At 41.7% G+C, this 144,179-nt stretch overlaps 5 protein-coding genes across 18 annotated transcripts in view; 4 read left to right on the top strand and 1 right to left on the bottom strand.

The window, feature by feature from the left end:
- The window catches only part of si:ch73-22o12.1 (nectin-2), an 81,505-nt gene extending 76,462 nt beyond the window's left edge, over positions 1-5,043 (top strand). The window contains exons 7-10 of one of the 2 annotated variants that reach the window (XM_046044770.1): positions 615-750; positions 890-947; positions 1,104-1,187; positions 3,404-5,043. In XM_046044770.1, coding sequence (XP_045900726.1) covers positions 615-750; positions 890-947; positions 1,104-1,187; positions 3,404-3,610 — 485 coding nt within the window. In that variant the 3' untranslated portion in view covers positions 3,611-5,043. Of the gene's footprint in view, positions 1-614; positions 751-889; positions 948-1,100; positions 1,188-3,403 lie in introns of both variants that reach the window. The other variant, XM_046044769.1, reaches the window with a different exon arrangement.
- Positions 5,044-25,724: 20,681 nt separating this feature from the next.
- On the top strand, positions 25,725-46,727 carry atp1a3b (ATPase Na+/K+ transporting subunit alpha 3b). 2 transcript variants are annotated; one of them, XM_046046179.1, is made up of 23 exons: positions 25,725-25,885; positions 26,015-26,107; positions 36,207-36,323; positions 36,896-36,955; positions 37,196-37,399; positions 37,624-37,737; positions 37,955-38,089; positions 38,169-38,286; positions 38,471-38,739; positions 39,123-39,321; positions 39,440-39,684; positions 39,783-39,975; positions 40,693-40,868; positions 40,991-41,127; positions 41,759-41,909; positions 42,728-42,896; positions 43,149-43,303; positions 43,445-43,568; positions 43,803-43,948; positions 44,047-44,177; positions 44,358-44,459; positions 44,584-44,675; positions 45,198-46,727. In XM_046046179.1, exons 2-23 carry the CDS (start codon positions 26,102-26,104, stop codon positions 45,224-45,226), a joined length of 3,072 nt encoding a protein of 1,023 aa, XP_045902135.1. In that variant the 5' UTR covers positions 25,725-25,885; positions 26,015-26,101; the 3' UTR covers positions 45,227-46,727. The 2 variants fall into 2 exon arrangements, with proteins under 2 accessions (XP_045902135.1, XP_045902136.1); XM_046046180.1 differs by having other exon boundaries at positions 25,726-25,885; positions 36,246-36,323.
- Positions 46,728-48,394: 1,667 nt separating this feature from the next.
- Positions 48,395-53,356, bottom strand: rabac1 (Rab acceptor 1 (prenylated)). 2 transcript variants are annotated; one of them, XM_046045910.1, is made up of 6 exons: positions 53,208-53,356; positions 51,397-51,529; positions 50,921-51,133; positions 50,612-50,709; positions 49,678-49,779; positions 48,395-49,392 (listed from the first exon to the last, which is right to left on the bottom strand). In XM_046045910.1, exons 2-6 carry the CDS (start codon positions 51,516-51,518, stop codon positions 49,304-49,306), a joined length of 624 nt encoding a protein of 207 aa, XP_045901866.1. In that variant the 5' UTR covers positions 51,519-51,529; positions 53,208-53,356; the 3' UTR covers positions 48,395-49,303. The 2 variants fall into 2 exon arrangements, with proteins under 2 accessions (XP_045901866.1, XP_045901867.1); XM_046045911.1 differs by having other exon boundaries at positions 51,397-51,525; positions 53,208-53,305.
- A 306-nt stretch (positions 53,357-53,662) lies between these two features.
- Positions 53,663-73,577, top strand: dedd1 (death effector domain-containing 1). 4 transcript variants are annotated; one of them, XM_046045908.1, is made up of 7 exons: positions 53,665-53,787; positions 54,094-54,279; positions 57,894-58,401; positions 58,557-58,685; positions 59,810-59,953; positions 70,285-70,659; positions 70,952-71,424. In XM_046045908.1, the coding sequence occupies exons 3-7, from the start codon at positions 57,927-57,929 to the stop codon at positions 70,963-70,965; spliced, it is 1,137 nt and encodes a 378-aa protein (XP_045901864.1). In that variant the 5' UTR covers positions 53,665-53,787; positions 54,094-54,279; positions 57,894-57,926; the 3' UTR covers positions 70,966-71,424. The 4 variants fall into 4 exon arrangements, with proteins under 4 accessions (XP_045901865.1, XP_045901864.1, XP_045901862.1 ...); XM_046045909.1 differs by lacking the exons at positions 70,285-70,659; positions 70,952-71,424 and adding an exon at positions 66,723-68,399 and having other exon boundaries at positions 53,663-53,787; XM_046045906.1 differs by having other exon boundaries at positions 70,285-73,577.
- Positions 73,578-74,149: 572 nt separating this feature from the next.
- Positions 74,150-137,599, top strand: pou2f2a (POU class 2 homeobox 2a). Of its 8 annotated transcripts, XM_046045901.1 has the most exons (18): positions 74,150-74,223; positions 77,333-77,464; positions 77,547-77,706; positions 126,831-126,896; positions 127,062-127,096; positions 127,563-127,619; positions 128,566-128,685; positions 128,870-129,232; positions 129,550-129,655; positions 129,758-129,849; positions 129,965-130,120; positions 130,233-130,374; positions 130,498-130,646; positions 131,120-131,317; positions 131,478-131,680; positions 133,236-133,304; positions 133,701-133,774; positions 135,672-137,599. In XM_046045901.1, the coding sequence occupies exons 3-18, from the start codon at positions 77,670-77,672 to the stop codon at positions 135,998-136,000; spliced, it is 2,196 nt and encodes a 731-aa protein (XP_045901857.1). In that variant the 5' UTR covers positions 74,150-74,223; positions 77,333-77,464; positions 77,547-77,669; the 3' UTR covers positions 136,001-137,599. The 8 variants fall into 8 exon arrangements, with proteins under 8 accessions (XP_045901857.1, XP_045901854.1, XP_045901853.1 ...); XM_046045898.1 differs by having other exon boundaries at positions 77,333-77,706; positions 133,701-133,747; XM_046045897.1 differs by having other exon boundaries at positions 77,333-77,706.
- Positions 137,600-144,179: the final 6,580 nt, after the last annotated feature.

The following is a 144,179-nucleotide window of genomic DNA, read 5'->3' as shown; positions in this document are numbered from 1 at the left end:
TTTGAGTGTTCATAAGGAAAAAATGTTGTGAACCATTGCATTAAATAATATTTTAAAAGTAAGGCTGTGTTATAGAATGAACTTTAGCAGTGCCCTCCAGTTAAAGAGATAGTAAGCGATTGTAATCCAGTGCACTATTTGTTAAATTCATGGTTCGCTAGCTCTCAGTTTTGCGTGTGTCTACACAGCCCTGGCTGTGTAAATAGAAAACAAAGAAAGTGGTGTGGACCTTGCCACACAACATTGTTCCAGCCAATCAGCAACAGGTGGCGTTAGTGCTCATGCACAGGAGTGATGGGGTGAGGGGGGCAGTGGGCGAACAAGTTCTGTACACTGGCAAGAGAAACAGCCAAAAAAGGAAAAGGTCTGATGAGTATCAACGGAGAAGAAAGTTACATGACCAGGCAAGGGTGAAGGCATTTCAACGCTGGAGATTTGAAATTTGGGGGGCGGAGCCTCTAAGGGAGCACTGAAGGGAGGGGTGTATTGGTTTGGCAGTTGAGTTCAAATATTACCAATCCTTCTGCAGAATCGCTTACTCTCCCTTTAAAGAGGGAATTCACATCCACTTCTGGTCTAATAGCATTTTCTTTCTTGTCTTCTTAATTTTCCAGAATTTCGTCTTCCAGAGAGGGGCCATACTACAGGCAGTATCATAGGAGGTATTATTGCAGTCATTATAATCTTGGCCATCATTGGAACTGTCATAGCGATGTACCGCAAACGCATTAACAGCAAACTCAACGGAGAGTGAGTATCACATCGGTTCACTACTGTTTGTTTTTTTATTTCTGAGCGTTTGTTTTTTGTGTGATATTTGCAGTATGTTCATTACATGAAATGTCACACCGCATGTGACTCACTTGACATCTGTGTGTTTGTCGTTAAGGGGTCCACCCAAATATAAACCCCCTCCCCCTAAGAAGACCAACAGCTCCACCAACTGGGTGAGTCACCAGCAACAAATGAACAGTATCATCTTTCAGACTATGTTGTCAGGTTATTCTACACATAGTAAAGTTAACACATTTGATTATATCTCCTGAAATATGCTGACCTTGTGTGTGTCCGTGTCCGTGTCTGTGTCCGTGTCCCCGAAGCAGCCAAACATAAGTCATGCCCCAGTAACTGAGGACAGACCACTGCAGAACGAGTACTACACTACCCAGAGTGCTGAACCAGTCACGGTAAGGGAACATTCAATTAAATGTTATTTATATAGTGACAGATCCTAACAAAGGTTACGTTTCATAGAGAACCGGTCTAGACTGCACTTTTCATAATATTATTTACCAAGACAGAACAATTACCACCATGAGCAGGCACTTGGTGACAGTGGCAAGGAAAAACTCCTTTTAACGGACAAGAGAACCTCAAACAGAACAAGGCTCTGGGTTGGCGTCCATCTGCCACAACCGGTTGGATTGAGAAAGAGAGAGATAGGGGCTCAGTGCCTCATTTAACTTTGGTCTGGCAGTAAATGCACTGCAACAAAAAGCATAGAACACAGCATAGCATAGAATGCAACATAGCATAGTAGAGCATTTTATGCTATTAAAAGACCATTTTACAAAATAGACATGCCAATTTGAATTTGGACTAAATTATCTGACAGTGTCATCCAACCAACAGCCCTTTTATGTTAGTGAAGTTTGGGGTCCAATTAGTCATCAGGACTACACTAGATGGGACAAGCATCCCATAGAGGCCCTGCATGCATAATTCTGTAGATCCATATTAAACATCTAAAGAAAAACACAAAGTAAAGCATGCAGGGCACAATTAGGCCATTACCCACAAGACTTAAGTTTTGGTTACATCTCAAATTGAGCCCCCAGGACAGAGATTTCAGGCACTACAAACCCAAGAACTGAACCCCCAAACGAGTCCCTTTTATCAGCTGGTCCTGAGACATACAGATCAAATAATACCCAATACTGTTCAACCTCAAACCATCACTGCTTTCCAACCACTAATCAGAGTAAAGCAAATCATTAAATCAACAGATGCTCACCTGGAGCATTGGATGATTCAACAAACAAAACAAAAACTTTTTGGCCCTATACTATGAGTTTAAACTGACATAGTATTTATTGACCGTCAAAGATACGAAGCAGAGACAGATCCTTCTGACCAAGTACAGACTCAGTGACCACTGTCTAGCTATAGAGAAAGGACAACACAATCCCAGCTACCACCAGAAGAAATAGTCTGTGGTCACTGCACAGCAGGGAAGGTAGAGACAGAGATGCATTTCTTCTTAAAATGTGAAAAACTTATACAGTGGAATACATTAAGAAATTTGATCTGTTAATCCCAAACTTCACAGAGCTAGATGGCAGTGAAAAGCAATAGATTCTACCAGGAGAGGGACATGCAGCATACTTAGCTGCACAATATAGGACTGCATGTCACAAACTGAGGGACACATAATTAACCCATCATCACTGAATATGACAGATAATTATCTTGACACAGCCTATCTCTCACACACACACACACACACACACACACACACACACACACACACACACACTATGGATGATACATTGACATGTAATTTGGTGCCCAAAGAAAACACTGTACTATACCCCTTCATGCTCTCATAAATGTCGGCCCTTCATCAGTGCATAAGCACACAGAAGGAAAGAGAACATTGCGCAATGCAAATTCCATTTAGAGGGTTAAAGTAATGGTAGTGGTAATATAAATTTAAAAACAGGTGGTAGTAGTAGTAGTAGTACTAATAAGACTAATAATAATAATTGTTCAGTGCATCATGGGAAGTCTCCCGTCTGTCTAGGCCTATAGCAGCATAACTAAGGGATGGTTCAAGGCTCACCTGAGCCAGCCTTTTCTAACTGCAGACATTATGTTCAACAGGGAGAGAGAACACCATTATAATATGACAACCTCAAATAAATAAAAGAGGTGTTTAATGAACAATGTTCTTCCTACAAAATGTGAAAAAAATTGTGATTCTATTTTAATGTTTTTTAAGGGAACCTTGCAGTTAAGGGTTTAAAGGGTAATGTGTAATGTTCAAATTATCAGATCTTTTATTTATTTCAAATGTAGTCAGTTTGTAAATTCATGGATACATAAGGATTTGTGTCTTTTATGTATTTTACCATATCAATATCCCATCCAATAGAATGAATGTAAGAGGACTGTGGATCATTAATTCACAGAAGAATACCTCAGATTCGCCTAATGTTCAGACTGAATGGCAATTTAGTCAGAATGTGGGGATGTGAGGCAGTAAAATACTTTTTTACCCCCACTCCCACACTTCTCCTTTGGAAACAGAATCTAGTGGAATGAGGATTTGTGTAGACACATATTATGTGTTAGGTAAATTCCATCATACATCCAGGATAATATGTTGTTTTGTTGCTGGCAGGACCTGGATGCCTACCATGATGATGACAATTGTGTTGAAGATTTTGGCAAGCATTATTTCTCTGCTGCCCCCTCTGGCTGGGATGATCCCGGAAACAATGAGGTCCCACCTCCCTACATGCACACTGACAGCGACACCCAGGAATATTATGAAGGCCCCAATGTCAATCGTGGTGATAGCTTTGTGTCGCCCGCCATGTATGTGTGAGAAGACACAGGGAAGAAATGTGTGTTTGCGTGTAAATACGTGTGCATGTGTGAGTGGATGATAGGATGACTGAGGATTTCTGCAGGCTTAAATGAGACTTGAGTTCTGTGAATGAAAACATGAGTATGTTTGCCTTTTTCCTTAAGAATATTTATCTATGATCAGGTTACCAGTCGTCTGTACTGTGAAATCATCGGGTTCAGTTTTGTGTTGCTCTTTTGGGAACTTGATCATTATTAAACCTAGATAAGTTTTAGCCTGCAAGATACAAAATGTTGCTGATGTACAACTGTAATACAGGAACAGAACTAAATTATTAAACTATCCTTAAACTGTAGATAAATGTTGTTTTAAATACCATATTCTGTTGATTGTTGCATCATAGTCAAGATATAAACACATTTGAAGTACACAGCATTGCAAGATGTTGAAACACTGAACTGCCTTGCATTATTGAATGTGGAGCTGTCACACACATTATGGTTACTAACAGAGCTTGGTTAACAGAAGCACAGTATGTGGGTATTACATGTTACCTCTGTATAGTTGTATCTGTCTGCTGCTGGCATGAAGTTGCTGTAAAACAGGCACCCTGTGGAGAAGCTATTAGCTGCAGTTAATCGGGCAGTGCTGAGACTAGACCCACAGACTATGATGACAGGGTATAAAGAGCACAAAATACAGTATAAACAGCTTAACCGCTGGAGCAATACTATATTTGTGTTAATGTATATGTTTTATGGAATAGTGTTTTTATTTTCATTTTTACATCTTCTGCATTTGGCCTTTGCCTTCCACTTAGCTTACCTCATGTAAAAGGGAACAAAGTTGGCCTGTAATGTATAGCTGTCACATTTGATTTTTTTAAAACTTGCATACATCCATCCATCCTTAAAGCGATAGTAAAACAGTTCTTTGTTGCCCAAACAATGAGTATCTATAGTGCTGTATTTTAGGGGGTTATCTGTTACTTTAAAAAAAAATGGAAACTTTTGTGCCTTTTTTTTTATTATTATTCACTTTGTCTAGCTGCATGCTCAGATGGATTAGGATACATCTGGATTATGCTCATGAAATCTGGTGCAATTCATCTCTCTAGTGGAGGATTAAATAGTTCTTTGAGTTCAAAGAGGGGTTGACACAGAGCCTGCTGGTACACTGACATGTGTCTGTCCATTATCAAGGGTTGAACAGTTAAGTAATACTTTTACTTTTATTTTACTCCATCGTAAACCCAATGATGTCTCAATGTATGTTGGTGCCGAATACTCCATTTTTTTCATCAAAAATCCTTTCAAGAAATGCAATCTATTTTCTCTTTTACTGAATGAAGTTGATTTTAATCTGTTCTCTTCATGAAATGTATTTTTAAAGTCATCTTGATAGTTGTGGTTTCAATAAACATTTAAAGTGATCCTGGATAAATCGGTTAATTGGAGTTATTCATTTCTTTGTTCTTTGCAGCTACAGATATTTCTCACCTCCAGTGTAATTCCACAAATTCACCATGTAGTGGCAGTATAGGCTGAAAGTATAGGAAGGTTTAGCCCAATAAAGATTTGCAGCAGTGGCTAGCATATGCTATCATCTAATACAGAAAACACATAAGTTTGCTTTAGTTATGAGTGAGTATTATCACTTCATCACATTGATCAGTAAATAATGGAGAAGAGTAAAATGGCAGTTAGACTGAGCCTGCACTATCTACAAATATCCATGAGAGGGCTCTAGATTTTAAAGGCTGAAACTGCAAGAGGCTTTAGCACACCTGATACAGAAGCAAACGCTTGTTCTCTGCTTCCTCTCATCTTGTGTGACTCATCTCTTTCTATCTTAAGATGCATTACCTCCAATCCTGTACTCACAGTCAAGTCAGTAAAGTGTACTGGCACAAGAAGAGGACCATTTTTAGATCACTGTGATTCATTTCCAGCACTGAGACTGCAACAGAGGAGCCAAAATGTGTAGTCTTAAAGATGCAGAATATAAGGATTACATACATCACCTCCCTGCACCACTGACTCACATGTTTAAACCACTTGTGTCTTGCAGCTTATCCATATTAATTGGTATGGAGTGCAACAGTGTCCTGAATGAGCCGGTGCAAATTAGGCTCTGGTACTGCAGATGAAGGGGAGGCCTGACTAGCAGCCCACCATGACTCTGCAGTCTGTTCTCTGCCTGTATTCTGATCACATAGGAACATGGGGATTCTAAGAAGTGGTGAATGCGTATGAGGTTTACTGCTGACATGATGTATTTTGCAGTGGAAGGCCATTCAGACCAAGGTCAGTTCACTGCAGAAAACTCATGTGGCTCAACTCTTGACTTTCATTCTGTTTCACCTACAGTTAAAGATGGTTTCTGTGAACAGGATTATCTATGAATGTATTTTTCCTAATTTTAGTTGAGGAATGTACATTAAGGCACCTTTGATTAATATATGATCTGAATCCAGCAGCAGTTGTAACTCTCTATGGGTGTGTATTGATTGGAGGGGTGTTACACTGGTATAGTGAGAATGCATACACTGTCAATATGGTTCTCCTGTAAAGATAGCCAAAGAGGACACATTAAGATTATATATGTTATATAAGTATTTTTGAAGATCAAATGGAGTTGAATAGAACAGAATCTTGAAGGGAAACTGTTCTTGTGCTTCACTGTGTACCTTTTCTGTAAACTAGCAGTGATCTGTGCAGTTCCAGCTTTATGGGATTAGCACACTATGTGAATAGCCAGGTAATGAGTGAGGGAGAACGCAGAGAATAAACCTCTCATGCCTTCAATGCTGCTAAGCTGGTTAAAAATAGAGACAGAAGAGAAGGATTGAGAGAATTGGGATGGACAGAAAAGATGGGGGATGGAGGAAATGACTGATTTGACTCCCAGCAAAGTGAGGAAGGATTTACCAGGTGACCTTAACTGTCAGTAGAACAAATGTGTGGCAACACATGTTAAAGGCACCCAAAGAAACATGCATCATGCAGCCACTTTGGTACTGAAAGCTCTCAGCAACCTGACCTGATGGACAGACTCTTCCCAAGTTCATCATGTGTATGACAATGATGAGCATGTTTGGCTGCATTCTGTTGGCTTGGTTGGTGAGTACACAGAGACACACACATTTCTAAATACAGGCCTGTTTTAGCCTGACAAGGCTGAGGACACCTTGGATGACCTTGCACATAGATCTATTTTAAGAGCTGGAAAGAAAAAGAGATTAAAGCAAACTGTTAAGTAGCAAGTTGACAAAGTTTGATCATATTATCTTCAAATCGAGCAAAAAGACAATTGATTCAGTGCTGATATAAAAAAAAGTCATAAATTGTTTAAATATATTATAATTTAGGTATCCATAATTGTAGCCTTGTTTTCCATTGGCTTTTCGGAAAGCAACCCAAAAGCTCCTCACATTTCCTCAGCTTATTTTCTTTCCATTCCTCTCTTTTTTATTATTTTTTTCATTCCTTCTGCCATCATCTCTGAACGGGGCAAATTCTGTAAACACCAGGCCAGAAGGACACACTGTGTGAGAGGAGAGCAAGAAGATGAGGGAGACACGAACACTGGCACCATGGTGAGTGACATTGTCGAGACGCCCTCGCAATAGGAAAGGCATGTGAGGCAGGAGAGGAATGGAAAGAGGGAGAAACTGATAGAGTGGGTGGAGTTGATAAGGGGCACAGGCTGGGAAGGGGGAAGAGAGAGAGAGGCTTTGAGGATTAAAGAGAAGATGAAGGTGGAGGGCAGACAAGGCCAGCGGACAGCTGCGAGAGGCCTGGCTGAGCTCAGATTGGTTCAAATTTGTATGTGTTTGTAAGATGATTGCTGTCCTGAAAGAATAATGCTCATAGTAGGATAGATAATAATAACAGTAAAAGCAACAGCTATTATCATCTATGTCTCTGAAATATTGGTCAAAAAAGATCAGGCAAATTATTTAAAAATGATCAGTTAAAGCGAAGCAATTTAACTATCTTAACAGTGCCACTGTGGCCACTGCTAAAATATTATGTAACACTAGCACAAAGACCAATTTTTAAAGCTTGCTAACATTAGCTAGCAATAGCCAACATAACCTTATGGTCATACCAGCACAAGTTAGGCTGTAGCAATAAAACTCCCGAGTGTACAGAACTGAGTGTGTTTTATTGTTTATCAACTCACCTTTAACCTGTAAGAGGAAGAATATGTCATTTTGTCATTCAAAAGCAACATAGTCACACTTTCAAATATTTCAATATTTTTCAATTACAAAAAATATAATTCTGTACCAGCAGAGAATATAAAGTAAAACACTAATTAGGCACAGTATTGCCTCTTGTAGGCGTGCATGCGTGCGTGTATGACATTTGCAGCTTGTTTCCCTGGGGCAGTCCTGATGCCAGTTGGTTTAAAATGATGGTTAATATTTAATGCTATCAGCTCAGGTTGCATCATTCTTCTCTACCTGCTGAGTGACTCCCCTTATTGGTCTCCGCATTTTCTCATTTAAAAAGATGGGTTGTCTAACATGCCCTTTAAATGTCTACCTTGGTGAGTTCAAATTCCTTTGAGCTCACAGCTAACCCACAAATTATGTTGTCCACAATCGTAACTACTTACTCAGTTATTATCAGCAGAGGGCTGTTGGCTTGTGCAGGAAAACATCCTTCCTGTGTTGAAATCTAAGTGTGTGAGAGGATAGTGTGACAGAGAGCGAGAGACAGAGAGGTGGCTGTTACATTACACATTCTTCGACTCACTCCTCTGCTGATCTTTAATGTCCTGTGCCTGCAGTACTTTCTCGTAACACCTCTGTCTTTTTATTTTCTCTTTGTCCTTATTTTTATGCTTGTGTTAACATAAACAATGGTCACAAACCCAAAAACAAGAGAGTCCTCTTAATCTAGTCGTGTGGTGCTGAGTCTCAGCTCTTGTCCATTTAAACAGGGGTGTGCCCACCCAGCCCACAAATCATGGCCGTTAGGCCTGCACTGCAGGTGCATGGAGTAGGATGGTGCACACAGATGTGGATATTCTTGTTACAATGTAAAGCAGTTGCTTCACCTGGACAGGATGAGGTAGAGAGACAAAGAAGAGATGTGTTTTTTTAGTGTTTTTTTTAATACATTTTTTTACCTTTATTAGTCACGAAGTATAGTCAGTTATAGACAACATATGTTATAGCAGAGAGGAAATATGCTTCAATCAGCAATTACAGCAGGAGATTTGGCCATTCAAATGTCCCTTTAGGTTTTCATATACTTGGTGGTAATTCATCCTTGTATGATAAAAACAAACACACACACACTAGTGATAATGCCATAAACACAGCACTGACCAAGCATTAATCAGATGATTCCACACGGTATGGATGCAAACATTTTCCAGATTAACTGGTGAGGTAAGATGAAACAATGGGTACCACTTTGTAGTGAGAAACCCTTTATAAAGGCTGTAACTACTTACAGAGGCTTTATAAATAATAACAATAAGTAAGTCATTTACTTATGTTTGAGCCGGAAGGCTCATTTTTGACCTTGGGAACACATATCTGTGATAAAATATTTTAAACTCCCTCACTCACTTATAGCTTTTCCCCCAGAGCTTTCAGCCATATTTCACAGCCTTCTTTAATGTTGGGCTAAAACATGGAGGTTCATTGTCTTTTGGGTTGCCAGGTTGTTTAAAATCCTGGCCTAATAAGCTGTGATGTCTGCGCTTCCAAATGTTAAGTCATTAATTAATAGCTTCCAATTGTAAATGCTGGAGAAGTTGTTAATAAATGGACTTTTGGTCCTGATGGTCTGCAGCTGTTTTCCAGAAGGTAAGTGGACAAACTGTTCAATGCAGAATTTTCTGAAATATTTTTTATTACTATATAACAATATATAAGCATTAGTAACATAAACAAACAAGCAATAATAGATAATAATAGAATACCTGTAATATACTCCAAAGGGACCAGCTCAAATATAACTTTACACTAGTCCTTAACAGTAGGGCCCTCATCACTAGACCACTGTAGTAATATATTTTTTCTAGCAGCAAAAGTAAGAAATGGACTAATTTAAAAAGACAAAGCATGCTGGAGGATAACGTAAACCCCACCACCACCTGGCAACGCAAACATTGTTCTTATTAATGCTTATAATTGATGCTAGATAATTGATAGAGATTGTTTGCAATGACAATTTTTAGTCTAAAGTTGAATTTGATTAGTAATGCGTCCTGCATGTTCAGGTATTTTTGCTTTCTGAACATTGGACATCAGCTGCATCAACCTTTATTGAGCTTATGGTCCTTGTGCTTGTTAGTCATTTTGTTTTGAAAACAGTTGTGGGTTATTAAGGTACTGGACAGGGTGGTAAATTAAAGATGTTAGGCTACCGTGTGCTGCGAACTTCAGTGCAATGGTCCAAAATCTCCCACCTATGGGAGATCAACTGGGTTAATATCTGATGACTGTGAAAGCCATAGCAGACAGTATGATTTACAATTTTGCAATTATCCTTCAGTTTGTCTGTAGCTACAGTACAGAAGATAAACAAATAATCAAAACAAAAACAACCTAAATCAATTTCAACACCACGTGTGATATTGGATAAATAAGGGCTGTGCATTCAAATAAAATTACATAAAACAGAACCTTTGTTTAATCAGCACTACTTACAATAAAGCTACCCCTGCGCTAAAAGAGGTAGCCTGGGTTGCTTGATTATGTGTGTTTGTGACGGAGTGAGTAAATGAGTAGAACCAGCCAGTCAAGGCCAGCACACCACCACGGTGCCAGATGTTTCATTCCCCAGTGATGACACAACATTTGAACGACTGAGTGCCTCTTGGGTACTCATCCCATCTCCCTCCCCTTCATCATCCCTCATTTCATTCAATCCAAAATCACATTTCTGGGCACATGTGCAACCTTGCCGTCTCATACGCAGACACACACTCAGACACAGAAACATTTGAATAACTATGTGTTTTCACAGAGAGATGAATGGCCCAATGATCATTCATTAAACAAACCTTGATTTAGTAGCACTGCATGTTAGCATGTACTTGCTATCATGGCATTCTCTAATGAACCATGTTTTATTTGTGGGTTAGAGCTACTCAAGTTGATGAGACGTGTGTGTGTGTGTGTGTGTGTGTGTGTGTGTGATCCCCCTCGTATTAGCCTGCCAGGGTGTGTCCAGATGTTCATTTCAATTTGATCAAGCCTGCAGTGGCACCCACTGTTCTCCGTAATTCTCACTAAAACTGCATGCCAAGGATTGCATTTATCGATGAAATCTACAAGCAAAGTCAGCAGATGTCACAAGGACACAAAAACTTCCTAATTACATTCATGTCTGTTCCTCATTTCTATTGTCACGCAGATTGAGTTTAACTCCTTAACATTAAGCTTCCACTGTAGGTCAACAGTATGTAATAGGGCAGAGCTTAATCCTAATCGACCTCTGCCACTGCCAGCGTCCTCAGGCTGAATGATGTGGCTAATGCATCAGCATTAGCAACAGCTGGGCCCAGCTAACAAGTAGTGTTGCATTGTGGGTTGTTTGGCTGAACTAAGTATTGCCAGGCAATTTAATGTATGTATAGATCCATTCTTGAAAACATAATCTGTTTTTTTCTAATGTTTAATAAAATAAATAAATACAAATCCTAACTCAAGGTTCATCTACTAGATTTTTCCCCCAGACATTTAAATTTTGTCTTGTGGTCTTCATCAGTGGATGGAGTTTCCTCACTTATAAAGGAAATGTCCCTTGTTGTTCTCAGCTGTCACACGATAACAACAGAGCACCATCCATGACAACTGAGCAAACTTTGTCCTCTGATGACCATAATGAAATTGCTGTTGAAGGTTCCAAAAAAAAAAAAATACTGAGTGGACCTTAAGTTAAGTTTTTTATTTTAATTATTTGTCAAACGGCTATTTCCACACTCAAAAATGAATAATGCCTTCCAATTTGTTTAACGTGTTTGAAATTAGAAGACTTTCTGTATAGGCATACACATGTTACAATGTTAATGCACTGCTGCAAATACCAATTATTTGCAAATTCTGTAGACTGAATCTGAATTGGTAGACTTGTTTTCATTTTGTTTAGCCTATAAGATTTCAAAATTAAAGTACAGAGTTTTGTGCAACTAAGAGTCCAAAACCCAAAGATGTTCAAAATGTATTTCAATTACAGTGATGTAAAACACAAAAAGAGAAAAATTTTGAGAAGCTTCAACCAGCATATATATTTTTCTTGATAAATGACTATTCTTAATAACGACTATCATTATTAATTGATTATTTTAATTGTTGATTTATTGTGTGTCAATAAATGTTTCAGCACTATTTTTGTTCACACATGGCTCTGCTTTTAGATTTGAGCAGTAGTTTTGTGAGGTACATGTTCCCCCAAATGTTGGCATAACCTTGGGAGGTATCCTTCCTCTAAGCATCATGGGATGGCTCAGAGGACAGGGAATAAGCCGTTGTTAGGGACACCCCAGTCTTATGACCCCCGTACACACACACAGACCTTTCATCTCACTCTTAATCACATTACTCATCTGTTCAGACATGCTGCACACACATCCTCTCAAGACAGTTTATGTGAAAATGCATATGTAAGACGGAAATATGTAGGCCAAAAAAGGTCAAGCTTAACTGACTTGCTACAGCTAAAATTAGTCTCACCACTGAGTCGGCTCACAAGGGAGAAAGAGGGAAAGGAGGAGAGGAAGAAAAGAGGGAGTCAAATGTGGGAGAGGGGTGAGGATGGAGGGAACAAAAAGAAGTGTGTAGAGAACAAAGGATAGGGTGACATACACAAGAGTAAAGTGCAAGTTTCAAGTTAAAGTGCAAGTTTTTTTTGTCGCAACTATTTTTGAGAAATTGCCTCAGTGAGGCACCCTTTATAAATGTTGTAACTAATGGCTTTGTAAATAAATAACTGACTCATATTTGAGCTTGAAGGTTCATTCTTGACCTTGGGAACATATATCTTTGGATTATAAAATTATATTTTAAATGCACTGTTCATTTATAGCTTTTTCCAAAGAGCTCACAGCCTTATCAAGTAAATGCTGGGCTAAAACATAGAGGTTAATTGTCTTTTGGGGTGCAAGGTTGTTAAAAATCCTGGCTGATGTAACAATAATGAAATTATAAATGTTGGTAATCCAGGGCTGCCACCGTAAGCTAATGGTTAAGGTGAATACCACAACTGCAACATTTACTGTTGGTTTCTGGCTGGGGGGCCTTTTTGCATATCATACCCCTCCCTCTCTACATGTTTCCTGTCTCCTTTAACTGTCAACTGTCAGATAAATCCAAAAATTGAGAAAGCTCATCTAAAATAAATGCTTAAATATTGATAATCCATTATTAAATGATAAATAAAATTATCACTTTCTAATATGGATAGATGGATGGATGGATAACGATATTTATAGATGTGGGAACATTCACTTCAGAGGTTGGATGCAGTAAAGCTTAATGTCTGATTTCCCCTGGTACACAGCTCAATCAAGGGGGTGCAAAGTGTCAAAAGGACATCTGATATAGGGTTTGGAAAATCAGTCCTCTCTCCTAGAAATTACACATTTGGCAGTACAAATCAGTAGTAGGCTATATAAACATAAGTTCTGGGAGACGGGTAGGCAGGCGTAGGTCTATGTTTGTAGATACAGTACAGAGATTGGTTAGGAGAAAAATAATAAACTGTCTTCTGAAGGAGACAGGTATTTAACCAGTAAAGTGTAACCATTCTCTCATTAGTATCCGAATCGCAGGCTGGAGGCTCCTGGCAGGAATCCAAATGTATAGTACATTACAGTTGTCCAGCCTTGAGGAGATGAACGGACCAGCTTCTCTGCTTCAGGCAATAATGGGATGTTTATTTATAGTGTTTTTAATTTTGACTCTGAAACTAAGGTGAAAATTTAGTACATTACAGACTTGTATCCTAAAAATTCTCATGAACATCTTGTGTGGATATATGTGTGCTGCATGTGTGACAGATGACTAATGTGATGAGGAGTGAAATGAAAGGGGGATGGGAGGGAGGATGGCTGGTAGTTGCCAGGGCGACCTCCTCCAGTCTCCATGGTCAGTTGTTGGGGGTGACAGCCAGCAATCCCTGTTATTATTCAATACTAAACCTCCTGTAGCCGTTGAATGATGAGTGCTTCAGTCACGTTTGATGTCATATTTACAGTGTGTGCCATACAGACGACATGGCTTTCACAGACCATCAGCTTACATTTGGACTACAGCCTGTAACTGTGAGTGCACCCAGAGGGGACAAAGCGGCTAGTGGAGAGCCAATTACCCAGTCACTTACACACACTCCACACTCCCGCACCATTGCGGGAACAATGTCTGCAAGAGTCTTACAGTAACAAGCACACAGCAGCCTCTTTCTGTCAGAGCAGAGCTCAGGATAAGGGCACAAATACACATCCGGCGGACAAGCCGAGGGGACAGAAGACACAGAAACATACACACACACACACACACACACACACTCACACACTCGCACACAAAGCTACTTATGCACACGCAGCTGACACTTAGAAGACAAATGTGATGCCAAAATTAGCAAGCAGAGTAGAGGCATATTTCTTTTTCTGCAACCTTTACATTTTAGTATGAGTGTGTTCATGTGTGGGTGTATGTATGTGCTTGTCACTTCAAAGGTCCAGTAGAGAGGGACTGTGGGGCAAGGTGGGGTTGCATGTCTGAGGTGACTGGGTGCAGCGATAATGAAAACATTGCTTAGGTTGCCTACATAGCATAGTGTCTGGCTAGCACTCCATCACACTGACTCATTGGGCACAACAGCATCAGCCCCCCAGTCTCACTCACACACACACACACACACACACACACACACTATTAGTTCAGTGACCAGAGAGTACATACAGATGGTATGGTGAATGCACTATTATGCTGACACACAGGCACCAACATATTAAGAAGAATATCCTTGATTTCTTTAGTACTATCTCTCACTTATATACACAAAGGCAGACACACACAAACATTCTTTCACTATTATTATTATTATCTGGAACAGAATGGGGCCAAACACACAGCAACACATATGATGGGGCCACAGCACTGCTGTGCCTGCTGCTGACACCACAGGGAGAAGGCCAAGAAACCTTTCTTAGCAGTCTGCAAGTGAATGCATCGCTGTTGACAAAAATAACTAGTTGCTGTTAAATACTGAACAAAAGAATGTGTTTAGAATCACAGTCCCTCTTGTATCTCACTTTAGCTTAAAAAAGTTCTGTCTAAGTTGTGTTTTTGAGGAATTGTAAGACATTTTGGAAATAGACTTACCTGTTGTCATGCTGAAAGTTACAGGAGAAAATCAATCAACACACTCTTGTCTGTAAGGTCGATGGGCTCTTCCTGAAGACGAATACTCCTAGCTAAGACATTTTCTGGTACATAAACAGTTACAGTTTATGGTTTTGTATGGATTGAAAAATAGATATCATGTGTTAATAGTTGAGTTTTAGTTGTATTCTGGGAGGTGGATTTATTTTACCTTTGAATCTCTTTCGTCTTTATGCTAAGCTAACATCTATTCACTGTACAGACACAAGAGTGGTATTGACCTTCTCATCTCAACTCTCAGAAAGACAATCAGTGATTAATATTTAAATTTGAATATTTTATAAGAACTCTCCCATTTTCCGGGCAAAAGAGTTTCAAGAAACTTGAGACTCCTTTATCTTCTTCCCCCAACTTCAACCACAATTTTTGTGTCCACATTATTACCACCTCTAAATCTGAGCCCTATTCTTATTCCTCTCTTTCATCCCTTTCAGAGAAATTCTTATGCAATGTAAGAATGTGGCATGCAGTCAATTTAATCTGAATGGGATGACGTCTGCATGTCTGCCACAGAAGGAGAGAGAGAGGGAGAGGTGGAGTGAGCCACAACTACGCAGCTGAACTTTTAATCCTCTTAGTGTCCTCAACTATATATCTCTCATTTAGTGTCTCATTTGTCTGCTTCTAACTATCTATCTATTTATTGTATCCATCTGTCATGCAGTATTAAATTTACCCCTGTGGTAGAGATGAAAACATTTTAAATTTTTTTTGCTGTGAATTTTTTCTCAATCTCTGCCTCATCCATCCTCCCTGCACTCTCTAACCCCTCTTTTAGTCTCCTTTATCTGCTCCTTCTGTGTGCTCTTCCCTCTCTACCCTTCTCATTCCTCAGCCCCCCTGCAAGGTCGTTCCCAAGGACAGCCTGCTCCCAGCATCCGCTGCCTGATTGGCTGATTGGGTATTAAAGGGCCAGTACCTCAGCTGAACACATGGCTCAGCTCCAGCTCTGCTACAACACTGTCAAAATTCCCACCACTCTAGAAGCTCCTCACTGTACTTGCTGCCCACACATATACAAATATAGCAGCTCACATGTACTACATGCAGCAGTGATTCCAAAGACACTAAGCTGACAAAATAAGGACCATCTTGTCTGTTAAATCAGGTTGGGGCTGCTTGATGCACTCTACATGACAGGTCTCTTATCAGAGTGACAAAGGATGCTTGCCTGCAAATACGCCAACACACAGGCAATGAAAAAAAACACTTCAACCATGCTAACAGACAGCCAGCAATGTCTGAAACAAGCAAACCTTTTCCTTTAAGATAAGTGAGCGTGACACACTAAAAGCTCAGCAGACCTGAAAAACACAACACAAACAGCTTCAAAGCAGCTAGAGCAGAGAAGTCAGCAAATTGACCACCACAGTGAACACATTAACATGTGCTGCCTGGAATGAAAAGAGGATTTAAGAGTGATTGATTAAACAAGTACAATTCTGAAAAAAATCCAAAAGATTTTGTGCACCACTTAATAGGTTTTACCGAGTCCATCAGTCCCCATCTTAGATGAAAAGCTCATCTGCTACTCTGCTGAATAATCATAGTACTCAAAAGCCATTTCTCCTCATCCTAGTGATCTCATTTATAAAGCAATTTGGGCCTTAGATACAAATGGCTGTGTTTTGTCAATTACTTCAAAATTTTTTTCTAATTTTTAACAATATTTTCATATAAGACCTTGGCAATTTAAGTCAACCTCTAATCTGTACAGTCAAATGCCTCCTGAAGATGTACCACTGATGATAAATTCAACCTTAAGTTTGAGCCTGTTCAGACTCTTTCATTGTTAAAGGAAGAGTTATTAATGTACAGCCAGACACAAGTTAGCTTAGCTTAGTGCAACAACTGGAAACAGAACATTGGGAAGACCTAGCCTCTGTCTGTAGGTACAAAAAAAGTCTAGTCTGGTAAGACTACCATCAAAACCTCTAAAGCACATTATTTAACACATTATATCTTGTTGTTTAAAGGGACAGTAAGGGATAGGAAGTGACTGTAAGCAGTTTGCTTCGTTTTGTGTATGCTCTGAAAAAAGTCTAGTTTTCCTGCATAGCCCTGGCTCTGAAAATGGGAAACAAAGAAAGTGGTGTGGACCTTGCCACACAACATTGTTCCAGTTTATAAGCCACAGGTGGCGTTGGTGATCAAGGACAGTCTCTCTAACAATGTTAGAGAGAGTTCTATACACCAGCACAAATGAACATGCTGAACTCCAGGCACTGTGAAGGAAAGATGTCCGAGAAACAGACAAAGAGGAAAAGATGTGAAAAGTATAAACAAAGAAGAAAGTTTTATGACCAGGCAAGGGTGAAGACGTTTCAACGCTGCAGAAACATCAGAGATTAAAAATTTGAAGGGTAAGGGGAGGGGTGTATTTGTTTAGTGGTTGAGTTCAACTATCAACTGTCCTTCTGCAGAATCACTTACTCACCCTGTAATCTGTAAAAAAAGCCAACGTGTAAAAATGACATAGGCCTGTTGTGCTTTTGTGCTGGGAGACTTCCAGCCACTCAGTGGAGACTCCAGAAACACCCATAAGACCACATATTATCATGTTTACACTTCGCTTTTTGTATGAACTAAACAAATGAGACATAACATTTTAATGAGTAAGCTTGAAAGGGCCAGGGACAGGCCATCTGTTTCGAGGATTTATGCAAAGCTAAGCTGCTGTCTATAGCTTCACATTTACCATACAGACTTGAGAGTGGTATCACTCTTCATCTAACAACAAGAAAGTAAATAAGCGTATTTCCAAAAATCTTCTTTAAAGGCCCTACACACCTTGGTGCACCCATACAGGTGTTTTCACTTACGTGGCTTAATTAGACTTCTTTTCAGGAGTGTGTGGACGTTTACAAACTGATACTTACTTGATTTACATCTTCCTCACTCTCCTGTTAGCTATGCTTTGCACTCTTTAGGGCATGGCAATTACACCGTTAGTATTTGTATTAGTGCGCAGTACAGTTTGGTGACATCACCTAATACCCTGCCCAGCACCCAACCCCAACCTTATCAGCCATGGCAACTGAAAACACGTGGGTGTGCAGGACCTTTATTAACATAACCAAAAGATTGAACTTTGAGAAATAAGGTGTTAAAAAGGCAGAGGTGGCACAGTTTGTTATGTGTAAACCTGTGGCAGAGCATTATATTTCAGCTAATTAAAAATAAAATAATACAACTAATATTTTACTAAATAACCTTGAGGAGTCTCAAATGTTCACTCCTTGGCTGAGAGTCTTCAGTTGAAACAGAGGCAATGTAGTTTCTTTATTTCTGAAATCACAAACATTAAGGCATTTTAACCATTGTAAGAACTTATGACATCACCACGTTGGTGGAGACACTGTAAGTTAATGTAACTGGTTAGCTATCTAGCTGCTTTAATACATTTAACTTTCCTACCTTCAGAGTTTTGTAATTAGCATTTCTTTTACTTTAAATGAGCCACCTGATGTTAGCTAGCTGATAGCCCTTCATGTCATTCATTACTACTAAATCCATATTTTATCTAATTGTCAGCTAACGCTGGTGCTTAGGCATGAGCAGTGAAATAGTGGATTATTTATTCTAGAAATACATTTTGACATTCATTTTATTATTTAATTTAAATATTTTGTCTTTTTAGAATAAGCAGTCATATGTTTTTCCTGCCCAGATAAATGTTAAAATCTAGGTTTGTTATTTCAGATGTATAAAGTTTCAGTTTTATTCATGTAGCGCCAATTCATAACAAAAGTTATCTCATTGCACTTTTTACATAGAGCAGGGAAGAGATCAAACAATTCCCAATTCCCCAACAATGTATGATGTTGTATTACACTGTATTCACATTAAACATGAGCAAGAGAAAAGGAGTAATGCAGCCTGTATTTTATGGTTGTGTCTTTGGTTCTGGTTCAGCATTGTGTGGGTCTGTGTTTGAGCTGTATGTGTGTGTGTGTGCTGTATTTTGCTCTAGAATACGTGGTGACCTCTGACTACAAACGTTGTTATGTGGGATGAGGCACCCATCAACTGGCAGAATGAATTTGATTTATCACCTACAGACTGATGACGTTAGTTAAATAAGCGAAGATACTGTAAGCAACTCAACACGTAGTTCACTGTCGCACGTACCTGCACTGTACTGGGTTTCCTGGTTGTCATTGTATAATTCGCACCCTGCTTGCAAGGTACAAATAATGGCAGAATAGCATAGCATATTAGCATATTTGCTTACATAAATACCTACTAAAAGGCATTTACATAAAATGGAAAACTAGTGTATGAATGCATGCCTTTTAATGGCCTTGCAGACTGAGAGAATTCATTAAATGCTCTTTAGTTTCACTCATAAGTCTGTCAGTCATTACTCTGTGTTTATAAAAAATAGATTCTAGCCTATATCAAAACCACTGACTGATCTTTCAGGGTAATGTATCAATAAAACCATAGAAAACCAATGAATATTTCAATCATCAAATCCACTCAAATTGAAAGCATTTTTAGCAAAATTAGAAGAATGATGTTCCCAATTCTTTGTTGTTTGTTGCGATTACTCAGACTGGCTTGCATAAGATGGAACTGGAGAAAAAAATAAATAAAAGAAAACATGGTGTTAAAAGTAGTGGAGTGGGCTTTTGCTGCAGTGGTGGTAGTGCTGAAAGGACAGCTACCAAATGAAAAGGGGGGGGGGTTTCTCAGTTTGAATCTTTTACATAATCTTTTTCGAATTAAAATGGGCCTTTTTCATGGCCAACATGTCACGTCATAGCAGGGAAAAGCACCGGTGTAATTCATAGCATGATTAAAGACGGCACTAGGTGTCCCAGGCACAGGGCCCTTGTGCTGTGCATGCTGGCTTGCTGGCATGGATTACTGGGACACTCAAATGGCTTTGAGCTATCGTTAAAGTTATTAGTAACACCTGCTGCAAATTTTCCTACTATGACATAATAAAATGTCTAATGTGAAAAAGGTCTAAGCGAATTTTAAAATACTGATGTCATGAGTTACTGCCACAAAGACACCAAAAAGATAAACGTTTTTTTAGATTTATTATATATTAGGTATTTATTCAACTGTTCAGTTAGATTTTCATTAAGGTCCAAATGCTGTTTCCAAGACATCTCTATGCTGCCAGGAATAAAATTCAGGTAGATAAATACTGAATCTTTAAAGGCCCTGCATGTCCATCACAGAGGTGATTTTCAATTATTTTGGTTGATTAGATGTCAGCACTGTGTGGGTGTTACAAATGGTCCTTGACTGACATCCCCCTCACTCTCTTGTTAGCTTTGCTGGACCTTGTAGGGTGAGAAAGGCACACCATTATTTTTCTTATTAGTACTAATAGTTTGGATGACCTTTAATTATTTCCACCATAGCTTCACTCAACTTCAGGTGGAATTAGTGAAAACATCAGTTCGAGTGTACAGGGCCTTTAATTGTGTTTACTTGTTTTTGTTGATAAGTCCTATTTCAACATGGTAATGAGTCTGCACTATTTGAATTGTAAAAGCATGTATAATATAATACTCAGCATGTGTATATTTTTAATTGTAGAATGTTAGCTAACTCCAGGTTTATAAAACCCCAAATTCAGAGGACATGACCTTTTTTGCTTTTTTGCTTGCTTTATTGGCATGATCATGATTAAGTACAGTATTGCCAAAGGAAGGTTTATAATGTAAGTATAATATTCATCTATTTTAGGGGGAAATGTTAGGCATATTGCAATATAGTGTATTATAAAAAGAATATACTGTTGCAGAGATGGGCAGTATTTCTGTTACTTGTATTTGAAACACGTATTTCAATTACTTTCAAGTATTTTGTAATTGGTGTATGACAATCAAATGTAGTTTGTAACAAGATAGTTTTTGTATTTTCAAAAGACTTTCTCCTTGACTTATAAAACATAAAAAACAAGACCAGGTCACAATGTGGTATGGCTGGACCTTGTATGAAACCCGTAGGGTTACAGTAAACTGATCAAGCCGCCCCTCTTCAGCTCTGTTTGAGAGAATGTTCTCATTGGTAGGAATAATATACTATCTGCACAGGAGGCAGTGAACACCAGAAATATTTGAAATGTTTGTTGTTCTAAAAGGCAACTATATAGGCTACTAATTGTAGTGCTTGGGTCTCAACAGCCATGTCTTTGACATGGACAGAGAGGAAGTTTCTACATACTTTTATTAAGCCTTTATTTAACCAGGCAGGACACTTAAGAAGAACTTCTTATTTACAAGGTTGGTAACTGTGTATTTTCAGTGTTTTTGTCATTGTTTCTACAGTTTTGTTTAGAAAGTAGCATTCAACTTTGTGTTCTTCCTTCCAGCAACTCAAACTCTCAATAGCCTTGTATACATTAGAAAAATCAGAATGTTCTGCCATTTTGTACAAATTCAGAATGTCACAAATGTATATTACAGTATTTTGTACTTCATTTTGATACATTTATTTGAGGGGGTATTTTGTAATGAGATACATTTTTCTGTATTTTTACCATCTCTGTTAACATGAAATATAGTTTAACAACTGAATGTTATGTTAATGGTAAAAAACAGGAGGCAGAGGTAGAGCTCTGTGCAGTTCCACATGTGTTTTCCCCTAAGCTGCATTCTGACATATTTTGTTGCTTTCATTGAATCGCCATATAAATGTTTTTTTCAATTTCTTTCTAGTTACCAGTCATCTGCCTGTATTTTCAATCCTTCAGCATACATAAATGGATTCATCAGACAAACCTGCATTGCTTTATATTGACAGATTCTTATTTTCTGTTCTGCTTTTTTTGCATTCCTTCAAATTGCTGATTACAGACTCTGCCCTAGCCTCCATTGCTCCTCTGTTGCATTTTACCACGCATCTGCCACTTCATGATAACTGAACCTTTATTGACAACCCTGTGTCACACCAATACCCAGAGGAATTTTCCACCACCCACCTGCCTCTTTCCTCCTTCATCTCTGTTTTCTATCTTGTCCTCTCCATCCCCTTTCTTCCCTCCCTCTCTCCCTTTTCATGGCTCATTTCAGTCATCCTCCTTAACCCCATCTGGCTTTCCATCATGCGATTTCAGCCCCCTCCTCTTCTTGTTCCTGTGGCCCTTCCTCTCTCTCCTCAGCTCTTCTCTCTGTCTCTGCCTCTTTTCCTCCCTTCTCCCTGTTCTGGACACTGTGAGTGGAACACAGATTATGTCAGACATTTATAAAACCGGATTAGCTAGGATCACCTTCACACACGCGTGTACACGCACAGACACAGTCACACACACACACACACACACACACACACACACACACACACACACACAAACCCTAATTTTTTGTCCATATTTAATATGGAAAAATGTATGTGGACACCCATGTTTATATACGTTTATGTATGTTTGGTCTGGGGCTGTTTTTCAGGGTTTCGGTTTTCCCTAAGTCCCTAAATTACATTAAAGAGGAATCTTAAAGCTATAGCATAAAGTGATCCCAACAGTGTAAAGCAACAGTTTGGGTGAGGTCCTCTCCTTTTTCAACAAAGCAATGACCCTATGCACAAAGCAAGGTCCATAAAACAAATGGTTTCTTTGGAATTAGGTGTGGAAAAACGTAGGTTTCCTGCACAGAGCCCTGACTTTAACCCCACCCGACACTTCTGGGATGAACTGGAATGTCAACTGCAAGCCAGGCCTTATCACCCAACATCAGTGTCCAAAATCTCTATGTGTTTTTGTGGGTGGATGGGATCCAATCCCTGCTGCCAGGCTCCAAATCTTGTGGAAAGCTGTCCCAGAAAAGCAGCATAATCATAATGCCCATGGTCTTGGAATTAGTTGTTCAACCACCACACATGGATGTACTGTATCATTGCTCACATACCTTTGGCCATGTAATGTATATATATATAGATACACTAACACATGCTGCACACACATACTCTATTTTTAGTTTTGCTCACACATATTTTCCAAAACCATACACACACAGCCCATTTCAGTGAAACCTAATGACATCCGATATTCATCTGCAGCTCTGATTCATACACTGCACCTTAACATCACACTTTCTAAAATCACTGACTACGCATACTATCACACATGCACAGGGCCCTCTGTCTCTCTTGAATGAGTCCTGTATGGATGGATACTCTTGAAGACACACAAATCAGCATCATATAAATTAGTATGCATCCCCAGAGCCAGAAGCAGCTAGAATAACAATAAGTACCACCTTTCTCTCTGTGTCAATTCTCTCTCCATCTTTTTCTTTCTCCCTCCTATTCTTTCCTCCCTGCATCCCCTCACCCATCCCTCCACTTCTGACTCAGCAGAACACGTTGGATACAAGGTCATCTGACTGCTGTTGCTGTGGAGACTGAGAATTGAGGGATTTTTCCCTCCCCTCCATTCTCGTACTGCAAGGCGGGGATATGTGGGGGTGGTAGGGGGCCCGGAAGGAGTGAGAAACATGAAGGTACGACAGAGGTTAAGAAAGGATGCTAGTGGCAGCCATTTTGGTTGAGATGAAATTGAAAAGAACTTTATTTAGCAGCACCATGGTGACAAAGTCACCCTCATGGGCAGCACTGTGGGCTGTGGCAAATTCTATCTAGTAATTCTTACTGTGTATACATGTCTTAACACTTCTGTGATGCAAGGATTTTGTAAAGCTATATAAATAAATATGCATTAAAGAAATGAGTTGACAGTCACAGGAAAACAGCTGTACTGTAGACAATAAGGTGGGCAAAATATTAGAGGCTGTTGGACCTCTTATAGTCCCCCAAAAAGCAGACATTATGAGCTTCACCAATAGGTTTTACTGCAAGGCTATTCAATTTCATTGATGTTTGTGTTATTTTGTACATCCCTTGTATAGCTTAATTTAACCCAAACACCCACCACAAATTTAGGAAACCACCAGATTTGTAATGTTTCAGCTGTATACTCTGTTTTTACAACAAAAGCATTCTTTTTGAAAGGACTAAAAATACAAGAGTCTAATCTGCATACAGTATATAATGTGTGTTACTTTTCATAGTATTAGCAGTGAACTTTCTACATAGTGCTAGCCCCCTGCAGGCTGAACAGAGGGTGGTAAAAGGTTAAGAACTAACATTAATCTGAATTTGCATGCAATAGTGTGACATTCATATAAGCTGTGGAAATTGTTCTTTGTTCTTTAGGACCTTAATCAATGTAAAAGCCAAATGTAGCCAATGTAAAAGTGTCAACATTTGCTTTCACATCCTGTAAAATGGGTGGGATCTGCCACACTGGGAACAGAATGTATACTTGAAATGTTACTCCAACCATTTGGTAGTTCATGAAGATTACACAACATAAACAAAAAACCCAAATATCTGCAAAAATCATCTGCAGTATTTCAGATAGCTTACATAATAAAACCAACGGCACTATAGCAGCATGTTTGAAGACAGTTGTAGCTGACTGTCCTCTAACCCTGAGCTAACCCCGTTCTGATGCTCTGGGGTGTCTTGGTGCTGCGTGGTCATCGTCTGAGCCTGTAGCAAGGAAGGCAGTGAGGCATGGCAACAATCTGCTGCAGGGACAGCAGGCATGACTCTCAGCTTTCCCTTGCAAATCAGGCATGGTTTTATATGCATGCAATGTGTGTGTGTGTTAGTGTGCGTATGCAACTCGATGACTCTGTGTGTGTGCTCTCACTGCTGCTTCGTTCCTTCAGTGAAAAGCACTGAGGAAAAACGTGACCAATGGCCTGCAATGGCAACTCACTGCTGCATATGGGCCAGCTTCGTCCCGCTCTCGCATGTCCTCTGTATGTTTCTCTTTCACGCGCTCTCTCTTTTCTGTCATTTCTGTCTCTTTCTCTTCCTGCAAGTCCATTCTTCTCTCAGTGTGCGAATACTTGCTGCAGCTGTCATCCCACATGTCAGTACAGAACAGTAGATACCATTTTGTGGAAGTGTTCTCATAAATGTCAAGCAGAGATACAGCTCCAAAGGCCTCAAATTCTGCTGAAACAAACCATGTTTGATTATTTGCTTTATTTCCACTAAGTTACACCCATGTAAGTATTTTACATTTGCCACTGTGTTCAAGTCTCTCCATATCAGCTAAAGCTGCTGACTCTGCATTGTCAAAAATGTTCACCAGCTGATGCACTGGCAGTCAGGTTGCAGATTGCATGCCCCTGAAGAGTGATACATTGATGACTGAACTGGGAGGTTAAAGGATCAAATATGATTCTGCTGAAGTGACATATGACAACATTCCCATGACAGGTCAAACACAACTGATGAGACATCCAAGGGTACTTATCACATGCAATAATGCACACAAATCCATTGTTTTACATAAATACATTACATGATGAACAAACACAACCACGACAACTAAAATCTAACCTTGTGCGTCCATTTATACAAAATTTCAGCCTAGAGATTCGCGATGCTGCTGGCTGCAAGCCTCGGAATTCTGCAGTAAAGCAGGAGGGGCAGAATTGGCCTTCTATTGGTCAACTTGGAGGTTCAGATGAAACCAATTGGTCAGTGATCGCTTCACCGATGAGACAGTCCGAATTATGATTGGCCAGCTGCGTGAGTGGTGGGCGGGTGTAATTTGCCTGTCGGTTCACTCATTTGCTTGAAGCGGGGCTTCTTTCATTGGCGGAGGGTTGCGGCTAGAGAAGCGGAGTACTGCGGCAGCTGGCATTGTCGCGGAGGGAGATCAATGCTGAAAAGGTAGCAGTGCGGCTCGTTAGAATCGCCGGTCTTTCACCGCAAGTATCAGAGAGCAAAGGAAGGAAACGCATCCCCGCGTGATGCTCCGCTTGAGACCGCAATATTGCATTTGAACGTGACGTCTCACGGAGAAGAAAGATTGTAGCCTAATCTTTTTGAAGGTTTGACAAACCGTTCATTAAAGCTTAAGAAATAGTATTTTGTGAGACCTATGTATTACGTCCCTGACGTCGTTATTTTTCCTTTAAGCAACCCTGACAAACTGAGCATATTCTCTCTTATTTTTCAAGGCGAGGCATTTTGGTATAATTCAACGTGAGGGGCTGACACCTCTCAAGCCGTGCATCACCTAAGAGGAAAAGAGTGACTGCGTCAACATGGGGGTAAGACTGATGTTCCCAACTTTCTAACTGCGTTGTAGCCCACCTGAAGTGGCCTGTGAAGTGAACGGTACCCTGATGTAGGCTATTATTCCTGACGAGGAAGGGCTGCAAACTGAGCCGTGATGTCATTTTTTAAAAAAAATGGAAATTCCGTTTGTCTGAGTGACATTGTCTGTAATGCGGAACCGCTTTTTACCCTGGTCTGTTAGACTGCGACAGATTGAATAGCCAGTAGCTCCTGTAGGCTACAGCTATAGAACGCAGCGGCATTTGACTGCTCCCTTTGATTTGACATTACCCAGGTTTTGACTTTAACAGAATAGGTTATTATTGGCTCGTGTCCTTTGCCCTGATTCACTCGGTCAATTTAAATGGGCCCCGAGACCGAATATGAATGAAAAATGATGCCGGACTCATACGAAGATAATGTGTGTGTGGTTTATAGGTTGTCAATGTGCCATATCCTATTTCCAGATAGGCCTTATAACCTTGCCAGCCATTGTAGGCCTAATCGGTTTATTCTTACCGAGAGCTCTCGTGTGGGAGAGAGGGAGGGCGAGGAGGAAGGAAGGGGTGCACGTGTTAGAAACCTGTTCAGTTCACCCATTCTTAACCTGTGCTTTAAAGAGTTTTGTTACATTTGGAGGCACACACGCACATAGTTTTGCTCTATGACGTGATGAATGAACGCGGTGTACTGTGACCTCCTTCTTGCCCTCGCTGTCCCCCGCCCTCCCCCCTCTCCCCATGTCCTCTCCCGCTTTAAACCCCACTGGCACTGCCCTCTCTCCGGTCTGGCCCCACACAAGAAGCATCTGGCGAGGAACCGGGCAGATGCTGAGGCCATCGCGTCCTTACAGTGGACGCTAGCAGCGGAGGAGTGTCGTCCTCGGCACCCTCAATGACCCATGCGTCATAATGCGGTTACCGGGAATAAGCGCATCGCCAGTTTATTTCCCCTTTAATTTGTGACATAACAGGGACTCGATTATCGCCAACAGTGAGCACATTTTCGCTCACTACATAGCCTATTAAAGAAACGACGCGGTCAGTAGCCTACACCAGGATCACGACTATATGCTTGATAGAATTTGTCAGTTATGGTTTCAGAGATTTGTCATCTGCTGTGCGCACCGTTAAAGCATTATAAGCATCTGCTCTGTTTCCTGTTATCAAGGAGAACGTATTAGCCATGCAAATGAATCAGATGAGGCTGGTGGAAAAACACAGCGACTGCCAATGTAGGCTATTGCGCAATATCTATTCCATCATCATCCTGTGCAAGGAGTTGTAATTTTTAATCTCCGACCGCGGTCTGTATGCTGAATGATGCAGTGGTGTGACACTGCGGACAGGGGACCACGCGGTAAAGAGCGATATCTGCCGCTGGAGAGGCAGTGTAAGCCGGTGTCATCGCGGGGAAGAGAGCTTTCGGTCCGTGTCGGGCTATTCATTTAGATGTGAAAGCCAACCCGGCAGCATCAGCGGGCACTGCGTCAAAAGGGATGAGAGTGCAAAAAGTGCTTACGCATGTACTGCTGCTGTTTGGAAGTTTGGTAACGCAGTGTGAAGGAGAGATGCTGAGTGTATTTGGTGTGTCATCTCGGAAGATGCCACAGTTCCCCACAGATTGCCATTATTGAAGGCAACGTGAGCGCCCCTGGCGATCTGTGAAGGTTGTTTCCTTGCCTTTCACTTGCTGCGAGCTAAGGTCACCCTGAATGGGAAATGGGATGGATAGATGGATGAAGGGATGGAGGGATTGATGGATCGGCCTTAGTGGACCGAGGAGGCCCTATCTTGTTATCACGCGTATCACTCGACTACACTTCTTCTCTTTCTTTCTGTCTTTCTGAATTTCTTACTAGCGCACTCTGCGCCAGCTGTCCTTTCCCAAGGCCGCAGGGGGCATCGCTTGCAACGTGCCTTCTGCGTCAAACCTGGGGCGGGGCCTCTGGTGTGGAAATTCCCTGTAAAGAGCTGTGATAGGCTGGCACAAGGAATCACGCAGAAAGGACCGGGTTAACAGGCAGCAGTGATGCTATAGAGCAAAGCTTTTGCACAGATGTAGAGATACAGAGATACATACTCTAAATTTGGCAGAGCATCTCCAAAGAAATGTCTTAGAGGTCTTTTCACTCACACACCTTCTCACCTTGCTCATTGTTCTGCCCATCCTCATTAATGCAGCTACACATAACTGTCTGTGATGCTGACGAAACTATAGGAGGATCATGAAGCCAGATGAGGGCTGCACACATGGATCGACTGTTGGTTTTCACCTTCAGACACGTGACACTGATGGGGGGAGGGTGCCACTGCTGAGAGAGCAAGAGGGAAAGAGAGGATGGGCAGATAAGTAGTGACTGGTCTGCAGGTGTAGAGAGAGAAAGAGAGAGGGATTTAAAGTGACGGATGAGGAGTATGGAGGGGGAGGGCTGCCTGGCTGTATATCCTGTTACAGGATAATGACCCGAGGCTCACATTACAGTGGCTTCTGTTTCCTCTTGCTGCGCCTTGTGGGATTGGTTTTCAGAGGGACAGGAGACTGATGGGATGTGGTTGGGAGGGAGGTCTTCATAGGACATTGACTGAAGTGTGGTGTCGGAGAGGTGTACTGTAGGTGGGCTGTTGGCCCGGGGGGATGGGGTATTAAAGAGAGATGAAGCTGTTGTAGCAGCACTGAGGTTTTGCCAGAAGGTCATACAGGCTGGTGACGAGGGGTGTGGTTGAGATGCAGCATGGCTGAGGAGAAGCTCCTGTTCGTGTCATGTTCCCTATAAGACTAATTACCTGTGTCATGATATAAACCTGTCTAGAACAGCATATACTTTTATATTTGCACTAGTGAGTAGTTATAATGTGTTAGTAGAAGGTAGTTCAGGATGTGTGTGGCCTCTGCAGAGGCCCAGCCCTTTGTTTGGTGCAGAGTGCTGCACGTCCCTCCCCACTGCACCTGCTGCCTGATGCTGACAGGCTGCACTGTACCTCAACTGATCTGTCCCACGTGTTGCAGGGACCAATAGAAAAGCATACAGGTTCTGATGCCGTATGGACTTTCTAACCACACAGCCAGCTGGGATCTTTTGGCCCTGTGGCCTAGGGGTCAATATGCTGACCCTTTGAAATGCTCCTCCATTGTCACTTTCAAGCTTCTTGATCAATAGATATCCACTGGTATGAGGACAATTTCTTAATGAGAATACTGCTGAAGGACAGATTCCAGATTTATCTAGGGCCTCAGCAAAAAAAAACCTGGTTAGCCTCCTTGCTAGTGTGAGACTAACAGGATAAAACCTGAGCTGTGAGCTCAGTAGCAACTTGTGTAATGTTAATAAAATCAAAAGGTCAGTGCTGTCTCCTTCATATATTGTTTTAGAGATTACAGTAGACCTAGTGATTTATAACAGTTTTCCAACATTAACGTGTTGATGGTCTCCCATAATGAGAGCGATTCAGAGGGGTTAGGCTGCCTGACTACAATGACATGACTAATTCAGGGTGTTGTCCTGGAGATGTGTGTATGTTTGTGAAGTGTGTGTGACTGTGAATGTGTGCGTCCCTGTGTGAATACACCAAAGCACAAAGTGTAACACTGAGTAGCCACAATGGACAAAGGCTTGTTAAGATAAAAAACAGATCATTTTACCACACGCTGCTGCATTTGATTTGTGATTTGTTATTATGTAATGCTTCCATTCAGTGAAAAGGTTTCAGCATTCTTCAAGTAGTTTTAAGGTTTAAAGTAATTATACTCCTGAATAGTGAATAGTTAAGGAGATCCATTCATCATACTGAACATAACATATCATAGTATCTAAAACGGTATTTGGTTTAATTAGTTTAGTTGTGTGCAGTCAGCAGCTGTGTGTATGGATGTGGGTAAATGCACATCGGCACATGTTTGTGAAAGCAGCTCCCTGCTGAGCAATCTTAAGGTGCCCTCACTCACACTGTGGCGAGATGCCATGTTCCCTACCAGATTCCCTACCAGAACTAAGATTTACAATGCTAATCTAGACCAGGCCACATTCACACACACGCCAAGACACCAATTACAGCGCAAGTATATCCCTCAGAGCTCACATGGGTGGAGAGTGCATTATATTGAACTAAAGCTGCACAGTTACGCTATTGTCTCAGATGAAGTTGATGAGAGGACAGACAGATGTTCAGAAGGGAACAGACTGGAGGGCAGGAGGGGCGACAATTTAAATTGGGATTTTCAGTTTGGGTTGTGTTTGTTTGCGTTTCTTGCGGTTGTTTATTTTAGGAGAGCACAACACAGATTATTTGAGAGCTAAAGAGAATTAATCTCTCTCTGTCTCTTTGTGTTTATGTAGTTCAGAGATTAAGATTTTATCTTATTGCTCTTAAACGGCCACAATCTTTTTATTGTACATGTATTTACATATACTTTTCCATTGGATCATTCCATGACGTGTACTTGTACATTTAGCATTTCATTTTAACTGTCACAGGGTAGGAACAGGATGTCCCCTAGGACTGTTGTTGTCACTGTCTGTTTCATGCAGAAACATTTTATGGAATCTTCTCCCTTTCTTCTTCATGTCTGATATCAGGAATCTCCCCCTTTTGAAGTCTGTCCACTTTGTTGAATAGAAAGATAAAAAGCCTTCATATCATTATCAAGGCTGATACAGATAAGTGAAACAAATATCTATTACAAGGCTTTCAAATCCTAATAATCTGTTAAAAGTAACCATCAAATCCATTCACTTACTCAGTACTGTTAGAAGCCATTCCCTAAATGATTAGGCACTGGAACCTAATTATAAATGTGGAGATTTGATTATCCTGAGAGAGAATACCAGAGAAAGAAGTGTAGAGAGAGAGAGAGAGACAAACAGAGGAAGAGGCACAGTGGGCTAATCCAGCGTAGTAATCAGACTAGCTAATCCCAACAGCTATGTCCCTTGGTCCCCGCCCTCCCCCCACTGCTCTGCCATCCTGCTGCAAGAAACAGCAGATGGCCCAATGACCTTGCAAGGTGACGCACACACACACACACACACACACACACACACACACACACACACACACACACACATGCAATCATGCAACAATACATATATATACACCACACGTATAATAGCAGGTCTACAGATGCAGAAATAAAATTACAAACAAGCAAACATTTAACGTAAAGTTATCAAATATGTTTATTAATATTGTTTGTATTCATTCTTACCTTTTTACATCTTTTTGCATTTTCATAAATGTGTCTTAAATTTTTTGCTTTTATTGGATAATTCATAGAGAAGATAGAGAGGGACAGCCAAGTGTGGTGGAGTCTCAATGATGCCTTAATAATAATTTTAAAAAACAAAGCATGTGACACATGACCATTTACGATAATTTCATTGTGAATGTGCATACAGTTCCCAGACAAACGACCCTTTGTAAGACACAGAAAACATATGTATTTTTTACTGTTCAGCTGTATATTCTTCAGTCATGGTCCTAGTGACAAACACACAATAAGGCCATGATGTAGCTCTCACATGGTCAGCGCAGAGGAGCTGATGTGATCCTTGCATGTGACTGCGTGTAGGGTTGCAGAAAGACAAAATAAGAACAAAAGATGGTATTTCTTCCATCTACAAACCACTTCCTCATATGAGTTCCACATAATGGGAAACAAAACTGCCAACGACACAGACAAACCCACCCTCAGCGGGCGTGCCTTGAGCTGTTGCCTTTAACATGCATGACATGGCATGTAAGAAGTCCACATTTGCCTTAAACATGCCCAGTACTCATTCAAGTGAGAAAACACACTGTTAACTGCCATGCTACATTTAGGGAACATTTTGACAAGCTCAGAACTTTATGACTATAACTATACGTTGTGCCTTGTATATGTATCTAATCATATTATTTCACTGTCAGTAGGTATCTCATTCACTTCCTCACTCTTTCTGCCGCAATGCGTGTAGATGCTGCTCATGCAGACTGTAGCCAACACAATGACTCACCTCTGCTCACAAAGACACAAGCACACACAAACACACACCAATTCCTTGAATCAATTGCCTGTTTGTCTTATACAGCAGTGAATACAGTGTCCAGTTAGAATTGCATCAATTATTGCTCATCTCGGATCACATCAGGGGATTCAAGAAGTACTTGGCCACTGCTGAGCTTCGTCACCATGCCAGTGGCTGTGCCTGTCACCATGGTTACTTGCTCTACAAACTCACTCATTAGTGTTGTTCACATGAGGACAAAATGCAAGGTTTAGTCTGGTTAGCCAGAGCAAGCCTGCAGAATAATTCGTCAAATCAAACAGACAACCAGATACACAAAGCATTGGCTTTATTGAATTATTGAAATTTTGAGCAGATTTTTTATAAGCAAAATGTAACTACATGTGAGTGACTACACTATGTAAACCATAAAGGAGCAGCCTCATCATGTTTCCATTTCCTGATGTCACAAATGTGTATCATCACCATCAGTCTGTGTTTGTCTGTGCGCTTGTGGGGAGTGAGACCGTCTGTAATTCCAGCCACTCTCTGATTTCTTCCTCAGAACAGAGGGGGCTCATTACATTACCCAGAGCTGTGTGAGATAGCTGGACACCCACACAGATGCACACAGTCAGGTGCACTGTGATGCTTCCTGCAAATGACAATGTAAATGTAAAAATGAAAACATGCTCAGATTGTACATGCACGCAATATGGAGATAACAGGGATGGATATTTATACAGATGAGAAACATCTAACTACAATAACAACAGATTTAAATGTAGAAATATGTATAGTTTAAAGGCTGTCACTTGTTTCACCTTTTTGCAAAAATGTTATTGTAGGTGCAACATGGTGCAAGACACACCTTATTAGGTAACAGGATGTGTATGGATTGGGAAAAGGAGAGCATTAATGATTGAGTGGCAAGCACACTAACACACACAAAGCAGGCGTGTACTTAACATACCCAACATACAGTAAACACAGACCAAAGATAAATCAGCAACTTGTCTTTTCTCTGTGAGTCATGCTGATAACTACTCATTCATATCCGAAAACATAAACACTTAAGGACAAACACGGACACCCAGATTGAGAATTTAATCTAGTACCATATGAGAACACTTACTCAAAGTGATACACACATACACACACACACACACACACACCATAAGAAAGGTTGTGCAATCTATCAGAGTGGGGTCACTGCGGGTCAAACACTGACACAGAGCCAGCAGACAAAGACTGCTGGTCAATATCTAATTAGAAGCATGAGAGAAGGGTGACAACAGCTCTTCTCACTCTCACTTTCAGTCCCTTTCTCCATCCGCCTCTCTCGCTCTTTATCTATCCCCACTTCTCACCTCCCACTGAAATCTCCCTTTCCATGTGCCCAATCCTGTCTGTCATCCACCCCCTTAATGTCCATCTCTCTATGTCTCTACTTTTCACCACACATTGTTTGGTTTGGCACACCTCTCCACCCCCCTACCTATTGTCTGGGTATTTGTGTGTGTTAGTTTGATAGGGAAAGATAGAGAAAAACCTGTGTGTGTCCATATTTATGTTTTGTATTTTATTTAAGTGTGCTCTTGAGCTGACAATGCTCCCTATATGTATTTAATTGCCTGTGGAAAAACTATTCCACAACAACAATGTTATACCTACAAGCACATACTTACGCACCTGCCAGTCTGTCATCTTTGAGATTATAGTACCTATTTAACACCTGATTAGAAGGCAAATATGTAACTTTATGTTATTCAACACTTTTCATCTCTAAATAAAGATAAGATGCCTTCATTCTTTCAGTTAATCTCCAGTGGATAATACATACATACATATATATAACATAGATGTATGTGCCAACACACCCTCTTTCTCACTCACAGACACACACACACACACACGTGTGCACGCATACCGGGTCTGTCTCTGAGGGGTTGTGCGGCAGTACTTTTCCACTGCATCAGTCTCTGCTTTATACAGCCTCTGCCTCACCAGGCCTGCCTGGTCTTGCTGCAGCAAGATATTTACTCAACACTTCTTTAAGTTGCAGAACTCTGCCTATGTATGCATATTTGCATGCATGTGTGTGCGTTTGTCAGCAGTCAGGTTAAACAGCTCCCTCTCACTGGCATGCTACTGTCTGCTGGACATGCTTGAACAAACAGTTTATTTTGTTTGCTTTGAATTCTGACATTACTTAACAACTGGTTCTCCACTATGAAGTGAGTGAATGAGAGTAGTCGACAAGTTTTTTTCACACATCCTTTGTTTTGACGCCAAACCAGAAACACGGGTCTTTCACAAGAGTTTCACACAGCTCAGTTACAGTTCAAGTGGGACATGCAGTGTTTTACCTACCTTTGGTAATCACATTTGACGCACTGCAGGTGTGTGTGTTTGGGTGTGGTTTGGTTTTGTGAGTTTGTTAATCGAGATGTGTGGAGGAATTGAGATCTCCATTCACACTCCCCCACTGTTGCCTTTTGTAAATACTGTATGTACATTTGGTTATTGACTTAGAACTGAATTATTAAACGTGCTTTTAAGCATTATAACAAACAGCGGATCAGTTTGCTTCTTTGTAGTTCATATCTGCATTATAAAATCAGAAGCAATCAAAGTAATCAAGCAGCAGTTACTTTTACATTTTGCAGTCCTGAAACTGTAACTACCTGATTGAACCACTAGAGGGTGCTTTCTTCATTTCAGTGAATTTCAGCACGCAGTTGGTTTTTGATTTGCTGTGAAGAAAAAACAGTAGACCTACCACTTATCTTTTTAATCAATTAAATCTTAACCTGTATCCTCGTCTATTGCTCTTTTGATACACATACCTTAATCTGAAATTAAGATTATTGTTGTCATTGATTATTAGTTGATAGGCATCAATGTTTCTGTCGGATTCAGGGTAAGTGATGTGGCTTTTATATCAGCTGGACTCTGCAACTCTGTCATTCTTGCAAGCCCATGCTTCGAGTCATCAGTGTATATCTGATAATATTGATCTGACCCACTCTCACCTCCTGGGAGGGATTCTTGCCTCTCCATGTGACCTCTGACCTTTGATGAGGGACATTTGTATAGATGTGACCCAGCAATCAGGATACTATCCAGAAAACAAGCTAGAGTTACAGTTATAGACCTAGAAGGACTAGAATGTGCAGTGCTGGAGAAAATCTGGGTTATTAATAGTCCACTCACAACTATAAGCCAATTTCTACGGGGACAATTATAGTAAGGTTAGTACGTGGAGTGACAAGCAGTGCAGTTAAGCCAACAGAAGAGGACGAGGACATTTGGTGTTTGTGTGTGGGTGCATGCATGTACTTTAATAATAGTATTTTTTTATAATCTTGACATCAAGGTGTCTCTGATGTATAGTGTAGAATCATATTTGAATCTAATCAGAAAGCCTTTGATGAGCATAAACTCTGTTTGCCTGCTCTCTCGCATGTCCTTAATGCTTGCTGCAAAATAAAGTGATTAGTTAAAGCCTACAGGTCAAGCCATTTGCTCTTGATTATGTTTTGATGTGTCCATTAGGCTGTTGTGGACATCAGAGCAAGAATTATTTGATCAATGGAGATCAAATGGATATGGCAGAGCATACAGCACGCGCATGCTTGAATGATGCACTCTTAATGTAGATGTTTTTGTTCAGAAAGGCTATCAGGGTAATGCATTTACCTTTCATGTCTTAAATAATTCTTGTGATAATGTTTTTATTTTAATGCACTTCATTTAAAATCTTCCTTATAAACTGAGGTTATTACTTTCTGAGAAATACAGGCTACCTCACAAGGCCACTTCACGAGGATACAACATTATTTACTGTATAATGAATACAATAAAGCCCACTGGCTTTATTTCTGTTGCTGTCAGTTACTGTTAAATACTGTTAGAATGCCAGGCACGCCTTTTCTCTGAACAGTTAAAGCATTTCATGCATTTTCAGAGACAAATTTTGGTTGTAGTTAATAAACTGTACATGTACAAGCCTAGAGAACAGTTAAGATTATATACAAAGGCACCCGGGCTACTATTTCCTTAATCTAGTCCAAAGGCATGTATAAAACATGTGTGTGTGTCTGTAGTATGGGCGGTCAGACAGTTACCGCGTTGCCACCACACAGGACAAAGATGACCGATCCCCCAAGAAGAAGAAGGGGGGACCCAGGGACATGGATGACCTGAAGAAGGAAGTGCCCATTGTAAGTAAAACCTTCTTTTATCTCTGAATACTTGTGGAACTGAATGTTGACATAAAGTATGTTTGAGGCCAATTCCCTTTTGATTCTTACAGTCATAACAGTCATAAGCTGATTTATTTGACAACTTTTGAAGAACATCCACTTGGAGCTTATAGTAAATGAAAGTGAATTGACACCGGATCTGTTGAGAAGAGAAGGGAAATCTTTCTCATACAGGCCAAACATTTTTATTTTTGCTGGTAAGAGGGGTGACTTGTTATCAGGAGGTCGTCAATTTGATCCCACATCCCAGCGCAAGAAACAGACACCTGGGACGCCAAATCTGGCTGCTCTGATACTCTTGGCTCTGAGGTGAACTGCATGCATGGAGTCAATTTCTAATTAACTTGTATGCCATTAAGTTCTTGGATGTTCTGAAAAATGCTAAAAAGATCCAAACTCTTTTTGATCACATATTAGCAGAATTCTGCGACTACTTTCTACACACTTTTCCTGCATGCAAAAAAATTACAACTACTAAACATACTGAACTACGCAGAGTACTGATTATCGCTGTATCTTTTTTTTTCCAGACAGAACATAAGATGTCGATAGAGGAAGTATGCAGGAAATTCCAGACTGATATTGTCCAGGTGAGTTGAAGAAGTTTTCTCAGAATGTACAGCTATGGTTTGACACAGTTTTTCCAGTTGGCCACAAGGTGGCATTATGGAACTTCTATTGGTTTATTACAGTTTAATTGACAATCCAAGACAACTGTCCCCTAGACTCCAATGACATAATAAAGAAATATGAAAATGTTTTTGTTGGCTTTGCCCCAGAGCAGACTTACTTTCTAACTTCACATCCCACTTGCTCTGTGTTCCCTCCAGGGACTGACCAATGCCAAGGCAGCAGAGTATCTGATTAGGGACGGTCCCAATGCTCTCACCCCTCCTCCCACCACCCCGGAGTGGGTCAAGTTCTGTCGCCAGCTGTTCGGAGGATTCTCTGTCCTGTTGTGGATCGGCGCCATCCTCTGCTTCCTGGCCTACGCCATCCAGGCAGCCACTGAGGATGAACCTGCAGGAGACAATGTGAGCAGACAGCCGCACATATTTTGCACATATTTTACACATATTCACATCTGCCCTACCTACACCTCATTAACACATCCGTCACACTTCTGACTCTGAAGTACAGACATAAATAACACCTCAGCAAAGTGATTTTAGCATCACACACACTATACCTAATGCCTTCCTTCCTACACTTGCATATTTTTGACTTTCTATCTCTGTCTCTCTCTCTTTCTCTCCAGTTGTACCTAGGTATTGTGCTCACAGCTGTCGTCGTTATTACTGGTTGCTTCTCATACTTTCAAGAGGCCAAGAGCTCCAAAATCATGGAGTCTTTCAAGAACATGGTGCCTCAGGTAAACATGCGCTTTGTCAAAAGAAACCAATTTGATTTGCATTTAATTTGATAAATTCTTTGCTAACAGTGTGTTTACTCATACTATTATTTTTACATGAAGTGGTGGATGAGGTCTTTGTTTTCTGCTCTTCCCATATTTCTAAAGACCATGTTTGTCTAAACTATGTCCAAACAGTGTGTATATTTTCTAACCATCACTGATACCTTCCTTGCAGCAAGCATTGGTGATCCGTGAGGGTGAGAAGGTACAGATCAACGCTGAAGAAGTGGTTGCCGGAGATCTGATTGAAGTAAAGGGAGGAGACAGGATCCCGGCTGACATCAGGGTGGTTTCTGCTCATGGCTGCAAGGTACACGCACATACATACATAGGCACACACATCTTGCTTTCTGTTGTTTGCAATTACATGTTTTACTTTTTCCCAATAGGTTGATAACTCCTCACTAACAGGCGAGTCAGAACCTCAGAGCAGGTCACCTGACTGCACTCATGACAACCCCTTGGAGACCCGAAACATTGCTTTCTTTTCCACCAACTGTGTGGAAGGTATGGTCACTGTGGCAATAGTATTAGATGCTATTAACTTGTGTGTCTGTAGTTAGATATTGTTCGCTCTTAGACTCAAATATTATATATAATTGTGATTTTAACTGAGAAAATGTGTTGAAAGGCCTAATCACACAGGTACAAAGATACTTTACATCATTATATTTATTTTTTACCAAACCAGGCACAGCGCGTGGCCTTGTTATCTGCACTGGAGACCGCACAGTCATGGGTCGCATTGCCACTCTGACCTCTGGCTTGGAGACCGGCAAAACCCCCATCGCCAAAGAGATTGAGCACTTCATCCACATAATCACAGGCGTGGCCGTCTTCCTTGGTATCACATTCTTTATCCTCGCCATCATCCTGGGTTACACCTGGCTGGAGGCTGTCATCTTCCTCATTGGTATCATTGTGGCTAACGTGCCTGAAGGACTGCTGGCTACAGTCACTGTAAGTGGACATCTAAATTAGCATACTTTGGTATCATATAGTATCTTTATGTGTTGTTTGCTATTAGTTTCTTTTGGACACATAACATTTTTTATTTCTTTCCTTTATGTTTGTCTGATTTAAGCGCTTACCTTACTTTTCTTACAAGTCTATACTTGTTATTGATTGTTGTTCCATTTCTTTAAATGTATTCTCTTTCTCTTTTTATTTTGAAAGATGCTATTAAAAATAAAGATTTACTTGGTTGCTTCTTATTTAATTGTACTGTGAACTCTCTTTATTTAGCATCAAGAAATACAGAAATTCAGTTTTGGAGCTTCATAGTTGATACATCCAAACATAATCATAATTAACATAGTTAAACACGATGTATTTGCCTGCAGGTATGTCTGACCCTGACTGCCAAACGTATGGCTAAGAAGAACTGCCTGGTGAAGAACTTAGAAGCTGTAGAAACGCTGGGCTCCACCTCCACCATCTGCTCTGACAAGACAGGCACCCTGACTCAGAATAGGATGACTGTGGCCCACATGTGGTTTGACAACCAGATCCATGAGGCTGACACCACTGAGGACCAGTCTGGTGAGTGAGGAGAGGGCATATAGACACCACTGATAAAAATTTGTTACCACTGTAATAAGGATGAATAATTACTAGAAGCCATGATGGTTAATTATACCCACTTGTGTTATGTCTACAGGTGCCGCTTTTGACAAGAGCTCAGTGACATGGCTGTCTCTGGCTCGCGTCGCTGGTCTGTGCAACCGCGCTCAGTTCAAAGCAGGACAAGACTCATTTCCCATCCTGAAGCGTGACGTGGCCGGCGATGCCTCAGAGTCCGCTCTGTTGAAGTGTATTGAACTGTCCTGTGGCTCAGTCAGGATGATGAGGGATAAGAACAAGAAGGTGGCTGAGATTCCCTTTAACTCAACCAACAAATACCAAGTAAGTAACGGGTTGGATTTTGGCTGTGAACACAGGTGAAACCCATTTATGCACAAACACCCTATTCACTATGTCACTTTTCATTTCTCCACCTCTAGCTGTCAGTGCATGAGACAGAGGATCCCAATGACAACCGCTACTTGCTAGTGATGAAGGGAGCTCCTGAGAGGATCCTGGACCGTTGCGCCACCATCATGATACAGGGCAAGGAGCAACCCATGGATGAGGAGATGAAGGAAGCTTTCCAGAATGCCTACATGGAGCTGGGAGGACTGGGAGAGCGAGTACTGGGTAAGTGTGACGGAAACCTGGGAGGCTGTTTAGTGAGTAAACCTCACTCCCCGGCACCTTAAGAGACGCACTGGCGACAAACGGCCATGGCTTTTAGCCTCCTTGTCAGCATGACCGCCTCCCGTACCCAAGGCCGTCGGTTCGAGTCAGGACCGTGCAGTACATTCTAGGGTGCAGCCGGTTACATAAGGACATATAGAAATGGAGAAAGGTAAAGATGGATGGTCAAAGATACAGAGCCAAAAAGGGTGACAGGCCAAGTACAGTATGACCATGACCTTATAGGAATTGTAAATTGTCTTTTCCAGTTTGTTTAGTAATTCCTCATGCCATATTATATTTACAAAAAGCACAATATTACATTAATTAAACTTTGGATTATTTTAAGTAATTAACACTCGATAGCTTATTTGATCCACCAAGTGCCTCTGCTGTCCTGCATGCTGTGTAACTTAGTTTCCCTTGGGTGGTGGGGACACCTACTGTTCAAAACCTGTTACAATGAATGAACAACATGCTGTGTTCACATGACCACTTACTAATCGGAACAGAAATGCTCCTAAATTTCTGGTATAAAGGCACACATGGTATGTGCTTTATTTTGCAGTGATGATATTTTGTACTATTGGAAGTTATGTCAGAGGTGTAAAGTAGAGATAGGTTGATTTCAGGACATCACAAATTAAACACTCAGCACACGTTTCTTTCCCCCCCCAGGTTTCTGCCACTACCTGCTGCCAGAAGACCAGTACCCCAAAGGCTTTGCCTTTGACACAGAAGATGTAAACTTCCAGACAGACAACCTTTGCTTTGTTGGTCTCATGTCCATGATTGACCCTCCCCGTGCTGCTGTGCCCGATGCTGTTGGCAAATGCCGATCTGCTGGTATCAAGGTGACTCCTAATATATGATCTCTTCATTCCTTGCAGTGTTTTATAAGACGATTCTGTATAATAATATGTCCTTGTGACATCACATGATGAAAAGTCATTTTTGTTGCTCTTGTTGTTATAAGGTCATTATGGTCACTGGAGATCACCCAATCACAGCCAAGGCCATTGCCAAGGGAGTGGGCATCATCTCAGAGGGCAACGAGACAGTAGAGGATATTGCAGCTCGTCTCAACATACCTGTCGGCCAGGTTAACCCCAGGTAAAGTCTGTTCACAGAAAAACATGAACGCAATCATACAATTTATGGTAAATTATGGGACCTACATTAAAGTTTCTGTGAAGGAAAATTCTTGTGAGCTAGTGGAACCTTATTGATGAAAAATATTTCAGGAAACTCAAACACAGCAATATTTATTGAAGGTTGGTTGAGGAGCAAATGACGACAGCAGTAGTAATTCCTAAATCAAATCTAAATTTTTCTTCCTGGTTAACAATATATATCCCTTTACTGGACATATGGAATCTATGATGTATCCCATTCAAGGTCATTCTCTACTGGCATAAATATGTATATTGGATATTGAACTCTAATACATACCTAAGTCAAGTTGGAAATAGGTGGTCACATGTATTACATTCTAAGGGGAGACTGTCTGTCTATAAACATGAAAAGAAGAGCCCCATATCTCTGTTGTCCTTGGCTGACTAGGCAACGGCTCGTTCCTATCTACCCAGCTGTCATCATGCTCTCGTAGACGAAGACAGCAGCATGAACTATTGCTAGAGAGACAAAGGTCATTCTGTTCCTATTTGTATGATCTGTACCTGCTACCTTTAACCCACGTAGGTCTTCTTAGAAAAATTCCTTCACAGTTGCTGTCTGTTTTCAGGGATGCCAAGGCCTGTGTGATCCACGGTACAGACCTGAAAGATCTATCTCAGGATCAGATGGACGACATCCTGAGGAATCACACAGAGATTGTCTTTGCCAGGACCTCCCCACAACAGAAACTCATCATTGTAGAGGGCTGCCAGAGACTGGTTGGAGCATTTGAGATTGTTTTAATAAAATGCATAACGCTCAATCAATGTTTTGTATGACTTAAAAAAGTAGGAGACACATCTATAATTCAAGTAGGCTTGAATCGAAGACAGGTTCTTTTGTCCTTCTAGAAATTCATTGGGCGCATTCAGTGATTAGACTTTAAGGTATCAGTATACTTTTACAACAGCAGATGGCGCTAGTTATCTGTTGAATGAGGATTCTCTGACTGCGACATTAGACATGTTTTTTTTCCTTCTTCAGTGAGATGGTTAGATTGTATATAAAATATCAGGCTTTAGTTTTATTGAAATATATTTCATTCATTGTAACATTTTAAGTTTAGTTTCAAGACGCAAAAGAAATGGCCTATGGTGTTTTATTAAATAATTTATCCATCCATCCATCCATCATCAACCGCTTATCCTGCGTACAGGGTCGCGGGGGGCTGGAGCATATCCCAGCTTACATTGGGCGAAAGGCGGGGTACACCCTGGACAGGTCGCCAGTCCATCGCAGGGCTAAATAATTTATTTTCTTGCCAAATAACATTCAAGCCTTCAAGTCTTTATAAAAACTATAAAAAAATAGATCCGGCCTTTGACATCTGATGACACTGAGGTTGTATTGAATCATTTAATGTATTGTGATCATATGAATGAAGAGTATTAATCTCTTGCTTTGGCATAGATTGTTACAATAATTAGGTCTCTCATAAAATGAAGGTACCTGGGTAGATGATGAATAACAACATTAAACAAATATGACTTCTATGTATTTATACCAGATAACCTCATTACTCCATCTTCTCTCCCAGGGTGCCATTGTAGCTGTGACAGGCGATGGTGTGAATGACTCCCCTGCTCTGAAAAAAGCTGACATTGGTGTTGCCATGGGAATCTCTGGCTCAGATGTGTCCAAACAGGCTGCAGACATGATCCTGTTGGATGACAACTTTGCCTCTATTGTCACAGGAGTGGAAGAAGGTGAGAAGACCCAAAGGACAGAACCGGAAGACAGAGAACATTGAAATCAATGAAGGGTTTATAATGAGAAAATATGTAAAAAGAAGTGCGTGGAAAATAATATTTTTTGTCTGCAGATTAACTAAAAGAAATATTCTGACACAAAATCAGAGCTCAGGACAAAATGTTGAGGGTCTAGAAAATGTGTGAGGTCCAACTCACGTACAACTCAAGACTAATACATGATGTGACCTGTCTGCTTTCTCTCTTCAGGCCGTTTGATCTTTGATAACCTTAAGAAGTCCATTGCCTACACCCTGACCAGCAACATCCCAGAGATCACTCCCTTCCTGTTTTTCATCATCGTCAACATTCCCCTGCCACTGGGAACCATCACCATCCTCTGTATTGACCTGGGAACTGACATGGTGAGAGCTGATCAAACAGTCACTGTCTTTTCCGACAAATACAGCTTTGCGCTCACACATACTCATCAGCGAATACAACTCCTGTTGATATGACACGTCATGCTGTACTGTAAAAGTTCACATTTCTTCCTCTTCCCTCAGGTGCCAGCTATCTCACTGGCTTATGAAACAGCTGAGAGCGACATCATGAAGCGTCAGCCCAGGAACCCATCTAGGGACAAGCTGGTGAATGAGAGGCTTATCAGTATTGCCTATGGACAAATTGGTAGGTGAAATGAAGATTGCTACCACTGATCCAGGCTGTGAACTGTCTTTGATCTGCATTGATTGATCTTGGTTGCCTGAAAGTAATTGTGTGCTAAAATCAACTTTATCCCACTTTTTTGTTCACAAGCAACAACAGCCAGATTATATTTGAACCTATCTGCAATGTTTTTGGGAAAACTACATTAAGTCAGTCAGAAAACTGTAACTTATCTCTTTGTATGTTTTTCCTCAGGTATGATCCAAGCTCTGGGAGGCTTCTTCTCCTACTTTGTCATCTTGGCTGAAAATGGTTTCTTGCCCAGTCTATTAGTAGGCATTAGGCTCAACTGGGATGACCGCTCTGTCAACGACCTGGAGGACAGCTATGGGCAGCAGTGGGTAAGTGCGTTTTTTTTGTGTGTTTAAGTTAACTTGTAGTTGTGTTTCCAGGTTTTCTTTCTTTATCTTACTGGCTATCTGTTCTCTCCTGCCCCCAGACATACGAACAGAGGAAGATTGTAGAGTTCACATGCCACACTGCCTTCTTTGTCAGTATTGTAGTAGTACAGTGGGCTGATGTCATCATCTGCAAGACCAGACGTAACTCTGTGTTCCAGCAGGGCATGAGGTGAGTCCAGCTGTACTGTGATACCAGCAGACTTACATGTGTATTTCCAGGTGTTGGATTTCCAGAACCTACATTGGCACTTAATGTACCTTTTTGCCAACCATCATTAGCAATAAATGGAAATAAATAAGGGTAACACGTATCTCAATTTCTGCATCATCATTGTGTTTCTCAACCCAGGAACAAGATCTTGATATTTGGCTTGTTTGAAGAGACAGCCCTGGCTGCTTTCCTGTCTTACTGCCCAGGCATGGACGTGGCACTCAGGATGTATCCTCTAAAGTGAGTGCCATTACCACATGTATCACAGGGATACATATGCAGTCATTCTGATATAAAGACATATTGTGTTATCTGTTTAGTTGATCATTTTTTAATTCTTGTGGTTCTCTTGTCTTGCCCACAGACCTACCTGGTGGTTTTGTGCATTCCCCTATAGTTTTCTCATCTTTGTTTATGATGAAGTCCGAAAACTTCTCCTCCGCCGGAATCCTGGAGGTTAGTATATTTTTCTCTCAGTATGTGTGTTACCCCCTTAAATCAAAGTTTATTTAAAGGAATAGTGCAACAACAACACGTTGTGGTGTTACAGGGGTATTATGCTGCACTATTTTTTGGCTTGGTGCGATAACTTCCTGGAGTCTCTGATGGTTGACTGGCAAACTCACAGCGACGTGAAACCACAACATGTAGATTTTACACTTGAGTTTTGTACTGATTAGATATAACATGTTATTTAATGAGCTTTAGAGCTGCTGGTTGTCAGATTTTATAATCTTCGGACGGAGCTAGGCTAGCTTTTTCCCCCTTTACAATATTTCTTGTAAGCTAAGCTAACTGATTGCTGCCTGTAGCCACATATTTATTGTACAGACTTGAGAGTGGTTTCGGTGTTTTCCTCTAAAGTGTTGTAGTCCTTTAACTAATGCTAATTCAGTGGAAAATCTTCATAAATTATATCTTGTTTAATTAACTATGAACTATTCCTTTCTGTTTTTCTCTCTCTCATTTGCATTCCAGGTTGGGTGGAAAAGGAGACATACTATTGATCAATGGAGCATCTTTGCTCAAACCCCCTACATCTTCCACTTATTTCTCCCCCCTGTCACTCCATCCCTGGCAAAACACACCTCCAGATGTCCTACCCCGACAAAAACCGCTTTGAAGCAACTTTCATCACAACTGCCCCAAAGATTAAAAGCAGCAAAAGCACCTTTACAACTTTCTACATTGACCCGCCCCCTCTTCTCCCCATCTCCTATGATACTCTTTGCATGTGTTCTCTCACTGCTGTGTACATAAACCAATATATCTACCAAACGGCAGCTGCATATTGTGTATGTAGATTTGAATGAGCTAAGGATACAAAGGGAGTGTCTATGCTCTGCAAAAAAGGGCCATCCAGTTCCTTCCCCTTCCCTGTTCAGCCCCTGCTCTCTTCCCCTCGTCTTTCTCTATACCTCCGTTACTCTCTCTTTTCCCTCCTCGCGAACCCTTTGCTTGTCCTCCAATCACACACAGATATAAAGATCACACAGTGAGATCCCACCGCCGACACCACTTCGACTGCCACCTCTCACCTCCGTCTCCTGTCTGTGGAGGACCAGCGGAGTGGTCATCTCCCCGTCGTTCTGCCTGCGGCCATTTTCCCTCTCTTGCGTTCTCAACGGCCACACTGTTGTTGTTTTTTAAAATGTGGGGTACAGGGGGGTTTAAATGATTTTACTTGTCTTTTTTATTTCGAAGACGAGAGGGGGGGGATATGTGAGAGCTGCTTTTCCTCATTTAGGCCTAACAAAGCACACCACATGGCGTCCTGTCCCTCCTCTCTCCTCCTCTGTCTCTCACACCCCTCCCTTCCCTCCCGCCCCGTTTGTCTCTTGTTTGTGTGCACTGTGTGAACCATTGTCCTTGTTAATAACTATTACAGTACACCCCCCCCCAAGTTGGTAAATACAATTCAATCTTTCTGTGTGCTCTAGGAAATCTATATAATTCTATACTGAATTTAAATGAAACAATAAAAAACATGTTGAAAAACAGCTCAAGAGAGACATTCATGAAGAAGAACAACAATAGTGGTGAGATAGGAAAAAGCAAGACATACGTGTCTCTCTTTTTGTTTTTTGTTTGGTTTCAGTTATTTTTGCTCGTTTTTCAGGAGGCTACTCTAAGACTGTAACAGCAGAGCAGGGTTTCAAGTTGTGTTTTTACCAAAAGACACAAGACGCCAGTCAAGGCGTTCATGTTCCTGCCACTGCAGGTGTGCCGGTATGATGTGGTGCAGTGTGCTGTGATGTGGTGATGGTGAGTCCACATGCCTGGGTCCAGCTGTGGTTCAGTCCAGGTCCTGGTATGGCCTGGTCCGGTCCAGGATAGTGTTCATGTATGTGTTGGAGACCAGTGAAGGGCCAGCGGTCTCAGGCTGGGTCTATCTCAGATGGCTGCAAGAGTTGAAAGTCAAGAAGAAAAAAAAAACACAACAAGTAAAACATGTGTGTCAAATAAATGAAACCAACACCAATAAAACATCTAGAACATTTAATACAACCTAGACCTCTCTGTGTGTCTTCCTGTCTCTGTTTTTACTTGTGGAAAACTACACTTCACTCTAATTTATTAGAGAATAGAATAATTTTCTTATCTTTTTATCCCTCAGAAATGGCTTATAATATGCATCACCCATCAAGGTTGCATATTATGACAAAATATAAGGAAGAATTTCTGTCATTTCTTACATTAGACTTGCAACAAATACTACCTTTGTGACACACATTACATGTTATATTTTCAAGACTGCACAAAAGGGGTGTTGATTCATCCCAATGGTAAAATTAAATTGACCATATTAGTTGGGCCTTATTACGATTAGTTGTAAGGTGGTGATATTACCCTCTCATCCCATTTATATGCATAGCTTCCCACGTCAACTGAAACCTTAAATTATTTTTTGTTGACTGCAATACCCTATATATCACACTCACTATATTCAAATATGAGATTAAACTAGCTGATATAATTTCATCACATTTCTGAATTGACACACATTGACAAAATGCTTCTATATGTGATGCTAATTTGTTCATTTCAGTAATAAGTAGTATACAACAGCAGAAACGTGGATGGGATGCCACCTAGTGTTATGAATTCATATGCACTTCAACCTGCACATGGCACAATTTTAAACTGCCATAAGAGGAAGAGTTGGCAACTGCCCAGGGTAATGCACCAAACCACTCTGTAAATGTGTCAGCCCTGTCAGAAATCAACACTGATGAGCTACATGTGAGTGTTACAAAGAGAACAGTGTCGTGCTATTTCCCAAAACTTTAAAAATAATTTATTTCCAAAAGGTTACATTCCTGCAAATAAAGCAAGTATATCTTTTATCTTAAGGGAACAGACCGTACTCGTGCTACCTCTCTGTGCCACAAGGGTCATCTAGTTTAAATTAACCTCTTATTGTCCACAGAGTACACAAATAAAAATAGATTAACCACAATATACTTCAGGATTGGGTGATCCGAGAGGCCACTTTTCCACATCCTGTGAAAATTTAGGACATATCCCTTTGAGTGACAGACACAACAACTTTTTGGCACAGCTTGACCACTGTGCAATGACAAATGGAGTGTCTCCTGCTCATACATACACACGAACACACATGCACACCCACTTTCTGTCACTCACTGACAAACACTCTCTCCCTCGCTCTAATTTCCCCTGTGTCTCTGCAGTGAGCTCACTGCAGTGCGACTCTCTTCTCTTCCCCCCTCGCCACCCTTCGTATAATAGAATATCGATCGCTCGCCTTTGCCGCAGTGTGTAAGCGAGTGTGTCTGTGGACGAGTGTGTATCTGACTGGGGCCCTCCAAGGTCATTGCCATGGCAACCTGAGCATGGGGTCCTCTTGCTGCGCTGTCACAGAGCACAGGTCACAGGGGTCACATGAAAAGGGGGACAAGAGGGGGTTGGTGAGTGCTGCAGTGTTTGGTGTACAAGAGATAGAGAAGAGGAGCCACGAGGGTTGGAACTGTCCTATTCCGCTGTGTATTCAGACTGGACCAGAATAATGATAAAATGTACAGACAAAGTGCTAAGGGCCACTTAGTTTTTTTCATGGATGCACAACCTGCCGTCTGTAATTGAATAGCAAAAACTACCTGAATTAAAATAACAAAGAACTGGACATGAATAACCTTAAAAAAAACATGAGCTATCTTTACATTAGGGGTTTATTGCACTTCCAAAATGTCATTTAAATACTAAAAAACACCCAACTTACATGGAAATGTAAACAAAAGAATAATGAATTTCAAAAAAAGAAATATTTCAGGTTTACAGAATGACCTTCACATCTGAAAGTTGTAAGTAGACCTGATAAATATGCATACAGTGAGCAAAACACCATACTATCCCCAATACAAAACACTATTACTCAGTATGTACTGTCCTTTTAAGTTGTCTTCTCATCTATGTTAAGTACCCTATCTGAAATACCCCTCTTATATTCTCTTGAATCATTTTTAAAGCTTTAAATTGCACTTTTTCTTTCAAAAATAAAATAATTGTAGCAGTGTAGAATTGAATAAACATTTACTGTATCCATTATCTTTACATAAGAAATCATCAATCTTGTCAGATGGTTTAAACACAGAAGCCATTTCTGAAGATATCTACAGCAGAGAGTATAGCACAGATAGATAGAGATTAATAAATTGAAAGATATGTCAATGTATAAGGGACGTTGCAGGGAGGGACAGGCTATTTGATACAAACCAGAGGCATCCAAGGCATAACATAAGTAGAGCGTGGCCTATATCCTGTATGATAATGTGCTTAAATATTATATTAATTAATTATTTGAGCATATGGCATTTCATGTGAATGAATGAGTTCCAAGAAGGCAATACAGTCTGTATGTAACAACAAGTACTTCAGAGGCAAGAAAAGGTGCTTTCTTGGTACACTGGCACAGGTAAGATACAGAGGATACAGGATATACACATAGCTAAGGAACAGATCTAGGAGCAGTTTTTCCTCAAGCACTCTGGGCTAACATGATTACAGGGTCAAAGTGGTGACTGCTCCGTCGACCAGCACCTGCTGAGAGTTCAGCCTGTTCTTCACACAGGCTCCATGAGGAGCTCTTCCATGTCGGATCCCTCCAGCTCACGGAACGCAGCATGAGAGCCAATCACAAATAGCGTCGCTCCTGAGAGGAGACGTGACAAATGGAAATGGGGAAGGTGAAGGGGGGAAAAAATGAGGGAGATGGTGTTTCTTAGACAGTGTCCACATGCATTTCGAGTAATTTAGCTGATACTCTTTACACAGAGACTTTCATTGAATGTAACAGTAGAATATGCTTTAATACATAACTAAAATCACAAAAAAAAACACACATAAGTTAAAGTACCCTGACGAGCAGTGCAACAAATATTCCTGCATGTCCACAATAGTAATGGATGGCAAGAACAACTAATGTGGTTTGGCTTACCCAGAACCCAAAAGACTGCAGCTCCAGCTCCGGCCAACCAGAACACAGGTAGAGAAACAGCTCCAGCCAGACTCATCTGGTGAGGGACAGTCAGCTCCCTGCCTGGTTGACAATAAAATTATAGATTTAACAACACAAAGATAAGGCCTCTGATTAGATTAATATATTAGTACTGTCTCTTGCAGGTCTGGTTAATTGACATGTAAAAAATATAAAAAGCTCAAGGATATATTTGATTTTCTTATACTAGATGTATGCATTTAATCTATTCTTGAATAAATTCACTTGTTTCTTTGAAACCCATTTTATTTACATTCACACAGAAAAACGAGTGGCAGTTGACAAGTTGCTAAAACACCTTAAAACAAAATTAAGGACATATTAGAACATTGTCCCAGCGTGCCTGGAGATCTTAGGAATTCCCTGTATTTAGCAAGTACAGAACTAATGGACTGCAAGTAGGGGTGTAATGAGGCGCTGCGCTCATGAGACAAGACGAGACACGATACTGGGTTCACGAGATTGAGACGAGATGAGATTTTAACATTATTTTAAAGAAATCTTTACTGCCGAATCATATGAATATTTTGAGCATTAAACACAGTCCCAAACAGATCAAGCATGCGCTTCAGTTTTTATATTGCAAAACTACCAGCTACATTACCACTTGGTCACAAAGTGGCCGGGACTCACAGAGCAAGAGCGGATTCACTTGATTACCGTCAAGGTGTAGGTGCAAAGTGAGTCGACATTATCAGCTATACATTTGTTCTTCACTGCATGAGGAAATTGATGTATCGCTGTGTGTGAAAAGTGCCAATAACATGAGTGTCGCTAGACAACTTTTCACATGACGACAAATATTGTCACGTTTTTATCTTGCGAGATCTCATCACACCATTAACTGCAAGGCAACCCTGACAGCTTTACTTACCAAGGACAACCAGTTTAGACTCCAGGGACTTGAGGTGAATAATGTAGAAGGCACCAGCGAACACAGCCAAGGCAATCAGCAGCATGGGAGAGCTGATACTGTGGAAAGAAACATCAACAGTGCAATCATTTTGATGTAAATTACAGCAGCATTATTAAATTATTGTACATTTTACTTTTTAATCAAATCTCACGCAGATTGTTCTGTTACTGTTAACACTCCAAGAAAATTCCTGTGTTGCTGGGTAGCAGAAGAGTAAATATTCCAACTGACAAAACAATACACATTTTTCCTCTTTGTCTGCCTTACATGCAGTAGAGGATGAGGCCCAGGAAGATGAAGGTATAGTTGCTGTTGTAAATTTCCACGTTTTTCACCACCCTCTGACACATCTCTCCAAAGTTACGTGGTTTTGAAAACTTGCGTTGGTCCACGAAGCTGGCCCAAGGACGAATAGACAATCGACGCCTGTCAATCCACTCTTTAGCCATACTAGCTGAGAAGCCTTTGGGTAGCCGGAGCCTATAAAATAAGACAAAGACATTAACAACTGAATATTAAGAATTTGATAAATTAACATTGAAAAGAGCCTACAGAGACTAGTTGCTCTGTTTATATATAGATCTGTTAGATATAGACAGTAAGTACCTTATAAAAGCCCCTACATGTCAGCTAGGAGACTATCTGTTGGCATTTTAGACTAATAAACAATAGTAGCAGATACTTCAGTATATTTCCACAGGAAGGGAGGAAATCACATTAAAATTATAAATATATGTCCTTACTTTCCCATGATTCCAGCTCCACCTGTGCCAGTTGGATAAGCATCCTCAGCACTGAACAGATCTCCAGCCTTGCTGTCCATGTTTACAAGACAGTTCTCCCCCTTTGGAGCTTCTGACGGCATCTACACACTGTCTGTGCAAGGCGATAGTAATAGCAAAAACATGTTAATGTTTACAATGTTGCCCAAATTAATACCATTTGAACACTGTTTTCATTTCTAGCTGTCCTTTTTTTTTTGTCTACAGGTAGGCAGATGCTTTTATCAGGTACCAACAAAGTGCAAAGATAACTGTAGTGCTTACTATTGCTGGGTATCAACAAAGGTTTTTGTATAAAACTCTTTTTATTTACAACTAAATAAATTATATTATAATTTTGTTATAGTACCACTGGCATTGGTATAAAACATTTTAAACACCAGTGCTATACATTTACCCAATTAATCAGTTTTCTCTTTACCAATAGATGTCATTCATTAATTAAGATAAATAACTAATCAATTAAGGTATTTATTACATGCAAAATACCAAACATTTGCAGGTTATAATTTCACAAAGTTGAAGACGTGATTGCTTTATTAAATGCATTCCATTATATATTGTTGTTTATTGTTTTTCTGGCAAATCTGAAAGCAATATGAAGACATCACTTTGGGATCCTGTAACATGTGATGACTATTTGTTAGTGTTATGGCAGAAAATTGTGTCCTCTTACGTTTAATCTTTTATGTATGTTCTTTTACTATTATTACTATTACTAGTATTGTTATGTCTTATAGGTATGGTAGGTATATATGTATGCATTGTGTTTTTATCCTTAACCTTTCCTTCTCCTATACTCCTTATGTTAGTCTGTCCACATTTACTAGGGTTTAGGTCAGACCTGTGAGATTGTTTTGGTGTTTTCCCTCTCTTGTTGTTGTTCTCCTCTCCTTGAATGTTCATTCAAGGCTGAGAGGGGATCTCTGTCCCCAAAACATAGAAATCTAGACTGTGTAAATGATTATGCATCCTTTTGCTTGGGGCCAGACGCCGAAGATGCCCTAGGCAGCAGGTCTCTGGACCAGCTGTATATGTGTTTGAGTACTTCTCTGTTTATTCTCTTTTATTAAAAAAAACACAATTATTTACTTAATTTCTCACCAGAAAGATACAATTTCCACAACAGTTAATTCTTTAGATATTTCATAATACACTCGTTCATCAATTACTTTAAATCTGTATTTACAGAGTAATAAATTATGAATGATTATTAGGGGGAATAGTGTCATGACAAAGAGAGAGCCACAACATTTCACAATTAACAAAATTGTACGCTAAATCAATACGCAAGTGTAAAGAGTTAGTGACTATGTTGTTCATAACAACAGTTAGATGCCTCCACTTTCCAGTCATGCAGGCTGAGCATTATGAATAGACACAGCTTAGCTAAAGTGCAGTTTTTGAGTAGTGGAAAGTTTTAGTCAACAAAGGGCTTGGTCGCTGCCACATCGCTAAACGAACCGGATATTCAAGAAACTGCTACCAGCATACACCCAGCAAGCATTAATTTATAATGTAACAGTTAAATACGTTGTTATGAAAAGCAATCCAACGTTAAAACAAAGACAACTTTGCTGGTTGTTCAAAAGATTGTCACAGTTAGGTTAGCTTCTCTGCTAACGCTCATGTCCACTAACGTACACGGATCCAGGCAGTCAGATACGTCTATTTACGTCGCAAAACAGTGGCTGGATGTTCCAAACGAATAGAAAGAAGACCTGACCTTTCTGAACTTACAAATGTGTAATCATTTAACCAAATATACTTACAGCAGAACTTTGGTGGAATAACCTGAAACCTTTGCTGCTGATCTGGTCCACGGATGTGATGTGGATGTTATTTAACTTCCTGCAGTTTGGACGCAAAACACCGCCACCCACTGACCGCACCGGGGACTACCTATCCTCCACCCTAAAACTGTGCGTGACAATCTTTTGATATACAGTCTGTGGTAATTATTATTATCCGTGATTATTTTTAGAGATGCATATTTTCGTTATTCGTTGTCCTCAGTGGTAGTGAATGGTACAGTGGAAAGCGATATGTTATGGGAAGAAAACTGAGAGGATCAACATTAGACAAGATTAGAGACATCTCTTTTTTTTTAGCGACACAGCTGACAAAATAGGATTAAAAGAGCCGACTTGGGAGCGGCTACTTTGGTACGGTTACGCTGACTCCATAACGAACTCGTATTGAGAATCTGACTGCAGATCAGTTAAAATAAAAAGTGAGCTGACGTCATCGAGCAGACGGAGGACTGTGATTGGTCAGTTTCTCTGCGTTATTGTGCTGTTGTCATTGCTGCTCGGCGCTGTGGGAGTAGTCAGAATATCCAGGACCACGACCGTGAGTTGTTAAGTACATTTAATGTTTAAATATCGCTTTCAAAATGCTTTTACGTTATCATTGATATCACCGAGGGCCCGTCTTTACTAAGGCCCATAAGTTAACATCGGCTAACAACATTCATAGCTAGGATTAAGCAACGTTAATGTCTGTTATCGTTGTTTTTGTCCACGTTGAACGTAATATTTGTTATATATGTCATATTACGCCCGTTTTGACACTAATTTAGAGTTTTGATATTTAGCTAAACAGATGTTCGGAGTGCTCTTTTGTAATGCTTGGTGTTTGTGTTTTTTTTTTCCTCAGAGAAACGTGATTACGTAACGTGACGACGGGGTAATTTGCTCAAGCGGTTGCTGCTGGGCGTCTGAAGAACGACTCCTCGGCTTCAAGCTGCTTTAGTAGATTTTCTTTGAAACCTCAACATAGCACAATCACAGCTGACACTTTGCATTGCATGTCAAGACGGCGTCGAGCTGACACCGAAAATAGGTAGGACCGTAAGTAACACTGTAACATTGACAGGAACGTCGTCGAGAACATGCGTAACGCTGACATGTTATGGTAACGTTAACATTAGCCAGCCATATTGTAAAGCACAGACGGCTTGGTCGTTGTTTTCTAACTAGATGACGAGGAATGTAACAGTTAGCTTGCTGGTTTTACCCGACTTTATCGGCTATTTTCAAGGTTTTCAAGGAACCTCTCAAACAAGCGAAACTAGCGATACGGAATATAATTTAAGAGTACACACAATGGCAGGAAACTGAGGTCAGATGGGTGACAAATTAAAGGGGAAAAAAACAACAAGAAGTCTCTGTGTATGGAGTCAGGCCTCCACCAGCCTCCAGAACAGCTTCAGTGCTCCTTGCCAAGTCTGAGGAACTCTTTTGGAGGAATGAACACCATTCCCCCACAAGATATTCCCTCATTTATCAGATAATCTAATTGAGATCACAATCTCTTTTGCAAGAGAGACCTGAGTACTGCAGATAGAAAGTAAACCAAATAGCACCAGATAGAGCTGAACAATTAATCTAAATCGCATTATGGCATACTGCAAAATACCATTTTATATTAAATATTGTTGTGCTGCAGAGGTGTCCTGGCCTACACATCATATTCTACAGACATAAGAAAACACCTTTGTTTTGTACAGATCCTTGCACAGATCACACCATAATCATTTAAATGTTTTTCAATGAAAATAATTATTTAAAAATGCTGTTTTTGATAGCTGTTTTCCAAAGTCCTTGCTGACATATTGAATCCTCTTGCACATAAATTGATACATCCAGATCAGACTAGATTTATACCAAATAGAAATTCTTTCTTTAACCTTAGCTGTTTGAAATTTTAAAAAGGTTCAACTTTAGGAAAATATTCATCTCAATGGTCAAACTCCTTTATACCAATCCATCTGCACGAATCCACACGAACCACGTACTATCTCCCCGTTTTAATCTGCAACAAGGCAAGGGTGCCCCCATCCCCTTTAATTTTTGCCCTTGCGATTGAACCTTTCACCGAGAGTATCCACACAGACCCCCTGATTCAGGGTTACATTACAGAAAATGCCGTTCATAAGATCTCGCTATATGCGGACAATGTTCTGTTATGTCACTCAGCCACAAATTACTATTCAACGAATACTCGATCAAATTAACTCATTTGGAACTTTCTCTGAATACATGATAAACTGGGGTAAAAGCGTGCTAATGCCCATACGAGTACAGAACATCTCTTGGGAAATTTACATATTTAGGAATCCAGATTACAAAATACCACTCCTCTCTATTCAAGGAAAACTTCCCTCCATTATTAACTAAGCTGCAGTCTAATATCCAAATTTGGAAGACACTTCCAATTTCATTACTTGGTAGAATTAATGCCATTAAAATGATTGCCCCAGTAGTTATATTTATTTCAGAATATTCCCGTGTTTCTTCCCAAATCTTTCCTTAGACTATTAGACACAATTGTGGTCCTGTTTTTGTGGAGCTATAAAACACATAGAATCAGCAGGAGACACCTAATTATATCTAAAGAGAGAGGGGGCTTAGCATTTCTGGACTTTTTGTTATATTACTGGGCTTCACATATTAGAATCATGACATATTGGCTACACGATACCGCAACTATACCAAGCTGGCTTGTTATGGAAAGGGAGACATGCAGACCTTATTCCATGGGAGCCATTCTTCTGTATCCCCTCACCATAGACAAATCCTTATTCCAATCCAATGTAATGATACACACTACACTGCGTATTTGGAAACAAAGCAGGTCACACTTTAATTTGGAACTCATATCTTACGCTTTACCAATTGCAGAAAATCCTACCTTTGTTCCATCTACTTTAGATAACACTTTTAAATCCTGGAAGAAGGTAGGCATCAACACAATAAGAGACCTGTACATTGAAGGAACTTTTGCTTCCTTCACACAATTACAGAGTGATCACAGACTGCCAGGAAGTAACTTCTTTAGATTCTTGCAAGTAAGAGACTATGTGAGAAAACATCTAAAACGACTTTTGGAGGCTCGAGTCTTGATGGGTGTCTCGAGCTTTCACCTTGCTCTGAAAATGTATATCTTGCATATATGACATCCTACAATCCATCAACCCAGCTGTTTCCACTTCAATAAAAATTAAGTGGGAAGAAGAAATGGGCATTGGTATATCAGACATCCAATGGAAGGAAGGTTTGGAGAACATCCATCGTTGCTCTAACAATGCAAGGCACCTTTTAATCCAGTTTGAAATCTTACACTGCCTCTACTACTCTAGAGAGAGGTTACATAGAATATACCCCGAGATCTCCCCTACTTGTGCCAGATGTTCGTCTCTTTGTCCTCATGTCCAAACCTACTGGACCAATATTTTTGGATTACTATCTAGAATACTTCATATAGAGCTGAAAACTATTCGTTAAAAGTATTCGCTATTATCTTGGGGGTATACGACGATACTATGAATTGAGTAATACTCAGCAGTGTTTCCTATCCTATAGCCTCATTTCTGCAAAAAAACGGCTTCTTAGACATTGGAAAAGAAAAGTCCCCACTACAAAGATGTGGATTAGTGACCTCACAAACACACTGCACTTAGAAAGAATAAGATATATTCTTATAGACAAACTTCCTTACTTTGACATGATTTGGACACCCCTCAATTTATCTTGAGCACGTGACCCAAGAGTAATATTTTCCCTCTGACATCAGGTGAGCAGTGAGCTGATGGTGGGATAGGGTGGGATCGACCTGTTCTTATTGTGTGGCATATTATTAAATTTTTTTTGTATTTTGTTTTTATTCTAATTGATTTTTTTCTTATTTAATGTGTTAATGTCGCAACCTCATTTATACAAGTTCATTAGAACTAAAGAAGGAAAAAAGAGCACTTTATGTTGTAACCATCTACTGTATGTCTATGGCTGTATAAACAGATCTGTACGGTTGTAATTGCATAAATGCCATTTGCTCAAATAAAACACGAGGATTAAAAAAAAGATCAGTCCCTCCAATATTGCAAAGCAGTTAAAAATAATCGCAATTAGATATTTTTTCAAAATTCTTCAACACTAACATCAGAGACAGTCACAGGCATCACAAAATAGATTTGAAGATGAAAGTTTATATTAAATCATTTGGTGTTACGGAGATGATGGTGGAGAGAATTGTCTTACACGTTGGTCCAAAATCTTCCTTAGATGTGAAACCATAAAGGTTGTAGCATTTCATTTACGTCATTTTCATACTCACCAAACCATTCAGTGAGCCTTGGTACACAAGCATTGCATTTTAAATGTTTCTCTGTTTCTCCACGCTTTTATTCAGGTTTTTTCTTTAATTTGTCTTCCATCTGTATGTTAAACAAGGATGTAGACTCTACAGGAAAAAGCGAGAACAATTAAATTTGCTTATTGTAGAGTACAACATCATTTTAATTATATTGATGGTGGGAAGCCTCATAGAGCTAAGCGTCTTGAGACTAGAACTGTTTTGGAGAGTATGACAGTTAGAGCTTTACCTGTCTGAGTGTAATGTTGTTTTTTTTTGTTTGTTTGTTTGTTTTTTTTAAATCCTGAACTATCTTGACACAGGTTGGAAGGTGGACAGGGGCTATTGGCAGACACATGGCTGCAGTGCATCAACCAGGGTACCCACCCAGGGACTCACTTTACTGGGATGAAACGGAGTGCCTAAACTACTATGGGATGTTGTCTCTCCATGAGGTCTTTGACGTAGTTGGTTCTCAGCTGTCAGAGACTGACATTGAGGTGTTATCGTTCCTCCTCAATGAAATCTGTCCTACATCACACCCTCTTGATCCAGCAGGCTGGACAGTTGAGCCCGGTGTGGGAGATCCAGATGACTCCGGCGTGTCCCCGAGTCCTGAACTGCTAAAGGCCTGGAGGCGGTTAAAGCCTCAGCACTCCCAGGGTCACTTAGTGGCCTCGTGTAAGCCCACAAGCGGCCTTGAGCTGCTGTTAGAGCTGGAGAGGCGAGGCTACCTCAGTGATGGCAACCTGGAGCCACTACTGCAACTACTGAGAATCCTCACTCGTCATGATCTGCTGCCTTTAGTGTCCTACAAGAAAAGGAGGACAGGTGAGGATGAATCACAGGGATGCTCATTATCAGATTTTGAGGTTATGTTGCTTTGGCTGTTGCCTCTCTCTATTATGGCCTGCTAAAAAGTATCGGCCATAACTGCATTCTGTCCTAATAGCCATAATTTCTAATGTATATTTTATACTTTTCAGTATCTCCAGAGAGAATTGAACAGAGTTATGGAATAGAAGGCAGAGAGATGGTGTGTGCCTCTGGAATAACACACAGCTGCAGACAGACAGAAATACCTCTTCCATCTTTCACACAGCAATTGAGAACCAGTAAGTACACTGTTGTATAGAATTTAGCTCGTTGGAAGTATAGGCTGCAGTGTTCTTTTATTTCAATACCTATTTTCTGATGAAGAGGCTGTCAGTGCCAAATCTGGACCGCCTGCCGGATCCGTTCTGCACATGCGCAAAAGTACCGCAAATCTGCCTATTCAAAACGATCCAACTAAATCTTTAAAATGAAGATGATAAAAAAATTTTAATCAAGGAGATTAAATTGGTCACTATGATTTAATAGGATATGAAAAACCTTATTCAACTGTACATTTTTAATTTCTAATAATGACAACAATCTAACAAAGTAGTAGTACACAAAGGAGGCTAACCCTAGCTGCTAGCACATGGGCCATGCACAGCTGCAGGGTTAGTCGGTCGACATGCATACAGTCGCTGACTTTGGTTTAGGCATACACCCCTTTCATGGTTAGGGTAAGGGGCTTTGGGAAGCTGTCAATGGCTTTTATACTAAATTTGCTAGCTACCTAGCTAGCTACTAGCTCTCCCGGTCTAGACAGGGCGTCTCATACACACGCCAAAGGGTATTTTTGCATCAAATACTATGATCAAATAACGCTTTATCAGCCTTTCTGAAAGCATCAGTACTTGACGCCCTGAGATGAGAACAGACAACAACACACGAGTAATTTATGGCACATTTATGGTCACCTTCTTTGACAGACAGGACCACTTTTGTGCATTTGCAGATAGGGATCCTTCAGGCAGCACGGCTTTGGTGCCTAAAGAGGTTCTTGCATCTTTTCTGAGTAGAATTTGTTTTTTTCCATCCTTCTGTTGTGCTAGGAATATATATCGTTTAAGTTGAAGCGGAATTTCCCCAGGTCAAAATTACAATACTCTCACTTATAAAATTAAGTGTAATTTTGGTGCCTGGTGACATGCCTAACGCTTGGTATGTAAGCCTTCCATGTGAGAAATAATGATGTTTTGATCAGATATCATCAGAAACAGATAAACATGGTGCAATTAGCAGAAATAGGACAGACGGGAACAGAAATAAAGCAGGGCAACGGGTATCTTTCATAAAAAGAAATCCCATCCATGCCCATATCCTATCGTCCTAATTCCACAAACTAATTCCATGCATGTTCTGTCAGGTAATTACCCTCCTATGCCTGGGCCATCCGCTAGGAAGAGGAAGAAGAAGAGGGGAAATGGCTGGAGCCGCAGGCCCAAGAAAACAAGCAGACAGGACCAGCCAATACCTCTACCATCACCACCACCACATAAAGTGTCCTGCAGTAAGTGCAGCCCCTGCATTCTTAACCTGTCTTCTCTTTTTTTTTAGCTTTTTATCTCTTTCCTATCTTCATCCCCCCATTTTCTCTTATAAGCTCCAATTTCATTTTCAATCAATCAATATCTTGCCCTGCTTCACAACATTTCCTGTTTTGTCTCCTTAATTCTGATGGTGTTTGTCCTTTGCTCGAGTTAAGGAGTTTGCATACTAATTCTGATTTTATTTTTTTTTATTCAAACCATCATCCCAAAAAATCTTGAAGAACAGAAAGCTTGCGCGTCCAGTATTTTTTAACTCCTTATGAAAATTTGTGTTATAAAGCAATTATTGTGAAAACTGTTTACTCGTCTTCTGTTGTAGAGAAACAGGAGTGTAAAGAGCAGGGAGAGATTTTTACATAATACTCACATCAGAAAGACAGGAATGATTAAAACTGTTTCCCATACCACCCCCCAACGGGACCCCCTGCACCCGTCTGATAGAAAAAAAAAAACATTTTTATTTGTTATTTACCTAATTTATGTGCGCTTGTTTCATTTCAGCTCATTGTGAGAGTCTTGTGCCTTTTGCTGCCATTTACGGTCACACTAGTTTCTCTCCTGAGGAGAGACAGGTGAAGTGCACCTTACTTGAGTTGATGAGGAAAAGTCCAGTGTGTAAATCTTGATAGGTGTAGTATAGTATTACCCCCCCCCCACCTCCAGAGGCAGTCAACCTAGGGTAACACTGCAATTACTATAATCCAGTTGATTTGCTGGCCATACATCAGCCACGCTGTTAGACATGAAGTGAGTGGGCTTGCAAAATGTCAGCATGCTTTGACTGTTAAAAGGTCTTTGAACTGCACAGAATCAAATCGAAGGACACCTTTGCCTGGTGTGCCAATGTTATAGAACAAAAATAAATTTTTAATACCTGTCTCACATTCACTAAATATCGGAAAACTTAATAATGAATTTGGTGATAACACCTGGGTGTAAAATCGGTCTCTGCTACATTTAATTATGTCCAGATTGTGTGACTTAATTGTTGAATACAGTATATGATTCTTGAATAAGCACTTGTACCAAACTTACTTGTTTGCAGAATTATGTTTTGGTCTGACAACTCAATTCAGTGTACACCTTATTCACTCTCTGTGCAGCAGGTGCTGACTTTACATCTCAAACACATCAAAAGGGCTCTGTCTGATTTACAACTTCAGCGAAAAATTGTTCACAACAATTATTCAACTGGACACAGAACAAATATTGCTTGCTCTACCCTTTCAGTTGTCTTGATCTCTTTTATTTTCACGTGATATTTTCATGTCACATAGAATATGTTTAGACTTACAGTATCTTAACCGCCTTTATTAAACATGCAACATCAGGGAGATTTTATTGCCCTATCCATTTCAAAACCTTCTTTACATTCTTTCCCCCCTCATTTCATCTTTTCTCTAACCCACTGGACTATGTTCAACTGCTGCAATTTATTTATAAGAGTGCAGACTGGTAGGTTGTCTCCTGTCCTTTTGTCTAGTCTATTTGAAAGACGTTGCTCAGTCACCAATAGATTCAGCCCTTGTTCTGCTTTATTGCATCAAGCTTGATACAAAGTTGTCATGAGTCAACTGTGAAACCTCTCCCATATCTTCCTGAAAAATGATTTGAGCAGTTGTTCGAAACAGTCTAACTCCACTGGAAAGCTGCACTATGTAAACCATTATCAATGTCATGTTCCACATTTCAACTATTGCCTGCAATCAATGCTAGTTTCTCTCAGCACAGTAAGATTGAGATAACACTAACGGTAATTGCCCTTTGTGTGAAGTTTGCTTAGTCCTTCATGCAGTCCTTCCCAAAGATTTCTTTTGAACATCCATCATTGCCTGTTGGTCAGAAATACTACAACAAAGGGCCGATGATTCTGACTCAATCAAAAATCATCTAACAAGGGAGACTGCTCTTCTTAGCTATTGAAGATGAGTGATGTGCCTGTGACTATAAACCATTGACTGTATATAAAGATGGACTTCATGACTGCTCACTAAAGTGAAGCCAAAACATCTTGATCGCCCCCTGATGGCCATCCATGTTAGCGGATGGGACATGAACCAAACTAAAACGTTCAAATCAAATGAATATTTCCCGAAGATGGTTTCTGTCGTTTTAAGTAGTTCTTATCCTGCTGATGTATTTTCAAGTGTTAAAGTTTGGTTTTAATTAATGATTTGATGCTATAAAGGGGGGGGGGGGGTTACAACATGATTGAGAGCTGAGCCCTGCTCGTGATTGAGTCAGCCAGGTGTATGGGCGGGATCTCTATAACGCAGCTTCAATCACTACGGCACAGACTCTGGCTCCAAATGACATCACCTGCGCAAGATGGCAGCGCCCGTATCTGGGATATTTTGGCTTCTTTTTTGTTTTGGGAGAAGTGGAGGCGTGTCGTCCATTTTTATATACAGTCTATGCTATAAACCTGTTGCTGTCTTGACTCCACATTTGATTCCACCAGGTTGACTCAGGATTGTGACTCAGATCGAGTAACCTAAGACACAATGGATCATGGAGACAGAGGGGGAGACTGAGGAACAAAACAAAAAAGTCTGTCACTCCACTCAGTCCATACATACTGCAGTGTGCGTGATCAACTCAGTCATGCGCTCTCTCACAAGTCTGGGCCGATGCCTAAGGTAAAAGAGGCTCCCCCCCCGCTACAACAGGGGTTGGTGATGCCACTTTGCTCTGTATTCGATGCTTATGTATCATAATGTAGCTGCCCCCTACCCTATCCCCCTCAGCAAACCTAATTTGCTCTCAAAAATCATCCTGTAATGTTCTTTAGTGTTGTGCACTGTGGATGAGAAAGTATGCTGTTTGAGATTCCTTATTTATCAATTTCTGACAAGGGTTGTTGGTGTCGGTGTTTCACAGAACTGACTGACTGAGTCCTCAGCAGTAAGCCTCAAATATTTCAAAAACCTTTCAGCTGATTTTGAGGAAAACATGCCAAAGTAACAAACATATCTGGTCAACAAACAAAAGTTTATTTGATCTCACTAAAACCACAATGATGGGGATATTTAGAGTTTATTTTAAATTCCTCGATTCTCTGCAGATAAGAACCCTGGTGAACTTTTTCACAAACATGGCCAACTGCCTCTACGTCTTAGCTCATGGCTGTCTGTGTCTTCGCTATAAATATACGACACAGTACATGTGTTGACATCGACACACATTTCTGTACATTTTGTCTGACAACTACATACCTATGAGATAATATGAAAAAAGTCCAGCAATAATTGTCAGCCTTTTATTTTCCAGTTAGCATTTGAGACCCTAGATCGAACACTTTTCTAGTGTCAGTCATATGATAATGGTAATGCGAAAGTTAATTGTTTTGTTGAGGAAAAAGGACTGAAAAAAAGATTTTACTTAATTGTACTCATGTATATTTGTTGAAAAAAGATTTTATCATAATTGTTTGAATGTTTTACCTCAGAACACTTGCCAAACAGTGATTCAGTGTTTGGCAAGTGTTTGTCATCTTCTGGCCATAAAGAATAGTTTCCAACCACAATTAACCATCTGTGTAGCATCCCTGGCTGAATGATGGTCTACGCTTTTACTGATGGTTCACAAAGGCTTTATTCAGGGGGAAATAGGATGACACTGTAGCTCCATAAACCTGAATATACCTTGAACACAACTTAAGAGCTACAAAAGAAAATAAAAGCAATACTCTCCTTTTATATTCCAATCATGAAATATCACCTTTTTTAACCTGTTAGCTTAGTGACAACCTCTGATAAGAGTGCTATAAGTAAGCATAATAAACTTAATAATGAAATATTTAATAACAGTATTTTTATGTCACATATGCAGCTTTAACCTTATGTTGCAGTTACTGCAAAACACACAAGTGCTGCGTTTCTTTACACTGTACTACCAAGCAAACTCTACTGGGATAATTGCCCTTAATAAAATAGCACACAATAGCTTATCTTGCTAGCTTAAACACAATAGCATAAAACTCTACAAAATGATGAAAAGGCACCACAATGTCACTAAACATTAAACAGCACATAAAAAGAAATTATAACAAACCTTGTGCTCTTATCAGCTGGTTGCTAAACAGACAAAAAGATTGATTTGCCACTCACATTTCTTCTCGTTAAGAAGACAAACTTCTACCTGTGGACACACTTTACAATCTACCGTACCGTTTTCTCTTTTCCGGCAAGACGCCTTCAAAATAAAAGCCCTGACATTAAATTTTAAATAATGGGCCAAATAATGACCACACTTCAGAAGAAATTGTATGATATGAATAAGCATATAAAACAACCAGTATTTGAAAGATCGGTCATTTACAATCTGGTTTCTTCAACTTTCACTCGGTAGCAAAAATCAGTCTTTGAACTTGAAGAAATAATCATTTGACATTTACTGTGATAATTATTGATATCGAATGACATAAAATGTTTTATCTTGATAACATTTTTGGCCATCTCGCCCAGCCCTATTCTCAAATGCAGTAAAATACTTGGGAGAGTGAAAATGGCAGTATACTCACTGTGACTTGAGGTTTGCCAATGTACGATGGTGGAGTTTCCAAGTTAGGAGATGACACAATATACAATCACAGTGGGGAAACTGGAGAGAAAGTGAGCATATGCTTTGGTTGTGCTCAAAGTTGCAATAGTACTACAAGATTAGAAACATCATTTAGGACTGGTTCTGATGTCATTTACAGCAACAAAAATGTTTGAAGGTACAGTTGTTCTGCAAACCAAACAAGGAGACACTAGTCAGTTATTTTTGTCTAATTTTAGGTTATCTGTGGCTACTGTTTGAATTAGGTTCATGGTTAGGCTCTTAATGAATTAATACGCTGAAGAGCTTAACTCTGCAAATATAAAACTAAAGTATGTTGGACATGTTTGTGAAAGTGCCAGTTATCGCCGCGTTTTTCATAAATCTCCCGCAAGATTCAATCCACTCAAATCATACTGGCTAAATAAACCTTCACGGATTCCAGCTCTGGAGTCTCAAGATATAAAAATGTTTAGTTGGCAACAATACTCGTCTTGGCCCCATATTTCAATTCAGAGAATCTAAAATGGCTGCCTACAGTCAGCTGTTAAAGAATGCCCCTGTAACCTTTACTCAAACAGTTCTGAGGAAAATAACCCAACAGTGCTCTGCTGAAGGAAGCTCCTGCTGTATCTTATCTCTGTGCCCCGTGTGAGCCCTGGGTGTGCGTTTGTCGAGAGGGAGCAGAGATAGATAGGGCGGTTCAGTCTAATGCTGGCCCCTAGCATTTAAACAAACCTCAACTCTTTGTCATGATTCATCTCTCAGATCATTCTCAGTCAAGTGTCTCAATTCCATTCTGATAATGACAACTGCTTTTACAAATGTCCACACGGTGTTTGTACCTTTAGCTTTAGTAGTGGTTTTTAAATGGGGTGCTTGTGAAGACTTTTACTTGGTTTAATGAACATATATGATTAATGTTATGGTTGGAGTTTAAATAATGGGTTGGTGTAAAGGTAGTCCCAAGCATCCCACTTAAGACACTACCGTGTAATATTGTAGAGCTACAGTAAAGGCATTTCTGAGCTGATTACCTTGTCAATGACAACTATTGCCGTGACTCAAACCTCATTACAACCAAGAGAAGTGAGTGTTGTGCCATGCCTGCTTGATGTTGAAAAAAAAAAACAACCCAGTCGACAGATATCCAACCCTCTTGTGCTTGTCTCTTTCTCCCTTTCTCTCCTTTCTGTGTTCGCAGTTCTAAACAGACCAACCTGTGTGTCAGGAAAACAGTATCCTTACACACAATGAGAGGGAGAGAACGAACTCTAAATGCTCAAACTACGCAAAATGGTACAGAGAGTGATTTTTGTCTATGGGGAAAAGAGAGAGTTCTGTCTGCCCTTCTCTCAATACTCCCCTAAGTCTCCACTCTCTTGGTCAGTCATTCAGCAGAAAAACGGATCGATAAAGAGTTGAAGCTCTCCGTGCCAAGTGACTCCTCGTAAATGGGTACTTTTTTTTTTTTTTTTTTTTTTTGGTGGGGTGAGATGGAGGAAGCCAAAACAGGCCTGGTGCTTAAAGTGAGAAAATGAAAGCTGTGCTTCCTAATGTCCTGTCTAAGTGGATGTCTCTGTGTCTGATGAAGCGTGAAGTGCTCTGTAACCCTAACAAAATGACTATCATTGTGTTCCTGTGGTTTTAAATGGCCTTCTCCTCAGTGCCACTATCTCCTACCTCCATCCTGTTCAGTATGAAATGGGAAGGCAGAAATGGAGGCCATCCATAAATACAGGTAATTGCATGAAGGGCAGGTGTTTATCATAGCTACAGCCCTCACACAGTGTAATGATCCAAAAGGTCCAACTGTTAACAGTGCTTTAACTTAATATTTAACGCTGTCGCGAGTCCATTCTGAATATTGTATAGGAATACAAAGCATTAGGTGCAGTATTCTGTCCCCTTTTTAAGATACTGTAGATGCCCTATTTGACATTTGTGATAAATCAGAATACTCAAATGCTTGAACACATTCTGCCACTGCTGAATATGTTTGCAAGGATGTTATACAACAAAATGTTTTTAACCCTCCAGTTTGACCATTTTTGTTTTAATGTTTTGCAACATTGAATCACAGTGGATGCGCTTTTTGACACTGATTAGCATATAAAGACGAAGTGAAAATATATCTGCACAAATTCATAGGCTGTTGTGCTGAAAAAACCCCCATCTCTGTCACAGTTCTCTTGCAGACTGCAGCAGTCTTTTCCTCCAGGATTTCTCTGTCTTTTGCTGCATTCAATTTACCCTCCACCAGTCTCAAGCAATATGTGGCCTGCTGCAGAGAAGCATCCCAACAGCATGATGCTGCCACCACCACACTTCGTAGTAGGGAAAGTGTGTTTTCGTTGGTGAGCGGTGATTGGCTTATGCCAAACTATGCTATTTTTTGGGCTTTCTGAGATCATGAAACCACCTTCGACTTCTGATTCAGAGATATATTTTAATTGTTTTTTTCAATGCTGACTTTCTCTGCACCTGCCTAAAAGTTGTGTGCACAGTGTCTCCCATGTCAGCTCTTTCATTGGCATCTTGATTGGCCTTTTTAACTAGTTGTCCAAACTCCAAATATTTAAGTATGCCATGCTCTAGGCAGATTAGCATATCTTTTCTATGACTTATTGTACTGTACTGAAGGCTATTGTTGCTTTAGAACTTTTTGTACCCTTTCCCTGACAAATATCTTTTGAGTGGACCAATCAGCAACAGTTTCCACTTTGTTTATAATGTTTGTCTTAATGAAGCAGATTTTGCCAGACTTGACATGCTTTTAGGAGTTCACTGTTAATAGTAATTAAAAAAGCATTCTCTCAGGACAGTCTTGATCTGTGGTATGACACATTTTTCCTAACAATAATGTATCTATTGTATCCGTATGTATTGTCATTGGATTGACCTGAAGAAAGGTTAATTAATCAAATGTTTTATTTCTGTAAAATGTTAAGTGTGTCATGTGCTTGTACCTTAATCCCTTTGTGAAGAAAAAAAAAACAATTGCCTTAATTTCCTTTGTCTGAGCAAACTAAAGTGTAAATTGAATGATCTCCGTCCACAAGTGGGTTTTCAATTGGATCTTATGATTTCCAGCCCTGAGTCTCAATTGATCTAATCCTCTGTTTTTATGTTAATCTAATTATAGTCTTATGAAACATGAATGCAAAAGCCAGTGTTGGTTTATCCCTCTCCTTCAAATGTTAAGACATGCAAAATCAATGACTTAATTCAACATTTGCATTTCTAATGTTGGCATTTTCTAAACGTTATCCCTCTTGAGTCTTGCGCCATTCCCCATAGCCCCAAACAAAATGTGAATGGAGAGAGGGTAAACGTGACTCTTTAGTTTAAACACTATCAGTGGAATCAAAGCTTCTGTTTAGTTAACCAGGTACAAACCTTGAAGTGTTCAATGTTACCTAATGATTCAGGACTAGTCATTGTCTTTCCATCAGAATCACAAGTGTGAGCTTTACACACATTACTCTTGAGTCTGAGTGGCGTGAAGACATAAGGTGCTTTCACACTTAACCAGTTCGGTTAAAATGAAACCTAGTGTGTTTGCCTAGTTAGTACAGTTCATTTGGGCTGATTTTATGATTGCAGATATGTGACTTTAGCATTATTACTAAATCTAAACTACTAATAAATCCATCTGCTGGTCATGTAATGTGTTCAGGAAGCTATCATATAATTGATCTTTATAAGCCATGTATATATTTATGGGACTCATTTGGAATCCCTGTATGTATGTCAGCGTGGGTATTTTCCCTGATTTACAGTCAAAAGCTGTTAAAAATGCTGTGCCTGTACTCTGTGTACTGTGTCAGTACATTAAGTCTATTAAAACGTTTGTGTCAGCGAGCCCACAGTAATAAGCCCCAAATCATTACTGTACAAGTCCTGTCCCGTCTCTACGTCGTTATTCATAACATGCGGTCAATTTGCTTATAATCAGTTATTTCTTTGTGAGCCCGTTGTGACACCGAACAACATAAATATACCAATAGTAACCAATGAATAGACCAATATCAGAAGCATTAAAGTGCTGCATTAACTTGTCAGTTACTGGAATTTGATTTGCCCACATTGGTCCTGATGATGCAGGATGACAATGGCCAAAACTGTCGAGTGAGAGAGTTAACTGTCAGTGTAACTTCATGATAACACGTCTTGGTTTGTTTGTAAAAAGTCTGTGTGAACACACCAGAACTAAAATGCAACCGTATCTAATATTTTTTTTCCCTTGGTCCGGACCAAATGAACCAAACCACAGGCGGGAAAGCATCCATATTCTGTTTGCCAATATGCTTCTTGTTCCTCCAAAAATAAGTATATTTAAGTTTACTCTTACATTGAAAAGAATTTTAACATTAATTTGAGTACTGTACTGTTTTAGATTTCACTTTGTGTCAGTTTTTAAAAGTTTGATGGAGAGCAGCAGCTTGTTTTATTATACATACATAGAGATGCAATTATGGCCTTAAAACTGCTTGGAAAAAGATTCCTACACATCTTTGCAATGAGACATCGATGAGAATGTTTCTAGTGAAATGGATGTCACTGGTAGTAAATATTGTGTAGGGGTTTCAGTGGGAGAGAGGGATGGATTTGTGTTGCAGCAAAAGTCATCAGCAGCTGGTTTCCACTTGAAGCTCTGGAATAATGACATGGGGACGATCTCAGCGGTGCTCTTGTTCAGTACAGTATGTATCCTCTGATCTTTCTCGCTGTGCAGTTGCATGAACGCCTATCCTGTTACTGTGGAGCTCCAGCAGCTATCTGTTCTCAGCATTAAACATGTTGATCACAATGAATCTGGAGTTTTTAAACACTGGGCTGGAAAAACGCCACCCCAGTTCTTGACAATGCTAAGTTGCAGTCATTACTGCCACCAAGATATTTGCTCAAGGTGTCATGTTAATTTGAATATATTGATTACATGAACCCTAGACATGATTTATGTACACTACGCAGATTGTCATATTGAAAATTCATGCATCAGATTCTTCTGATTCCGGTCATCTAGTTAACAGCCGACATGAATACTTAAAATGGTGGTATTACACTACTGGTTCAGTTGCAGTATTTCTCTTGATGCTCCAAAATGTCAGATTCATTTACACCAAAAGAAACTGAAGGGGTTGCAGCAGTATTTAAAACAAATTAACACGGTCTGGTTGGACTATCCCCAGCATCCTACATAATGAACAGTTTGTTGTTCCCTGCTGCCCCATTATGTTTGCTTTTGTCAGGCTTTTATCATTGAGAAATATCCTGAAGTATTTCAGTGGATTTCCAGTCCAGTTAGTAGTCCGCCTAGTGGGTCACAACCTCCTTTTGGGAACTCTGTGCTCTCGTACCCCGTTTTTTTTAGTTTTTTTTTTTTTTCTAAATCCCTGCTTAATGTGATGCACTAACCTAGATACACTAAATGAGCTTTTAATGATTTTTGTCTTGTCCCCGTTTCTCTTCCCTTTGTTTTGACTTCATAACTCCTCCCTTTCTGTCTGCTATGTCGGCTGACTGTTCACTGCTTTGAACTTCCTCTGTAACCTTTCCTCACCCTCTACTACGGTCTTCTTTTTTTCTCCCTTTCCTCCATCCTTTCCTCACTGTATCTTTATGTTGTCCTCATTCACTTTCTTCCATCTACTTTCCCTATCATTATTTCACCCCTCAACTCTTCCCCTCCACACCATTACCCCTATTTTCCACCACTGCTTCCTCCTCCCTCTTCCATTATCAGATATCCGCCTGCGCGTCCGGGCCGAATACCTGGAGCATGAGTCGGCCCTCCGTGACGGTGTCTCCTCGGACAAACGGCAGCCCCTGGAGCGGCAGTTTGAGTTGTTCAGCCAAGCCAACTCTCTCCTTCGTGCCAGAGACCTGGGTTCCATTGTCTGCGACATTAAGTTCACAGAGCTGGACAACCTCGAGGCCTTCTGGGGTGACTACCTAAGCGGAGCTCTGCTGGAGGCCCTGAAGGGAGTCTTCATCACTGACTCCCTGAGGATGGCAGCAGGCACGGAGGGCGTGCGCCTGCTGATCAGTGTGGACCAGGATGACTACGAGGAGGGCCGAAGGGTGCTCAGAGTTCGGAGAATGATGTCACCCAGTAATGGTGGGCGCACAGAGACTCACTGGGCTGCATAGGCTGATAAGACTCTTTTTCATGTATTTATATTACCTTTGAATAATGGAATAGTAGAAAATGCTATTGAAAGTTATGGTTTCAGACAGATTTGGAAGTATTTTCTTTTGTTGTTGCAATCCATGTAATAACCACTAGATGGCACCACTTACCATTGGTTGTTTGTGTTCATGACAGGCCTTAGTTGAAACATTACCATTATTTGTGAAAGAAAAATGAATAACACTGGGTTAATGTGCTTTGCCTTTGGATTCATGCACAGGTGCTACTTTGTAAGACACCAGGATATGGATAGGATGAAACAGGATATTTCAAGATTTTTTCTTACTCAGGAGCAAGCAAGTCTGCCACATGATCTAGTGGTAAGCAACATTACATCTTTAATAAATAAGGTTAAGACAACTGGGCTGCAACAGATGATAGAAAATACCTACTTAGTGTTCATTTGCATCCTCATGGTCAAGGTTGCACACACAGACAAATATACATAGACACAAACTAAATGGGCCACAATCAGACCAAAATCCTAATCGAGCATTTATTAAACACTTTGTCCAAATGTATGCATAGATTCTGACATGGCTCTTGAAATTCTGAAATACAAACAGACTATTATACCCAACAAACCATGCTTCACTGTTCACGGTTGCTTGGTTTTCCTAGACATGTTGGGCTTGAAGAATAATGATAATGCCATCTGGCACTTATCATTAATAAAACAAATATGAAGGACAACCCTGCCAAGAAAAGTTTCTGATCTTTAAAAATTTGAGAAAATTGAGCACAGAAGGAAAAGTGGGCTTCTTTCAGTACAGATTGACCTTTATGTGTAACTTTGGTCCACCCATATACACCTAGATAACAAACACTGGGATTCTCAGCTCTGTGTACCATGATAACCTGACTTGTGATTGCGGTGGTCAGTGGATACGGCAGTTGCCAGTAGATGCCAGCAGTGATTAAGGCTAGGCCTCAGCAGACCATGGAAGATTCATCATCCCAAGCTTGTCAACAGCAGCCCGGATAATGCAATGGTGGCTTGTGTCCGGGCTTCCAGCTAGGCCTCGGCAAGTGCTTCTCTCAGCAAGTAAAGCACAGGACAGTGCGTCGGTCAATAGAAGTGATGTTGGAGAGATCAAAATCAAAAGTGCACATCCCAGCTCCACTCAGCCCTGCTATGTAGGCCCAGTAGAGTGGCTCACAAACAGCTGTCTACTCACCCTGCTGGAACTAATGCCTGGACTTCACTCATAGAAGACGATCAATAAGGCCTCTCCTCTAAGTCCCTCCATACAGGCACGACTTAAGCAGGCAGACTTGCTACTGTCTGAAGTCCAGGGCTCTGCAGGGCCGGGGAGAGGAAGGGACAATAGACATATTTCCATGTTTACTTTTGTGTGTTTTTGATAAATGAATTTCTTAATGTATTGTTTACAGGAGGAAAACATTAACTAATTCAGGGGAAATTTTTTGTTAAAAAAATTGCTTTTGGTATCGCTATTCTGTTTGTGGCAATTTATATATTAGACATTATTTCTGGTGAATAATAAAAGGTGTGATGGCCTTAAGCTGTTTGTGCACACTGTTATTGTTACTGATCAAACTTTATTGTACCAATAACTAAAATTGCCACAATTTTAAACTTTGCTGCCAAAGTCATGCAAAAGAAGAAAACTGAGAACTACACACTGGTTTTTGTCTTACGATTCCGTAAGATTTCAGAGTTGTCCATATCAAAATCAGAAACATTTTTAGGCAAGCTCTTGTATAGGTAAAATACTTGCTCAAACACAGACCAACCAAACAGTCTAATACATGCATTTGGTGTTAATTTAGGGTTTAGAATAAAGTTTAAAGATTATGTGTCATAGAAAAATTTATTGTGTGCAGCACAGCAGTTTTCGCCTATAGGAAGGTTTGAAACTGAAACCTGAAACCTAGCACCACTTGTCATCTTCTGGAATCCCTCTGTCTTATCTTGAATCTCTTTGTCTTCCGTTTTGTTATAGTGCTTGTTTTTGTTATTTTTCTCAGTTTTCTGAATTGTCATTTTTCCCAGTCCTCCACCCTCAGTACCTGTATTAGTGGGAGTGTGCCCTCTCCCTGCCCCCAAATGGTCTGAAGAGGTCCATCGAATGCAGGTCACCGTGGATCAGATCCTTAATTATTTCTCCTTGCTCTAAGCTGTCAGCATGATGAAACCCCAGAGTGGTGTGTGCTTCGAACATCTTATCAAACTGCCCACCCTTGTGCTGTATGTTCTTCCTTGTACCGTTTACTGGCTTGAAGGCCCAGCAATTACCCTGGACGTTTGCCAGAAAATGTGCAAAAACAGGACTTAACACTGACAAAAAACTATTTTTTCAGTTAATTTTATCTGTACATTTATGAAAGATTATCTCTGCGAGATGATTTTTTATAGATGGTACCTACATTTTAATTTAAGATAGTTAAGTTTTAGATATTTAGCTGCCTTTGTTATCCACAACTGGTGTTGGGAAGGATCCTTACGAAAACTACCATCAGTGCACATATAACACCTATATTAACATCTATTATGTGGCAGCTTCATCTTCTCATTTTGTTTTCAGATACCTTCATTCCCTTCTTCAATGTTTGGCATCAGTTAAGTATAAGTTAGATCAGAGTTTTAGGACCTGAAATCAGTATTTGTACTAATAGGGAAAAGCAGAGATTAGTCAGTAGGGCTAAAAGTAGTTTGTTTCACTGTAATATTACATGTTTATTTGTTATACACAAGTGTTCTTTAAAATAGTGAGTGGGGTCTTTGACTTTATCACTGGGCTTCGTTGGACATAATTAGGTCTCCTAATGAAGACCAACACAGTCCTCAAGCACATGAATAAATAATGTAAATGTTGGCTAAAGGGCATTTTGAAGAGTCCCCTCATTTCACTCTAAGCACTCTAAGAAATCTAAGCAAGCACTGTACTGGCACTGTGACCGATTTTTAGGAAATCTGTGACTCAAGGTTAGGTCATACAGTGCAGGGATACGTCTTATTTAAAGATGTAGAGCTAAAAAAATCCATCAAGAGACACAGGCAGAACATTAGAGAATGAACGCTTTTAATTCAATAGTGCATCTGCCTAGCTGATTTGTAATTTTCAGTTAGCCTATTCACTTACAAACAAAAATAATGCGCACACCTCAAGCAACTTCTTTTGCTGTGGCCACGTGATCAGAAACACTTCTATGCCTGAGTTTTTCTAATAGGTCACAACGGCATTTTAGACCAATTAGGGGTCCTCAAAAATATATAACACCTAAAGACAAGGGATATAAACACATGATTTTAAATTTGTTTTAATAACCAAAGTTTATAGTCAAAGTTAAGAATGTTGATAATATATGCAACAAAGCTAGATTAACTTTCCATTTCTGCTTTTAAAAACAATAGCAGAGAGAGACAGGAAAGGCAGGAGAGAGAGAAATGGAGGATGACATGCAGCAAAGCACCCTGGTTGGATTAGAACACCAGCCATTGTGATAAGGACTCACACACACTACCTGGTAAGCTACCAGGGTGCCCATGTCTCTTTAGTTTTAAATATTTTGTGCACTATTACTTACTTGTCACTTACTGGCTTAAAGATCCCCATTATAAGGTTAGCTAAGAGCACTCTGACCACACCCACCGCATGTTGCTCAGTGTACAAATTAAGTTTTATTATTCACTTTCCATCATGGAAGCGGGACCAACCCTCTGGGAAAAACCTGATAGGGCCGTTTCTACCCTGTTCAGAGTATGCCTTGTTTGATGGCCAGCTAACTGCCACAGGCCTGCCTTGGGGAAAACTGAGATTTTTGAAAGCCCAGTTCTCACCACACCCAGCCTTAAAGCAAGACCAGCGATGTGATGCCCACAGGGAGACCCAGGCACTCTGTCTGAGAAGTCTGCAAAACTATAGAGGTCCAACTCTTAAGGATTCTGCCATGTTCCTCCTCTGAACAGTGACTCCCTCTTGGATGACCCTGCCACTATGAGAGATTTGTTTGTCAAAGAAATTGGGGCGCATATCTAGAACGTTTGGAACATTATGCTCACAAATATCCAAGGACAAGACACAATCAGAGCACCGTCAACAGGTTCCACCCTTCTTTGCGTCAGGCTGCCTTTTCCCAGAGGAATCAGATCTCTGAAGGTTACTGAGATGTCTCTATAAGGCACAAATCTGCTCAAACAACTGGACTGCTATACCTTGGACCCAGCTCTTTACCTCCTGACATTTCTCCAACCCTCTTTTCATTTTGCTGTAAAACTTGAGAAAATCATGCTGAGGCACCAGTTGGTATGGTAGCTCTGTGCCGAAAGCTTCCCACAAGGTCTGGATGCTTAAAAGAATGATTTGACATTTTAGGAACTGTGCTCATTTGCTTTCTTGCCAAGTGAAAGATTGAGCAGATTTATACCACAGTCAAATCTGTCCATTAATTATAAGACTAGAGACGCTTTGCTTAGCTTAGCACAAGGACTGGATATAGCCTGGCTCTGTTCGAAGGTAACAAAATCCACCAACCAGCTTCTCGAAATTAACACACTATTTTTTGTTTGTTTAATCCATACAAAAACCAAAGTGAAAAAACTTTGTAGTTGTATGTTTTGTGGGGGATTATTTCTTGGCAAGGCACAGTGACTTCGCTGATTACTAAGCCTCATCGGTGCTGGTAGGTGGATTTTATTATCTTCAGACAGAGCCAGGCTAGCTGTCCTGTCCTCATGCTAAGCTAAGATAACTGGCTGCTGGCTCTATCTTAAGACTTTCAGACAGACAAGTACCTTATACTGTCTATGATGAGTACATACTGAAAGTTCAGACAGACATGAGATTGGTATCAATCCTCTCATCTAACTCTCTGCAAGAAAGCAACCAAGCGTATTTCTCAAAATGTCAAATTATTGCTTTAAAGAACACCCTTGTTGTCCAATGCTACAGCTGAAGGGTTGTTTCGAGTCTGAAAGAAGAGGGTTTGAGCCTGTCAGCCATAGCAGACCCTAGGATCCTGCCAGTTTCTGCTGTTTCTTCCACAGTCACCCCTCTGCGGCTTCAGCACAGCAGCAGCTTTCAGCCAATAGGCTCCCTTGATGCCTCGCTGATCTACATCCAGGTCAAGGCTTCTACAGATGGGGTCAAAGATCCTGTTGCTATGGTGACAGAGCTGGGGTAGGACAGTGGCAGTCTTGTGATGCAGTTGGCTGGGGACCAGACAACCAGAGGAAGCCATGGCAAGAGAGAAACAATGATGAGGCCAAAATTGCAAAAAAATAAAACCATATTGTATTTGTAACAAATCAATCAGTTTCAACATGTGTTTTCTCTTTCTATTACCTGCAGTAGGGAATGACATGGAGTCAAATGTATAAAGCGGCGCTTACTTTTTTTTTTTACACCATAGTACACTGAACATTTGGTGAGATGACTGGTTTATTTCCTAAAACACTTCATAGAGACATCAGAGGTGGGTTTGTGTTCCATGGTGCAAATTGTATTGGGTGCAAAAGCTAATGTAGTGCTGGGTTGTGTGGAAGGACACTGGTCATCATCCTGTAGACTTTATTCCACTGTCCGCAGGTGTTCTTCGCACTTCCTTGATTGGATGGAGACTCAAGTCATCTTGTGGTAGCTCAGGCCTAAATCATTCTCCTATCGAAACGTGTCATCTAAAGCTGATAGACACTACAGCCTTCTGCTGGCCCACTGGGGCTGCCTTTATTATATGTATACCCTGCAGCATATGGTACAACTCTCTGATGGGGGGAATTCTACAGCTTTTATTGAGGATAGAAAATTAGATTAGGTGATCTTCTTGAAAGCCTTCTACCATGGTTTACCTGTGCGCTGTGCGTGGTTGTGAAGCTGTCAGTCACAACAGATTTCAAACAAGACAACATATGAGCACATTTTTCCAAATACGTGAATGTGAGCAGGAATTTGTCAGGCCAGTGGTTTAATTTAGAATTATTAAGCCAGGAAAAATAATTATTTTTAAATTCAAATGTTAGGGGTTTTGTGTTTTTTTTTTTGTTCAGTTAATCAAACAGATAATTTGCTCAACACTTGGTATAGCTTGCTTGTTTAGTCATACCCCTTGCATTGGTAAATTAAATAAATGTATACCAAGTTTATGAAGCAGAAGGAACTCCCTGGTTTGTCTGCTCAAGCTGAGCAGGAAGGACCATATTTTCCATGGCCTGCAGGTGGCAGCGTATAGAGACATCACCAATTTGAGGAAGTCTCTTATTCAAAGCAGCAGAGCTCCTGCTGAGTATACACTGTGTCATGTGAGAAACACATGTCATGAAGTTACAGAACTTGGAGTAAAATCTCCCATAAATAGACCTTAAACTTGCAGAGCTTTATGGTTTATACTTAGCCTACTTAATGGCATTATTATGAAGGCCACTCCGCAGCGGGTCACACTGGGCCCTTTAAACATCCTGCACCTACAAAGTAAATCAGCGCCATGCTTCTTTAGTATGAGTTTTGTGCAGTGATATTTAATCCTCCAAACGCCTCTGATTTCTAATTACCTCTGATGTGTCACGATCACGTCCTTGCACTTCAAACCCTCTTCTCACTCCCCCCTTCCCTCTCACACGCACGCGCATCTTTCTCCTCAGCAGCGCCACCATCACAGCCACTGGGTCGCCATGGAAACCGCAGAGAGACACGCGTCGAGGGTGAGAGATGGAGAGAGAAAGAGGGACAACGAGGGACACGAGGAGAGAGCGAGATAAAGTGGGACACGAAAGGTTAGGGTGTTGCCAAATGCCCCCCACCCTCCAAACCCCATCCCCTTTTCATCCCCTCACCTCTAACCCCTCCACCTCTCAGTTTAATGCAGAGACCCCAAACCAGATCAACCGCCCCATACACTGGCCCCTCTGCCCGCCCCCCTACCCTCTCCCCCATCTTTTTGCTCTCCATCCCTCTCCCTTGTCCAGACAGGCTGCTCGCATGGCTGGGATGGAGACGTTCACCGATGGAAGCACTGGTAAATTTTTACATCCACAAAAACACACACAAAAACAAAACTAAAAAAAACAACATGATAGAAGAGATATGCATCCTGCAGACTTCACTTCTTTTCCACCATGTGTCTTTTCACCATTCCTCTCCTCAGCTGTACTATACACTCCCACTTCCCCTTCTCAAATCACATCTTTCTTTTCTGTATCAATTCAAAAACCGAAAGATTTTAGTCCACTGGCAAGGGAGCCCGACATTCCTCATTGCAGCGTCCTGGGGAGAACCAGTGGAGAGAGGGGCTAGAGAAATATCGGTCCTAATGATTTTTTGTGCGGGGTTGGTCTTTTTCTTTTTTTATTGATTAGATAGAAATTAATTCACGGGGGCAACCCTCCTGTTCTGACTCTCTCACCCTCTCTCTCCCTCCTATCCTCCCTTGCTCCTTTGCTCCGTGGACGAATAGCGCTGTGTCTTGTTGCCTGCTCTGCATGATGTATTATCGCGGGAATATTTGATTCGGAATATGCTCTGTGTTATGCATATATGGAAGTCCCGCTGCAGCTCTGCACCTGCAATGCTTTCTCTCATCGTTTGTGAATGCCATGCACACTATTTGCCTCACATAAACGATGCTGTTGAATGTGTGGTTGTTGTCATTGTTGCTAAATGCAGTGGGTTTTTTGGTTTGTTTTTTTTATTGTGCCGCTCACATTTGAATTCATGCACACCTGGCAGCATGGGAGTTTTGCTTCAAGGGAGAAATTGTGAATGTTGAAACAGACAGCTACGGAGACAGCTACGATTTACACTATTAGACGCAGTGTTTCGTTGACTCCCCTTCAGTCGTTATCCTCTTTGTTGTTTGATTCCTAGTTGTGAAAGGCCACGGCTGATTTGTGCGCTCTTTACGCACAGGTGGACGTGCAGGCCGGTGTGCATAGGCAACCTGTGTCTTAATTTGAGCATAATGTAACCTGTAACAAAGCAGTTTACGGTCGAAGTCCCGCGCTGTGAGGTTTTTAATCACTGCGGTCGATATTTTCTTTCCGGTATCCCGATGCCCGCAGATAGCACAATAACACCTCAGCACGGCGAGGGCTGGTACGCCGCCGAAGGGAAATCGATGGACAGACTGAGTTAATTATGAGAAAATCAATTAAAAGGAGTGGATCTATGGGCTTTATAAGGCCGAGCAGGGAGCCCGCACCGGCAGAGGAGAGGAGGAGAGCGGACAGTGGACACCTCCCAGCCGGTGTTTGCCTCTCTGCTTGGCCGACGAGCCCCCGCTGTCCGCTGGCTGCCTGCATGGTGCCCGACGAACAGCTCTTCAGAGACGTCGTCTAAACCGCGTTACAGAGTTCTTGTATCCTGTCATTTTAGCATGAGGACGTCGCTTAAACATCTTTGAGACGTCGTTGGTTCAGTGTGATGATTTGATTTGCACACAGTCTTGACGGACACACACACGCCTCCCAGGGGGCACTGAATCCTGAATAAGCACTACTGTGTTTTTCGCTCAGATGTGGTTTCCAAACACGTTTCTGTCCATTCCTGCTTGACATTTGCTGTCCATTAAACTGATGCACACTACAAGGTCATAGTTAGGCTCACTCACCTTACTTTAACATAGACCTCACACATGTTCAGGACAAAAATATATTAATTGGAAACGCTCTGAATCATAGCCTGAGTGTCCCGGGGCTGGAGCTTTGTTAATGGGATGTAAATAAATAATCTACAGGTATATTACCGGAATGTTATAGATGAGCTCGTAGGGGAATTTGAGACATTGTCCTTTGGAGAGGGTGTGTTTCGTCGCCTGCTTATGTAGATTAATGTAGTAGTGCCCCTGTATGAACAACGCATGAAGCTGTAGCCTAATTGTGGACAGTTAGGCTATTTAAAAAGAAGTCAAACATGAGTGTAGTGTGAAGTGTGAACCACAGTGCACACAAAACCCCACGAGACCGGGACACTCGTTTTGGTCTGGAGCTCTAGGTTAAAGAAAGAAAAAAAAAGACGACTATTGTTTTAATTTACCAGGCATGTATTTGGATCATTTATCCCCTCCCATTCGCATTTATTGCACTCTTGACTCTTAGCGTATTTAACGAAGGAAGTCTCATTAAAAAGTGACTACTTTGTTGCAAATGTAAAGATGTTTGTGCTTTTCACTTTTTTCAGAAGAGATCGACAAACTTACCAAGACAGAGCTTCGTAGCCTATTTATTGATATGCATTTTTTTGTTTTGGGGTCTAAACGTTTTCCTAACGTGGGAATTCTGTATTAATATCAATAATACTGATAAGGCACGTCAGTAATTGGTGTTTTGAGTTGTAACCTCCTCTTTATAATATCTTATATTCGTGACTTTTCATCTTGTAACCATTCAGCAGGCCTATCATTTCAATACCATCAGCATGTAAAGTGTGTGTGTGTGTGTGTGTGTGTGTGTGTATTATAGGCCTACGCGTAATTCAACAGTATATCCTTAATTTGTTATTTGCAAATTCCTTAAAATGGTGCTTGAAATTAAATAAAACCCCAAATTAAAAAAAACGAATTGAATCTTAATTGTGCTGCGTTTGTGATGAGAACTTTGAACACTGTTGCTTTGCATGTAAAATCTAAATCTCTATATCGCTCCGTTATTGTCAGTTTGATGGAAGCATCTACTGCTGGACTCAACGTTATTCATCGTGTCGAACTTGTTTTTTTTAAAACTTCATTTCGCTTTTTAAATCGACAGTGTCCATGTTTACGTTTTATCAGAGAATATGTAAATATGAATGCATGTGATGCCTTTAAGACCACCATTCCGAGTTCCCGAACGTTTTCAATGTTGCTGCTTATCCTGCAGACCTCGTTAGGTTAAATACATTATGGATGTATGCAGATCATTTAAATCAAAACTTATCATCTATTATTAATCTTACTTATCATTTATTTTTGCAGTATTTCAATCGGTATTCAGAGGGTATTTATTTTGTATTTGTTCAATCTACTGCCTACAGTTTAGGGGTGTTTCAAATTTCAAATTTCGATTTTAATTTGGAAGTTATTTAAAATCCTTTGCAAGAAAGTTTAGGAATATTTCGTAACTCCAATTCCCATATTTAAACAGCAGGCCCCTTATTTCATCTCATGTGTTCCCTTTTAGCTCTAATAATTTCGATATACTATTACATATTCCCAAGCTGTTATTTACAGGAGTAATTGTTTAGAATTTCTTCTCCGTGCAAATATAAAACGTAACTGGAGCCATGGAAACTGTTTGACTTGCTGTTTATCGCCTTAAAAGACAAGAGAAGGACGGACGTACATATCAGAAAAATATTAGACAATACACACTCTTTATAATATAGTTTGGGCTATTTCAAAAATATTAAGGTGTACAGAAAAGTTTCTTTTTCTTTTTTCGAGGAAACGTGAAAATGGAAGAAGTAAAAAATGTTTAGTGCAAATGAAATCGCTTATAAATGAATCCAAGTAAGGACAAGAATTGTTATAACTGCATCTGTATGAAGTTTCTATTATAATAATAAGAGAGTCAAATCAAATGCAAATGCCCAACAACTTTATAAAAGTGTCTTTTCATAATTGAAATTTAAAGCAGGCGTGTTCAGGTATAAATTATTAGAATTTTTGTAGATTATCCAAACAGGATTGAGATGAACGTTACAATGAAAAGCCTGTAAATGAGCTGGGACTGTTTTTGCAGAGCTGGCACCCTGACACCCTGTCCTGCACCTTATCAACTTGAAACAGACCACACAACCTGATACATTCAATTTTATGGTTTATGGTAAAGTCTATGCAGCCTGTGCGAAAGCTCATTTCATAAACGTTTTATTGGCTCAGTTTCGGTGTTAGAAAGCGAGATCGTTTCTGTAGGCTTTGATGTGAGTTTTTCTATACATTTTTGTTACTGGCCACGTCCAGTCTGTATCAAGCACCACAGGCCATACAAAATTAATCCATTTTCTGCGCACGACTCCCCTCCCAAATGGTGTGGCTGCTCTCCGCGGCCCGGTGCACAATGCGGTAATGACCCGCAGGTCAAAGGTCGCTTGGCCAGTTCCTCAATTAAGGCGGAAAGATTGCAGTTGCACGTTGCATCGTTTTTGTGAGAGAAGGGCCAGCAGTGACCGGTATATACGGAATATATTGATATAACATTTGCCTGAATAGAAAACTTTCACACCAAAATGATCCGCAAATAATAAAGTGTAGGCTACTGCATATGACTTCAATAATTTATGAAAGAATGTATCTACTTTCTGAACATTAGGTATTTTAAACAAATGTGTTAAATAATATTATCTTAATATATAAAATGTCTATATTTTACATGCAGGTTATGGTTGGTGCAAACTAACTCTGATTTTATTTTAATTCAATTTATTGGATAGGCCTATACAAATCATACATTTTTAGACATACATTCATAACACACAAAGAGAGAAAAAACATCAGGGATAACCAAAAAGTCTGACATATTGTTAAGTTTTTAGTTTGCAGAAAATTAAGAACAATTGTCAAAAATCCTTTGATTAGGTGATGTTGGTTTTTTTTTGTTTGTGTGTACATGTTTGTGCAGGCTAACTTGCCTGTCTGCCATGTGAAAGAACATGCTTTTCTCCCCCCCCAACATAGTCATTTATCAATTGTGGTTATTGAATATAATCAATGGGCAATTCACGATCATCGCTGCATTGATTAGCTGATAAATGGTGGTTGGATTAATCATCCGAAAAGATCCTGTTGTCTATGACGTTGTCTTTCTTAACCTGACCACTCAACCAGTACAGCAGCCGCACAGACCGAGGCTTCCCCAGTGCACACAGGACTTCAATAAGTGACAAAAGAGAAGTGATAAATTGATCAAAAATGACCACAATGAAATGGGCCTCTTGTGAGGCCACACATGTCCATTATGTGAGTGTGTCTGCGGGTTTGTGGTTGGAATACATCAAGTGCTCGGGGGTCAAAGATCAGCTTCATCCCAGACTGATGACCCTACAGACAGACTGACCTACAGGGTCTAACAGCTGGGGGAGGAGGCGGCGTACTGGACCGGCCAGGAAGAGGAGAGAGGATGGGGAAAAGGGGAAAGATGGAATTAGAGGAGGTAAAATTTAGAACAGAAGGGAGGAAAGTAAGAGCGAAGGGGATTCTAAAGAGGAAATCGGCAGGTGGAGAGACAGAGGTGGTTACCACAGTGGACCTTGAATGTATCCTTGTGTTTTTTGTCGATCTATTCTGCTGCGGTCTCCCCTGGTTTTTGTGTTTGGCTCTGGTTTGAAGCAGTGAATTAACACCTGACCCTGGCTTCTGACCCTACCCTCTTCCTCCAGCTACCCCCTCCAGATTAGCAAATATGTGCTATCTAGCCTGGGCACACACACACAAAATACATATATATATATATATATATATATATATATATATATATATATATACACACATCAACACAGAATCACAATCACACATGTATACACATAGCTAATGTAATTAAAAAAAAGAAGAATGGAATGCAGCGTCTGTACAATGTCCATACAACCTTTGTACATCCCATAGTCTGTCCGCCATCTAATTCCCCCGAGTGAAGCCTCTGTGTGTCACTGCTTGTCACCGTAACGGTCAGTGTGTAATTACTACCTCCCCCAACACAATGACCAGGGAGGCAGACTCCCCCCCCCCAACACGCTGACTCTCATCCATTTTACCTGCAGGACGGAGCCCAGCGTTGGCCCCACTGCCACAGCTTTGGACTCTGGACAAGCCACCCTGCTCCCTCTCACCACACCCATGACCTAGCTTTTGTCCAGTTTAGACCTGAACACTTTTGACTTTTTACCCTTTCAAATGAAACCATAACAGGACTGGGCTTATGCAGGGTGTTGAGTGCACCAATCAAATAATGTTTTCTGTTCCAGTCAGACAGAAGTGTCAGAAGAGGCCTGAGCTCTGGGAAGTACCTGGAATTTTGCAAGAAAAAACTAAACAATATCATGGCAACCTCAAACTATGTTGTGGAACCACTGGTTTATAGTTGCATGGCTGCAAGCAATGATGGTGGGAGCTTGCCTTGCATACAGGTGCAAGCTATAGTTGTGATCTGTGTTGATTTGACTAGGTATAAACCTGCAAAGTAAAAGATTACCAGCATTTACCAGCTACACTGGAAGAAATTCACAACTATTATGAGACAAAAAAAAGCAGCATAAATATAAACAACACCTGGTTATCTTATTAATATACCAGTTAACATTACGAATCAGTACCACAGTAACATTAGTTTTATTTCTAAATCTGCTCTAAAGCACCAACACTGCAAATTCATTTGATTAGTCTTAAAAATTTCAATAATAATGACATAATACTAATAACAAGTTGCCAGACTCTAAAATGGTTTTAGAATTGGTGATGTATTCTCAAAACTCTCAAAAAAAAAAATTATATTCACATTTTACTAAATATGAAACTAAAAAAAGGTGAAACATTTAACATTTCTGGAGATGAATCTTGCAAGTTTTGATATTTTTCTTGTTAAATTATTAAAGTTATTACAAATGATTACATATATTTTCATAACTAGAACATAATTATTTTGATCAACTAATGATTTAATCAATCAACCAATGTATTGTAAGGTTTTAAGGGTGATTATTGTGATTATTTATTGCATGGGCCCCTTTTTTTAACAAATATTATCAGGGCATTCACTACGGATGACGGATGCCAGGTACCCACAAATTTTTATTACGTGCCCAGCAGGAATCAAACTCCTAATTCTAAAAGCGTTAGCAGCATGCGTTACCCAGTGAGCATCACAGGACCACATCCCCTTCCCTCTCATCCCATCTCCCCCAGCCTCCTCCGGGCTATTGTGCCAGATTGATGGCCGCTCCGGCCGATAGGTGAGGGGGGTCTCGGCTGGGCTGGTCAGCAGAATTTGTAGTGCCCACCCTCCGCCTGTGAGTGTCAGCAGAGAGCAGCCGGTGTGTCTGGCTCGATTAGGTTTCCTACCTATCTTCCCACTGTGTCAGACATAGGAGGAAGGCAGTAGAGAGGGGGAGAGCAGCGGGAAGTTGCCCAAAGGAGAGGGAGGACAACAGAGGAAGCAGGAAAAATACATCTTTTTATCCCTGCTCCCTCCGTCAAAAGCCCTGTACAGTTCCTCTTTCTGTGTCTGTTTTCTCCTCCTCTATCCCACCCGCCTCTCACTTTGTCCTTCTCTCACCCAAACCCGTAATCCTCCTCCTTTTACCCCACACTCGTTCCTTAATCCTAAACCTCTTCTTCCCTCTCTACCAGCCTTTTTTTTTCAATTGTTCTCCCTCTACCTCTCTGTTACCCACCTCCTCCCTCTTCTCCTTTCTGTCTATCGCATCTGAACATGCCACCTCTCAGCATAACCCTTTTACACACTCCAGATGACTGCAGCACACCTTATTTTTCCTCCTTCATCTCTTGAGCCTTTTTTTCTTTGGTTTTCCCCTGTTGTTTTCTTTGTTATCATTCACACATCTTGTTTTGCCACTATACCTCTGCCCAGCCTCTCTTTTCATTATGTTGCTTGCTGTCCACCTGAGTAATTTAAACGTCACCATCACAATTAATGTCAGAATACGTTCATCAGAGCTTGTTCCAAAATCATTTTTCAATGTTGGATCAATTACCGTGCAGTTGTCACAAGGCAGTTGCCTTTTTTTTTTTCTGTCCCGAGCAAGCTCAAGCTCTCACCAATTTTGTCACTGCAGCCATTTTGCAGGATGTGATCAATTTTCTGTGATTTGGCCTCAGTGATTTCCAGCCCGTCAGTTTCCCTGTTGTGTGATGTTTCAGCAGTGTTGCCATGTATACCTCAACGTTTTCAGCCTTACTTGTGGAATAGGAAATGTTGTTTGTGGATATTGTAGCATAATCATGGACTGATTTTTCCAATTATTAATTATATAACAAAATGACTGAATGTAATGAGCTTTTTTCCTTGCAAGAGGATAAATGAAAATAAAAAAAACTAAATTGATGTTACAACCACAGTGAAAAACTACTTTTGCTTCCATGGTTCTGCTTTTTTGTTGTGAGAGTGGGCTGTAATTTCAACCCTGAGTTTAACCACACAATGTTTCACAAATAGTGTTTCCGTGCCACCTCAGCACTGCTCATATTATTCAGATAACAAGAGAGCCTCTGTCATGTCCTACAAAATAGGATATGTTTTCTTAATCTGTCAATGGCTCCGGCCCTGAAAGACTTCATTTTGGCTGAGCAATGAAAGGCTCAAAAACATCAATATGGCTGAGCAGGATAAGAAGAAAGAGCCATATTCCAAGTCTGTATCACATTCCCTCCATATCCTCCTATTTGTATGGTGCAGATATTGGGTCTCAAGCGAGAAATCAGGATTGCGTTCTCTCAGAATGGCAGCATCCGTCTGGTGAAATGGAATAGGAATGTTATACGGAACCAATGCATCCGGACTTGCCTGGACATCTCAACAATACCACTTCACACTTTCTCTCTCTCCCGCTATATTCCTCTGTATGTCTCTCACTCAATAACTTTCTCGCTCACCATCTCCATCATGCCCACAACAGTGTGGAGGACGAGGTGTGGATTAGGCTTTAAATGTAGAGTTATGTCGGCCAAGCCATGACTGCCTGCCTGCCTGCCTCTCGTGTTGGGTCCACCATGGAAGACTTAATGTCTGTGAAGAGAAGAAAAGACACACACAAAAAAAGAAAAAACAAAATCCACTCTACTTCATACGCCTCTCACTTCTATTCTCTTTGTGCGTTTAACGTGTGAAAAAGGATTGCTGAAAGGATGTCAAGAAGCAAGAAGAAAGAAATAGGAAAAGACAGACAGTTACCCTTGCTTTGCCTCGCCTGTCACACTACAATGTGCATGGTTGATAACTAATTCAAAAAACATGCATGAGCCGGGTTTAGCTTTTCAAATAGCTTGTACATCTGAATGCGATTTAAAGGATTTTTTTATGCAGCTGGCTGTGGCTGATCAATGCTGTTCCTCTTGTCATGCTGTGAGAATATCACATTGGTATACAGTAATTCAGCACTGGGCCAAGGGGGCATTTTTACATTGTCTATTGGTAATGTTTGGTTTGCAGGGTGTGATGTATATGGATGGGGTTTGGGGCTGTATTGTAGTGCGTAACTGTCAGTGCAGAGAACAGTCTCAGCACTGCAGACAGTGATTTCACCAATGTACAGTCACTGGTTTTGCCTCCTGCCTTTTTTCCCCTCACTCATCCTATTTTCAGCCTTTCATTTTTTACACAAGGGGAAAATGAGGAAGAACAAAACCAACATATGAAAACTAAAACATGACAGAGAGGGGAGGGGGCAGGGAGGGGAAGAGGAGGAGGAGGAACAGAGGAAGGAGAGGCAATCTCAGAAAACAAGAGGGCTTTCAAAAGTAAGGGATGAAAGCTAGTCAGGCTGTTATTTTTGAAAAATGATCCTTGTGTAGTGCTCCTCTTAAGAGCCAGGTACATATTATTTTATCTTCCTGAAGACACTCAGCAAGGTGTTTTGGCACAAAAAAAACTCAGCAATGGTTTCTTTTGAGTCGCGCAATTTATTGTCTTTAATGTGATTTTTTACGTCATATTTTCAATCACTTCTCAGCTTATTTGTGAAATGTTTGTCAAACCAGCAGTATGGATTATATCAAAAGGTAACTCCTGAAATCCTGAGCATCCTCAGCATGCCTCTGCTGTGTATTACCACAATATCATGACAACTACTTTTTCAAAAATGTATTAAGTGTATCAGTCCAAACGGGCAGAGTGCCACCATGTTACAAGCAAGCGCATAGTCTCCCTCTCTGTCACATACTCCCACTTTCCTTAACAGAGGCTGTTGCTGGCTGGCCGCTGGCTGAAACCTGAATTAGAGTGAAGCTGGCGTCCACACAGAGTCATTTTGAGTCCCCCCTTTGACCCTTAAAGCCAGGGATCCCAGAGAAAAGATGAGGCACGTGATTTGATGTGATGTGATGTCGGACTGGAGAGGACAGAGAGAGGCTGAGAAAAAAATCTAAATGGCTCCTGGCTTCGACTAAATCAGAGGACATTGTCGAACTCGTCGGTCACTCTAATTGTAAAACACCTGATCGCTACTGCTCCGAGTGATGCTTTAGTTTTCATTCAACATGCTTTGAAGCACAAAGAAGACCGTATTGTCTTGGGGAAAATTTATTTTTTGACATGCTATATTTTGATATTTTATTTATTGATCTGCACATGAGGTTTCTGCTGTTTAAACTAAGCTTAACCTTCAAAGAGCCCGTCAGTGTGTTTGTGTGTGTTCAGATCTGAAGGAATTTCACTCGTCATTACAGCAGTTGTTTGTATTGGAATGTGCCTCTGTGTGTGCGTGTGTCTCTGTGTGTGTATTCAACACGTGTGTCCTGTATCAATAGGTTAATAGCTGAGATGTCAGTTTCAGTGACTGGCTGATTAGTTGTGTGTTCACTAATCCACACTGGGGCGGGGAACTATTGGCTTTCCCATTGATTTTACGTGGTGAGCAGGCAGAAGATAGAGAGAGGGGAGATCTATTGATTGACCCCAAATTAGCCCCCCCACCACCACCTACCAACTCGTTCTGCTGTTCCCGCACTCAACCCCAGCATCCTCATTGGGTGCCCGGGCTGACAAACATTGGGTATGATTGGATGCTTCAACAGGGGGGAAAATGTCTCCTTTTTTGATGTCGTTGATTTGGAAGTGTTGGTCGTTTGTGATTCGGCTGTCAGTTGATTGGCTGTCTGGTGAGGATGAGTGCTACACTGCACTGTGTCTGACCATGTGGGAGCAGCTGGTTTGGATGTCTTTGATGAACCACATAGCGCCACTTCCACAGGGAGGGTATTACTTTTGTGTTTCTGATCACAGACCGTAACCTCATTTGTAACCCTCAGCTCTGTTACATGTTTCTTTTTCTTTCTGGAACAAACGCCAGAATATTCATATGAAAAGCATGGATGAGAAATCGAGCTGCATCCTTCAACTTTTCCTCTTCTCCTCTGTTGTCCTTCATGACGGTCACGCCGCTGCATCATATTCTTCCTTTTTTACTGTTCTTTATCTCCATTCTTGTCCCTAGCTCCCTGCCTTTCTCTGCCCCTCCCTCCAATCCTTGTTTCCTTGGGTCTAAGCTTTGAGCTTTTTCTCCTGAGCCTTTCCTTCCCATATATCACTCCATCTCATCCTTCTCTGTCTGCCTCTGATATTCCTCTTTAGGCCTCCTTCTCTCCGTCACTCTCTCCCCTGTGTCTGTGTAAGCAAGAGAGAGGGGGTTGTTAAACATTTTTCTTCCCTCTTAATTGTTTTGACTGGGCCGATTGGCATCCCGATTAGGCCCATTGATTTCCTGGCGCTAAGTGCATTGATTTTTAAATTTCTTATTGATCCCCGCTCTAAATCTCCTGCACACTCACTCACAGAGTCTCACCGTTCGCAGGGGCAGAGATGGAGAAAAGGACTGAGAGGCGAGGAAGAGGGAAGAGGAAAGAGATTGGTGTTAGGTAAATACACTGGCCAGTGACAGTGTAGTGAATTAACAGAGTGAGAGACGAAGAAGAAGGAGTGCAGGAGGTGAGAAGGGAAAACAGGGTTATGAACTGTGAGGGAAGGTCGACTGAAAAAGCTCCCTAACACAAGTTGGGTAGACACATGCAGAGAAGAAACAAAAGAACAAACAACACAGTTAAATAAACTGCTACTCACACCAAATCTATAATATATTGTCATGATTTTCAGCTTGGACGTGTCTAGCTGTAAGGCAGACGAAAAGCTGTAAAATGTAAAGACAATCAATAATTTTGTAATTATAACAAGCATGAGGGATAGGCAGCGGGTTGCTGGCTTGCTAGCTGCCCAGATGGAACATGTTCAGCTGTGAAGAACGAGTCACTTTATGGATGAACAGAGGTTTATGAGGGATGGACAGATATTGGAAATGTCAGAGATGGAATGGAGTGTTTTGTCTTTGCCTTGCTATTTCACATGGTCTGCAGAGCCTACTGGAGACGTGTGTGTGTTATTTCTGGCTTATGACTGTGTTAGGCTTTAGAGGCCCGCTGGACTCCGAATCTTACATGCCCACTGGTGTTTCTCTGAAGGTGGTGGACCTAATTGGCTGTATCCGAGTGTGTGTGTGTGTGTGTGTGTGTGTGTCCATGCTTGTCTCCATGCATGCAAGCACACTTGTGTTTCTGTGTGTGCGAGCTAAACTATATGTGCACTAAGCTATGTCTCCCTGCATGTATAGACGAGAACATATATGTGTTTTTACATCTGTTTGTATATGTGTGCTGCGTCTGTGTGTGCATTTGACCTTTTCTTGGCTTAAGTGTTAAGGCTCAAATTCAGACATTCAGTTAATAGTGTTTTCTTTTTATAGCCTCTGTACTTGACCAAATTGTGCTAACCTTTTCTAAAGTCATTTGCTGCTTTTCTCTCTCAGCGTGCAGTTGAGTGCCTTGCACAACACACAATATATGGACCATATGTAGCATTACTGTGTTGCAATTACAATTTACCCTCCATAGATCCACTTAAGATAAGTGCTTTCAAATGGCAAGCAAGGAAAAGCAACTATTGTCGGCAACATTGAGAGGAAAAACTTCAATATCACTGCTCAAGGATAATCTAATGGTCTGCAGTGACATTAAATGTATGATGTTTGAAAGACTCTTTAATGGCTGCGTTAGTAGGGTAATGGTGAATCTGGCAATGACAGTGATGATGATGACATTGACAGGGAGACTGTTTTGCTTAAGCTTTCAATGTTTACATTTTCCACTGGCATTGTGACATCTGCAGAAAATGTAAAATAACATATTATTTCATAGCAGAGTGTGTGTTGGCTAGACAATGAGCGATAAAGTGTTTAAAATGCATACACTGGGCCAAGCTGCTGTTTACTTTGTAGTGATGGGGCCTGTGTTTGCTCTGGTGATAGGGATGGCCTTACAGCATGCACTCTCACATGCACACACACACACACACACACATGCTGGTTTGAAAACACACTGATAAATGAAAAATATGTGTCTTTACTCACGTGAGATTGTACAAACACACACACATGCAGGGTCCTGCCGACAATAAGGCTCCAACTGCCTGATGGTCACTCTTACTGACCGCTTTTTTAGATGAGAAATAGGAACCTGCAGACTCAGCACACACACACACACAACCACATGTAATACACGGGCATTGCCCTCTCACCTCGTACACAGATACAGATATGATCAAGAGACACACACACACACACACACAACGGCATGACAGCGATGCACTCGCACTCATACAAACTCAAAACATAACCTTGACCTGTCGTGCGCCCAGACTGCAGTCTCATACATACTTCATCCGTTCACTCAGGGATGTTACACACACACTGAGATACACTTTGGAGCACATATTGATCACATGGATGTTTTAAAAGCACAAATTCATGTCAATGTTCATGTTAAGAGTTTTGTCAAAAAGTGTGAGCTTTAAATTAAGATGACACCTCCCCCTCTAAAATAAATGATGGCTAAGGATAGGATCATTTGAGCTTTTGAACAGATTGGATTCCCTGTATTTTTAGTTTATTTTTAGTTTTAAGTATTTGATAATGAATAATGAATAGGACTGCCACAAACAGTTATTTTCGTTATCGATAATAATGGGTTATAGATCTGTCTGATCTATAAAATATCAGAAAATGTCTTCAAACATTGTGTTTTGTCCAACCAACAGTTTAAAACTCAAAGAGATTCAGCTTACAAGGATATGAAATAGAAAAAAGCAAGAAATATTTACACGTGAGAAGCTGAAACCAGAGAATTTTGGCTTTTTTTCTTGGGAAACAACTGAAAATTATTTAAAAATGATTGCAGAATAATCAATTGACTGATCGATTTATCGTTGCAGCTCTAATAATGAATTTCTTTATTTCTCACAAAATAGAACCATGGCTCCTCGTATTCATCCAGATGTGTCTTTAGAATTAGAGCGGATACAGGCCTACTCAGTGATGAATTTCAGTGTCAAAGACAAATTTGAAATAAATCTCTCGCTATGGACTTCCAGCGTGTGTCGCACTCTGATAATTTCCACAATATCCTCTGCAACCCCCAGGGGCAGATTTTTTTCCTGCTATTTCTCTCTCCATCGTCTCCTGTTTGTTTCTATCCCTGTAAAATGCTGGTTGCTTTGCTGAAATACTGCAGTGCTTTATCTGCCCTCCTTTTTCTCCCTTTAGCCCCCTCCTGCTCTTTTTCCTCCCCCCTCTGTCTTTCTCTCTCCTGGATGGGTTGGGTGTACACCCCCCGCCACCCCTTTAGTTGTTGTTGTTGTTGAAGATGGTGGGGGGGTAAGGGTGGGTGGATGGGTGAGGCAGAGATGGGAGGGGGTGGTAGCAGAAGCAGCCGGACCCAATGACGTGGGTGCGACATGTAACCGTGGCGCAGGAGAGGAAATCAATACATGAAAGGATGAGGAGCACTGGGGTGGATTACCGTCTGGGGCCCTGGCTACTGGAGGGATGGAGGGAGATGGAGGGGGTGTAGATGAGGCCTGGGGGGGTTGGGGAGTGTGTGTATGTATGTGTGTGTTTGTGGAGGAGGAGGAGAGGGAGATGAGGGGTGCTGTGGAGGGCGAGAGGCCAGATTGTCCAGTCCCCTCTCTCCTGCATCCCCTCCCCTGACCAAGCGTTGTTTGAATCTTGACCCCTCCCATCAACCCTCCCATGGCTTCTAAACACTGCTCAGCACCAGTAGGCTCCCATAGGTGAACCTTCAGCAATACACACAAGCTGACACACACACATGCAGGTCCAGTAGACTCTATACTGTTGAGTGAATACGGTTATAGCCACTGTGCTAACATTGCTGATAACCCTACACTATCTGTATGGGGAATAATCGCCTGATATTACCAGTGTAAATTAAAGAGCCCCAGAGAGAGTGTGTGTGTGTGTGTATGTGTGTGTGTGCGTGTGCGTGTGCGTGTGTGTGTGTGTGTGTGCGTGTGCATTTATGGGTCTGCTCGGTGAGTTTGCTGGCATGTAAGTCTTCAGCAGGGTGCGTCTACAGCACTGCCACAAACCAAGATAATAAATATCTATAATAAATATCATTATTATTGGGCCAATCTACCCCAATAACAGAGCCTCTGTGAAAGATGGCACGAGGGACTGAGCTGGATATTGGCAATATATCAGCATTGATTATTGAGAGTGCTGACAGAGAGCAAAGTTAATAAAAACTAATAAAAAAGACAAGGAATACAGAAAGAACAAGGGCTTTAGCTGGATAAGTACGCTTGTTGTACGCTAAAGGAAAGGGAGAGAAGGAAAAGTGGAGGGATGCAGGGAGTGAAAGGAAGGAGATAGTGGTGTACAGTCATGGTGTGTTTGTGTGTCTGTCCTGTTGTATTTTCTGTCTCAACATGTGTATCTGAGTTTGTGAGGGTGTATCTAAATTTAAGTTTTATCACTCTTGGTGAGCATGTGGGACTTTTTTGTGTGGCTGTGAATTGGCATTGACATCTACATACACACACAGTGCTCACTTTTTCTTCTCCTGCATGTGTGTCTTCTTGGATTGATTGAATCTTGGTTCGATCTGAACTCCGTTTTGGGATCCAAAGCTTGCACAACCTTGCCATTGGCTCTAACCGAGATGCACAAACAGTACTTGCCCACTCACACACACACACACACACATACACACACACACACACACACACACACACACACTGGAAAAGACACCAACAAACAAACCTTATAAAAGCCCATGCATCACATCTATATTATCTTGACAAATCTATACATCATGTCAGAGCATGGCTTTATGTGAATATTGCATTTTGCTGTGTGTTATTGGTGTGTGTGTGTGCAGAGAGGATATGAGAAGAGTGCGTTGGCGCTTTGTGCTGCAGGTTGAGATGGGACGGGGCGACAGTGAGAGAGCGTTGTCCATTCTAATAGGGCCTTGTTAGGCCTCTGACAGAGCCAGTAACGCCACTGTTGGTGGCTATTGATTCCCGACCGACGCTGTTATTGATGAGTGAGAATTTAATTCAACCAGCTCGTTTGTCAACATGACATCACCATTTGACTACGACCATGACATGGATGCGAACACCCACCGATGATCTGGGTCACACACACGCACACACACACACAGAAAGGCGAATAAGAGACCACACAAGCACACACACAAACACTTTCCACACACACACACGCACGCACACATGCGGTCTGATTGATACACTGCGTTTCATGGAGGCAAAATAATAATTTCTCACTTGGAACCTGCTGTTGCCGTTGCTTCTTCTGCATCATTTACAATAAAAAATAATTTTGGTCAATTTTCAAACACCGTGTTCAACCAGTCAAATCAATCATTCAAAATGAATAACAGGCAATTACCAAGAGTGCAATAAACTGTATGACTAATGCATGGCCCATGTTATGACTAATGTATAGCCTAAGGATACTTCTGGCTCTTTCTGATTGGATAAATATTTCATGCCACATCCTGACCTACAGCACATGACATAGAAAACATGCTGTGGTGTGTGGTGAGGAATTGAACAATTGTTTTCTATGAATACGTTTGTTTGGAGAGCAAAACCATCACCACACCACCAAATAAAGTACATTTTAACAACCAGGTTTTTTTCCTTTTTATTTATTTATTAAAGCAATACATTAATATTGTGCCTTTTCTTGGAAAATGTAGAGTAATTGCATCTGGTCATTAGTGAGTGACAATTGTCGGCATAAAATAAATGTAATCATAATAAATACGTTTTTAATAATTGTTCCCATTTGCCAACTATGCAAAGAAAAGCAAAGTAAGGTTGCAACATTTTATTAACTTTTTAATTTTGCATTTACATGTCATGCATTAATGATCGAGTGGAAAAACTGTAATAAAATACCAGATAATGTAAAGAATTTCCATCTATTAACAAATGGACAACAGATGAAAAGCACCTTTGCAATCATGAACAAATTTATGTATAGTAAATGTCCTGCTCCCACAGCAATTTGTAGACTTTGCAGAATATACATATTAAAATTGTGACATCCTGCCAAATTTTAAAATTTGTATGATTTTCAGTAGTACATTACAAGTAGTAGTACATTGCAAAACTACAGCATAGACATAATGTAGAAAGTGCTAGAAATGCAATCCTTTAAAAGCTGTATTCATTTTGTCATTTACAGAAAAACAGTGTGACCATTCTTGTGCAGAAAGAAAATACAGATTTCGAAAAACGCACGCCTTTAGAAATATAATTTTAAAATGTCTGCGATGATAAAAAAGTAGATATTTTACACCCAATATACAATAATCACTGGACTTACTGGATACTGCTAGTATCCAGTATTACATATATTATAGTATTTCTCTATCTGACAAAATAGTGGCAAAGAGAGAGAGAGAGAATTTTGGAAGAGCATTTTTCAATACAGCAGGGGGAAGATACAGCCTAGAAAACAATGGGACCAGCTATATATCTCTGTATGGATTGTAAGGCTTGATAGGGAGGGAGTTGGACAATCAGGACCATGTGGGCCCCCGATGAGAGCGGTCCAGCAGGGGTTATTGGCTGGAGCAGACCCCCTGGGGGAGCTCTCTCTCTCTCTCTCTCTCTCTTTGGGCCCATGGGTCTCTCCCAGGGTCCCTGGGGAGTGAAACTGTAGAGACTGACTCGCTGCAGGGGCCCTATAGGCACCAAGCAAGAAACACAGTGAGGGGGGCAATCTGCTGAATTCTGGTGGTCAGTCTTAGACACAGACACACAGATGGACAGATGCCATCTCCAGGTATTATAGCCTTTGGATTCTTGTGATTGAGTCTATTTTACTTGTCTACCTGAAAGAAAAGGCCAGCCAGAGAAAGAAAAGAAAAGAGAAGAGTTTGTTTCTACTTTGAAAGTTTTTAGGACTAACGTTGACTGTAGGATAATGACATCCAAGCATCCTCTGCCTGTTTGAGTTCATCAGAAATTCATCTGCAAGTGTTTTAATGGGGGTGTCTTTTTACACGAGTGCTGATAGTTTTCTGTTGTCTTTTTGCGGTCATGTCAGATGGAGGAAAAAGAAGAGTTTGGTCAGAAGAGTGGGTTGAGGACGAGTCGGGTGGATGCTGTAGGTACTCGCATCCCTCCTCCTCCTTCTCCTCCTCCACACCTCCCCATCCTCCTCTACCCCTCCAACACCATCTTATTTTCCCCTCCTTCAATCTCACACACCCTCCCTCCATTCCTCTCTTCCACAGACGCGCACAACCACACTACATTCTACAAGAAATAATTGCTTTTGTCTGGAAGGAGTGTAGGGAGGAGGGAATGGGGGCGCGCATGGCTCCCTCTGTGGAGAAAGGGGGTCTTTGAAGGACAACTAGTCACTTCTCCCTTCCCTCCTTCTTTCTCCTCTCTCCTTTTCTTGCCTCACTTCCCTTCCTCCCCTCTCTCATTTGCTTCCTCACCTTACTCATTTCTGCTCTTTTCTATCAGTTTTCCTCCTCTCCTTCCATCTATTCTTACTCTCCATCTCTCTCCTCTGTCTCCCCTCCTTCTCTCTCCTCTTCCTCTCTTCTATGTTCTCCTCTTGCTCCCTTCCCCTCCTCTCCCTCATTGGACCTGCGGATGTCATCTGTCATACGTGAAGCGGAGGGAGAAGGACAATAAAACCTGGTTGTCTCCTACAGAGAATGACACATTTTTCATAATTAAGGATACGCCAGTTTGGTGTGCAGCACATATTTCTTGACAATATGGCTGTCTGTTGATGAAGGAGAAAATGACAAGTCTTGTGATAATAACAAAATTGTATGTGCAATTTCCATTAAAACAGGCCTAATCACTCGCAGCATTAAGTGAGCAGGTATAAAGAGCCCTAGGGGAAGGGCCTTTCTGCCCTACAGGAAAAAGAGCTTGCTCATTCCTATTGATTTGCCCGTATTGACTGCGATGTTTAAGGTATAGATTTTTCTATTTAAAAATCTATATTGACAATAATCTAGTGTGTAAGCGCCGGGCGTTGACTGATGCTGGCCTGTAATTGACAGTGTGTAACATGTTGGTGCAGGGAAGGGAGAGGGCAGGAGGCTAGCAGAGGCATGCTGGGGAGGCCGACATGCTTGGCCCAGATGGAGGAAACAAGATCCGGGAGCAGGAGGGAGGAGAGGGAGGTGGTGATCACCTCTGTCATGAAGGAGCTCATCCCCTGACACCCAGACTCTCTTATGTATTTTTATACATTTTTTAACTTTATTTATGTTATGGTTTTTAAGAACCTATTTAAAATGCAAACATGAAAATTGTCCATGCATAGCCTATGTTGCATTTATCTCACTGTTTACTATATTCACCTAAAAGTACCTCCAGGCTGCAAACCAGCTTCATATTTCTCATGCTTGGAACAGCAGTGGTCACTCTTGTCTTCCTATATCTGAATAACATAATGATACACCCTCGTCCACCCAGGAGGGCTTATTAAAAGCAGCTGTGATGAGATAACTTAATTGTGTGCATGCTGGGTATCCTGGTAGGTATTAGCGTTAAGCACTTATAGGTATCCATGGATTCTCTTATCTGGTCTTCATCCCTTCCCAAGCAGGCCTCTAGTAATGCACTGATCACCATTGGCATCATTATAGCCGGTATTATTAAGAGGGGTGAAAAAATCCAGAAATCAATACAGGATACCTTTTGCAGCGGTGGTGAAAATGAGGGAGATGGGGGTGGGAGGGAGGGAGATGGGGGTGGGAGGGAGGGAGGAGGGAGGGGATGTATGGAGGGAGGGAGGGAGGGAGGTGCGGGGGTGGGGTGGTGATGTGTGAGTAGTAGCGGGTCCTCTTTCGTCTCAATGTTGCGGCCAGCCTAGTGGCAGATCGCTACAATCCTGGAGGGAGCCGGGTCGAATGAGCTATTGGGGTTCCCAAATAATAACGGGGACAAACAGACAGACAAAAAAGACACACAGACGGATGGACGGAGATAGGCAAGTGTTCCGATAAAACGGGATACCATAACCGGATCATATACGCTTTCTTATTTCTGTTGTTTTGTGTTGTAGTATTTTAAATAATTTATTTATTCGCTGTATTTATTTATTTATTTATCGATTGATTGCGTTTTAATTACTGCCTTGTGACAGCGCGAGGGAGGAGGAGCGTCAGGGCCAAGCGCGCGCGTTGTGTTTGTGTGCGTGTGTGTGTGTGTGTGTGTGTGTGTGTGTGTGCAGCCTTTTCCCCACTTGTTTATTTATTTGTTGACGTTAGCCTTTTAAAGAAGCTGTTTTAAATGTGCTCGCGACGTGATCCGCAGCTTTGCGCGAGCAGATGAATGTCTTATATGTAGCCTTCATGCAAAGGAGCGAGGGAGAAAGAGCGCGTGCAGCTAGAGACCAAATACAATAGATCAAACCAAATACAGAAATCCAAATAAGACTTTATAACTCTGCTGGCCTTTTACACGGTCTTGTCGTTTCTATGTATCATCATTTACTGTGGTGTTTTAAATTTAAAAGCGAATACCAAAGCTAAGGCCGGCCGGGGATGCTACAGGAGTAGGCTAGTGACTGTTCTCATGCCTTTTCACACCTATAGGAAACATTACTGGTGAGGAGTGAGAGGAAAAATAAGCTCCCGGGCCTTTATGTTTACTCAAGGAGAACGCTTTAGCAGCTCAAGGGTAACAGAGAGACGCAGGTGCATCAACGACGGGCAGGTGACACACAGCCTTTTATTATAAAGCTACTACAATAGGCCTGTAATTGTTACACAACTTTTCCTGTAGCCTGTAGAAGTGAGGTCTGATCTCCTGTCTATCCGTCTGTGTGTTAGTCTGGACTGTACGCTATCTGCTGCACTCAAGGGACCATCCTACATATATGTTCTATGCACATTTACACCAAAACTAATGCCGGCCACTAGTCGACATACATACATGTAAATAAAAGTGCGCAGCTGGGCTACATGTGTACACACATAACGGCGAATGTTGTGAGCTCTCCATACCAAATATTTCCCCAAAGCTGTCTACCAGAGAGACGGACGACGATACAGAAGCTTCAGAAGAGCACAGAGCTTGTTACAGTACTTCTGTCAGATTATTTGCATCAAAACAAGAAGCCGGAGGAAGATCATGTTTGTTCCTTTGCCGGTGCCGTTCGTGTTTCAGAGAACTGCCCCTGACCTCAACGCCTGGCGCCTCAAGTCCCCTCTGGCTCTCCGCTCCAACTCCGGTAAGACATTTTTTTTTCTCTTCTCTCTGCTACACATCCTCCATGTCGGTCAGACTCAGCCATGCAGACCCGCCCCGCCTTGCTCGGTGCCGATGCACTTGCAGCGGGTAGAGCAGTCGGCGCACACACCCACTTACACACGCACACACACTCCTCCGGTTCCTTTTGAAGGCTTAAACAGAGTCCTTTACACTCGCGGGGCGGTTGTTCAAATCAAAGAAGCTTCCCTGGGCGCGCTGGAGCGTTCAGACTGATTGAAATTTAATTGCGTAAAATGTCCGTTTTTGCTGTCCAGGAACGATGCGCCACCGTTTCACCCGTGTGTTGATTAATTTCCACGTCGCCTATTTTCCTTTCTCCGTGTTTTTCTCTCTCATGTCTCCGTCCCCATCCTTCCCCTCTCCTCCACTGCCTGCGCCTGAGCCTCATCCTCCGTCTCTCCCCAACTAGTCTCTCGGCAGGCAGGGAATATTCATGCCAACTTATCGATCCTGTGGAGATCGATTCCTGGGCCGGTGGAAGCAGGGAGAGGGGGAGATAGAAGGAGAGAGTAGGTGCACGGAGGAGTACAAACGTACGAGAGGAGAGAGAGAAAACAGCACCATTCTCTCGTTTTATTTCACACTGTTTTGCGATCGTGCTTTATTTCATGTAAATTATGTGTTGGGACTCGAATTTGAGCTTGCCGAACATCTCTGATTCGCCGTGGTGACTGGTTTTTGCTCTGACTTGCATCCTGGTTAGAGGACAAGGCTGGAAAGTCACTTCCAGTGACTACATCTCTGTGTCCCATTGCTGCTTGGTTGCTGCACGGTTGAAAGCGGTGGAGCAGAGGGAGTGTGGAGTCAGGGAGGGGGAGGGTGCCGGCTGGGGCTGGGGCGCTGTCTGCGTTTCATCTGCGCTGAAGCGGAATAAAAGGACGCATGGTGGGAGCAGCCAGGCTGGCTTCAGTGTGTCACTGATTGCCGTTCAGAGCTCCAGCTCAGTCCAGCTTCGACTCTTTTCTCAGACATGCAACAGCTGCTCAGCCCTTTCCCCCCTCTACATCTTTGAGGGGAAGGATGCGCTGGCTCTGATGTGTTTTCTGTCCTGTATGAGCACACTGATGGACTGCAGAGTATAGAGAAGTAAGGGAGAATATCGTATGAGGTCAAGGAGCTTTTATTTCAGACACATTTCAGTATTGTTGTGAGTTATTCACTAATGCATACACATACAGCAACTTGAGTATCAGGATGTAATGGTGCATAAATGTTTCTGGTGTGCACTTTAGCCAGTGGTTGGGCTCTTAAAGGGGCAGCCCACCCCCTCCCCAATCCAAGTACAGTGCTCCCCTCTCATTTCCAGATCAGTTCGAGCACATTTGATTTCAGAGATGCCAGGCTTCACCCTTACTCCTCATACCCAGTCAACAGTGCACAGCATGTGACAGTGAAGGAATAGGTGACAGAGAGAAACAGATTGTAGAGGGATGAGGGGGGACCTGTTACCCACCTTATCTCTAGAGAGAAGAGAAGGGGTTGGAGGGAGGGCGAGGGGATGGAGCGGGGACCTTGGAGGAGGAGTTTTCGCGCTCAGCACGTTGAAAAATGGCGAATGTCAGAATGAGATAAAAAAAAATGTGGAAAGAGAGAGCGGGAGAGAGAGGGAAGTGGGTGAAAGTAAGAGTAGATGACAGAGTGAAAAACGAGGAGGGAGAGGAAAACCCAGTTTGAGCTTGAGAGGTGAGAGTAAACCACGGATGAGCCATTATGTTGCAGCGTCCGGGGTTAGGGCCAGCATCTGAATAAGTAGGCACACTGATGGGATGTGTACACAGGCTGCTGGACTCCATAGATGGTGGGATAACATTCACAATGCTATGCTGATTTTATTCCATTCTGATAACACAATACAAGGTGCTGTCCTTTTCATACTCCGAAGGTTTGTCTCTAAAAGTGTTCAGGGTCAGTTTAACATCCCAGGACGGAAACAGGACTATTGTTTCTTCAAGAACTGTGCGCTTACAAGCCACAGGGGACGGCATCACATGAGCGTTTTTACTCACAAAAATACCAAGATAGAGTCAACACACCCCAGATGTGTCTTCACTAACTTTGTCAAGTTCAGTCTTTGTGTCCTTGATCTTTGATCTGTGCTTTTCCAACCTCCACTGATAGTTCCCACAAAACATTTTAATTCCCCCCCTCCACCAACACATACAAACACAGCTTTTCTGGGGAGTTATAGGGCTCTTGACTCAAGCTCTTTAACTGGTAGCGGCTCCTTGACTCCTTTGAATTGGAGCTTTGTGCGGGGTCAGAGGTCACAGCATCAATGTTTGACTCAGCCCCAACTGACCCTTCTCTGCTTCCTCTGTTTTCATTCTCTTTCATGTTACAACAGGCCTCGAGCACTCATGCACAACTCCTGTGGGGGCTCACATACACACACACACACACACACACACACACACTGACACATACACATTGTCATGAAACAGACAGACCATCATATACCATAAAACAAGCATGTAAGACCATTTTCCACCTGGATAGTGAGCTGCTCTAACTGATCCAGGTTTGTTCTATTTTTAATGGCACTGTGTCTGTGAAGGTACAGGTCAGGGTCACCACTCTGTGAACTATTTGTGTGTGTGTGTAGTAAAGTGGTTTGTGAAGCCATCAGCATTAACTGGTGTATGAAAGTTTAATGGGACATAGAGGAGAAACCTCAGGTTGATATGATATGATGGGACATCAAGGAGACTGGAGACTGGAGACTGCTTTTCTTTCTCTCTCACTCTCTCTCTCGCTCTCTCACTCACACACTTACACAAACACCTAGATTCAGTTCATCTCAGCTATGCACCTTCTTTCACACACCATTAACCACCATTTCCTACAATATACCATATAACTCTCTCACACGCACAAAGACACCTCAGATTTTAGACTCATTTTATTTCTGTCTCTGAGTAACATTTATCATACATTTATTCATATTTGCAATCCTTTTCTGGTCATGTAGGACCACTCTGATGTTTTTACTTAAAGCAGTGTTTTTACTTAAAGCAGTACTTAAAACGTTCAGTCTTAATCCGTTAATCACCATGTCTGCAGTTCTGTGTCTGTGCTTCATGGCCACTTTCAAGACATTTTTACACGCGTTTTGGGTCTGTCTTCGATGGCTCCATGATGTGAGACCATGCATGTGCTTACCCATTCGCTGAAAGAGAGACAGTGTGTTTATGTGTGTGCACAAGCTTGAGCACACGTGCAAACTAGTGTGTGTAGGTATAGATCGGTTTGTGGAGGGGAGCGTGCAAGTCGCAGTGTTAACATGATTGCAAATGACAAAATGTCAACCTGGGTTTGTTAGCAACATAATGGGGAATCAATAGACACGAGAAAGATGTCAATACTACATGCTTTATTGCATTAAGCTACCTCTCTCCTTCTCTGTAGCCCTCTCTCTCCTCTCCCTTTTCCTTTCTCTCCCACTCCCTCCTGCTCTCTGTCACAATACAATTCTCTCTCCCTCAGCTCCTCTCCCTGTGGTAGTAGAATTAGATTGCAGTATATGAGCCAGCCACAGGGTCCTGAATGCTGCAGGCAGATGGCAAAATGCTTCAGAAGCTAATGGGTCCGGCTATTTACGTATATTAGGCTCACATAGATGCCCTCGACACACTTTGACAAGATGACGAGACGTGGAGCTGCAGCAGTTTGAAGAGAATTGTAATCATAAGATATAAATAAAATCATCTGGCAACAGAAACGGGTTGTATGTGACAATATAGCCCCATTTCTGAGAATGTAATCACCTGCTCTGGCAGTTATGTACTTATGGTTCTTTTTAAATAGAAACATAGCGTTTGGTAATTAAACCTGTTACATGTTTTTTGATTAATCGTCAGTCTCTAAATGTGTAATTATAACATTGCATTATTTGTGTTATAGCAAGGTCTGAAAATTCCTTTTAATCCTATTAACTGTTTTCTTTTTTTCATGGATTAGCACAGGTGTGCGTATGCGCGAGTGGGTTGTATTTGTATACAGAATGTGTATGTGTGCTTCCATTGATGGTTGAGACTAATGTAGTATTAATGCTGATGAGGTCCCACAGCTCATTAGCAACAGTGAGTGGTATTGAATGTCTCCCAGGGAACAGGACAGACCAGGACACACACACACACATATACAGTACATCCTCATCAGCCATTAGTTTATTAATAACCATTACCACACACACATATAAACACTCTCAAACACACACTCTGTCAACATACAATGACCTTTACACATATGCTTTTAAATATGAATTCTCTAACAAAGACACATAGAACATACACAGTAGGACACAGCAAGAAATCATGCAAACGTCTTCATCCGAAGAGCCAGCCATTATTTTTGAATGTGTTCGCTACATATTATATCATTGGAATGGCACACTCACATACACAGACTTACACTCGGAGGAATATTTTTTTATCCACTTGGTTGCTGTGTGCAGTGAAATACAGCCCAGCATTAGTCCTAATCAGAGGCCGGGTGAGCAGGCCACTTAATCAGACCTATCACCTGGAGAACACACACAGAAAGGGATAGATGGAGTGTGTGTGCAGGCAGTTAATCAACACATCAGCAGGAATAAACACATACAAACCACCTGACTCCATTGTGGGTATTGATTTATACCTCCTTCTGTGTTTCTCGGAGCCACTCTCTCTCTCTCTCTCTTTCAGCAACATACAGATGATGTACATACTGAGAACTCATGCACACTTGACCTCTAGACATCCTAGGGACATCCTGTTGTACTCTGAATGTGTGCTTGGATGCTCGGTCAGTGGTGGCCTGGCTGTGATCAGGTTGGAGTGGGCTTCGCCACATGCCTCCAATCATCCACATCAGACTTGAACTCCCGCTGACCATATTGAACAGTTGATCAGCTGGTGTTAGTGCTGTTTTTCACCTGAGATTGCCTGATTTATTCAAACATCAGTGGAAAGGCTTCACAGCAAACTCCATGCATTCCTCCTGTCAGAGGGACCAACGCTTCATGCATTTCTTCGTGGTTAAACATGCAACGCCTAAACAGTCTATATTCTGGGATGACTGTGGTCTCGTAAACAGACCAACAATGTGTTTTCGCCAGCGGCTGTCTTTTTTTGTTGTTGATTGCTGCAGGCTGTCACCTCTGCCACTCCGCTCATGTGCCTGTACATTTAGATAATAAAAAGACCAATAAAACCCAGGGGTTTGATTGGGTGTCTCCCCTTAGCCCAGCAGAGGGGATGACTAAATCAGGGGTCCTTCTCTCCATTTCATTTAGCTGATAAGATTTATGGTAATGAAGGGGTCCTATTAACCTTTGAGGTTCCACTGCTGTCCTTCAGAGTGAGGCTCAATAAGAGTGCTTACCGATCGGGTTTTGAAGCGGAGGCAGCGAACATGTCTGCTATAAGCAATGTCACATCATCGCAGATGCACCCTCTGGAGTGCGCACTCACACAGCTCACACATTCACACACTCACACACACACACACACACACACACACACACACACATACACATACACAACAGAGACTCTCCAAAAGCAGCTCAGCCCTCAGAGAGAGTTGAATGCATGTTTAATCTCCCCCATCTCTTTCTCCTCTCTGCATTTTCCCCTTTCTTTATCCCCTCTATCCTTTCTGCTCTCCATCCTTCTCTCGGCAGGAGCACTCTGTTCTGAAATTAATCTGTTGTACTCCACCACCTCTTCTCCCTTTCATTCCCTTGTGCAAGCTCTCTTATTCTGCCTTTCTTTTATAAGTGCATAGTCCCACTCTTTTTCTCATTGCTTGTGAAACGAAGTGCAAGGATATTAAAAAATACTCCAGAGTTAACAAAAATTGACATGTGATTGATTTAAAAACTTCGTTTTAAAATACAATATTCCAATTAATATTTTAGATTATTGCACCAGTCCTCCAATGTGTTGCTAATTACTTCAGCTGGGCTCCCTTTCTACCTGCATCTATCCATACCAACAATATTCAGTGGATGTCTGTAAATATTAAGGGGGGATAGAGAAAGAGGGGATGACAGAGAGAGGCGTATACCCCTCCTTCTATACAAGGGCTGCACCCCTCTGTCCCTTTGTCTGCTTGTAAAGGGGACAAGGGAGGAGGTGCAGAGTGGGGGGTGCCAAAGGAATGACTAAATGACCTCTCTCTCCCCTTTCTTTTGCCGCTCCCATGTTCTGTCCATTTTGTCGCCCACGTCCCTCTCCCTCCCTCCTCTTTCATCCTCTTTCGTTCCCCTTTTTTTCAGCCTGGTTAAGTCGCTGTGGCTGTTGGCCTCATATGTCCTGTCCTTTCTTTCCCTATGTCTCTCTCTCTTCCTCTCTCTCTCTCTCTCTCTCTCTCTCTCTCTCTCTCTCTCTTCCTCTCTCTGCCCGCATCTTCGGCAGCAGCAGCCTGGTTGCCAAAGTGTCTGTAGGACACATTAAGGCCCATAAAAGCCTAGTCTGTGGCCGCACTCTTAACCACCAGTCAGAGGTAGTGTACAAAAGTGACTTTAAATGAGTCTGTGATTACCCTGGAACATGGAGAGATACTGAAGTGGCCAAGAGAGTGTGAGACAAGGCTGGAGCATCAGAAAGAGGGGAAGAAAGAGTGGCTCTTGGATGTTTCTTGAGTCTCTTAAGGAAAATTGAACTGAAACAAATATTTGTTTCTCCCATAGCTAGGAGCTAAAAAGACTACCTGAGTGGAACAAACGATGGAAAGTTGGAACCGAAATTTCCTGCCGCCCATCCCCTTCATCACAACCTGCTCGCCCCTCCACTCCCCCTCCGCCCCTCTTTCTAATTGGCCACATGCTGCCTTGAGTGACAAGTGTAATCATCAGTCAAATTATGATGGGGGAGAAGGTAGAGGCCAGGGGAGGTGGAGGAGGAAGAGAGGAACAGCAGAAGGTGGTGGTGGGGTTGAAACGAAGTGCTTTGATCAGAGATAGAGAGGGGGTGAGCGGGCAAACAGACAGAGGACATGGAAACCTGCTGTCCACACACCTGCTGCTTCATATATGGGCAACATTAGCGCCCTCAGACCGCAGTATACTATAGAACATCACAGACAAGCTTTCTAACAGCTCTCTGTAACCACAACTAATGGGAAAACTGTGTGTTTATGGTTACAATGTAAATAGTTTTGAACTTGGACTTCTGTTTTTTTTTAAACACAAATAGCACCAAGCTCCTCTGCTGTCATTGTAATTGCAACACAGACTAGCAACAACAATGAATTCACAGGGTGTGGTAGCAGCACGGCCTTTGATTCTCGCTTGGACACACCAGGCCTGGTCCGTGATATATTTGGATGTACTTTAGTTAGTGAGAGCAGATGTTAGCTCTCCAGCCAGCTAACGAGGTTTACAGTAATTAGGAGTGCTGATGAAGCGCTTTGATTCTCCGGCTGTGGCGGCCCTCTCATTAGCGGCTAGCTAGCTAGCGCTGCAGCAGGCGCTCCAGTCACATCCTATTAGGCGGCTCAATGTACACTCTGAATTAGGAGCGGGAGATTAAGTGGAGATGAAAACTGTCTGTGTATACACACAGGGAACTGCACACACAGGTTCCCCGCACATGCACACACACACACACAGACACACATAAATTGTGACTGTTTTAAAAAGACCAGTAAAGTCCACATACACTCCCTGTTAATGAGGTTAGTAGAAGAAAATTCCTCCTCTGGAACTAACCAAAAATTTAATACGATACTAATTGGAGCCAGTGTTGCGCTGAACATGAAGCATAACTCAAACCTATGCATGTGCCAAGTTTTAGGCTTGTGTGAGAGTGCTGATCAAAAAAAAGAACAAATGCAACAAAGAGTAGGGGAACAGAATCAGTTCAGTTCAGTTTGTTAATGTGTGTTTGTGTGAATCTTCCTGTGCCTAATCCAGGCGGTAGAATATTTCCCTGTGTTTCCTACAAATTAAAGAAAACAAAAAGAAAACCTTGAAATTACTCCGACAGCCATTTTCCATTCTGTTCTTCACCTCACCGTCAATACTCGCTACATGCTCCTTTCGCTCTCCGCTCTCTCTCTCTCTCTCGTCGTCTTTTGTGTGATGGAGTGATTATTGAGGACGTGGCTCCTGTGTTTAACGCTGGTTGATGAAGTCTGCCTTTGTCTGTCTGTGCTAACCTGTCGCAAACGGGACACCGCTTATAGCAAAATCAATACACAGAGTAGAAGAGAGAGAGGCCCGGCAAGGGAGGAAGAGAAAAGACGGAGGGGGTGGAGGGGCGTGTGAAGGTAGACGAAATGCAATGAGGCAGAGGAGAGGGAGCGAGGATAGAGCAGGAAGTTGTTGGAAAGAAAAAGAAAGAGAGCGAGATGCAAGGAAATTTAAATACTTGACTCCAGTGCTGCTGAAATCTGGGGATGGTGAATGGCTTGTGTCACTTATAGTACCTGTGTTTATGTGTGTGTCTGTGTGTCTGTGTGTGTGTGTGTGTGTGTGTGTGTGTGTGTGTGTGTGTGTGTGTGTAAATCAGGGCGTTTATATGATTATGTTTGTCTTGGCTGTGCCTAGCCTTGACCGAGGGGCAGTTATATCACTTGTAGTGTGTGCATGTGATTGTTTAAGTGCGTGTATACCAGCGGGATGGGACAACCCCTATCTGTGTGACGGTGTGTGTGTGTGTGAGCATCGTTTGCTTCCACTCCTCAGAGTTGAAGCCGCTGTGAAGGGGAGAGGGGAGGGAAACGTAGGAGCGAAACATAGGATGGGGTAGTGTGAGAGAGGCACAGCTGGGAAATGAGAAATGCAACCCCCCTCCCTGTATACCACCACCTTACACTCACACATACGGCACAAACACACACACACACACACACACACACACACACACACACACACATACACACACATACACGATCCCCATCTCTTTATCCTCCCCTCAGGAAAGAAGAGGTGGAGGTGGAGGGGAGGGTGAAGGGAAGGGAGAGGCAGGGGGGATAGGAAGAGATGGAGAAGGGGACAGATAGGGGCATTAAAATTCATGGGCTTTTTTTTATTTTCCCTGCTGAAAATCAATAGTGTTTACTATGAATGAGTGGAACAGTGGACAACAGTGGTGCCGGGGGACAGAGAGAGACAGGAGGAGGAGGAGGAGGAAGAAAAGCAAGAAAGAGAGGAAGGAAGGGAGAGATGGGGGGGGGGGGGGGACATTACTGCGATAGGCAGAAGTATCAGAGGCCAAGGTTAAAGACCAGCAGGAGCAGAGAGACAGAAAGAGATAGAGGCACTAAGTAAATTCTTCTAAAACAGGCATGCTGCCCTGTAAATGCATATTTACTATTGTCTATCTTGTAATGTAATGTACATCATAATCTGCCCTGCTGTAATGTTCCCAGCTGTAGTCTCAACTGTCCAACTGTCTTTACTTTTCTTGCTTTCCATTCCTCATTCCTCGCTTCAGCTGACTCTACCTTTCAGAAACTGTGTGTGTGTGTGTGTGTGTTAATTGGCAGCCCACAAACACCACTGACATGGCCTCTCACAGATAAACAGCAGACCCATACACATGCACACACTGGCCGTCGCACACAAAAACACACACAAAAACTCCACACCAGTTCACACTGAATTGTTCGGCAACCCTGACCCTGTTTCCTGCTGCTGAAAGCCTAGAAGTTCAGGATGGCTTACCAGTGTTTTGATTAAGCACTGCCTTTGTGTCTCACACCAGTTGATCAAAGAAGAAAAACAGTGTGTTTTCTCAGTTTTTTTTGTTTGTTTTACTAGATATGGCTCCTACATGTTTCATAGCAATCAAAGCTTTTAAAAATGTTATGTTGTTTTTCTGCCGGCAAAATTCTGTCAGTAAATAGAAAATAGATGATTTAAGGTTGCCAAACGCTTCTTCTACATTACAGAAAAGTTTGGTTTTTGTCTCTTTTTTCTTTCTTTTTCTTCAGACTACATGTATAGTATCGCATTCTCACTGTAGAGTCCATGTCTTTGGGTTGTTTTGTGTTGTAGTTGGACTGCTGAGTGTGTGTGTGTGTGTGTGTGTGTGTGTGTGTGTGTGTGAGCATGTAGGTGTGCATGACTATCTTGTGCGTATGAACCATTGTCATTGTGCACAAACTGGTGTGTTCCTCCGTTGTCGTGCATGTGGAAGTGTGTGTGTGTGTGTGTGTGTGTGTGTGTGTGTGTGTGTGTGTGTGTGTGTGTGTGTGTGTGAGTGAGCTGTGCAGGGGATGATATATATTCAGGCAGCTCATGCATTATGGAGAATGCAGGTGAGAGCGTCTAAATGTGAACTGCTGCTATGTGTAGGGTTCAGGGCCAATCTCACCGAAGCCTTTTGTATTCGCATAGCATCTCCATTTCAAATCGGCCTGTCAAAAGCCAGTAGCATGTTTTATTCAGCAACAGATATTGATCACATATTATGCATACATACCAAATCTATATTGCACACCAAATCTAAGCTTTTGATATGTATATGATGCCGCTTTGCGAATATGCTGCATGCAGAATTTAGGTGTTTGTTATGTGCATAAACTCAACCACGCTATGCTGATGCAAAATATATATACATATATATTTTTTCTTTGCAGCTGCAGTTATTTGATGTGGTGATAGTATGCGATAATGTTGATCAAGCATTAAAGTTGGGAGCTGAGAATGACTTGTTTACTGGTCAAAGGAGAGGACCGAGGCAGGCAAAGTGCATCCACTCAGCCGCTGTGTGTATGTGTGTGTGTGTGGACACTACATCGTCTGCAGGGATGAGGAGAGTTTACTGAGGTCAGAATGGCATGGCGTTTTTTTTTTTCCTGTGGGCTTCAGCGTTTGTGTTCATTACTCCGGCGCCTCAAAAGACCAAAGCGTGTGCTGTGTGCTAACTTCAATTTCTCAATCCACTTACTGAGCTTCTAGCTTCTTGGTTGAAATGACCTCCAAGCACCCATATACATTAACAGCCAACATTTCACTATACCAGCTTCTCTTTGTCCATCAACATGTTTTTCCATCAGTAGTTCTCCATGTGTTAAACCGGAGACCCGAGGCCATCTCTGCCTCTCTATCATGCGCTGGTTTTTTACCATCACGCTGCATCGGTGCTGCACTAAATCTCCCTTCTCTAAATGACTGGAGTGGATGAGAGGTCATAGTATATGGGGAGGAGGACAATGCAGGCTTTAGCTGTGATGGAGCTTGCTTTTCACCCTTTATGAGCAGAGGTGGCTCATTTGCGGAATGGGACATGAGAAATGTAAACGTTGGTTTGTTAGGGAATTAGTATATTTTCCATGACCACATGTCTTTATTTTTTTCCCCACAATTTTCTTACTGGTTGAATTTAGTGTTTCATTAGCTATCTGTCTTGTACCTCTTGAGTTTTTTTCAACCATCTCGTCCACCTCTCTCTCTCTCTCTCTCTCTCTCTCTCTCTCTCACTCTCTCTCTCTCAATACTCTGTTCCCTTAGCGACCGTTTCCAAGGTGCCCATTCCCAAGGGCTGGAGGAGGGGTCCGGTGATGTCATGCATGCATAACTGTACACCTGTAAAATGCATGTCCTGTTCTTCCTTCCACTCTGTCTTTGTCACATTTTTCTTTCCTTATTGCTTTCTTCTCATTTTCTGTTTCCCCCCCACCCCATTTTTTATACTCCACGAGTTATTTTCATCTGTTTCACCCCATCTCGAATGCTTTTGTACATTTCCCCCCTCTGTTTCTGCTCCTTCCTCTGTGGTTTATTACACATCCGAAACTGTATTTCCAACTTCTTCCCGCTAGAATAAAATCCACTTTTGATTTAGGAATCACTTCGGTTTCTTCCAGATATTTATTTAAACTTGGTGTAATGTGTTTTATTTTAACAGTGTGGGACAGTGACGCTTATCTTTTCACTAGCTGTTAAGAGACAGACAGTTGAGCTGCCCCCTGTCCAAAGTGTACATGACTCTCTACATCTGCTCCATGTTTAAAAGGTCATTTGTCAAACCTGACATTTTCTGCCCTTACCAAAGGTTTCTTCAATATCCAGCCCAGCTCCCCCATTCGGAGTTTATGTTTTTCATCTATTTGTTTGCTTTTGTATAAACCTTTTCTGACAATATGTTGCTCTTCAGCGTCAAAACATATCAGGAGAGTAGGAGGCAGAATTCTATCATCTTGTAATGTTCAATAAACTAAAGAATGACAGATGCGGTCCCCCGTGTTGGTGTGTGTGTTCATGCGTGTGAGTTTGTGGTGTGGGTCTGGGTTGCCTGGGTAATGGGGCCAAGGATTCCTTGAAATGTAAGTTGCAACCGGAAGTGTAGTTAGTGGGTACTTGCACACACACTCAACGTGGTCTGGTTAGGGATTAATGCGCGTGTATATGTGTGTGTGTGTGTGTGTGTGTGTGTGTGTGTGTGTGTGAGTGTGGGTGTATGTGTGTGTGCTCTCATGTGTGTATGCCAGCAGGATGTTTTTACTCAGCACAGGTTGTCAATCTCCTCTTTCCCCCCTGTGTGCCTTTTGTTCCACCCCTATTCCACCATTTTGGGTTTTTGTCCCGGACAAAAAGAGGCTCCACAGCAAGGCCCCCTACCTGAACACCGCCTCCCTCCTGATAATTTTCTCCCCCTCCAACACACACTCTCCCCCCTCTCTCATCCCTACTCTCTCTCTGTCTCACTCTCAAATTCAAATTAGCTTCGTTCACATGGCCATAATAAAGCACAGTTATTACCAAAGCATGTTGTACAAGGTTGACAATGTAAGTATAATAAATCACAATGTAAGAAAAAAGATGACAGATGGTTTTCACATTACTACACTATAAAACACACTATACAGTACACACTACATAATCCCACACTATACAACCACATTATTATGCAGTATACTATAATAAAAGAAAAGCAGATTTTTGCAAACACTGACTGTGTATTTTGCTGCATCACCATTGGCATTGTCAGTTTTTATAAACAAGTTAATGTTGACTTCTGTTATTTTGGTAAATAACTTGGTTGTTATGTCAGCATACAAGCTGCAGCATAGCAGGAAGTGTTGTCTGAACTGTCACTATTAAGCCATCAGGAACAGCACGGGGCTATTTCATTATAGTGACCAAACTCTCCATTGTAGGTCCCACATGTCACAAATTAGCCCAATTAGACATATTCTCTTTCACAATTGGATAGATATCTCTAATGCGCATGCTCTGTGGGGCCTAAAACAATGGAACTTGAAACCTGAAAACTTTCGGTATATGTGAGCAACTTACTTTGGAAAAAATGGTGCACCAGCTTGGACATTGTATCCATTTCTCTTATGCATGGTCCCTACATTTTATTGTCGGTAGTGACTGACTGGCTTTCAGTTTTCTCTGGGTTGCCAGGATTTCCTATGCACACCAGTCTCAGTGGTCAGGTTGTGGTCACTCAGTGTGTATTTAGTTAATGTCTTTTTCAAGCTCTCGCCCTCTGTCTCTGCTTAGCCGTGTGCTGTGGTGATGGGAGGGCTCTGGTGGGCTTGTTGAATGAACTCTGTGGTTGTGCTGACAAATCAATGATAAAGAGTAATGACATCAACAATGTAATGTATCTCCTTGTGTTTTCATTGACTTTCCCTGTCTCCCCCTTACCCCCCTCTTACCGTTTACGCCACCTTGGGTCTTTGACTTTGCTTTGCACCATAAACTATGTTTCTATCTCTTTATGTTTTTCATTATATGTATCTTTTATCTTTGTCGTTTGTTTCTCTCTATTGGTCTGTCTATCCTCTAACTCCCTCTCTCTCCCTCTCTTTCTCTCTCTCCCTCCCTCCCTCTCTCTCTTTCGCTCTCTATATTGATCCAGTCATAGTTTTCTCAGTCTTCACAGTACTGGGCTGCTCTAATCAATACAGATAATTGTCTGCTCTCTCTCGATGCCAAACATAGTCTCCCCTTCTCCCCTCTCCCTCCCTCCTTCCCTCCCTTTTTATCAATGAACCCCAGCCTTCCCTCACCCATCCTTCCTCCTCCCCTCTAGACAGGGATTCCCCCTCCCCTAATGACGGGAGATAACCTGCTTTCTTTACCGATTTTTTTCCCACCCGCCATCCCCCACACACATCCCTGCCTCGCCCGCTACCTCCCTTTCCTCCCTCGTTCATCGATTACCGTGAGAGTCAGGGCCCGGCCCGCCCGCCCTACAGATGTAAACACACACAGCGCTCATGTTGTGGTTTAGTTGCCCTTCGACCGCTCCTCATGTGCGGGCATCTTGGTTAATCAGTGGGATCCAGTGGGTTTTCACCTGCTTATGCTTGGTTTCTGTGATGACTGGCACAGATGATCATTTGGAGGATGACGTTATATACTCACCATCTGCCCTGTGGCATGTCATCACCAAAATATCTCTCATCACTCTCATTTGTGACATCAAGGCAGACATCCTTGTCCAGTGCAAGGCCCCAATCCATATTCTAATTGATAAATTTTTTTTGGTGTTGTTCAAAACAATTAGAAAGAACTAGAGCCTTTAGTAAAGCAACACAAGTCAAGTCAAGTCAAATTTATTTATGTAGCGGAAAATCAGAAATTTGTCTCAGAAGGCTATAAATGTTCTTTTCACATCCTGTTTATGTACACCCTCGATTCACAAAACTAACCTAAAACTGAAAAGAAAAATAATAATAAAAACTCGGGAAGAGAAAAAGAGGAGGGATCCTTCCTCCAGGATGGACAGACATGCAGTTGTGTATACAGTCAACAAAAGTAGCAGTATTAGAGTTACAAAATGAAAAAACAGAATGACAATATTAGGTAAATAAAGTACCTAATATATTAAGTAAACATCCAGTGTAATAAGTTAAAGAGTTTGAAGGAAAATGCAAAAGAGGGAGGACTGGAGCGACCAAGCGAATGTACACAGTTGGACCCAGTGCAGCATTCATATTCTGGTTCTACATATGAAATCCTGTGTTTAATAATGCATCCACCCATCCAGCCAACAAGGAAGGTTATAGGCCTGGAGGTTATTGTACTGTGTGTGTGTGTGTGTGCGTGTGTGTGTGTGCAGGTGCTTGTGTCTGTGCAGGTGCGTATTGTGTGTATTCTTTCATGAATCAGACGTGTAGCATCCAGCAGAAGTCTCTGATGTATACTCTGAACTCAATCTGGAGCTGCACATAAACCACACAAGCAATATCAATGACAATATATATATACAGTATATGTATCCAATGTTTACACAAATATCTCATATCCACTCACATCTGCTGCAGCTGATAGCTGAGGCAATGCTGTGATTCTGTTTGGTCTTTACCACAAGAGGAGTAAGTGAGATGGAGTCGGAAAAGGGAAGCAACCGTTTCAATCACGATGTAGGTTGAAAATAAAATGATTTGCTATAATATGGGAAAACAGAAGATAGCAAGAGCAAATCTTTTGTATTTGAATTGTAAGAGTGTATCGGAGTCTTATGAATATGTTTGTGCATCGGTGAGTTATCTGTATGATTGCATGTGAATGTGTGTGTGTGTTGAGCAGGCCAGCATGTGCGCATGCATGTGCACATCTGAGACAAATAGAGAGAGTCTGGAGGCAAGGCTCAGGTTTACACGTGTGTGATCAGACTAAGCAGGGCTTAAAAGGGCCAGCAGCAGGATGGAGAAGAGAAAAGAAGGGTGGAGCGGGGGGGGGTTATATTGTCCTGGAGGAGGTTTTCAGGGGGTGGATTGGAGTCGGACAGGAGACAGCAGGGATCCTCCTCGCCCCCTGGGAGTTGAACCTACAACACCCTAACCTTCCTTTAGCCCTCTGGTCATGGACTTGAACCCTGTAACCCCCTGATGGACAATCTGTTGTTCTCCCCAGCCTTACTGCAGTGCTGTGCATGACATTAACGGATAAATAGGTTGTCTGTGTGTGTGTGTGTGTGTGTGTGTGTACACATGGATTCTTCCATGTGTGAGTCAAGTGTTTGGTCAGTTGGCCATGGCTTTGACATTGGGTTTTGCCCCCTTTTTATTTAATGCCTGTCAAAAAGAAGAGGTGAAAAAAGAAGCCTGAAGAGCAGTAATTTGTTATTTTAACTTCATGATTTTTATCTCTGTTTGTTGTGATTTCTATTTTGCAAGCTGGATTTCAGAGGGAATTTTGTGTTTAATTTTGCACTCATTGAGTATTCAGTGTGAACCCTAATCCTAGTGTCCCTCTAACGAGGACAGAAGCAGAGAGTATGCATGCTCGGACCCAGCTCATTCTTCACCTGTCAACAAAATCATTTTCACCTCGGAAAAAAATGGAGATACAGTAGGGAGGAGGAGAGGGCAGGGGACAGTTAGTGAGAGGGGAAACGGGATGGAAAGATAGGGAAGAAAAGAAGAGGATGGGGGCTGATATATTCCTCTTTTGCTTTCCTTTATTTCTCAATTTCTTCCCTTGTTTGTGTTTGTGGGCTCTGCTTATCAGATCTCAGCTCCATTCAGGGCCTCAGTCAGGGGAAGAAGCCAGATGCCTCCATCTCTCTTTCATTCAATCTCTCTCTCTCATTCTCTTGCTCTCCCTCTCCTATAACCTTTGAGAATAAGAGCCTTGAATTTGAATTTCCGAGCGAGCTAGCGAGCAAGAGAAGGGTTTGGGAGGAGGGGGGTGAGCAGGAGCAGAGGAGAGGAGGAGAGGCTTTGGGGGGGTGTTGGCGCCGCGGTCGTTGAGAAAGGGCCTGCTCAGCGCGTCCCCCGGCCTCCCCCCTTAGAGGGGCCCCGATCGATACAAACTCGGAGCAATAAAGCTTTCCCCCTGTCATCTCTGCAGAATACAAAGCAGAATAGAGAGAGGGAGAGAGAAAGAGAGGGAGAGAGAAAGAGAGAGAGAGAGAGGTGAAAAGCTGTTCCGCTAGCCAGACCAATTTCCTAACCCCCCTCCTCCTCGATCTCTTCAACACCACCTCTCCAACACACCATCACCACCACCTCTATCACCCCCTTTCCTTACCTCCTTCTTTTTATCTCTCTTTCACCTCTTTCCCCAAATGCACAATATATCCCCTGACTGTATAGCTGAACAGCTATCTCTCCATAATAAATACAGGATGAAGAAAGTATACAATAGATTCCCCGTTTCCCCAACTATCGGGAGAAAGGTAGAATCAGGGAGATGAGGGAGGAAAAGTGGCAAAAGATAGAAAACAGGAAGGAAAGATATTTAGTGTGTGAATGTGTGTACGGGGGGGAATAGGGATAAAGATGAGAAAAGGAAGGGAGGGACAGGGGGAGAGAAAGATGGATGTAGCAATACAGGTAGAGGGGAGGTGGAGGAATATTGATGAGGAGGAGGAGGGTAGATAGAGGAAGAGGCAAAATGTGTGGGGGTGGGCAAGGGAGAGAGAGAGAGGTGAGGGGGTCAAACAGCAATCCCTTGAATTGAGAGCCAATTACTGTAATTGTAATCTGGATTCAAAGCATAGAGACACGGCAGTGACAGACTCACGCAGGCAACTGACAGACACACACACACACACACACACACACACATGCACACACAAAACAGACAAAAGACAGTGTGTTTTTCTACATCTCTACATGCTGTGTTGATTGTTTGGTGAAACTACAGATGCATTTTGTGTGAGTGTGAGTGTGTGTGTGTGTGTGTGTGAGTCCTTGTCTCCATTCTTCTCCACTGAATGGCAGTGCAGGAGTCAGCCTGCCAATCAACTATTGTAGTCTTGTCAATTTAATAATATTTCTGCGCGCTGACCTCCACTGCGCTACAGCCACCGCTCTATATATATATGTGTGTGTGTGTGTTTCTATATGTTTTTCTCTCTCTCTCTCTCTTTCTCTCTCTCCTTCTTTCACCTCAGTCTAACCCCCTCCCCCTCCCTCTCCCTCCCCGCTCCCTGTCTCTCATTCTCTCCTTTATTAGAAGAAGATAGCGCGAATCCTTCATCTCTCCTCCGCTAATTCTCTCCGTTATTGTCCCTCCATTCGGCCCTCCGTCTCTCACTCTCTCTGCACTCCTTCACTTGTGTCCTCCTTTCTTTTCTCAGCATGATCTATATTGCTCGCTTTTCCCCCCCTCCTTCCTGTCCTTTCCTGTTATGCTTTAGCTTTCTCTCATTCTTCCCTTCACTCTATCACCTCGCACAGATGTCATATCCACATCGTTCCTGCCCTCTTTTCTCCCTCAGACCTCATCCCTCCATCACCTTATCTCAACTTCCTCGCTCTCGCCCTCTTCTCCTTTTCTACACCGCTGATGTCCCTTTTCCAGGCCAGCTCTCACTGTCTCATTTTCAGCATTGTCCCTTTTAGCTTTTTCATCATCATAGGCTCATTTTGTCAACTCTATGCCCCCCTCTCATTCCTCACCCTCCCTCCATCCTTTCTTTCTTCCTCATCCTTCTCTCCCTCCCTCCACCCTGTTCGTTCCCTGGGGAGGTCAGTAATAATGGTAGTGATGGAGTGAGAGAGGGAGGTGCGATTATTGTCTTGTCGGGAGTCAGAGGAATCGATCGGCCCAGAAATATGAGGCGCGAGAAAGAGCCGCTGTGTCAGATACAATAACCACCCGCTCCCGGGGGCTTACACACATACATACACACACACACACACACACACACACACACAACATACAGACACATACCCGTATACGACATGAACATACACATTTATTTGGTCCGACACAAGTGCAGATACTGACACGCACACACACTCGTACCCTCTTTCTTTTTCATTCACGCAATGCACACACATCTCTCTTCTTCTGTGGTGGAGGAGAGTGGCGAGGCAGCACAATCATCTACATGCTTTGATCTGAGATAAAGCATAGAAGTAGATCTGTTCTGATCATTCTTCATGCACAGATAAAGGGCAAGGCGAGGAAAATCGCTCACACACCTTTCACTCACGTAGCTATAAACAGACATAAACACACACATACACACTCACACGCTCACACTGAGACCTTTCACTGCTGTTGCCTGGCAACGTGGCCGAGTGTCCAATCCAAGCGGAGAACAGTGGCCAGTGATGTCACAGCTGCTGCTGACCAGCAGGTCTGATAGAAAAAGAGAGACAGAGGAGGAGAAGAGAAAGTTTGAATTGGAGAAGGAAAAGGGGGAAGGTCGCAAAAAAAGAGTGGGATGATGATGAGAGGGTTTGAAGGTAAAAAGGCAGAGCAGGCGAAGGTGAAAGAGGGGATGGATGGGCAGAAAGAGCATGAAAAGACAATGGTTGCCATAACTAAAGTACTCCCTTTTTTGTATTTTAATTGGACTAATATGAAAGCTAATTCTACACAACAGCCTGCTTTGTAAGTGTAAGTGAACAGTTTGGTCTAAACGGGCCTCAATGCTCCTTGAGTTGGCGATGAAGGCCACCAGTCCGTCCCAGTAGACCCTATGCTCTTGTGCTAGGAGAGGAGGAGGAGGAAGAGGAAGAAGAAGAAGAAGAAGAAGAAGAAGAAGAAGAAGAAGAAGAAGAGGGGAGCGAAGAAAAAGATTTGAGCTTCAACCTTGGTAACGCCGTGGGAGAGAGTGGTGTCTGTCTAGACAAGCTCCCTATGGGCTGCCGAGATGATATAGAGAAGAGGGGAATGGTGTGAGAGAGGGATGGAGGGGCGGTGGGGCCAGAGGAAAAGCAGCGATTGAGAGGTTTAAGGACAGGAGAGGAATAGGTGTTAGGAATAGTGTAGGAGGCTTGTATGTGTGTGTGACATGGCACCGGTCCCATGGCAGCCAACAGTGTGAGTGTGTTATAGCCCCTGCTGCTTCTCATACAAAACCTCAACCTCTGTAGTCTACACACTTCTAGACCTACTGTTTATAATCCTACAACTCCTCATGGGGCTACACCTGCACACACACAACTATACACTAGACTAAATTTTAAATCTCTCACCTTGTAGAATATAGCCTTGCTGTTGGACTGTGCAGAGGACTTGGTTTGTCCATCACTGAGCCGTGTTCTGTCCCCTCTATAAGAAGAGGAATATGATGGATTATATGAATTAGAGCCAGTGTGCGCTCCAGGCTTGAGGCTGCACTAGATATAGGAGGACCGAGCCGTAGAGGGATGCTGAACTGGTTTGGAGACCTCTGAATTGTCCCTGCAATGACCCATTATACATACAGTCTCCTCCCACCTTCCTCACCCCCAGCTAACATCTTTTATCTTTTTATCCCTGTCTCTCAGTCTCCCACCATCACTCGTTCCCTTCTCCTTCATTCCCTTCCTTTTTTTTTATTTACTACTCCTCTTTTTCTCACTCTTAGTAACCCCCTGCCTCTCCCACTCTCCCTGACATTGGAGTGATTGATGGCGCTCTAGAGGCCTCAGCCTCCCCCCATCCTCCTCCCTGGGGTCCCACTATCACATTGTGTATGTGTGTATGAGTGTGTGTGTTGGTGTGTGTGTTTGTTATCTTATAAACATAACTTCTGGTGGTGACCAAAACACACTCTGCGCAAACATACCTCATATTCGCTAATAATAATAATCAAATTAATACTTTTTTATATTAATTTAGTTTATTTTCCAAGTTAATAATATCACAGTTTGTTATAAAGTATGTGTTAATAGGTCAGCATAATTGAGACCATTTCTCATCATCCCAATATCATCTAAATGGCGAGGCTGTAGTGTTGCGAGGCCTGGTTTCCAGGGTAACCAAGATTCAGACCTTGCTGGGGCAGGAAGGAGGTGCGTATGTGTGTGTGTGTGTGTTTGTGTGTGTCTGTTTGTTTGTGTTTGTGTTTGTGTGTATGGCACACACACTCACACTTTAGCACAATTAAATTTTACCAACCACTTATTACTTACTTCTCAGACGTACACATGCAAAGATACACACTGTGGTAGTTATGTGGGTAGATTGCAGTTTGAACAAAGGTCACGGCCAAAGCCAGGCTGCCCAGACGACCTCTGACCCAAAGAGACGCCCCCTTCCCAACGTGCAGTCTGTCAAAGTCCTCGGACAGGCCTGGCCACTGATTGGGTCAAAACCTTACCTCCAAATAAATTGGTGAAACTGAAGATTTGTCTCAGGATTTAAGTCTGTCTGGAGTCTGGCAGATCTTGGGCTGCTATATTAGTTGTATGTTTGATTAGTACCACAAAAAAGAAAGAACAAGCAAATCTCGCTAGAGCTATAATTAATGATTATTTTTACAATCAGATTATTTTCTAGATTAATAAATGAAACCCCCATCAGAGTTTCGGTCTAAGATGGCATCCTCGAATTCCTTGTTTTATCAGATCATGAGGCCAAAACTCAAAGACATTCAGTTTACTAAATGACAAAGCAGCAAATCCTCACTTTGAGAAGTTAGGCTTTTGGAAAAATCACCAAAATAATTAATCAACTATCATAATAGTTGCCAGTGTTGGATGTTAATCGACTGATCAGCTCTAAATCCAGCTATTTACCAAAGAATATTTTGCATTTATAGGAAAGCTCTGTACCCATCTCACCAAAGTTTCTATACTGATATTGTCTTAATGGTAAATATATATTTACATGTGTCAGAACATCAGTATTTTGTATGTATTTGAGGATGAAGATGAATAACTGAGGGCACCTCCAGTGCAGTGCTATATGCTCAGTGAGCGTCTATCCAGCAGTACATTGGACTGTTGTAAATCACCACATAAAGTATTTATAAGGTTAAACTTGGGAACTCTGCTGCCGTTAGCTTTTGAATTAGTGAACTCGGACCAAGGGAAAAGCAAAGAGAAGGAGGGGGTGATCAGTGGGCTGCCTCCTCTCCTCTTCCGTAGATGGAGCCTGTTCACTCATCAGGATTTGAGAATCAAGAGTGCCACCTTGTGGTCAGCTCAGCCTGCTGTCAGAGTAGCACCTCGACACTTTCAGATTTAAAAGTCTAGGCAGTATTTCTGCTGAAACACGCTATTCTATTTCCTCAAGATCATTCCCCGACATCATATTTTCACTTATTTAGCAGCTTCTTAGTCTGTTAATCCTAGTGGGCGGCACTGATAGAGGCTCATATCTCGTTTATCTATAATGTTCCACTTTCATTCCACGACTACCTGTCACATGTACCAATTTAGTGTGTGGCTTTGTGTGGGGTAACACTGTGTGCAGCCCACAGTATGTCGTGGTCAGTAGTACAGTGATTGTTGTGACTGACTTTTTCCTTCCGCTTGGGTTTGAGTGGAGCTGTGGCTGGTAAACTTAGCTGAGGATGTCTCACATCTTCTCTTGTTTGTGCCAAACTCCCTCGACAGACCACCTTACACCCACCGATGTACTCGCTAACAACAATCCCACAGTCTTGACATAGACACAGATATGACCGAGGACAGATGGTCATGACTCATGGTAGAAGAAACAGGAGCTTGTTAAAATAACTTAGAGTAGAGGAAAAAGTCTCATCACTTGAGGTTTGGATAGGTTTTTGAAGGCACACTGGGTCATATGTTGTACAAATGTATCACACACTCTTCGGTCAGAATGTCAAGCTTGCTGTTTTTCTCTTGCGTGAGTGAGCGTGTGTGAGTGGCTGTTTCCAGCCGCGCCATCACTTTCCATCTGCACCCGTCATCCCCCTCTTTTTCACCTTGTCTATCTATTCGATCTGCTCGCTCACTCACTCACTCTCTCCCACTCCCTAACCTCTTGCGTGTCCCCCTTTCTTTCTTTTCTTTTTTGTATTTTTCTCTCCTCTGTGCCAAGTCCCTATTCTTTTGAGGCTTACTTCCTGTTCTGCTGCAGGATGTGGGGTGGGGGGTGGGGCTTGGGGGTGTGGACTGTCATGTGCGTTTGTGTGAGAGAGAGAGAGAGAGAGAGAGGGAGAGGGAGGGAGAGAGTGATTCTCTCAACCATATGGTTTAATACACTCCTCCTTTTTGGTTAGAGAGAGACAGAGACGGGGGAGAGTGAGAGTTTTTCTTTACATAGCGGACACACACTCTCTCACACAGACACAGATATGACCAAGACAGCAGCTATAGCGGCAAAGGACTTCTCCAGTATGTGGTTGCCAGGTGAGTGACTGTCTGTGCAGCCCTCTCTCTGCTGGCCTTCATTTACCAAGACCAATTAAGCTTTGCGTGACGGAGAGGACACTGTGTGTGTGTGTATGTGTGTATGTGTGTTCTTGTGTTTGTGTGTGTGTGTGAGAGAGAGAGAGAGAGAGAGAGAGAGAGAGAGAAAGAGAACTGTGTCTACGCTGTTGATTAATACCACTGAGTCTAACAAGCTGAGCTAATTAGAGAGCATCAAAGAGGGAGAGGTGGTACGAAGAGAAAGATGTGGATGGATGGATGGATGGATGGGTGGACGCCTGTCGCAGGCAGAGGGAAAGGTCAGACACCTCGCCCATAGCATGCCTCTGTGTGTGTATAAGTGTGTGTTTGTGTTTATACTGAATACTGAATGCTAAAAAAGATTGAAGAAAATATAGTAAAAAAGTTTTTTGATATGCACTGGTAATGAAATACCAGTGTTGCAGCTTGCACATCTCGCCAGTGTTTTTCTATATTGTGATTTTAATTAATTTTTATTTGTCATCATAAAACCCCTCATTCTTTATATTGCTTAGCACCGCGTTACATATGTGTTCAGTTCAGAGATATTTAACTGGTAAGGTTTCTTGCCGTGCAACTTTGAAACCGGTGTTAACTTTCTGTGCATGTGTGTGTGTGTTGGAGGAATGGGAGGGTTGCACTGATTATTGCTTTGCTCATTTTCAAATATAAATTTTTCTGTTCATTCAAAGCACGTTTTGAAAGCACACAGATGCAAATATACTTAAACAAAAAGACAGACACTTGAAAGGGGAAAAGCCTAAAATCATTGTCATCAGTATTTTAAAATTGGTATGAAAACAAAGCAGAACAAAATGTGACAGTTCTTGCCCTATACGGGCCTTGTTTGGGGGCTCAGCTCAGGCTGAAAGAAGTGGTAGTCACAGTCTTAGCTGAAGAGAAAAGCACAGCAGGTTGTTAACTGACTCACCAATTACCAGAAAAATATTTTAAAATGTCAATTAGCTCATGTTTCTCAGTCTTTGATGGGCTGTTATGATTTCTAAAGAATTACAGATTTCTTTGACAATGTGCTGTGTCTATCGATAAGTGATTCATTAGTTAATAAAAACCACTTAGAATCACTTCTTAACCTGTTGTGGTCACTGCTGTGACCGTGAGTTATTCAAACCAGAGTGACATATCATTACATCACATTGCAAATACAAACAAAGGTCCATATTAGTGTATATTAGTGGATTTATTTAGAATGTTAACAAAAATATTCTCGTAAAAAAATGGAATGATTCATTTTAATAGTGAAAAATGATGATGATTTTGTATAATTCTTTTTCGCATTCTACTATCTGGGTCACGTTAACGTTGATTAAACAGGTCAGCAGTTTTGCTAATTTATGCCAGAATTGTAAATGAATAAATGAGAAATATTAAGTGTTGCCTTTGGCTACAAAGAGGCGTTTCCCCAATTTTAATGTGTATGTGTTGTATGGTCATGAAGAGTCTCACCTTCTGCATTTACATCCCTGCTCATGTTCTCAAAGTGCATCAATGCATTAATTGAAAACATATTTGTTTTACTCTGAAAAATGAACATAATTCTGCATATAGTTTAAATTGTCATGGTTCTCACTGTCAAAGACCTGCCACCGTGACATCTGCTTATATTCCAGCAGCATTTGCATATGTAAGGTATTTTATGTGCTTATATTTAGCATTTTACGTCTTTAGTATTTAGTATTTTTTACGGAGACACAGTAGGTTATGTTTTAATTGACAAACTTAACACTGATGAAACAATGTCAGCAGCACAGACCATAATAAAATGTCACATCCTTGATGGTCAACCTGAATTTGCTGTCACATCTCAGGTTTTAATTTAGCTTCTTACTGTATTGTTAGATTTTCCTTTTCAATTCCTTTCCTTTATTCTTAAATATTCTGTCATGATCTACTTATTCACTCTTATTTTTCTTTGTTCAGCTCCTTGTTTCATGCTGAAATGTTGTCCTCATGCAGATGTGCTAAAGCTATTGAGCTGGTTAGCAGACTTTTTGAGGCTAACTTTTAAATGGAAAATATTCCTTTGCAATCAAAATTAGGCACCCCTCAGCGCTGCTTGGTTTTTGAAATCTGTCGTTAATAGGTGTGATGACTCCGGTTCCCAGACACCCCCCTTGGCGATGGGGTTGTGTCCTGAATCAGGAAGTGGGGTGGTGGGGGGGGGGGGGGGGGGGGGGGGGGGGGGGGGGGGGGGGGGGGGGGGGGGGGGGGGGGGTGTTGGGGGGGGGTTAAGGGTGGTTGCAGTGGAGTTTCATCTCAGCCAAAATACCCAGAGGAGAATAACAGAAACAGTCCAGCCTGAGCACAGACACTTTTGTTCCTCGTTCCTTTCTGTTGCGTCATTTATTCATGACACAGGATTATACAGCATTAAATTTGGTCTGTTTCAGAAACAGTGAGTATTGTGTGGCTCTCACAGGGTCAAAGATAAACTCTGAGCTTTGTTGTAAGATTAGCATATGCTGTAACAGCTTAACGATGGGCAAAATAGACGTGGTAATTTAACCTTATACATGGAAAAATGCTTCTTAACATTACTGGAAATTAAGTTTTTACCCCTTAAAGACAAACTATGAGCCACTGTTAAGAGATGCTGCCTCTCATTCTCAAATTAAGTCAGAGAAGTTCATTAAAATGGTACAATTAATAACATGTAGCTCTGCTCTGTGTCAAATAAATATTAGCTGTGTGTTTGTGTGTGCAGCAATGTGTTGTAAAAGAGTGGGAGGTTTTTAAAAGATAGAGTGAAAGAGAGTGAGAGAGAGTGAGAGAGAACAGGCTAATATTAATAGCCTCACTGACAGTAAGTGTTGGGTTTAGCACTATGCGTTCAACCCGGTACAAGGGGAAGTCGCGAGGGGAAGTGAGAAAAAGACACAGCATCTTGATATACTGTCCCACCACTGTATTACTGACCACATTATCCACCATGCTACTGTCTGTAGGCCATTTTGAGCCATGAATCAATATACACCTTCCCCGTGTGTCCTGCGAGCAGGCAGTACAGTACAAGAGGCAGCACTTTGGGAACTTCACGTTACAACTGTTTTATGAGCTGGACAATCATTTTATATGGTGGATTTGGCTTTGGTATTGTACACTGTACATACTGATTATTTGAGCACACAATAGTCCGATGTAATCCAAGTAACAAATATTCTTAATTCTATTTTGCATTACAATTTGTTAATGTTTTAAATGTGTGTATCTTGAGAGGAAGACATGACGTTTTTTGTATTGTTTGTACATGTTGCAGATTCAGTGGTTTTTCACCAGACATTGAGCAACATTGGACAGTTTCAGCCATGCCATATATTACCAAAACAGTACTATATTGTATATGTAACTTTGGGATTACCACAAACTGACCCTAATAATAGATTAACCAAGTTTGCATCCACATGGCTGGTGACCAAATTAGCTTTTTGCAAAAGTCCATTTATTTGAGGGAAATCCTGTGGTCAGTGTGCATGTGTTCCCTGACCCTGGGTTTTAGCCTGTGTGGCGGCAGAGTGGAGCTTTTCTAGCTGACCGCCACTTCCCCCTTCCCCGAAAGACACTGCATGTACCAAAGTCCACTTTTGTCACATTTGTTTCACTGAAACAAGTGTGTTGAATATTATTTTGATCAGGTAGTGTCTCACTTTATCTATGACTTCTTCCCTTATATTGATTGCACTGGTGGTCAGTGGAGCAGGTTTGTCATCTTCTCCATGTGTCACTGCTGCCCCCCAATGGTGAAACCATGCTTGACCACCTGCTTGTTGGCGATGAAGAAAGTCAAATAAGAGTATTTTCTGTATTGCTTTGATAAAAGCACAGCAATAAGCTGATGTGAAAATCCCATTGCCATAGTGTCATTGCTCATCTGCAACATGAGAAACAACAAGGATGAAGAGAGAAGAGATGCAGAGGGTGGGGGGGAGAGAAAAAGGAGGACTGAGAGTTTATTATGCAGGTGGCAGATATAATTAGTTGGTCGTTGGGCAGATTTGCATGTTTTCACAAAAGGGAAGTAGCTGTGTATTCGTGTGCGTGTGTGTGTGTGTGTGTATGTGCACGCTTGTCAGGGAGAGAGAGAACAAGAGAGAAAAAAGTTTCAAATGGACAGAACAAAAAGTTGTCTCACAGTTTGTGGTTTCAGACAAATAAAAAGGCTTATAGTGAGATAATACCATGGAGTAACAAAACAAAACTACTGCATACACACAGGTACACAGACATTTACACACACACGCTCACATTCGCTCAAATCTTTCCTCAAATCATCCTCTCTGCCGCCAAAATGCCTCATAACTTTTGTAGTAAACAGAATTAAATTAATCAATTTCTTGCCACCCTCCCTTCACTGCTGTTGCCATAGGGACTGTCCCAATACAGTATCAACCAGGAAGTGATGTGGTCTTGTCATGAGTGACACACAACATGAGACTTTTTTAGTGCAAAATTGCTCCCACATAAACACCTTGGGTTAAATTTAGAACAAGCAATCACCTTGGGTCAGCCTACTCGTATGTTAAACCACTGATTGGAAAGAATGAATGGATGTGGGCTGGATTCAACTTGTGAATGATTCAGCCCCATTGTTTGGTGTACAGTGTGTAGGTCTGTAACCTGAAAACACTTAACCCTAACCTAAATAAGATCAACACCCTGGCCAAACTCTTTCCCCTTTCGTCATCAAGATTCTGATTACCTGCTTCATAAACATCTATTATTCTGCTTCTGTCTGCATTTTTTGTCTGACACCAGATTTAAGAATCAATCATGCTGACTTACTTATTCGTGTGTCTTCCTGTTACAGATATCAGGATGTCAAAGGCACTAGAGGTGGAGAAAGCGGGGGCTGACTCACCACTGGAGGGCACAGGTAAGATGTGCTGCTGTGGCGGCAAATAATCATGATACATATGTACCAGTATATTGTATGTAAAAAGTTCTACATACGTAGCACTGTATATTGCGGTTGTCTGTTTGTGCATTTGTACTCTAACACGTGATCAATTTCTCACTTTTTCCTTTCCCTCCCACGCAGACTCAGAGCGGAATGGACCTGAATCGAATCACCAGGTACATCTGACTCCTGTGATCATTACGTTTATCTCCCACCTCTTTCACCTACATAACTGATGCACCACAAGAGATAACAGATATGCCAGATATTTGTGCGGCTGATTATTTCCGTTATCAATTAACGTGTCGATTCTTTTTCATTTAATCGTTTAGTCCATATGATGTCATAAAATAGTAAAAAATGCACATCACAGTTTCTCACAGGCTAAGGTGACATCTTGGGTTACTTGTTTTGTTCAATTAACAGTGTAAAATACAAACAAATTCAGTTGACAAATTAAGCAGTTGGAAGCGGTGAGTGTTTTTGCTTGGTAAATCACTAAAACAACTGTTTGAAAAGAACATTTTTTCTGTTGGTAAAGTTTGTTGTGAAAAGAAAAGAGAATAATATAAAATAAAATGCACTTGAAGTTGATTTTTGGCAGTCATTTCTGATATGAAGTTTCTAATTTTCCTCCTGTAGGCTCAGTCAATGAAAGTCAATCCCTTTCCTCTTTCACCATCACTGAGCAGCAGCAAGGTGAGTGTGTGTGTGTGACTGTGTGTGTGTGTGTGTGTGAGTGTGTGTGAGTGTGTGTGTGTGTGTCTGTGTGTGTGTGTGTGTGAGTGTGTGTGTCCATGTTACTGAACTGCCTGTGCTCATCTGTTCGAATGTCTGGGCCTATGTTTGTGAATCTTTTGTGTTTCAGTATCACACAACAGGATTATTGACAATATAGCTGCCTCCGCTTTGTATTCATTGCTGTGTGTTCAATTACTCTTTTGTCGTGTTCGACGTTGAGGTCCATAATGTGTCGACTCTCCACCCAGCCTTGAATGTAAACAAATTCCCTGAGAGTAGAGCGTATGATGGCACTCTCTATTCACAAAGTCTCAGAATTGAAATAAATCTATTAAGCCACAACTCGCCAAAAGGTAAAACCTTCCTCATTTGCATACCACAGGAGATGCTGTATGCAAATCAGTAAGTTGGAAGACTTGCCCCTTTCCAGTGCAAACATGCCTGATCCTGGGAGAAGAGATAATTCATCTCTTTGTGCAAGAATAAGAGAGACTAGTGGACTCTCATTACCTGAGACAGACTAGATACACATTTCTGATCATCTTATTTGTGACTGATTATTAGCATTGACAGAAATTACTGAAATTGATATAATCATCGCTTCCTAGCATGATCTTAAATAGCCAGGTAAGCTTATGTAGTTGTATGTTTGTAATTGGCCTTTCTGACCAGTTTCAAGTTCTGGGTAGTTTTTCTATGACTGTGTTTTTAGTGCAGACATGCTTTGTTACTCGCTAGATTTATGTTGGTAAGGAACCGTGTAATTACTCTTTTCAGCAGTGAGATAAGAGGAATCTTCTGAGAGAAGAAAGCTCATTTTAGGAATTATGTTCTGGATGCATGTATGTTTTTTTAAATTAATGTTCCTCTATATTTACCCCTCTTTTTTCTGTCTTCCACACAGAATAAGATGGAGGAGTGCGGTGAGATGTCCCCGGCCCTTCCTCTCTCTCACGGCCCGACCCCCTCACAGACGGCCCTGCAACATACACAGCTCATGCTGACCGGCTCCCAGCTAGCAGGGGTAAGACAAACTTGCAACATGTGCCCACAGACACACACACACACTGCTTTGCTTTTACTTTGCTTGCTTCTCTTGTGCTGCTTTTTTTAAGACTTTGTTTCCTTCTTTGTGCTACTGTGTAAATTTCTTCCTTTTTTACTATGTCAATCCTCTCCTCTCCTCTCCTACTCGTTCCCTTCACCAGCTGACAGCTTTGTTGCCAGCACAGCAGCAGTTGTTGCTGCAGCAGGCTCAGGCGCAGCTCCTGGCTGCAGCTGTGCAGCAGTCCAGTGCAGCCCATGCCGCTCATGCTGCCCACGCAGCCGCCCAAGCCAATCAGCAAGCTCAGGCAGCCGCAGCAGCAAATCAGCAAGCCCAGCAGCAGCAGCAGCAGCAGCAGCAGCAGCAGCAACAGCAGCAGCAGCAGCAGGCGGGACAAACAGGGCATCAGGTCCAGACGCAGTCCCACGGTCAGGGACAGAGCACACAGGAACAGACAGCCCAAAGTGTCCCTGTCCCTCCTCCTCCCCAGCTCACCCTCTCCCAGCCAATCCAGCTCACCGCCCAGGTACTGACTAACAATCAAAGCCACTCTCTGATGAGCGGCTTGATTGAGGAGCCAGCCATGGAACAATTCTTCTTACATGTCTACCGTATATTTCATGATTCACAGTTTCCACCTTGAGTGAATGCACACATTTTCCATACGTTACGTTATACAATAACAGATTTTTTCCGATTACTTCTATGTTTTGTGTATGTCGAAATCTGTTCCTTTCCTCGGCTGGTGATAGATAAGATACAGACATTTTTGTGTGACTGAGCCCTCCATCCATCCTTTGTGAATTCATACATTTTCATTCTCTCTCTGATCTGATTGAATAGGATATCCAGCAGTTGCTGCAGCTTCAGCAGTTGGTCTTGGTTCCCGGCCACCCGCTCCCGTCTCCCACCCAGTTCCTCCTCCCGAAGGCACAGCAGGGCCAGCAAGGTGGGCAGGCCTCTTACTGGAATAATTGTTTGTGTTTTGGGAGTTGTTAACACAAAATCTGCTTTTTTGATAATTATAGTTGTTAATATGCTTTTTTTTCAGGACTCCTATCGACACCAAATCTTATTCCGCTACCTCAGCAAAACCAAGGGACCCTGCTGTCTGCTCCAACTAGAATGGGACTCCAAGCACAGGTAGGAGGAAACTTTCATGCTTTAGTCAGAAAAGGAAAACAGTGTCATCTTCAGTGAACAAACACCTCTCTCTTTCCCTCTCGTTCTCACTTTCATTCCTCTGATGTTGTACCAGCTACAGCGAGATAAGAGTATGGAGGTGAGCGGCGGTGGAGGCATGACCACGGTACCCTCAGTGACCTCTCACCCCGAGGAGCCCAGTGACCTGGAGGAGCTGGAACAATTCGCCCGCACTTTCAAACAGAGACGCATCAAACTAGGCTTCACACAGGTAGGAAGAGACTCCTACCGTATATGTGTGAATGTGCAGGTTACCTCTGCGTTGAATGTTTTGTGTTTTGACTTGTCTAAAATGGTACTTCCTCCTTTTATCTTTCCACCAGGGAGATGTTGGCTTGGCCATGGGGAAGCTGTATGGCAATGACTTCAGTCAGACCACAATCTCCCGCTTTGAAGCCCTCAACCTGAGCTTTAAGAACATGTGCAAGCTGAAGCCACTGCTGGAGAAGTGGCTCAATGATGCAGGTGAGCCCTCATCAAAATAACTTTACATTCATGTGTTTATGTGTTTAAAGTACATGCTAGGAGAGTATGACAAGTATAATTAGTCTGACATTCAGTCTGTATGTATTTGTTTTCCTTCATCAGAAACCATGTCCATAGACAGTACCCTACCCAGCCCCAGCTCCCTGTCCTCCTCCTCTCTGGGCTTCGACGGCGTTCCTGGTCGCCGCAGAAAGAAGAGAACCAGCATCGAAACAAATGTACGCGTGGCCCTGGAACGCGCATTCATGACGGTAAGATAAATAACCTTATTATTCAATAAAGAAATAAAGACATTTTATTAGAAATTTTAAAAAGCTGAAATTTTTATATCGTTCACTCTAAAAGTAATCCAAATGCTTTTCTTGCAGTGATTGATTTTTGCCTGACCCAAGTACAAAACGACTTTGTGACTGAGGCTGATTCATTTAATAATAACTTATCTCAGCCTGCTAGACAATTTGTTTTTGTAGAGTTGATATATGTAAATATATTATGGTGAAAATGCTGTAATGGCCACAGGAGTTTTATGAGATTTTAAAGCATAGTCTCTTAATACTGGACAGTCATTTGTTGTGTCGTTATTCACAGAGTTTTTAAATGTCAGATTCTGCTCTTTGTGTTAATACAAATGATTTATGCCTCATTGTTTTTAATGTTTTGAATCGTGTGGCTGAAACGTAGCACTCCTTGAAATGATCTGAATTCCTGCCCTCCCCTCCTGCAGAACCAGAAGCCTACCTCAGAAGAGATACTGCTGATCGCAGAGCAGCTCAACATGGAGAAGGAGGTGATCCGGGTCTGGTTCTGCAACCGCCGGCAGAAAGAGAAACGCATCAATCCCTCCAGTGCTACCCCTCCCCTGACCAGCCAGCCCCCTTCTGCCCCTCCAACGCACAAACCACCCTGCTACAGCCCTCACATGGTAAATATCCAACCTCGACATCACTGTTACACCTGTTAGCTTAATGGACACACATGCATCACAGTCTTCTCAGTACGTGTATTTTAGTGAAAAGCTGGTAATAAACTCTGTTATTCAGCTGTCTGTAGTTTCAGAATCGGTCTCTCTTTCTCTCTGCCAGATGTCTAGCCAGCTGTCGCAGGCTGTGACCAGTCTCAGCACAACAGTGACAACCATGTCCCCCGTCTGCCCCCTGACTTCCAGCCTCACCTCCACCCACCCCTCCCTCAGCTCCACACCCTCCCCAGTGACTCCTCCTCCTCCTCCCCGCAGCACGGCCAGCCCAGCCACTCCCAGCCACAGCACACTCAACCTTAACACAGGGTAAGAAACAATACACCACCTGGGATTCCCCCAAACAGTTACTTCACTGCGGTTATGGTCAGGGCAAATGAGGGGTTTTAAAATATCTGTTCACCACCAAATTATGAAAAGAAAACCTATTTTCCACTTAGCTTTGGAGATATCTAGCCTTTCAGATAGTTCGTTTCATTTGGCCAGGTTTTAAGATATCTGTCTCTTCACTGGGCCAGTGTGCTTCAACAGAAGGGCTCGCCAGATAATTCAACTTTCCTAACCCTAACCCTCAACCCCCACACCTTTTTGATATTGGAATGAGGGGCTGCACCTAACAATTTCTACAGCTTTCTGAATGTGGCAATCCAACATTCACACCCACTTCATTCACCAGGTGTTCAGAGGTGAGAAAGTTGGCAGGGTTTGAACTTTCCCTTAATCCCTCTTTTGTTGATCTTTACAAAAGTATTTCTTTTTTCATATAGGCAAATGAGTGTAGCACAATAAATACCTTCCAGGAGAGGATGTCTGAAAATGTGTGCCTTTATCCCCGTATTTAAACAAGTATCTTCCCTCTCTGCTCTATATTCACATCGGCCTTCAAGTGGGGCTGTTTTACACATTAGTCCTCCATCCTAAATAGACAGCAAGTCGTACAAACTTGTTTTGTGGTTTGTAATGTTACAGCTTAAGAATTTAAGAGCAACATCCCTCGGTCCTTTTAGTCTGGATAATGTACAGAACACATCATATATTTTTTATTGGCTCTACTTTCATACCTGTGCTTGGAGTCCCATTCTAGTTGGAGCAGACAGCAGGGTCCCTTGGTTTTGCTGAGGTAGTGGAATAAGATTTGGTGTCGATAGGAGTCCTGAAAAAAAAGCATATTAACAACTATAATTATCAAATGGTTCATAATAAAAATATTAACTGTGTGTGCTACATATTATCCAGATTAACTAATTCAAAATGTGTTGCTGTTACATATAATTATATTATAATATTATAATAATAATTTTATTATTATATAGGTTCTCACTGCTGTGAATCCCACAGACACAATTCCATTTATCTCCAATGTATTGGCTTGGCAGCAACAATCTCATAGATGGATGTTGCAAAGTCGGAATACAATAAATAGTCCACAGTATCTGCCTGGCCAGATACCATTTCATTTAATGATATGGGTGACCCTTTATGTATTACAGCTATTTTTGCTTTCTTCTTCTTTTGAGGTAAAATTCATCTGAATAGTAATTTTTATGATGACTTGGTCTGTGGTGGCTACCGCAGCTGAATCCATTTTAGACAAAACATTTAAGCACACATAACACGAACTGTAACTACACATAGCCACACATTTCCATAAACATGCTCACCATGAATACTGCACTGCACCATGCTCGGGTTCACCTACAGTTTGTAGTTAAATGATTGATACACACACACAATGACTGTTTGTGCACACACACACACACACACACACGATATCTCAACATGCCATTTGGCGCCACTGCTTCCCTTATGTGGCAGTGCTTTATAACCCTGTGTGTGTTTGTGTGTGTGGTTCTTGTGTTCACAGCTTATGGCGTATGGGTAAAAAGAATGGTGACGTGTCTAACTACATCACCGATTTTGCTGCAAACTTGAGGTGAATACAACAGAGACACACAATAAACTTACAATACACTTTTGTTTAATCCAGAAGGCTCTATGTTCTTATATTTAATGACTTCCATAGTTTAACATGAATGCATAGTTAATGAGAGTTTAGATGTTTTATAACATGTTCCAAGATGTCCTGTTTCTTTCTGCATTTCTAACCTCTTGTTTACGCCTGTACAGCCACCTATCAGCAAACTACTGCTATTTATATGTGCAGGGCTGAATTTGCCCTCTGCTTGTCCTTGCTGCTAAACCTGCTTTTTTTCTCGCCTTTTTCTCCTCTGCCTGTCTGTTGTGTCCGTATATATGCTTGTGTACGTGTGGTGCTGTGTGTGTGTGTGTGTGTGTGTGTGTGTGTGTGTGTGTGTGTGTGACACAACAGGAACACTGTGATGGGAGTAAACACAGGGATGAACCAAGCCCTCCTAGGTAACAATCCCCTGGCCACTATCCAAGGTGTGCGAGAGACAGAGAAAGCGAGACACTGAAATGGGTTTATTTCAGGAGAAACTTAGCATCAGCAACACTTATAAACACAATATAGACCTCAAGGCTGAGGTGGAGGTTATTATTTAATTACTGGAAAAATCTCACAGAATACATTAAAACACCCAGAAGAGAGTTTTTGTGTTCAGCACACTGACAAAACATTTCCCTCCTCTCAAACACTTACACAAACCTCTGTCTCTCATTCACTCCTACACGTACATAAATGCTCAAACTCAGCCACATACTGTGCACGACACATCCCCTCTCACACACCTTCCTACACTTGAGAACAATACAAGAATAGCACAGGAGAGAAAAAAGAAAGTGTGCAATCCTGCAGAAATGACCACCAAAGAGTCCCGACCGCCATAAGCAGACCTAATTTTTAATCATACTGTGTGGTGCAAGGGCGAGAAAGGGAGAGGGATGTATTAAAAAGAGAAGTGTGATGATGAGTAATACAGTTATGCATGGTAGGTGAATCAAATCGCGCTGGTAGACTACTGACTGGAGACATGGATGAATAGGCAGCTGAGGGTTTCTGCTCATCAACTGCGTGAAGCAGCTGAGACAGAGAGTTGTAGAGAGGAAGAATGGACTTATTTCTCATATGTTGCCATCAACATCCATTAATCCATCCCATCAAGTGACTGTGTGTGAATGGCGATGGCTACGTTAACGTGTGCGGGCTAAGTTTTCGCTTGTGCGTCTGTGCTGTCTCACTCATCTTTAGCCTTTCATCTCTTCATTCATTCACCATAAAACACTGTGACACAGAAAACACTGTTGTTAGGGAAATTACGTGAATGTGTGCAGCAGTAATTGACATGTTGACAAAAAACGTTTAAAGGATCATCTTTAAATATCAAGTTTTGGAGTCACAGAGCAAGAACTACATTTTTGGCTCACCGTTTCGCACCACTTTGATGCTCAACACTCACACGCCAAGAGATCAATAGCTGAAATAACAGTTTCTTCAACAAAAGTAGACTCAACAGACCATAATACAGTGCAGCCACAAGGCATTTTGAGCTTTGAGTAACAGGGGTGCTTAATGCTTCATCTCCAATGGAAAAAAAATCTGTATTGCTGTTGGTATCATCATGTGTTCACATGTAGTATTTTGTGCGTGAAACTATACCTTATTTCCATAACAACAGACCATTCATATCAGCTTTCCTGTTGCATTATCACACACACAATTAGCTTGCTACAGATATTAGACCACATTCAGTTATTGCAACAATCTTTTATCTCCATTGGCACAGTGTTGAAATTATGGTGGGTTTTTTGGGGAGGAAAAATTAAACATTTTTAAAGCGTCCCACCCATACCAACCCCCCAACACAAAAAACACACACAGGTTCATGCAGCACTTTTTACCTTGTAGCTGTCCCCTGTGCTTTTCATTTAAAACAGATGGTGACAGTTATGCTGCTTCTGTTGAATGCAACACATTCAGGCACTTTCTGTGGCTTGGCTGTGTTTCGTAGGAAATTATTAACTTGAGTAGTGGTAGATAAGGAAGGCTGACAGAGAGTTCATAGATCAAAAACATAAATTAAAACACTTTATAACAAACAACAGCCCCTCAAAAGTGCTGAACATTAGAGCTACAGATAACAAACTTTACTATGTGACAAAGGAATGGCGTCAGCAAGGACAAAACATAGAGTGGAGGACTGCGTTTAATTTCCATTTTGAAGGGTTTGAAGGAAGAGGAGTAGGAAGGATAAATTTAAACCAAACATTTACTTAATGCCAAAAAATATCAAATAACAAAAATTTAAATGAAGTTGATTCTGAAAAACTGTAAAAGTGAAATATTCCTTCAACTTTTTTCTCTTTTCTCTCCCTCCCTCAGCCCTAGCAGCCAGTGGTGGCCAGCTGCCTCTTTCCAGTCTTGAGGGGGGTAGTAAGGTGATGCTGGGGGCCTCTGGGGGCCAGGGAGGGGGCCTCCCCTCCTCCCTCTTCCTCAACCACCCCGCCTTCCTCCACATGGGCCAGAACCCTGGCGCTGGACTGCTCAGCGCCGCCATAGCCAAAGCCTCCCAGCCGTCCCCCTTCCCCTCGGCCAGCAGCATCAGCCCCACCCTCTGCTCCCCCTCCCCCTGCTCCAGCCCCGCCTCTTCCTGCTCCTCCAGCGAAATGGCACACAGCCCGCCCTCTCTGGGCGGAGCCAAGATTGAGTGACCACGCCAAGGGCCAATCAGAGAGGAGGAGGAAGGAGGAAAGAGAACCTCGCCTTTCACACCAAAGCTATCTCTTTCTCTCTCTTACGCTCTTCTTCCGTTATTTTTTTCGCAATGGCTCTCTCTCTCTTTCTCTCCCAGTCTTTCGATGCCAAAAATACACATAATGAAAGAGGAGAGAGGGAGGGAAAGAAGTGAAAGAGGGGAGAAGGGGGGAAAGGGGAAGATTGAAACCAAAAATCTTTATCTATCCAAACAGATGGGGAGGAGGCAACGTGGGACCTTTTGTCAATAACGCGCGATATCGACATGATGCCTCTCCACTCTTTCGCTCTGAAGGAAAACAGACCAATGACTCTTTAACAAAGAGACGAAAGAGACGGCAGAGATGCATGTCGGAGTGCATAAACCAAAAATGACAAAAGATAACTTTACTATGTGACAAAGGAATGGCGGCAAGGACAAAAAATGGAGAGGAGGACTGTGCTTAGGTTTTCCTTTTTTTTATTATTTCGAAAAGCTGCGGGTCTGAAGGAAGAGGAGTAGGGAGGATAAGTTTAAACCAAAAATTTACCTGAGGAGGAGGCGGAGGAGGAATACACAATGACAAAAAAAAAAACGACAACCATACCAAAATCCCAAATACCAAAAACCAAAAATACGGAGAGAAAAGCTTTATTCAAAGGACGTGTAAATACTGAAGCTATCCAGGACCAGGACTCTATTGCTACTGCTACTCATACACATACAAACACACACACATCAAGAGCCACTCCATTCTGCCATTGATTCATCCTGTCTGTGTCAGCTCATGTGTCTCCCGTAGATTTTCATGCTAGATATTTTGGATAATTTTGTAAAAGATTGTTACCGAGCAAGTGAAGAGCTCATGTATGAATGAATGCCAGTACTACTGTACCTTCATGTGTTAGTCTCTTTACCTACCTCTGGTTCTGAGAGCATAGAATAGCTTTCCTCTCTCTTTTTTGTTTCAGATTTCCTTGACAGAGGCTTGTTATTCAGTATCTATTTTTTACACTTTGAAAAGTACAGTTGGGATTTGTTATTTGATTATTTATTAGTGTCATTTTACAATCCAGCTCCTATTTATTGTTGCAGGTTTTTTGAGTGTCAGCTTTTGAGGTTTGAATCATAATCAGTGTCATCATCATTGTCTTCATCATCTGCATTTGTGTTGTCAATGTGCATTCTTTTTGTTTTTAATGTGACTCCTCTGCAAGAACAGAGATGACGACGGTGAAAAAGATACTCATTTCAGTTGTCACCAAGTGCCACAGATCCAAAATAGAGTTGGCAATGCGAGTTGATTTCAAGGTCTGAATGAATTTATTAAGACCTAAACATGGGGCATTTTGTGCTCTTAATCAGACCACTCTTTCCTCACTCGCACAAGATACCCCATTATTGATGACTCCATGGCTAAATGAACATGCCCTGAAAACTTCACACACTGAAAATGACATTGGTTAAGAGTGCCGACCACTTTTAAAGTATGAAATAGGGGCTGTGATTGGAGATATAAAGTAATAACTGTTGAGACTGAACGCTAAATAAGTTAATAAAGCCAAGTTTAGTCACAGCCGGCTCTCATTCCTGCCTCATCAATCAGTATAGACGCCCGACACCTGTCTGTGTAGACATGTTTACTGATATTTGTCTGTTTCCATCATCACTCCATCAATCACATTTCACTGTCATTTTCCACTTCAGACTGCCATTAATTCTCAAAAGGAAACCAAAGCATTCTCAAGGCTGTCTCAAGCTCTTCTTAAAGAGCCTCAGCCTAGACACATGAACACAATAAAGACACAAGTCTTTGGGGGGGACTGAGAACAGGACGTTATCCACTGGAAGCCCCCCGGCGTAACCCCTCCACCTGGCCTGTCCAAAAACCCATGGGGGAAGCTTTATTTAGGGAACGGATCCTTTACTTTGAACCCCCGGAAAGAAGGGTACACTGGGACAGGCGAAGGAGGGACACACCGTAGTGAGGGGAGCAGGCATCACTTTTTTTTTGTAAGAGGATACCAAAAATAAACCCAAACCAAAAAAAAAAAAACAACACACAAGGAATGACAGAAGCAAACCAAAAAGAACCCTAACCAAATGTGGCTGGAGGGAGGAAGGGAGGAGGACAAAGTGCAGGTGTTGAAAGAAGTGAAGCCGCCGCATCTCTCTGTCTGTCTGTCTCTCTGTCTGTTAGCTTTAAGGCTGCAGCATTGACCCCACTCTGAAACTGTGTAGCATGGATGGAGGGATGGATAGACAGGCAGATAGACAGGCGAGCAAAAGAAGGACAGAAAATTCCTCCCCTCCCCTGCCTCTCACTCTCTCCAGCTCAGCTCTCTGGTCCTGGATGGAGCTAAACGCAAATGACCTCACTGAACTGAAATCTTCTAAAAATCTGTTTTTATTTTTCTGTTGGTTGGTTCTGATTGTTTTATCTCTGCTGTGTCTCTTGATGCCGTTTTATGTACTGTACTTTAGTGCTTATTACTCATTTGGAATAACGTACTCGCTTACTTACTACAAGAGCTCCTTATTTTTTTCGTAGTCGTGCTAGAGATTTTTATCAGGTGGTTGGAAAAAATACTGTGAAAATTTAGCTTCCAGATTTTTATTAGATAAACAAACAGACTGTCTTGGCAGAAAAAAAGACACACAAAAAGCCAAAAACAAAGAGTTGAATAGCAAACCTTAAAATGCCAAACCAAATACTGAACCAAATCAAACACAATAGAGTCGAACAGGAACTGCCTTCTCTGTGTGAGGGCACAGAAATGGGTTAAAGTCAATTTGTCTGAGTTGAAACTGTGCGTTTTTCTGTATGTAAGTGCTTATGGGAGGCCAAATGGTTAAAAAAAAAGAAAAGAAAAATAGCGTCTGCAGTGATGTCTTGTCATAAATTTTGACCCTAGTAACATAACACTTCAGATACAGAGCAACGCACGCAGCAGCACCCTCAGTCAAGTTGACGGTTAGAGAGCTGGACGTAAACATATCCAAAGAATATTTGTTTTGATCCACACCAGAAAAACAGTCGACACGCGAGAATCGTTTCATGAACCAAACTTTAGATGTGGGGTTTGCACCATAAAGGTGAAACCTTTTCTCCACATTGACTCTTAGACGGAATGTATCTGTTAGTGCTTCTATAGATTTTGTAGAAAAAGATCTATGTTCTACTGCTTACTTATCGCTAATGTATTAAAAACAAAAAACAAAAAAGACTGAGAAAAAAGATCCTAAAAAACATTGATGATAATAACTTGATTTTAGACCAAAAATTTTAACTATCTCTCTTTGGACTTTCTCCTTATTAATGATGATTTAGACTTTTGATTGTACTATTTATTCAGGGTAGGGTCAATTAATTTGCTTGTTATCTTTTTTGCCTTGCTATTTATTCGTTAATTTATTTCTAGAGGTGCTTTTTTCATATTCTGGGATGTATTTGTGATGGACTCTTTTGCCCCCTGCTGAAGTTCTTTCTTACTTCTGTAAACCAAATAATACCAGAAATGCAACCAGGGGTCCTATAGGGACTTAATAAGAGAATATGGCTGATTAGATGGTCAGCAATAAAGATATCCTCTTCCTCACTGAGACGACTCTCCTCTTAAAGGAGGAGTGAAGTGAGAGGCAGCACTGTGTGGACGAACACCTCGTAATTTACAGGAAAAATTGAATTCGGTGAGGCTCTCTGGACAGACACATGCCTTTGTGTCTCTTGATAAGAAGGCAAAAACGGCAAGTTGAAATCCTGTTTCAATGGAGAAAGTGTAAATATGATGTATGTGTGAAAACTGCCTTAGTTATAGCATGAGGTGTTCTTTGAGACACGGTGCTGCTTCTGTTCTCTGGATTTTCTCCACAGGGAGCTCACACTGAAAGCTTTACAGCTACACAACCAAAAACACAAACAAAGAAGATCAACTAGGGCAAAGGCTAAAGTTTTTTACATGATAGAGAAGAAAGAAGGAGGCAAGGGAGAAGAGGCTGATTTTGGATTCCCATCCATAAATTGCCCTCTAACTTCTCACTTTGTCTCTGTCTCTTTTTGTTTCCACTTTTCTATGAGTTAGTTTCAACTTTTTTCTTCATCCACTGTAGGATGTAAAAGAGAGATAGTTCATCATATACCTCATATTCTTTGATGATAAACCAAATAGATGAATGCTTTAAAATGCGGGGTTCAAGTGGGGATCAGGGTACCAGAATGGTACGTGTGGACAGTGTGTTGGTGTGGCCCGGGAGCAGACACAGTAAGGCTTGGTCAAAGGTCGTTGCCCTAATGGAGGTAAACATAGAGGTATGGGATTGATCTCCCAAGTAACAGATCATTGAATAGATCGCAGATAGATTTTCTCCATGGGATTCAGAAGGAGCCATTTGAGGTCAAAGGGCACCGCTGGTTCATGCGCACACCCACACACTACACACACACACACCTTATTCCCCTGAAAACTGCCCCCACCCGCTCTCTCTCCGCTGTCTGTGTTGAGCTTTGAACACAGCCCTTCCCTCATATCTGACCCCTCACTGCTTCCTCCCTGTCACAACACAGACTGGGGGCTTAAAGGTGCTCTTTGGCACAGATCCACGATCAGATCTGGATCAGTTTTTGACATAAAAAAGCTTTGTGCCTCAGAGTGACTTTATCACTAAGGTCGCTGAGCCCTCTCTCGCCTTTAGGTCTTCATAGCCTGATGAGGGGGCATATTGGCCAGTTGATACATGTGTATCAGGAAGCATTGTTGGGCAGGTAACTGGGGAACGGTTGAGACCGGGGTTCCTAGGTGACACGTCCAGACACTTCTCATGACTCTTTGTGGGTTGAGAAGTTGGAAGTTGGAAGGAGAGGCGTACATGTGATCAAGCTGTCAGGATTCTCCTTGAGAGTCCGTCTTCTTGTTTTGCTCTCTCTGTCTCTCTGAGGAAATGGAAGCAGAGCAGCGTCACTCTGCTGTGTTTCTGATGGGGCACTTTTTTGTGAACCCCAGGGTTTGAGGGAGCAGGTGTAAAGTAAGGACCTCTGTAGTGGGGATACCCCCCTTAGTGAATGATACCAAAGTCAATGCCCTGCCATGGGATCCTGCACGCTCCCTAATATCCTGACGTCCACCCGAGTGTTCAGAAACTCCACTTTCCTCCATATGGTTCATACACCAGCAGATTAATTACTAAGTCTTTCTCCACACGATCACATAGTCTCTACAGGAGAACAAGACAGATAGACTCAGAGATGTACCTTTACAACAGCATCTATAGAAGAATTTTTTGGGGAAATTCATTAATTTGGTTTATGTATTTTCTTGCTGAAAGTTAGATGAGAAGATTGATACCACTCTCACATCTGGATGGTGAATGTGAAGCTAAAGCTAGCAGCCAGGACAACAAGACTCCAGGAAGTCATCGCAGCTGGCCAAGAAATAGTTCCAACACCGAACTCCTCATACAACCACAAATTTTTGTACACTATAAACAAACTATGTAACATCTCAATTACTGAGCTTTAAAGGTGCTGGTAGGCAGATTATGTTACCTGTGGACTGTAGTGGTGTTTTGTGAATGAATCTTTACACCATATTTAAACTAAACTGACTGTCCCAAATCAGTAGCTTTTAGCTGTGGAGCTCCCCTTACTGGTGACTCAGCCTTTATTCACAGTAAGTTCCTGCCTGATTAAAGGCTTACTGAAAGACACATAAAATAGTGTGAAGTGATAACTCTGATGCAAAGAAGTGTCTGCTCAGCTACTGACCTTAAAACAGAGCTTGAGTTGGTATAGTTCTGCACTAAACTGAAAGTAACAACTTTAACCAGCAACAAACTGAACTTCAGTCAGTGACTACTTATCTTTGAACTGAACTGAACGAAACTATTTGAATCAGCAAAGTGATTCGCAATTTCCACCTCATTTGGACAGAGTTTGTTTCCAGTCTTTATGCTAAGCTAAGCTAACTATCCCCTGGCTGTAGCTTATCCACGAGAGTGGTATCAATCTTCTCATTTAACTCTTAGCAAAAAAACAACAACGAATAAGCCTATTTGCAAAATGAAACTATTTCTTTAAAATGCACAATACAATGTTTGAAACCATGTCAAGACCATGTTAGGAAGCAACTTTCTCTGGACACGAAGGCACGAGAGGTGTAATTGTTGTTGGAGAACGAGAGACACAGCGAGCAGAGCAAAGAAAACAACAACAACAAGCTGCTTCTTCTTCCTCCACCCACTCTCATCCACACATACATGCTCTTCTCTTTCATCCCTTTATTCTTCTTTCTCTCTCTCCTCTACAATACAGCTTTAGTCCAAAGGTTTCTCCAGCAACACAAGCAAAAGCGAGTCAGATGTTAAAGAATAAAACCAAAGAGCTCTAACTTGACCTTCTCTTCAACACAAAGCTTCCACTCCACCCATTCACGTCTCTCTGTCCATCCTTTCCTGTCTGCTCTCCTTTGACTCCTCTGTCACCTAGTGAGCCGGTCTTTGAAGCATTAACCTCAGCTATCCAAAGGGGAATAATAATAATGATAATAATGATGATAATTAAGATGATGATGAAATGTATATTTTTAAGTATTTGTCATTGGAAAAATAATCTTGAACTTCTCATAATTATGATGATCATGATGACGACGACAACAATGATGATGATGATGATGATGACGATGATGATGATGATAATGAAGTTTCTCTTGGTATCTTTGTAGCTGTTGATCCTTCTTAAGTTCTTGTCCTTTCTGCTCATGCAGCCAGAGAGTACTGCTTAACTCCCATCAGTCCCCTCTCTCCCCTTTTCATTTGCTTTACCCAATGTTTGGTCCTAATGTCTACCTGTCTGTCCTCAACCCCTGGATGTTTGTCTTTGCCCATATGTGTGTGTGTGTGTGTGTGTGTGTGTGTGTGTGTGTGTGTGTGAAAGAGTAAACTGTCAAACACTGATGAGAGAAGTTTAACATTAACATTTTCTCTGGAAGTGGTTTCTTGTTGTTTACTGTTAAAGAGGGGGAGCTTCAGTTTATTTTCACATTTCCACCTGTGAGCGAGCTTGAATATGTGTGTGTGTGTGTGTGTGTGTGTGTGTGTGTGTGTGTGTGTGTGTGTGTGTGTGTGTGCTTGCGTGGGGGGGGGGGGTAGGGGGGGGTGGGGGTTGCTGGAAAGTGGCACAGGTGTGGTTTGCTGCAGCTATTTGCAAAAAAGACAAAAAGATTTCTTGTTCTTCGGACAACAACATGCCCCCACACATGACCTGTCAACTGTAACATACAGTTTGCCAACTTCCCAGTACATGTAGCTTTAATTCCCCGTCACAACAGTCAGCTTGTTTCCTTATTGTGTGTGTGTGTGTGTGTGTGTGTGTGTGTGTGTGTGTGTGTGTGCGTGTGTGCGTGTGTGCGAGCGCAGGTATGGTCCTCCCTTTGTGTCTTTCATCCTGTGAGCAACCCCCCTTTCCCTCCCCCCAATACCCCCCTTTCCGGTTCTGTCTCCCCCTTCTTCTCCCTTGTGGTAGCAAGTTAGCCTTTTAGTGTATTTATCTTGAAAACCAAAAAAAGAAGAAAAATAACTCTACTTGTTCATTGTACAGTGTTGTTCATTTTAAGTCATTTTTGTAACTGAAAGTGTTTCATTCATCCAAATAAAACAGGAGACAAAAACTGTACAGATGATCCCCCCTCTGCCTCTTGTCTTTTTTTTCTTTCAAGCTCTATTCTGTATATTCATTTTCATCTTGAACCACAGGTTTCACTTCGGTTGGTGAAACCTCACCCCCGAAACGGCATCGGTACACCAACGTGTCACACCACTTTTTAACCAGAGGAGGGTGCTGTTAGACCTAATATCTTTCTCAACAGAGGCCAGCTCTGCTTCCACTCATGGCTGATGTTTCTGTTGCTCTATGATCAGTTATGGAGGACCACAAGTGTCATGTAAATAGCTAAAAAGCATCCATTAATTGATATCTTCTTGGACAACAAAAACAGGAATTAATGAAGGATTTTAGAAATGAATGAATCATTTCATAAAGTACTTTTTTTTATTTTTTTAAATGGGGGACTTAAAAACATTTATATAAAATAATTAACAAATGAATAAATTAATTAATCAATAAATAGGTAAGATTAAAGAATAATGCAACAGTCTATACAAAC

Source organism: Micropterus dolomieu, linkage group LG03 (assembly GCF_021292245.1).
Source record: "Micropterus dolomieu isolate WLL.071019.BEF.003 ecotype Adirondacks linkage group LG03, ASM2129224v1, whole genome shotgun sequence".
In the NCBI taxonomy this organism is placed as follows: Eukaryota; Metazoa; Chordata; class Actinopteri; order Centrarchiformes; family Centrarchidae; genus Micropterus; species Micropterus dolomieu.
The sequence above is the reverse complement of the archived record's forward strand: the minus strand, read 5'-3'. Positions and strand labels throughout refer to the sequence as shown.

Coding starts and splice junctions, on each gene's coding strand:
- rabac1 (XM_046045910.1), bottom strand. CDS start 51,518: ATGCCGTCAGAAGCTCCAAAGGGGGAGAACTGTCTTGTAAACATGGAC. Junction 51,134..51,396: donor GGAGCTGGAATCATGGGAAA/GTAAGGACATAT, acceptor CTTATTTTATAG/GCTCCGGCTACCCAAAGGCT. Junction 49,780..50,611: donor GTCTAAACTGGTTGTCCTTG/GTAAGTAAAGCT, acceptor ATTGTCAACCAG/GCAGGGAGCTGACTGTCCCT.
- atp1a3b (XM_046046179.1), top strand. Junction 41,910..42,727: donor TAGAGGGCTGCCAGAGACTG/GTTGGAGCATTT, acceptor CTTCTCTCCCAG/GGTGCCATTGTAGCTGTGAC. Junction 43,304..43,444: donor TTGACCTGGGAACTGACATG/GTGAGAGCTGAT, acceptor CTCTTCCCTCAG/GTGCCAGCTATCTCACTGGC.
- dedd1 (XM_046045906.1), top strand. CDS start 57,927: ATGGCTGCAGTGCATCAACCAGGGTACCCACCCAGGGACTCACTTTAC. Junction 58,402..58,556: donor CTACAAGAAAAGGAGGACAG/GTGAGGATGAAT, acceptor TATACTTTTCAG/TATCTCCAGAGAGAATTGAA. Junction 59,954..70,284: donor ACCACATAAAGTGTCCTGCA/GTAAGTGCAGCC, acceptor TTCCATTATCAG/ATATCCGCCTGCGCGTCCGG.
- pou2f2a (XM_046045897.1), top strand. CDS start 77,400: ATGGAGAGAGAAAGAGGGACAACGAGGGACACGAGGAGAGAGCGAGAT. Junction 128,686..128,869: donor CCGGCTCCCAGCTAGCAGGG/GTAAGACAAACT, acceptor TCCCTTCACCAG/CTGACAGCTTTGTTGCCAGC. Junction 130,647..131,119: donor TGGAACGCGCATTCATGACG/GTAAGATAAATA, acceptor CCCCTCCTGCAG/AACCAGAAGCCTACCTCAGA.